The 139,961-nt window shown below is 41.8% G+C and overlaps 4 protein-coding genes across 6 annotated transcripts; 2 read left to right on the forward strand and 2 right to left on the reverse strand.

Moving 5' to 3' along the window:
• Positions 1 to 513: 513 nt before the first annotated feature.
• WIPF3 (WAS/WASL interacting protein family member 3) lies at positions 514 to 35,312 on the forward strand. 2 transcript variants are annotated; one of them, XM_058818054.1, is made up of 8 exons: positions 514 to 596; positions 14,169 to 14,338; positions 28,301 to 28,433; positions 29,041 to 29,169; positions 30,652 to 31,392; positions 33,006 to 33,152; positions 33,877 to 33,978; positions 34,888 to 35,312. In XM_058818054.1, the coding sequence occupies exons 2-8, from the start codon at positions 14,222 to 14,224 to the stop codon at positions 34,926 to 34,928; spliced, it is 1,410 nt and encodes a 469-aa protein (XP_058674037.1). In that variant the 5' UTR covers positions 514 to 596; positions 14,169 to 14,221; the 3' UTR covers positions 34,929 to 35,312. The 2 variants fall into 2 exon arrangements, with proteins under 2 accessions (XP_058674037.1, XP_058674040.1); XM_058818057.1 differs by having other exon boundaries at positions 30,655 to 31,392.
• A 3,433-nt stretch (positions 35,313 to 38,745) lies between these two features.
• SCRN1 (secernin 1) lies at positions 38,746 to 78,240 on the reverse strand. The gene is made up of 9 exons (XM_058809092.1): positions 78,195 to 78,240; positions 67,009 to 67,168; positions 55,397 to 55,578; positions 50,096 to 50,298; positions 47,044 to 47,238; positions 45,307 to 45,472; positions 43,291 to 43,471; positions 40,973 to 41,132; positions 38,746 to 40,730 (listed from the first exon to the last, which is right to left on the reverse strand). Exons 2-8 carry the CDS (start codon positions 67,165 to 67,167, stop codon positions 40,974 to 40,976), a joined length of 1,245 nt encoding a protein of 414 aa, XP_058665075.1. The 5' UTR covers position 67,168; positions 78,195 to 78,240; the 3' UTR covers positions 38,746 to 40,730; position 40,973.
• An 11,586-nt stretch (positions 78,241 to 89,826) lies between these two features.
• Positions 89,827 to 98,819, reverse strand: FKBP14 (FKBP prolyl isomerase 14). The gene is made up of 4 exons (XM_058800308.1): positions 98,550 to 98,819; positions 95,629 to 95,780; positions 92,811 to 92,938; positions 89,827 to 91,492 (listed from the first exon to the last, which is right to left on the reverse strand). Exons 1-4 carry the CDS (start codon positions 98,756 to 98,758, stop codon positions 91,334 to 91,336), a joined length of 648 nt encoding a protein of 215 aa, XP_058656291.1. The 5' UTR covers positions 98,759 to 98,819; the 3' UTR covers positions 89,827 to 91,333.
• Positions 98,820 to 99,362: 543 nt separating this feature from the next.
• On the forward strand, positions 99,363 to 130,611 carry PLEKHA8 (pleckstrin homology domain containing A8). Of its 2 annotated transcripts, XM_058800282.1 has the most exons (14): positions 99,363 to 99,492; positions 109,359 to 109,475; positions 110,237 to 110,392; positions 112,098 to 112,222; positions 113,630 to 113,788; positions 114,709 to 114,749; positions 115,435 to 115,592; positions 118,040 to 118,199; positions 118,609 to 118,694; positions 119,324 to 119,382; positions 120,661 to 120,791; positions 121,289 to 121,359; positions 122,597 to 122,658; positions 123,576 to 130,611. In XM_058800282.1, the coding sequence occupies exons 1-14, from the start codon at positions 99,453 to 99,455 to the stop codon at positions 123,771 to 123,773; spliced, it is 1,563 nt and encodes a 520-aa protein (XP_058656265.1). In that variant the 5' UTR covers positions 99,363 to 99,452; the 3' UTR covers positions 123,774 to 130,611. The 2 variants fall into 2 exon arrangements, with proteins under 2 accessions (XP_058656265.1, XP_058656276.1); XM_058800293.1 differs by lacking the exons at positions 122,597 to 122,658; positions 123,576 to 130,611 and adding an exon at positions 121,651 to 121,826.
• Positions 130,612 to 139,961: the final 9,350 nt, after the last annotated feature.

A 139,961-nucleotide genomic window follows, 5' to 3' on the forward strand; every position in this document is an offset into this window, starting at 1 on the left:
TCGCACCAAAGCCGCCGCGATCCAGGGCTGGGGGTGAAAAGCGGGGCCCGCGGGTGGGCGGGCTGTGTATGTGTGTGCATGCGTGTTAAATTACTACTTTTAAAAATATACATTTATTTTTATTCCCTCATGAAGACCGGGGCGGGCTTTTCCCCCCTCAGGATCCTGAGATCCCTGCCCTCCTTTCCCCGCCCCCGCCAGGGGAGACGGGCGGCCGCCGTACCTGGCGCCCTCTGCCCGGGAGGAGCCGCCCGGGCCCCGTCGGCAGCGGCGCCGAGCAGGTGGGCGCGGCGGGGGCGCGGGGTGGGGCTGGGGGTCCCCGGTGCCCCGGGCCCCCTCACAGCTCGGCCAGCCTGGAGTGCCGGGCGGGGGCGCGGCCGCTGCCTCCCCTCGGTCCCCTCTGGGGCCCGGGCCGGGGCTGGGGCTTCCCCGGTGCCGCGGGCCAGAGACGACTCGGCGGGCAAAGTTGGTGCCGCGGCTGGGCCCCGGCCCCGGGCCGCGTCCGGCCGGCGGGGCAGCGGGGGACCGGGTGACCGCGACACCCGCGCCCCTGGGATGTGGGTGCTCCCGGCGGCGGAGGAGGAAGCGCGGCTGAGGTCAGGCACGGGCTGTGCGCGGTGCTGCTCCTCTGTTGTGTCAAGCAGAGGGGCTGTTTTCCGGCGGCCGTGGATGGCAAGAAGTTGTTAGGTTTTTTTTTCCCAGTTCTCGTCATTGAAGTAGATGTGCTGGAATAGGTCAGCCGAGAAAACGGGGCTGAGTGATTGTGAAAAGTACCGTGTATTAACTACTTATGTACATATTGGAGGGGGAATGCTGGAGAGATGTTGGAAAGAAGCTCTTAAAGGTTTAATAATAATTAACATGGATAAAATCGAGACTAAAGTCTAGTGACTTTCGCATCAGCCTGCTGTTGCTAATTCAGAGTGACAGGGAATGTGTTGGTAAAGGGTAGCACGCGGATTTTTATTTCTCTTTGGATATGCTTAGGGTTTGCAAAGACATGGAGATGATGGGTTATGTGACAGCCTGTATCTCTGGGGTTGGGAAGGGGGGCCGGGCTTGTGTCGCTCAAGAAATTCAGGAGCTTATTCAGGAGAATAGGGAGAACACATGAGACCTGCGTGCCTTTGTTTTGTTTGGTTCTGAAAGTGGAATATTACTAAGCGAGGTTTCTGAAAGATAGCAAAATAAGTCTGATTTAGGAGAGGAAACTGATATAAGGTAAAGTTTGATGATTTTTGCACAGAACAGTCTTGGGGTGGTCTGGATTTATGGGCTAAAGTCTGCAAGTGCTCCTGCTGATTCAGACAGTGACATTTTGCTGAAATTGCGATAGCAGTGATACCTGTTACTGTGCACGCTGCATGAATCAAGTCGTTGAACTGCTTCCTGATACAATCAGTGTTTTCAGTTTCTCCATCTGTGTATGCGGTGCAAGTTCCTGTTTATTTCACAACGTGTGTTTGTACAATCTTTGTTAACATCTTCAGTTCGCGTGCTTTGTACTGAAGGACAAGCCATGGGGCAGATGATGAAGGAAATGAATGCAGCTTTAGTGCGTGATGGCAGTCGGAGCCGGGACACTTGTTGGGCACTTGTGTGCGTGGGGATGGTTCCTGTTCCCTGTGAACCTGTGACCCAAAGCGTGTCCCGGCTGGAATGCGCAGGCGGTGCTGCCACCCACGGCTCGTACGGGACAGTGCCCTGCGTGCAGTGGAGAGGCTGAGTCTGCTTTGCTGGCAGGTACCGGCTTCCATGTGCAAGATAACATATGAGGAGCTCAGTGTGGGACACTTAGAGCAGATTGCGTAAGTGTGGTTTTTTAATTGATAGACTGCTTTGGCTGTTTTGCTGTAGATAATGATGGCAAAATCTGGGTTAGACTCATGACCAGAAAGAATGCTGTGGGAGTTGATGTTTTTCCTGGACAAGATGCAGGTTACGGAATGGGGCTTGCAATTGAAGTATGAAACTTTTTTTATTTGTGTTTTTTAATAAAGGATATATATTCTCTAAAGACAGGGGTGTATAAATAGTTTGACCAGCTTTGCATACAGACTTTGGTTGCTTAGGGGCAGATGCAATGTTTAATTCATTAGCTGCAGTGCTCAAGTTATTGCTGGTTTGGATCTATGCCTGAAAATAATTGAGATGCACTTGAAATTCAGATTCTATGATTGTACTGCCCTGGAAAGGGCAAGATATGACTGTATTTATCAAATCTTGTATAATACAAAGCAACTTCCTCTTTTTTTCTCTCACTCCTTCCCCACCTGTAAGAGGAAATATATATAAATAAAGATCCTGTAACATCTCCATTTCTGTTACTGCAGTAGGGGAAGGTACAGTAAATGTTTGGAGTCTCTACATAATGAATACTAAATCTGAACTTGCAGAAAGTATGTAGATAGTTGGTTTTTTAACAGTAAATCAAAACATAGCACTATCACATCTCAGCAGTCACAGCATAAAAGTCAGCTGTTTGTTGAATGTCCTGACAGGATATAGCCAGATGCTAATAGTTATCAGCATTTTTATCTTAGTAATTTTATTGCTTGATGAGGTCTGTATTTTGGGAAACTCATTGTCCTCTGAAAAGAAGACCTTGAACAGAAAATAATATCTTAGTCATAACAAATAGAAAAATATTTGCACATTTTAAGAGACAGATTTCAAGAACTCCAAAGTAGGATAACACAATTTAGTATTTTACATCTAAAAAAATTAACTTATGTTGAGTATTAAAAAGTTTCGTATTAATATTTTAAAATATTTTAGCTCCAAAGGGAAGCAAAACAGGGAAAAGACTGATATGAAATCTCTTTGTTTATAAGTCATAACTCACCTATAATAATTATTTTTTCAGACACATTTGCTTTTGTGGAAGCTTTTCTTCTCTGTGACTGGGACTAGTTCTGTTCAGTCATGCGAAGTAGGTGAGACTGGACAGGCTCAGCTCAGCTTTCTTGCCCTGTAAGTTACTGATCCTGCATGTGTGTGAGCATCTGCTGCATTGTTATGTGGGTACTTTATGCAGTTCTTTTAAGTTCTAATAAACAAGATCACAGATGAAAAGTTGAAGCTCTGGGGAAAATTATGCTAGGCTCTGCTGCACCAGAATAAAAATTCTCATCTTCTTCAGAGTGTATGTGAAATTAGTATCTAAATAAACATAACAATCAAGTGAGATAGCCAGTAAAGTCTTTTATCTAGAAGTCTTTAGTACTCACATTACACTGAGTTACCAGTGGCTGCCAAGCAGTTTTGAGATGCAGCTTTCTGGTCTGCCTTTAACACTGTTCTTACAGATCTTCCTCAGTTAGTCTATGTTCTTACACAAAGTAGTTACTGTCTTTGTGGGACTGAAGCTTTCTCAAAATAGGCATATAGTAGCAAACCTTAATGGTACTTCACGGTTGCTTTTTTATCTGTGGTCATTCTGCATCAGGGTTGTCTGGTGGCTTCATAGCCAGGATGAACAAAGATAAAAAGAGTGCTATATTTGCAGACAGAATAAACGTCCTTGGGGCTTCCAGATTGGAAAGAAACTGTATTTTTAGGCAAAATTGTATTTTTTTGCATACGCCCACCTTAATTTGACTTCTGAGTATTGTGAACTCATTCAGTATTACATACATGACAGCTGTAAAGCTGCCTTTTGATTGCTTTGAAAGAATGTAAAACAGCTAAAGGATTTCCACAAGATGCAAAAAGCATATTTTCATGCCATGGTAATTGAAACAACAGCTGAAATGGATTTCACTACCAGAAATATCTCTCTCTCAAATAAGGTCATGCATGGAGAGCCTAATTCTTCTTTGCATTGACCCTGTGTCATCTTTCCCTGTTGTTACAAATAGATAGATAACTCTCTGTGGTGTGAATGGTGTCACTCTGCAGCCAGCCCAGGCAGAGCAGAGCAACATAGCAGCTATGCTATAGCTACAGGGTAAGTGCTGAAGTGAAAAGTGGGGGAAAACTGGGCCAAAAGTCCCTACATGATTACGTTCTCTAAGCATAGGAACAGAAAATTCAGCATGAAAGCGCTTGCTCAGTCCTGACCCTGCTCTTACAAGTGTCCAAGAAAACTAAACAAAGTGTGTCTGCTCTGCAGCTTCTGTGTAATAGATATTCTATATCCTCCATTTACCCTGGTGGCAACTGCCGTGCCTGCCTTGACAAATGGATGTGTTGGCTGGAAATTTACAGTGCTAATGCTTCATTCATAAGAGAGGGGTAGAATGTAGGAAGTGAATGAATAGGTTTAGAGATAGTAACCCCTTTGTGTTGCTGCCTTTCATTGGTCTGTAAATGACTGCTGTACCATTTAACTTCTAGTTACTATATCATGTTTTCCTCTTTTCATTATAAGTAACAAAAAAAAAAAAGAAAAAAGAGGAGGACAGAATATAGTACTGCAATCACAAAGGAGGTCTTGGGGTGTTTTGTTCCTCTTTTGTACCCTCATTGTTTTAAAGCTATATGTTACTGCTTTCCTAACTGGCATAGTTATGTGTGAGAGAAAAATATGTATGCAGCAGCACTACTGATGTGTATAAAATAGTCCTGGCAGGTTTTTGGCTTTTGTCCAAGTCTCTTACACATTTTTATATGCTAAAGAAGAAAATAAATAATGCTATGTCTGTTCAAAATCTGTGGATCTGCTGTGTTAGTTGAGTAGACACGTAAAGAAAATCATAAGCATAAAAGGCAAGACAGGCTTATATACCAGCAAAACAGACTGGGGTTTTGGCAATTTATTTTCAGAGGGAATGTTTGCTTCTCTTGGGGATATGTAAATTACTGCAAAAATATCTGTCAGATTCTGCCTAGGATTTGGATAGAAAGTTGCTTTTATTGGTCAGTTGTGTGAGTGTGAACAGCTTAACATGTTAGTGATGTTACTTCTGTTGCTACAGATCATATATCCTGGAGTATTTTAAGAGTTAAACCCTAAAGAACTGATCTCACTTCTACTGAAAACAAAGGAAAAATTGGCAATATAAAAATAAGAGATGGATTAGCCCCTAGATTAGTAAATTGGCAGAGGAGGTGGGAAATATCTGTGTAAGGTACTGTGTGAGTGATAGATGTGGGGCCTAGCAGGGCATTTCATGCAGAATGAAAGCCTTTTTTAGCCTTGAAATGACTAAGTAGCAAGGAAATTATGCAAAAGCAGATTGTACAAAATATTCTTGGATCAAGTGATCATGAGTTTACATTGACTTAACAGTAGGATAAATTATGCAGTCTCATGTGGGGGTACTTGGGTTTGCTCTGAACAGACTGTACCAAGAGTTGCAAAGGCCTGGAGTAGTTGCAAAATGAGTATGTTGTGGTTACTTTGCTCCTTTCCTCTGCCCTATTTGACCTTCTTGTTTTTCTCCAATACTTCAATCTTTTATCCAATCCATCAGGTGGAGCTTAGTTCATCTGCTCTAATACTTACCAGTTCTAGTCAGGATGTATATCCTCATATCTCCTAGAATCACATTTTCTGGGTTTTTTCAGAGCTGGATCAGCCTAGTTCTGCATTCCTTCTGTTTTTCTCAGTACTAGTAGCCTGTGCTGAACCTTTAGTATCATCATGCGGAGTTACTTAATTTTACTCCATATGCAGTGTTTCTTTCCCCAGGGCAGACAGCTGTACCTTTTAAGTGAAATGCCTCTTCTTGCCTTGCCTTGCATCAACAGCAGGCAAAAGGTGCAGTGAATGGTGGCAAGGGCAAAGAAAGTGAAGAGTGGGAATGGAGAGACTGGTAAACCACTAGGAAAGGGGAGAAATATTCACAAAGTGAAGTAAAGAAAGAGGATGGGCCAGATCCAGGCTGGTTAATGTGAAAGCTGAAGGCCAAAGCCAGCATAAAACTTGACACCAGAATTCATGGAAACAAGTGAGTCCTCATCTTTAACCTGCTTGGTCTGATGGTAGCAGATACTGATTGCTCTGCAAGTATACTTGGGAGCTATTCAAAGAAAACCACTTTTCTCCTTTGTGCCTATGAAAGATACAAATGCAAAAAAAATGCTATTGCCATTTAATCACTAGAATAATTTTCCTTATTCATCAGGCAGCAAAGCTAGTTGAGTATTTTTGAATCCCTGATGTTCGTTGCTTATGCCATCTGTACAGGTATGTATCAATCACAATTTCCTCTCTAAATATAACGCCTTTCCCAGGGAATTACCAGTGAAGACCTTTCATAAGTCAAAGGGCTGAAACTTCAATTTAATAAACTCATATTGTTTTTCTCTCAGCACTTTGTTTTATTAGCAGTTCAGAACTAGGCCTACAAATCAAAACATCTTTTATCAGGAAAATTTTTTTTGTTGCAGTTGCAAATGACTGCAATTTGCTGTTCATTGTACAAAGTAAAATCATTGTCCTGAGTAAATGGATGTAAGATTGGAGCTAGGCACTTTGTGCACTTCCTTTAAAAACAGGTAACAATTTTCTGTACAAGAAAGATATTTACACCTTTATGCACATAGGCAGTTTGATCTCAGCTTTGACGCTTAAGGGAGAATAAGAACATATTGCATATTATTTTTTCAGAACAATGAGCTAGTTAAAATAACAAAAATGCAATGTTATGGTAGCATAGCAAGGCTTTCTTAATAACTTCAGAGTTTATAGTTATGTACTTGTACTTACAGAAGCCTTACCCTGGTGTAAAGAACATCTGAGATGAAGCTAGCAATTATGTCACTGAAATGGGACAGCAGCTTCAACAGGATTGACAGAAAAGGGCATGAAAGTGAGAATGAATGTTCAGAAGTTATAGTTTAATTTTTTAGGCCATTTGGGCTAACATTTTTACCACTGGAACAGAAATTAAGTAATCCAAATTTCATTGAAAACTGGAATCAAAGTTTCCCATTCTTTCTTTGAGGTGAGGATTTCCCTGACAACTTATTCCTGCAGGTGACCAGATCATTGTGTTTTACATCCCTTGTGAAAGGCACCTTCAGTGACCACAGTCCATGCTGGGGCCTAAAATTGTATTGTAGGAAAGCATGGTGCAAATTGAACTGCAGAATTTATTCTTCTTGCATTGCCAGTATTAGACTGTTTTTTAAGCTGACAGCTGTCAGCCTGACATGACATGACATGCATGCAGGTTTCTATAAATTTATCATTTCAAGATGTAAAGCTGTGAAAATCAGAGCTCTGATAAAATATCATGTGGTTGAAAGTGGAAATTTCAGAATGATTTAGGAACTGGATTTTTAAGTCCTCTAGTCTTCCAATACCCATATTTGCAAATTCTTTTCACTTGACTGGCAGTTTAAAACAAGGTTTGAGCTGTATGTAGCAAATATAGAAGAGCAAGATGCTGAATACTGCCTTGTTTGCATTTTCCATTTTGATGCTAGCTACTTAATTGGAAAGCAAAACTTTCTTCTCTTAAAGGAATTGGTTAAACAATGTTTGGAAATTTTTTTTGTAGAAACCATTCTGTGTACAAGTGTACTTTTCAAACAACTCGGTAATATAAAAATGATAGTCAATATATGAATAACTATAAAGGAATAGTTCATTAATAATGATGTGAAAACATACAATTAGCTTCTTAGCAGAGACTGCAAAATTTGCAGATGTTAACCTGAAACATCAAATTACCTCTACAGAGAGAGATCAAGCACTGCTCACGCTGATACTCTTGAGGAGTATAAGAGTAAACAGTTGTCTTCAGAATGTGGCTGTGACCTTGAATGTCTACTGAGCTGAACTTTCTTTAGCTTAGGCCAATGATTAACTTTGCTAATGGCTGTATATCAAATTCACCATTGTTTGTATAGCTGGCAGTGAAACAAGCTGTGTCTGTCTTTGTGTGGATGATGCAGTTTTAATTTCAAGGAAACCCTTTGTATAAATTGTTTCCTTTGAAAACTTATGTCTTTGTGCAAGTCCTAATTACTTCTAATTTACCTCATTTGTCTTTGGGCTCTCTAACTTCGGGTTAACACTACTACAGGCACAACATATTTCTTTTTGGTATGTGTTGTTCTTTTCTCTTAGTCCTTATTTAAAAGAGGATGATGAATTCTCTTATTCTACTCCCTTACAATCAGTCTTCTCTGACAGATCCCCATGGAGCAGAGGAAGCTACACCCTGAAATAGTCATATGTAGGGATGTGAAGTCATCTGTGCAACTTTGCCTCTAAAGGGAGGTTTGTCAAGACATAGCACTGTAACTTCTGGCCTCAGCATCACAGGGAACCCAGCGGAGATCTGCCCACAGCACACATGGAAGCAAGGCGTCTTCAAATTCCTGTAGTCTCTGCTGGGTCAGTCCTGGACAGTCTGTGGCAATTTTATCAGGCATCTGACAGAATAAGAGTCATGCTGGGCTTTTTTCAGGCAGAAAGGGGAAGCAGCCCTTAACTGCATTAAGCCTGGTGGAAATAGTCCAAGCTGAGGGGAACTTACAGTCCTTGGCTTAAATTCAGGATAGTGTTACGTGCTGTGAGACAGTCCTACAGACCCTGTAGAAGACAAATGCTGGTTAGAAGTGTTTCATCAGGTATTTAATGGAGAAAGAGCCCTTCCTTAAGGTTTGCACATTCCAATGGAATTGAAAAAGTCAGATTCTGCCTTAAGTTGCAGTGATGTAAATGATGACCGAGAGCAGAAATTTCTCTCAAGGTGTACACAATTCTGATGTACAACTGTTAAATGGTGAAAGGCTGGAGTTTTCTTAGTCAGCTGTGGGAATATACACGTGAAAGTCTTAATATATATAAGATGGGTATGTATATGGTATTTGCTTTCCTGCTGTAAATGAAAGTTCTAACAGTTTGACACTTCTACACAGTTCTTAAATGTCTCAAATGCAGCAGAGACTATCAACTATTTTGTGAATGGGGTTATCATTGTAGGGTGAAAAAGAGGCAGGATATTCAGAGGCTCTACCTTGATTCTTTCTTGTTCGGTTCTCTAAACACAAAACGTCATACACACTCTCAAAAAAAGAAAAAAAAAATGTAGCATCCACTGCTTAAATATGAAATGCTTTGATTATCTTAAAATTAGAATCTAGACCAGCTCTTTCCAAACAGAAGATTTTTCCAAGTCTTTCCCAGCTGTGTGATAGTGACAGCAGGAAAGTTGATCTGTGTAACACACATCTGCTGTTCTCTGTTTTAATCTTCCCTGTATCTGCATGTGTTGCACTGTCTTTAAAAGATCTGTGGAGATCTCATACCAGTGATTTCAGCTGTTCTTCAGTGATGTTTCACAGGAGCAAATGGGCAATTTGCTAATTAAACAATTATACTAATTGTCTACCTTTGAGATCATGAAAGTTGAGCAGATGCTTATTGATGCTGTTTTTCACAGGTAATTTTGAAATTATTTGACTTTCCTTTTGAAATATAAGGGCTTAAAAGCTATAATTCAGAACACTACAGTTTATCAGAAAATCATACTTGATTATATAAAAGTTGTTTAAAAGGTAAAAACATGTTGTGGTCTACTCTTTTTCTTAAGTTTTTAATCAAGAAAGCAAGATGAATACTATAGATAAGCTCTCCTGCACACCATTGAGTATCTCTCTCAGCTTTTCCTTTGAAGGAAGAAAACCTGTACCTTTCCCCAAAGATGAATTACCTACTTCAGGGTGTGCAGCTGCAGTGATTGCAAATCCAGTGGTAATGAATCTGTTATTTTGCAGTCCTTTCTCCAATTTGGTTATAAGAGTCAGATTTTCAATTCCAACCATGTCGTTTCATGTTGATGACTCTACCACCTAAAGACCTAGGGACACTGGCCATTTAAAAAAATACCCCTATTTAGAGTAATTTTAGTACATAAATACATATTATGCACATTTAAATAATTGTGATTTTTTTCCTCTGTCTTTTCCCCTTCTAGACATTGTACTAAATTAAAGGTACAGCTGTTTCGTGCCTTCCCTTTCCTTGATGGGTGAAGGCATTTTAGAATAGTTTGTGCAGGCATACCTGTGGTGATTCTGCTGAATGTCAGTGTGGCAGGAGAGATTTGTGCTGCTGTCCAAAATCTACTGTTTCTTAGTGTGGATCTCTGCTCCCAACAGGATTTTGTTTTAGTGTGAGCCCTTCACTGAGGCTGTGGCAGTGATGCTTCAGGAGGAGACCTTTGGGAAGCGCTTGGATCAGAGTTTGTGCATGTCTGGTAGCTGAATAAAGTGAGACCAAAGCTACAGAAAAGCTTAGGCAGAGGTTTTGAGTTTCCCACAGGCAAATCCAGCACAAGACTGAGAGCAGTTAATGAAGAAAAAAGATCTGCACCTCCTCTGTCTTGTCTGACACTTCAGATTAAATTCTGGGTGAAGACTTTATTTGGACCTTCAGAAATCTGGAGCTTGAGTTCTTACATTGATGACTGCAGACTTGTTCTTTAACCCAGCTGCTATTCAAGCTCATGCGGTGAGAACACGCAAAGAACAATCTGTGACACCTGAAATTACCAGGTTCAAAATTATCCTTACCAACAGAACAAAAGAAGACCAATTGTTTTGAGATCAGAGTAATAATGTTCTCTGACTGATGAAAAGTTCACTGCCTTGTGAGAAGTAAAACAATTCCAAAAGTATAACAAGTCCTTGCAAATGTACTTTTGAATTGCAGTGCTTATATTCCACAAAGCTGATGCAGAGCAGTAGGAGAAACTATTTTGCTTGGAACAAGGTAGAGTCATCTGCAGTGGAGTGCAAATGGGATCAAACCAGGAGAAGGAGAAATTAGGCTGCGTGTCAGGCAATCTGAACTAAAAGAGTTATTTGACTGGGAAAGAGCTTCCCAAGGGAAATAATAAAAGCCACATTATTTGGGACACCTAAAATTAGACTTCAGAAGGCACTAGAAAAAATGTACAACCTTGCTTTGGTAGGGAAGTGAACTAGAAAAGGCAGGGTTTTGGATTTTCTTCTCCTTTTTTTTTTTTGTTTGCAATAAATTCTATAATTGTTGGGCTCAATTCTGTTCTGTGATATTTAAGTCAAGGTAAGATTTACATTGCTTCTTGCCTTAGGAAACTGAGATTAAACAAAACATATAGGCTTCTCCCCTCCACTTTGCCAGCCTTTTGAACTGTATCTTTTTATTTCTGTCCCTCAGGGATAGTTCAGACCCCTCTCTTCCAATTATAAATATGCATATTTAGAGGTGTGGAGAAAGGGCACATGTGCCTTAAGGATCCTTTGTAACATTTCCCTCTTACCTGGCTCTTACCAGACACTGGAACTGATCAATATGATACTCCTTTTTTTGGTTTTAATTCAGAGTTTATTTTGATTGTTATGTGGAAATCCATAAACTTGGCATGTTCTGAAGTTATTGTGTGAAATTACTGACCATGCAGTTTTTATATATATATATGTATGTATGTATGTATGTATACATGTTTGTGTGTATATGTATAATATAGTGAGGGGAGAGGCAAATGAAATACAGCCTTTAACCAAGGAACAGAGGCCTCCAAGTAATGTGTGTTGATATATTGAAAGTGCTGCAGCCTTCTCCATAATTTTCTTTCAATACAGTCTGTGTGATATTGCTGCAGTAATACAAAAGAAGTTACCATAGCCGATCCTGCATATTAAAAAGTGTACATTGTGCAGTCATGACTAAATGTTAAGAGTCAAATGTTTTTTATTTTAAGTTAGCTTGAAGATTCCTGTCTTTATCAGCATACACTGTCTACTTGTGAGATGGCAGTGCTCCTTTCAAAGCCCACTTGAACAAATAGAGCCTCTATGGTTCTTCATTGTGTAGGCATTACCCTGTAACAGTTCTGGTATAAAACTATGAGTTTTAATGTGCACACAAAAGCATGCCAAGGTGAGGACATTGAGCCTCCAAATTTGTGTTAAGAGACTAAAGAAGGCATGTCAGCAGGATTTTCTGAAAGATGGTTCATTTGTAGAGGGTTTGAAAAAACATGAGAGGAAAGCTATATGGTGTCTCCAGTATTTCATTCAAGGGCTATGTGTTATAGCCTCACAGAATGCATTTAGCCCCAGTGCCGCTGGACAGAAGTATATGGGACTGGGATACATGGTGAACACTTCCTCTTCTCTGAATTTTGTATTGTAGTTTCTACACAGTTTCTAGTCCTTGAATTTAGGCTGCATCATTTGGAGGAACAAGTGCTGGGGCAGGGACTGGTGGAGAGGCAGCTAGAAAAGTCATCTGATGGCATTTCAGGCTGTGACTTTTAAATAGCAGGAGCTGATTCCCATTTCCTTTCTCCCACTGCTGCTTGCCTCCAATGTGATCTACCTCCTGCTGCCATTCATGTGGTCTGCCACAGGAGCGTGGGCTGTATTTTTTTTTTTTTTTCCTAATTTGACTAAGAGCATATTTCCCATTCTAAATCCTTAATGAAGACAAAAGGCCTGTATTGCAGGGTAGGAAGATACTAACCTGAAACATATTATTAGCTGGGAAGACTCATTCTCCTTATGTCCATGTTTTTGAATGGCTTAATTGAGGAAAAGAGATATCTTCTGATGATGGGTTTTTGAATAGGGCAACAATGAGGGTGGAATGATGGAGATGCTGTGATGCCAGCTTTCTTGGAAAGCTTCATTAAGAGATTATTAAAGTGATTGTAACCGATTCTGTTACAGATCAGAGTGCTTTGATCAGCCAGCCCTTTGCATAGCAATCTCTCAAGGGAGAAAATGAGTGTTTCAGATGCTCTGCACATTTAATTTTGACTGATCTCTCATTAAGTATTTTACAAGATAGAAAAGGAGAAAAATACTCATGACATTATTGGGATATTGTTCATGTACTCTAGGTAGGAAGTGAACAAGTCTGCATGTACATTTTAATTTCACTGCCTCTTCCAATCTAACCCTCTAGCAAAACAGCCAAATATTCCACTCAAGACTATAACTTGCCTCATTTCTATGCTATCTCCTCTCTTGAACTTTTCCAGATTTAACTGTCATGCCTTCTCCCTACACAGATGATTCTGGAAAAGCATGGAGTGCCTGTTTTTAAAAATGAAGGGAGAAGGAAGGGGAATAGGTTCTGGGAATTATGGTCTTTTTAACTTAACATCAATTTCTAGTAAAACATTAAAATGTGAAAAATGTTTCTAAGACCTTTCAGGAGTCAGGGAAACAAATTATGACCTAGAGAGATGTATAAAGAGTAAATGTGAGAAACCAATGTAATTTCTTGTTAAGATAAAGCCTTGCAGAAAGAAAAGACAGAGCATATTACATATTTTGTGTTATAGTAGGGCTTTTTACACTGTTTCATATAACATTGTGAAGAGTCTCAGAAAATAATCATGACATGATGGATGTAGAACAAGATGTAAAATTAGATGTGTTTGGAGCCTTTATCCAAGTGTCACTATCAAAAGATTTCAAGCATGGCTTGCATAGGCCTCCTTTGGCACTGCCTAGTACTTTCATTTGCAACTTCAAAATACAGGGGTTTCTTGTTAACTTTAATGATGACTGAGTCATGCTGAGGGCATGGTTAGGTATGAAAATCAGTGAGTGATGCACTGTCATTCTACAAAAGATTTTTTTTAAAAAAAGAAAAGCATATAGCTTTTGTTGGAAGATATGTGCCTTTTTGTCAGTGTATTACTAAAGAATTGTGAAAATTAACATTTAAAAATGGCAGGAAAACCACTTGACTTTAACACTTGAGATGTCTGGTCCTTGATATTATATAATTTGGTAATTGAAGCATTAATTTGCAGAATTATTTCTTTATTTATTAAATCATGAGGGGCTTAAAAAGTCCCTTACTCTCTCCTTAGAGCAGCAAACCTCTGGCTTAAAGTCAACTGAGGTTTTGTCCCAGCAGGAGCGTCTACATGTGGTCGGCTGTGATTTGTTCTCTGCAGAATTGCATTTCAGGGCTATGGGCTAGGTTAAGGCAAGATGTAATAGTTGGACAGGCTAGCATCTGTGAATTTGGTACTCATGGCACTGGTCCAGATCCGTGAACTTGTTCTTTAGATGTATGTTGTCATCATAACTGTAATGAGGCTGCTCGTGCTGTACTTTTGGAAGCAGTGCAGTATAAAAGTCTTCACTCTGCTGAGAGCTAGATATTTTGGCCGATTCAGCTTGCAGTGTATAAACCCATTCCTCTCTGTTTTTCTTTTTATTCTTCCACTTTTCCTTTTCCTCCCTTCGTTCTCCTCAAGGACATAGACTGGCAATATTTTTCACAACTGGGTGAAGCTAGAAATCCGAGCAGATGCCTGTGCCACCACCGCCGCCGCCACCTCCTCCTCCACCACCTCCACCACCACCTTCTGCAGGGCCCCCTCCACCACCACCACCTTCTGCAGGGCCCCCTCCACCACCACCACTGGTAAGATTGACTTTTCATTTCTGTGTGCAAAAGCTTAGCTGTAGTAGTCAGCTCAGAGCCCACAGGGTTTTGGCATGGATATTCACAGCAAGTATCTGGGGCAGATGTTTGTTTTGCTGGCACTGATTCTGTTCTGATTACAGCAGTGATCTCCAGAGTGGGGTGTGTGAGATGATCCATTGATATATGGGATGAAAATACTGCAACTTCAGTCATATATGTGAATATTTTATAAAGAAATAAACCTATGTGTTTTGGGGTGCACGCTCAAAAATTTTGTTACTGCTAGGAGTGCATGATCAAAAGGTTTTGAGATGATTAGAGTGCATATGGTGAGAATTTAGCATTTGTGAATTCTTTTCCAGCCAAAGGGAATTCATTTTTCTATTGGTAATGCTACAGATGGTAAGTATTAATTTCTTCCTCCTTTTTCTTACAGCTTCTATTAAGACTCACAGTGTTCAGCTGTACATTTTGCCCTTTCTAGCACACAGTGTCTTCCTGGGGATACAGCACAATATTCTTTTGTACATGTGCAGGAACAATTACAGCTTGTAGCAGATCATTACTGTGTGTGTCATGAAGTAGAACATGTGCCTTGCCAGCATGTTTGCAATAAGAGGAGGATGCTCTGGGTGAACTTTCAGGGTATTACATTTTCATACCTTCACAATCAATTACTGTACTTATTGTAAAACCTGTTTAAGTAATTCCTTAAATTCTGTGATCCATTGGTCATAACCTGTTTCTGCATTGAAATTCTTAGACTGTTTTTGAAAAAGGGAACCTGGCATGGTTTGTTCTAGTCATAAAATCTCCCCTGACTTTTTTTCATACATTTTTCCGTCACTGCTGTGGTTATTTGCAGAGTATGGTAGACTGTGTAGCAAAACAGTACATGGTACTTAAAATGTACTTCAAGTGTACTTCAAGTTTATTTTTTTTTAAGAACTACATTTCTCTGTTGCATTCCTTGGCATCTCTGCCTGTTTCGTTCCCAGGAAGGTTGGTTGATTTTGTTTGGTATTGTTCATAATGCTCTTATTTTATCTTTTTTTTCCAGAAGGAGGTTTCTTTGCAAGTTTCTTTCTGCTACTTTACAGGCCGAACAATTTTGTAAAACTCCCCATGAGTTGTGGAGATGAAGAGGAGGAGGATAAAGACAGCAAATCAAATAAGCAGTGTTTGATTCTTTTCAGCATTCAGCTTCAACTTTGGCACCAGGAGCAGTGTTTCCAATTAGCAATTCTTCTGGGCTGGTACACAACCTATACTTAGATGCTGAAATAAGTGGGCTGCATATTGTGAGCAGCTTAATGCTTACAACTGCAATTAAACTCAACAGAAGCTACAAATGTTCTTATCCTAATAAATTTAGATCAGTAAAGTATCTAGAGACATTTTTAGACTCCTCTAACATACACCAATTATAAATGACTTGAGAAAACTAAAAGGACCCCTAAGGGTCATTATGAACAAGTTTAGGATTTTTGTTTCCGCTTCCCTTTTCTGACAATTAAACCCACTCCTGTGGCAGGGTTTTGATACAAGAAGGCTTGTTTTCATATTGTAGTTGGATCATTCTGTTTCAAATGGATGGTCTCTCTATAAGTCATGCAGAATTTTGAGTCAGCTCCATCTTGGTGACATGATACATACTAGATGTGTTTCTAGTTATTGTCTGATATTGAAGCTTTGCTTTTAATAAGTCTTGATACTAAAAAGAGTATATGAATCAACACAAATAATTAATAAAATAGCATGGTAGGACATTGTTTTTTCTGCAACAGCAAAATTACTTTTCCCTGTCAAAACTGAATGAGAGACAGGATCAGGAATCTGCCTGGTGAGTTCAGCAGAAGCACAGAGTAGGAGGCTGCTCTCCAGCTGGTGCCAAGTTACAGAGTAAAACCTTATAGTTGGGGAGTCTTCAGAAACTTGCTACAGACCCTATTTTCTTTTACTGGTAAGCCCTTTTCTAGAAATTGGCATTTGTCTTTTACAGTTGCTGATCTCCTCAGCTGTTGTTACAGCTGCTAGATCTACAGTTGTGGATGGAAGAAGGAAAAATTTTTACAGGCGTATAGCTTTAAGGAAAACCTACAAAGCAAATAACTTATTATTTGCCCAACAGCTGGAGAAGTTCCAAAGTAAACAGCACAGTGATTTTTATTATACTGGTATGATTAAATCAGAGTATGATTTGCATGTCAGAAATTAAAAGTTAGGTTTTAATTTTACTATTGATATGTGGGTGAGCCACTTGTTTAATTTATGTGATTTATGTTAAAAGAAAAATGTCTGTGTGTAGTGGACACACAGGACCTGTAGTTTTTCATTATGCTATTGCAGGGGTACCACGGACTTGTCTTGCTTTTCTAGTTATGGATGAGAACTATACTTTCCTCTTGCTTTCACTATCAAGAGATTTTTAGCAGAAGTAGTCACCACATTATGTTTTCTCTGCACATTTTCTTTGCTAATATTGTGAGCCTTGATCCCAAATAATTTTGCAATCCTTACTTCATGGAAATTCTAATCACTGATGGCACATAACTTTTTTGTCCTGTTGAATCTTAAGGCATAAGAAACTTCCTTCCTAGTGTTTTTTGGCCTTGTCCCTACTGTTTTCTAAGACTTTTGCACTTGCTGATATTCTGTAAGTACTTGCACTGAATTTCGTTCACAAAAGTTGTTACAAGACAATGCAAAGTAATTTGGAGATGGTATTTTAGACATGCTAAGAGCCACCTGTGCCCAACAGCCAAAAAAAATACTGGCTGTTAGACCAAACTTAAAAGGAAACAAATTGCTGGATTTCTCAGGAGAGAATGGTGGGATGTCTGCTGTAGCAGATGCAGGTGGCTGAGTCAAAATGCAAATACAGCTAATTAGATTAATTGACCATGTCTTCAAATGCCTACCTTCTGGGGGTCATAGAGATGAGAGGGGTGAGTAGGCAGAATAAAACTATGCCCTGATGTATTTTCTGGCACTGGCTTATAGAATTTGATTCTCTTTATGTTCCCTTTTCCTCTACACCTTAACAAAGCACACTTACACAGGAGGCTTTTTCTAAAGCTCTTTTAGTTTATGGGCATGCCATGTAAGGTAGGTTGTTTTAGTAGTTTTTGTTGGTGGTCATGGGGATGAGGTTGGTAGTTGTGGGTTATTTTTAAAGCTTTCTGCTCATGAAAAATTTAATTCTATTCCCAATCTATTTCTTTTACCAGTCCTGCCTTTAAGCTTGGCATATGAGGCAACCAGGTTAGTTTTGGCTTGTCATACTTTCTGGAGTGTGTGTCACCACTGAGACGATTCAAATTTTTCTCTACCTAATTTCCCAAGAAAAGGATCAAGAGAGAATTTTGCTTTGATAAACCCTGTTCACTTATTACCTGCAGGGAAGACTGCTCACTGCTGTGTGGCCTCTGTATATATGAATTTGTAATGTTAAGATCAGTCATCACCTATTAAAATGTTAATATTGGAGGAAGTGTGGATGTGTAGCAGCCCTGCTGGGTTGTGCCTTACTCAGAGATGTTTGTTTAATGATTCATGTGTTTGTGGAGTTTAAGAAAATACTTCTGTTCTCTTTAGAATTGTTATGAATAAAGTCTTAGCATAGAAATTAACCCCCAAAATCACAATGGATCAGATAATTAAAGCTCATAAAGTAGCACCAGGTGTTTATTTGCTGCCTTGTTGCACACTAGAAACAAGGCTAGCAGAAGGAGAAAGTAAAATGCTTACTTTGGTGATAGAAATGTGAACCTTGAAACAATGGTGAATGCTAGAATAGCATGTGGATTAAGCATAATAATTACCTCATCCTTATTAAGAATTCTAAAAAATTAAAAACAGAATGACTGTTGTAGATAAACCTGTCAGTGTTTACCAAGTTTTTTATTCTCTTCTTATTTTCTACTCTGTAATAGAAAACTCAGAAAAGCAATTCCTCATGATATAATGTTATGATAAAATCCTGATTTACACAGAAGGATTTCTGAGGTTGAGAAAAACATCACCTGATAGTTTTCCTTGGGGGGGGGGGGGGGGGTGTTTTTTCCCCTCCTTCATGCAGTTGTTAGATTGAAAACCTTGCTGAGCTGTTTCCTTCAGCTTCACAAGAATTTCGGAGAGCTACAGTGTTCATCTGAAGTTGTGTGGGAGTTGGTTTTGCTCCTCTGACATTTAGCACTACTGTTCTTTGGAAAGAGAACAAACAGCATATGTAAAACATCTTGGCTGAAGATAATGATGATTTATGGTATTTTGATTTGATCTTACCAAATATAGTATGAGTGAATGTGCACATATGAGCACTCATATGCATAAATTTTTGGTCATGCTTGCTAATTATTTATTGTAAAAATTAAAGTAATCTCTCAAGTTTCTATTCAGACCCCTAGACATGCAAGTGTAATACTGAAAGAACAGCATTGTGCATGGTGCCAAGAGCAAAATAGTTAGGAATGTGTTTATTAAAATTTTATCTGAGGTGTAAGAGAATATTTAGTACTTTGTCATGGAGCCTAGGGAGATACTAAAGCACAGTATTTATTGCTGATAGGTAAAACACACCGGAGTGAGGGAAAGTGCAGGCTTGGTAATCTTGTTGCTGACTGACTGATCATACAGACTGTGCTGAGGGCTGGACAAAGCACAGCTGAAATTTTTGAGTGCTTTGTTCCAGATGAAATAAAGCATACTGATTTACAGTGTTTTAATAATATATCATATCTCACACCATCTGCTTTCATAAAGAAGTGAGAGTCAATCATGTAGAAAAAAAAAAAAAGCTGTATCTTTGTGTGGTTTTGTGTGGTTTGACTTAATTTTCAGCTGTTGGAAAATTGAGATTGCATAGCTGTGGTGTCTCAAAGTGTTGCTGCTGTAGCTTTCTCTATTTCTGGTCGAGAAACACAGAAAGAGTAAGTGGGAGCTGTGAAATGTGGGAAAGATGAAAAGAAAACATAAATACTAGACTGTCATTGCTCTGTTTCATCTGGACAGGTACAGGGCATGGATTGCATGTAGTTCCTAGCTGCTAATCTTCTTGAATGCTTCACTTAAGAACTCTTATGTCACTATTTTAAATATATTTAGAGAATGTTCTGCAGGTTTCTTCATAATGTCATATGTCTGAGTGGAATGGAATGCATTTGAAGAGCATTCTTTCTCTTCGTTTTTCATCTGTATAATATACAAGTATGGAAATTGCAGAGTGGATTTACCAGCTGTAAATGATCGAGCCCAGGTACCAGAAGCAGCCTAGCTGCAAACAACTAATAGGTTAATTTACCATTCTAACCACAAAGTAATAATGCCCTTAATAGCCCATCTCTAGTGTATGCAGTGGCTACATATTACATTCCATCTGTCAATTAATATTATACTTTTAGCCTTTTAATTAAAAGAGAGCTCAAAATTATAGCAGCACTTGAGTAGGACTTCTCTGAATGACTGGAAGGTGAGAGTGCAAGAAATGCCAATTTCTCGTTGTTCTCTCTTGGGTTAACCATAATTTTGTGTGGATGCTAAAAGGAGTTTTAGAATGATCAGTAGCTTCTGCACAGGTAACTGGGTATGAGAAATAGCCTAGTGTTCTTAGAGATTAAATTGTGATGTGTATAGGTTGTTACCCGCTGAAGGTTTTGTTGCCCCTTCTAATGGTATCCCTTGTCATTCTGGGGAGTCTGCAGTGGTAGGCAGAGAGAATAAACAGTGCTAGTGTCACCAGCTCCCATGGCAATGTTTTCAGCCTTGTGCTGTTTGACATTTTCATTGCAATGCCAGGCCCTCAGATTTCCTTGTTTATGTAAGAGTTTTCCCTTTCTTTTCATTGATACAGAGGCTATCATGGGACTTTGAATCACAAAATTTTAGAAATCAATAAATGAAGTCCAAAATTAGCTTTTGAAGCCAGTCTCAGGGTATTTTTGGTATTTGACTTGTGATCTTTCTGGACTGCTGGGAAACATTTTTAGAGTAGTTTAAATTTCATACTGCCTTAATTTTGGTGGCTTCTGTTACTGCATGTTTTCTTTTAGTACAAGAATAGTCAGAATTTACATTTAAAATGCGGGTGTCAGAAAGTTAAATACCTACAGAAAAGCTCAGCAGGTACAAATGATCCTACTTATTCTGTTGCATTTTTTGTACTCAGGTACAGAAATCTAGCAACCCACACTGGAAAACCTTAAGTGCACCCTAGTGAATAACCCCCCTGCTCCATTTGAGGCAGGAGCAGTTGAACCCTTTAGTATACAAGATTTTATATTATCTGATACAGAGGTGCTAGCATAAGGGACAAAGGGTTTCTTGGGTGCAGTGGCATTGATTCCTGGTGGTATTTAAAATGAGCACTGGGAACATAGATTTAGAAGAAAGTCGCTCCTGCTGTGCTGGTTTTGTGTTTGTTCCCTGCCATTGTGTGTGGTGGTTGCTTTGAGCAGGTGCAGAGCAGGCACCAGGCTCTGCTAACACTGAAAGGCCTCACTGCTTGGGACTAAAGCCAGGACTAGGCGGTGGCTGTAGTGCCAGGAAGAGATCTGAAACAACTTTTGCACTGCTTCCCTGGCTGGGAGCTGAGAAACAAGGTTGGGGTAGACTCAGCCTATCTAAGTACACACATTGCTCGGTGACCTTTTCAACCTGAAGGCTCAGACTGCAGAACTTTGTGCCGTGGAGACTGAGATCATGGGTGATCAGTACTGAGCTGGGTGTAGGTGCAATTGTCAAGTGCTGGTCCTGTCATTCTGTTGAAACAATGATTTCATAAGCTGCCAGGAAGCAATTTGGCAGGTTCCCTCATGTGGGTTCCCTCAGAAAAGTTGGCTGGAGAGTGACCCCTCGCATGGGAAGCATTTGAAGCTCAGCTTGCTAGAAGGCTGAGAGAGTGCCACGTTTGCCCAGGCAGACCACGTGCCAAGAATTAATTGGTCTCGTCCTATGCCACACAGCAGAAACACAGAAGTGGCTCTGATCTTCCAAATGACTGTGCAGGTAGAGTCATGCACTGTGGTGAGGTCTCCCATAATTAAAAAGCTTTAAATTAGAGGTCAGCACTCTCTTGTGAACAGAACCAAAACTGTCAGGTACCAGATCTCCCAAGCTTGTTTAGAAAAAAGCAGTTTAAAATACTTAAAATAAAAAAGACATCTACTTTGTTGTTCAGACTTGTTAGATTTTTCCTTAAACTGGAAGGGGGGATTATTTTGATTATTTTATTTTGTATTTGACAGTGCATGAGTGAGACCACACCTGATGCATGTGTAATGGAAATACAAGAGGGATGACCGTGTTTTTCTGTATGGTATTCCAGTTTGTGTGATGTGCTGGAAACTCAGTTTATTATTTTAATAAGCTTCTTCTTTTTGTTGCTACTGCTTTTCTTGGCACATTCCCGGTGAAGACTTTGGCTGCTGGTTTGAGAATTCTTTGTAAAAGCAATGCTCTTGCCTGCTGGGCAAACTGTTTCTGCTGCAAATGTAAAATCATTGCTTCCTGGCATAATTCAAAACTAGTAATAGTGGATTGATCTTGGAATCAAGTTCCAAATTCCTCTGGGGTTTCAGATTTCATGCTGAGCTACAATTGGATAGATGACTTTTATAATCCTGTGCATTGTCAAGGAAGACATGCTGGTCAGCTTACACTGAAATTTCTGGTCAACTTTCCATGTTTTACTTTGTTCCAAAAGAACCTCATTCTTTTAGTAAAAAGTTAGACATTGTACTTTGTTAGACTGTTCTGGCATCTTACTGGCAATACTACTTTTTTCTGTCAGTTCTGCTTTTGGAAAGGATGCAGTCCTTGAGGAGCTGAATTCGTTTGAATACCTTAGTCCTGATGGTTACAGAACTCTCCTTATGGAACTCTTGTGGTCAGCAGCTTGTGGTTAAGTGGAAGGAAGCTACAGAGTAGGTCGCTTGCAAGCAGGTCTCCCCTGTTCTTGGTCCACTCTTTTTTATCATCAGTGGTCCCAGAAGGGTATTTTAACACACTCATGCCCTTTGAGGCCCCTTACGCAAGAGCTCTGCCCTTCCAGACTGTTGTGAGCACCAATCCAGTGCCTGCCCTTCCTTCAAAGGAGTAGGAGATTTGTGGCTGGATGGGGACCCAGTTATCATCTCTCCCTTCATTCTCCACTGCTTGGAAAGTCTTGTGGTGCCATATGGGTAGTAAGAACATTCATCATCCTTCCTCAGATGATTTACCAACCACAAACAAGCTGTGTTTTTCTCTCCTATTTCAGCTATCTCTGACATGACGCACATTCTGCATTAGGCAGCCAGCTTCACCTTTTTTGTCCTCTTTCCTGAAAAATCTGTATTTGTTTACACCAGAATTTTGGTTATTGTTAATATTGAAATAATGTTTGGGGAATTTTGTTATATTTCCAGTGGTTTCTGCTCTTTCTTGATGTTTTAGACATACCTTATTTAAGGTTTAGATGTTTTAGTTGTTTTTCATTATTGACAGACATTTTCTTTGACCAGAGCTGGCACTATCACAATACTGACTACACTGCCTCCACAGCTCTTGCTTGTTTTGCCCTACCTGCTGTTTTAGATGCTGGTTTTAATTGTCCACTGTCATGTTTGTAGGCTTTTTCTCTTGCATTTTTTAGTTTGTGTCTCTGAATCATGACAGATTGGATGCCAGAGAAGGCCAGGACTGGCTCAGGAACAATTTTTTTTCCCCCCATAAATATTTGTCTCTGTGATCAAATATCCTTTATCCTAGAGCTTTCTGCTTAGCCTTTGTCTTGCTGCACTCTCTCTCCCTTCCTTAAAAGCCAAACCTCAGGAGTTTCTTGCTGCAGTGGTGAAAATCACTTGCCTCAGCCTGGATCTGTGCAGGTTTGGCTGAGCATGGCAGAGAAAAATAAGAAAGCAAGGGGTGTTCTCAGTCTTTTTTTCCACTAAAATATATGCTGCTTGTGCCTTCTGCCAGTACCTGTGCTTGATCTCTGCATTGAATCTGGGGGATTTTTTCTACAGGAGGAAAAACTGGTAATGGGAGAGAAGAAGGTTAATTGCCACCAGAATCATAGAAATAATTTATATTGTCAGCAAAAGAGAGAGCTTTCCTTCTGCCCATAATAAAATTCCGATGGCAAATGTATTGATTGGTCTTAAATGTTATCGTTATATGTCTCACAAAATAATTAGGGAAAAGCTAAATATGTTTTGACTTTTTTTGTTTTAGTTTTTTATCTATTTCAGATAAATAAATAATCTTATGCACAGGTGTCTTCCCAGTGTTTCCTGTAAAATTTGACCAGGAGAAGGAATCTACTATGATGATACAATTCATTGCACATTAGAAGTGTAAATACTCGGTACTATTAAGTTCTCTGAGTAAAAGTATGTAGTGCCTTTGGATGGAATAATGCTTTATTTTATCTTACTTATGGCTCCTATCTAATTTAGAACTGGATCATTTTAGTACTGGATCATCTTTTCACATCACCGGATAGGTGTACTCTGAAAGAAGGGCCCGTGACTGCCTGGCTATCGGGTTGTCCCAGAGGTTAGAGGTACATTTTTCCTGCAGCTGTCCTGTTTATGTAGATCTGTATTACCTGCAGTACTTTACAAATGCATTCAAGAGCATATTTAAAATCAGAGTAAATACAAGCCATTTATGGGACAGTATGTATGAACTGTGACTGAACTACCTGTCCAGAGTCCAGAGGATTTCCCCTTTTCTGTGTGCAGGGGTACTCTTTAAAATCTGAAGATTATAATTAGTATTAATATAAATTTTTCCAAATGGCTGGTGTCTTCTGCATTTACATCACTTTAGTATCTGAGCACATATGTCTGTTAAATATTTTAAGTATCGTAGGAGCCCAGAGGGTAGGTCAATGCTCCCATCTGTCTTGCAGGATGTAAAGTGACATTCTGAAGGTGATGCAAATATCACAGCAGAGTGTACCCAGAAATGGAGCTCATTGCCATGGATTTCAGTCAGTTTTCCCTAGAAAAAGTCTCTCAGTTCTTAATTTGTCTGATACAACTCAATTTAGGGTATTAAGATTGTGATTATTCAGGGTCAAGCCTGGAGTGGTCCATGTATAGAAAGTGTAAAAATAGAGACTTGTTCTTCTAAACTAAGCAATCCACTTTCACAGAACTCCTAACTGGAAGTTACAAATCCCTGGCTGTGCTACTCCGCCACAGGGCACTGCACCTCACCAAGTAACTCTGCACAGGACCTGGTGACTTGTGCTTCACAAAAACCACTTCTGCCAGAGAGGATCCAACCTTGATCTGAAGTATTATCAAGAGATTGATAATCCACTGCTGTCTGTGGCTTGTCTGTTTGCACCTCACATTAATTCACCAAATGCCTGTCTCTGCTGCTGAGTCCTCCCCACCATTCCCAGTACAAGTTGTCGTGTGCAGGCAGACCACCCCCCAGACTTCAAGGCTGACAGTCAAAACAGAGTTGCTGAAATCTGAGCTGTTGCCTCCAGTGTCTTGAGCACTTCTTTGCTCTTTCTTTTGCACCTCTAGGTTTCCACAATGTAATTTTAAAAATCTGGAGACCAGAACTGAGCTTGTGATTCCATTTTTGCTCACACTGTTTTCTCTGAAAGGATGAGAAATACTGGAGGAGTGTACTATCCTTCCTTGCCATACTTGCTAATTCAGGCTTGCTGCTGGAGCCCCCTTCTGGGTCCCGGTTTGTGGGACTTGGAATGCAGGCTTTAGTTTCAGGGATATGACCATTATTTGTAATATAGTCACTTTCAGTTTTACATTTGACGTTTTTACATTGTGCATTTTCTTTCTCCTTTCCCCCCTCCAAGTCGCAGCGGGGAAACATGTTTTGGTTTGTTGTTCTTTTCAAGCAACCTCAAGCTGCACTGATTTAGATCTCTCTCTATATTCATCTGTCCTCATTCATAGTTCCACTAGTCTAAGTTACCAGCTTCAAATTCTGAAATGTTTATTTCCAACATTGATGATTTACAGTCTGAAACATCACTCTAAAAAATATGATTTGATGATATTTTCCTATTTACAAGTATTTTGAAGACCTGACAGATAGCCAAAACATTAGTCCTATACTTTACTGCATATCATAGCTGAGTGTGTAATTTAGGACGCTGAAGACAAAACGTGGTGGAGTTGGGTGAGATGAAAAGGAAGTAATTCTTATGTTCAGGCTATTTACATGTGTGGTTTGTTCCATTCTGTTTCTAAGTATGTACTGAACGTGACGTTCATTGTGTCTGAAATAGTAGCAGAATAACCTAGTGGTTGCTAAGGTAATGAGAACCCAACCATTCCCTTACCAATTCCTGTAAATAAAGTATGGAATTTAATTTCACTCTGTGTTACCTGAGGCAGCTCTGGCATCTGATAAAAAAAATTATCTTCACATTCTTCTCCACTTCCCTTCTGATTTTCATTGAAATACTGAGATGTTTTTCTTTTTATAAATAAGTGAGGCTGCCCTGCAGATAGTGGGGTAGAAAGTAGCCTAAGAATTACATCTTTTGTCTTGCAGCTGTTTTCCCTCTGTGACTTAAAATGTATTTGTCTTCCTGCTGAAACACTTCTATTGCATGTGATCAGGGCTGAATATTTGACAGCCATAAGAGTTCCTCTTTGTTTTTCTCTTGATGCAGAACTTACATGTTTGTTGTCTGTGCTTGTGCTATGCAAGCACAGCATGATTGTGAATCCAAGATTTATTTCTTCATCAAAGAAAGGAAGGTTGTCTCAAAAAACAATATGGTAAATTCAGAAATTTGCAAATGCTGGACACCAGTAGATGGTGAGATACTTACCTGGTGAAAAGATGCTTGGCAAGGATTATCACTGGCCTTGGAAGTGCGGGCAGCAAACAAAACATCCAAAGGAGCTCTGCCTGCTGTGAAACCAGGCACACTACACCCCAGACCATCTTGACTTTGTAATGGAAAAAAAGAATCCATATCAAGCTCCTCAGCAGTTAATCAATTATCCGAGTCCACCAGGCTGGGCATGGAAGATTGAATCTCTTATGTACATGAAGAGGAAGAAGAAACAGCTGGGGCATGGGATGGAGTTATGCTTGGAGTAGGGGAATCTGCTGTAAGAGAGAGGCAGCTTGTTATGCTGCATTATGGGATGGCAGAACAATAGTCCTGCTTTTTTATGCCACAGATTTTTGTCTTGCTTGTGTTACATCGATATCAAGTTATGGGTCACTTGCCACAAGTCACCTCAAGTTGTTATTTTAACCTAATAGCTGTCTGGGTATCAAGACTTTGTATTCTAATAGCCTGTCTGCCCAGAAAAGTAGATCTGGGAGGTGAAGTGGACAGCTGGCATAATTAATGGACACTTGAACCCAGAAATGAAAGACAGCTGCTAGGTCTAATTTTAAACATAGCTCTTGATCAGATCCCTCTAGATCTGCTTGTCCTGCCACAGCAAAGTCATTAGTGGGAGTAGAGACACAAGAAGTTGAAGATACTGGTAAAGAGCTTTTGTGAGGAAGGCAATCACCCTTGTTCCAGTTATGGTATTTCCATTTTTCACAGTAAGTACTGTTAACTTCCAGAGAACGGGAGTGGAAATGGTTTGTGGCTGGTACACGGTCCAACACCGCTGACACGGGCAGCTCTTCTGGGGCCTCGTAATGGGTAGTGGGACTCCCTGTTCTGCAAGTACGAGGGCAGGCAGCGCTATTTCAAACGAGGAAAATGTAACAGAATGGGGATTTTCCTAACATTTTAAAATAGCACGTGGTTACATATCAGCAGGTTGTAATTCCGAGTTTTTACATCAGAGTTCGAGAATGCGGCGGCGTTAGCGGCGGTCTGGAGCTCCATCTAGCGGGGCGGAGCAAATCCTACTGGCTGGGTTTGGGTTTTTTTAGCAAGTACAAAAATAACCACGAATAATATCGTACTGATAGGATTCTTCACTTGGGATTAACGAGTTAGACACATTATTAATTCAGCAGCTGGTTAAGTGTTTTCAAGTTTCTGTTTTGCTTTCAGAATGCCATTACCAAGCTGGGTTGGCTTTGGGGGTTTTTCAAGTGTGATGGTATTGTTCAGCTTTAGTACAACTATGGTGCTAAAATTAAGGGCTATGGAAACATTTCTGGTACTCGTTCTCTTTAGGGAGTTGTCTGATCTCTGGGAATTTTGGAAGCAAGCAGAACATTGCTCCTCTGATGTGAAGATTCTCCTCTATTAGACTGCTCTGTTAATCACAATAGGTTTAGGAATAACAGCTTTGTTATCTGCTTTTAAAAAGTGAAACATCCAATTTTTTAAAATATATGCCTTTTTAATATATATAATGATAAACTTGAAGAAGTAAGAATAAAGAATAAGTTTTGTTTTATTAAAGAACTTTAAACTACAACTTGACTTTACACTTACCAAGCTTGGTTAGGATAGAAACGTTACAAAAACATAATTGTATTATTCTAAAGGCATTCTGCTTAAACTGGTGTTAATCTCCAGTACAGAGAGTCTAAATAATTAATGATCACATTCAAATACAAGTGCAGCATGCATTTATCTTATTTCCCTAAGAAAGGTGGATAAACCAGGTATTTATTATTTTTTGACATATAAAAATTTTGATGTAAAGCATTGTAAATAGCGTGATAAGAGCTGTCAGTGGCAGTTGGAGCTGGAGTTGTGGGACAGAGGCCATAAATGGCCAAATGAGGTCACATTTCATTTAAGCATGCTTCCTAATTTGCTTTCAACAGTATTAGCCTAACTAGTATTAGTTTTGTGTTTTATTTAAACTTTCAGCTTTCCTGCCTCCTGCACAACCAAATGCTGCTCCTGTTGATTCAACTCAAAGGCTTGAGAGTGACAGCTGCCAGGGAGGGCTTATTTCAAATCTTCGATCCCATGTTTGCCTGTGTATCCTTTCTAAACATGCATTTTTGTCTGTACCTCCCATCTAAAGCTCTTCTTGTCAACAGGCAAGCTCAGAGATACCAAAATTGCGAAAGGACGAGCAGAAAGCACGGAACGCGCTCTTGGCCGATATCCAGCAGGGAACTCGCCTAAGGAAAGTGACCCAAATCAACGACCGCAGTGCGCCACAGATTGAAAGTGAGCATGGGCTCCTCAGCAAGGCCCTGGGGGAGCTTTGCTGAGCCTCGGGTGTGGGTGGAGGTCAGGTGGACAGTTCCAAATGGAAGGGCAGGTTTAACATCAGCAAAGGTCTGCATCATTGTATGGATTTAGGATGCAGAAAGGGGACACTTTCTAAACCTGCATCCTGCTCTGAGATCAATGACTGTTAACATTTCATGTTAGTTATCACCTTAACAGGCATTCCTTGTTCCAAAATAAATAATGAATTATGAAATCCTTAAGAGCATTTCAGTAAGATAGTTAGGTGGGAATTGTTGGCTCTAGCAGAAGAATTGTTCTTTATTAGATTAAAAGAACAAAAAAAAACACTGAAAAATTCTGGAAACGTAAATTCAGTATTAGGCCTAACACAGCTACTTCTTGGTGTCATGATTTGCATGAGGTTGAAGAGCACCAGAGGGTGCTGTGCTCCAAGGTACAGGTCAGAGAGGGACAGCAGTTCCTGTATAACAGCACAGGGAAAAGTTTAGCCTTGGCTTCTATGCCACCAGGCCTTAGCAGTCTCAGGACAAGGATGAAATGACTTTCTGATATATCCTGCATTTTTCGTTCTTTTTAACAGAACCCAAAGGAGCTAACAGAGATGGAGGTAACCCAGCTGTTGATAAAGGTGGCTCTCAGCAGCCTCTGGGAGGTTTATTTGCTGGTGGCTTTCCTGTTCTCAGACCAGCAGGCCAGAGGGACATGACAGGTAAGGGCTTCATTTGTATGAAAGCAGAGCTGGGTGGGCAGAAATTTGGGATGAAAAGTAATTTGGGATGAGCTTTACTGATTGATTTTTATTGGGGTTTTCTTGTGAATGCTTAGTTCATCCTGTGACTAGGGAGGGCTCAACTAATAATGTGATTGAAGCCACCTTTCTAGATCTCAGGTGCCTTATTTCTTAAAACATAAATAAAAAGCTATCTCCACACTTGGTAAGACAGAGATTAAAAAGATCTCTGTAGCTGGGGTTTTTACATTATTTTAATGAAAGCTTTTAATTGTGTCTTGAATACAGTATTGAAATCTGAGCTTATCAATTTCAGAACAAATGGCAAAGTTATATTCCTTTCCTCCACTAGTGTATATTTCTATGGTATTACAGTCCTGTGTATGACTTTAAAGCTTCATATTTAAGATTTTTGCCCTCTGGATTTTACAGAGTATAGCTTTGATCCAACAAGGTAATTTACTGATCCAAAAAATAAAGGTATTGTTGCTTCACAGTGACAGGAGGAAGGCACATGGGGAGCCCCACTGCTGCTTTCACCTCAAGAAGTGCCAGTATCAATGAGAAATTACTTTTATAGTCACAGTAATGACCTCTGGCACTGCTGAGCAGCTGGTGCCGGCTCAGGAAGCACAGAGCAAAGTAGATTTTTGTAGAGAAAGACAGAACTTGGCTCTTCCTGAAGGTTTTTTGCTCCCAAAAGGCAAGCCAAAGATGCATAGCACTGTGTGTGGTGCGGCTTTTGACATAGCTTCAGTGGCAGTAACTACTTTGAGTTGTTCTTAAAACTATGGCCATGCCTATCAGACTATGTGAGTGTCGAATGAGATGCCTTTTTTGACATCTTGCTTTGTGATAAATCCTTGACATTTACTTGGGAAAAGACATTTTGTAAGTTCAAGAGTTTTCAGGCATTTGCTGTTAAAAAGGAAATACCAGAACCTGTGCCTTCCGGAAAGCCTTTGAGGCGTTGCTTTTAAAAACTTGGCTTTTATCCGTGGAACTGAGGTTTCTGTAACATTTGTGTGAATTTTTTGATCCTAAGCAAGTACGCAACTTGAAGGATGCCAGTTGATGTGTGTCACACTGCTCGTGTACTTTCCACCGGGAGTCTCAATACCCAGCGGGCTGTACCAGGCAAGATGAGGCTGGTGTGAAGGGCCCCAGGCTCTGCAGAAAAGTTCCTTCTCCTTAAACTGTTTCATTCTGCAGAAGCTGAGGAGCAGGGAGGGGGAGCAAGGTCTCCCAGCAGGTCGTCATATAACGAAGCAGAATCCCTGGTGCCCACTGGAATGCATCACCTCCTAAGTCGTATTACAGCGTGGGCAGCCGGGGTGAATGAGTTTGATCCCTCCGGGTATCCACTGGGGAGGGGAAGATGAAGAGCTTGCCTTTATGGGTGCTCTGTCTGAGGAGTGGGAGTGCAATCCCAGTGTGTAACATGTGATACCTGGTTTCCAGCAGGGAAGCTCTCCGGAGGCCGAGCAGCATCGCCCAGACCCTCCGCACCGCCGAGCAGCGGCGCCGCCAAGGCGAGCAGCACCCCCTCGCAGCCGGCCGAGGTTCCAAGGGCAGCTGTCCCACCGGAGCCTGCCGGCACCTCCCGAGCCGCAGCGGGAGCGGGTCCCGGGCGGCCCGGCCTGCCCGCGCCCCCTCCGCCGCCCCCCGCTTCCAGCAAGCCTTCCCTCACCTTCCCTCCTCCTCCCCCTGTGCCCCCTCCGGCCGATCGCCCCGCCAAGGGAGTGACCCCCGGCGCTGCTCCCCCGGCCCCGCTCCCTCCCCCTCAGGCTGACAAACCCGCCAAGCCTCAAGCAGGCGCTCCGCCCCCGCCGCCCCCTCTTCCTCCTCCCCCCCCGCTGCCCCCCGTGCCCCCCTGCGGGCTGCCGGCCAGGGCCGCCGAGGCCTCTGCGGCCGCCGCTCCGGCTGAGGGAAGGGACTGTCCCCCTCCCGCGCTGCCGCCCCCGCCGCCTCCTCCGCCGCCACACGGGCACCCCCCGCCCGCGAACAGGCTCTCCTTTCCTCCCTCCCCGGCCTTCAGCGGTGCCGACGTGCCCCCTCCGCTGCCCCCCAAGTCTCCCCACCTGCTGTCACAGTTCCATAAGCCGAGCAACATCCAGTCGCTGCCGCTGCCACCCACCCCCGGCCCTCCTCAGCCCGCAGCCGTGGGGGAGATCAGGAAGAAGAGACCCGGCCGAGGCGCAGGTGAGAGAGGCACCTCCGAAGGAAGAAGGCTTTTCCCTCCCTTCGGCTAGCGGGGAAAATCACAGAATTATTTGGGTTGGAACAGGACCTTGAAGATTACTTCGTTCTTCAAGGCCGCCTATCAACCCAAACCATTCTATTGCACTGGTGACTGGAGAGCAAGGAGGGGCGGGGATGAAGAGCACACATGGGAGGAATACCCGTAGGTTGCACGGCTCGTGATGAACACCCAAAACACTCGGCTTTTTGAGATGCCAGGCAGTTCTTAGCACTGGGCACACATGCCTTATCGTTTAAGCTGCCACTCTTGGAAGTGACATGCTGATCAGTGGAGACAAGTCTTAGGACTGCTGGGCTGCTTCTTGCTGTTGTGTTGGCAATGGTGTGTCTCCAGCAGTGGTACTTGACAGGCTCAGGTGGGGGAGCAGACTACACACCATGGTGTGTGCCAGGTCAGCAGCTGCTCATGTGCCAGCCTGCCTAGGATACCAATCTGCAGCTGTACCCATGCAGGAGCAATATTGGCAACAGCTGGGAAACACCAGAGAACATAATGAAACGGAGATGGGGCAGCTACCAGCCATAGGTGAGCAAAAGCAAATCTGGCTGCAGCCCTCTGCTGTTCACCAAAAGGAAGCAGCCAGTGCCTCCTGCAATCAAGGTAGTTGGGCCGAAGGTTTCTCCAACTACTTGGGAAATGGGGTATTATCCAGTATTTCTTTGAGTAGATGATAGAGGGAAATTATGTTAGACTCCTCTAATGTAATGAAAATAATAAAAAAGATGATCATGAGCCTAGATCTGTGTGGGTTTGAGAAATGGAGACAGCTACTTAACAGGGAACATCTGAAAGAGAATGTTCTGTGCCCTGTATTTTAGCAGCCAGATGTCAGGAGAAAGATTACAGGTTCCCTTTGAGAGCCAGGGGAAAGGCCATGTAAGTACAGCAGGTCAGGTGCCTTGTGGTGGTGCTTAATGCTGCTCAGAACTCTCTGATGAACTGTTGCTATGTTGAGCTGCCCATTTCTCATGGTAGTTCAATTTGTGTTTTCCATAAAATTACCCTGCCTGTCCCTGGTTATGTAGGAGGATAAGCAATTTTGAGAGGCTGCTAACTTGGAGGCCTTGGGCTCCCTTCCTGTCACTCAACTCCTGCATTCTTCCAGATGTAAATTTTGATGGCCCTTGCAACTCCTCAGTGAAATGCACAAGACTAATGATAATTCTATTGCATTTCCTGCCAAAGCATCAGGAAATTTTCTTTTAGACATACCACCTAGTGTGGTTGTTCTGTTGATTTCCTTTGCTTAAAGAGACTGCTTCTTCTTGTGAAAGTGGAAGGATAATCTTCCCTTCCAGACTGGGACAAAACCACACTTCAGAATGTCACACTTTTCCTTAGAACTGGAAATGGAAAGCCCCAGCCAATTCCAGTAGCAACTTGAATTTAATACTTAATGCTACAAATCTGTGGTCAGGCTTGGCAAACAACAGCTGTGGGTATGTTTGCCCCAAATACTGCAATCCTTTCTACACCCCTCCACTTTTTTGTAGTTTACTGTTGGGTTAAGTCATGATGATGTTTATGTGCTGGTCTCCGGTTTTTTTTAAAGGAACCGGTGCTGGGAAGCTGGTCACACCTCCACAGCCACCTGCAAGATCCCCAACAACTGAACTTACAAGCAAGTCTGGAGTCTCAACCTGGGCTACAGCTCATGACCCCTACACACCACTTAAAAATGGAAATATGCACATCATTGGTAATACCATTAAATTAAATCTCTTGGCCTTAGTTAATAATTTTAGTACAAAAGCCTGTGTGTGTCTCAGACCTCAAAAACTCACTCAAGACTTTGTCCTAGCAATAACAGGGTAGTATAATAGAAACATTTTTGTACAAGCTTATACAATTATAGAAAATAAAGACTTTTTCAAAGATTTGAATTCAGTCAATAGAAAAGAAAGCACACACTACCTGCAAAGTTACTTAAAAATATGAAGAGTTCCCATAGTCTGCTTATTACCATTCCTCAAACCAGATCATGGACATTTAGAGGTTTCACTCCTATAGGGCAACAGCCAGTAAGAATTATTTTTGTGGTCTGATAAATTGGCCATCCATTTTTGTTTACAGCTACATGTCTTAAACTACCAATGAATACCTCAATTACCATAACACCATCAATGCAGAAAAGTGGAACAGCAGACAGAAACTTAACTTCAGTTTTAACAGCAGGCAGTGATTGCAATTAAGGCAAAAAGCTTGGATGGCTCCCAGAAGCAGTCATCAAGATGTTTTCAATAGAATGAGCCACTATCAGTTTCAGGAGGAAATAAGCCAACATTTTTAATAGAAAGTACTTGTGGCAACATTGTTGGGTTTTGGGGGTTTCGGGAGGTTATTTTGGGTATTTTTGTTTGGTTGTTGTTGTTTTAAGTTTCTCTCCAGCATCAGCTAATGTTTGTTTCCCTGAAACTTCCCAGATGACTTTGAATCAAAATTTACTTTCCATTCTGTGGAAGATTTCCCCCCACCTGATGAATTCAAACCATTTCACAAAACATATCCCAGCAAGATACCCAGAGGTAAGTGTGTAAACATGGAAAGATCTGATCATTATCAAGAGGTTTAAAAATGGGGATGCAAAATAAAGAACTGAACCAGCATTAGCATAGCTGGACTGCTGGTATTGGCATAGAGAAGAATGAGATTTGTCACAGTGGCAACAGGGACTAAAGATATAATGAAAAGCACTTAGTTACTTTAGAGTCTTAGGTAAAAATAAATGATGTGGCTGGACATGTAGCCTATGTTTTCAGATAGGTAAATTTGCAAAACTTTTGATGTTAAAAACAGTCATGTTGGAAAAACAGATTTGGGCAGCTACTGAGTTTGATTTTTTTTTTGTTCACTAACTTGTGAAATCACTGAGAAAGATTACTTGATCCATGTCTTCCATTATGTATTGTGACTTGAATCCTATGCATGGTGTTTTACACACCTGAATAACAAAGAGACTTAGTACCTGAACTTTGTCAGGAAGTGATAAATGGCTGAACCTTGCTTTATTTTTTTTCCTCCTTTCTTAACTTAGCAACTTAGAATCAGGTCACTGTTGTAAGAACAGTTCAGCTATCCAGTTTTGAAAATGGGTAGTTTAAAGTGCCAAAAGATCTCATGCCCATATTCTGCTTTTTTATAAAATCCAGTTTTCTGTATTATTAGATCTCCAACTTTAATTAACCTTTTTTCTTTTGTTTCCATGCTAAGGTACTTAGCATGACTTTTCATAGCAGCCTCAGTCAGGCTAAATGCTAAATTGTCTGCTGTATATTCTGACTTTTTACTGAAGGGCTGCAGAGCACAAGCAATATGTGTGTGTATGTATGTAAACATATATATGTATATACCAGGGGTAGCAGATAAATGCAGCATCTCTGCTACATAACTGCATCCAAAAATCCCTGTTTAAAATCTCTCCTATCTCTTTACAGATCCCTCTAAAAATCCTCCATTAAGAACACACGTGAGATGAGAAGAGTCTTCTGATATTCTCTGGACTAGTATTAAAAAAGAAGATCAAGATATTATATAAGACAGAAGGGGTCCCTGTTGCAGTGATAGATTGTACTTGAGTCACAAGTACTGCAATATTAACATTTCCATAAACTGTAAAACAATATAAATTATACCTTTTGAACTGGCCTACATACTACAGGAATGTTAGTACAGGCTTTTAAATTACTGTATATAGGTGAATATTTTTTAAGCAAAGCTGCATAAAATTTAAATTCTTTGTAGTCTTGAAACAATTCTCATTCTTATTGTGCTGACAATGTTACCTCAGAATGTTTTGTGCTACGTGCCTGTAGTTCTTTTTTCCCCTTCCATCATAATTTTTGGAAATTCTCCAGTTATTATTTAGACATCTTTTTCAATGAACTGTCAAACTAATATGCTATCTTTAGTCTGTTTTTATGTTTTTTCACTTCTTCCATTCTGCCTGGCCTCAGATTGCAGCAGGATGTCACTTTCATGAAGGGATGGGCCCACAACCCTTTTTTCATGAAGCTTGAAGAGGAGATGCCAAGGAGCTGTGGCTGCTAATGAGCCTACCTCCTAATGATTACATATCCTTATAGGATAGTGTCTGAAGAAGCCCAGCTGGGTAGGATGGTCGTGGACTTGACAAAGATGACAGAACCTTTCCAAAGTAGAGGAAAAGGAAGTTGCTGTGCTGTAAGCAAGAAGAAGAAATGGTGTGTGTGAATGCATGTGCCGTGATGAGCATATGTAAGGGCACATGTTCTGTCTTTTCCTGCTGGCAAAGTGGGGATTTACCTTTTCTGTGATAGATTGCCTTTACCCAGCAATTACAAAGCCTTTGCATGAGGGGTCCAAAACCTACATTTTAGAGCTACTACTGTTCACTAGCAGTGAAGGTTCATTGTCCAAAACACACCACGTGGAACGCTCAGCCCCCAAAGTGGTTCTTGTCTCAAATAGAGTTGGTTGGGAAAAGTAACAGCCTAGCAGCAGACAAGACTTGAACTACTGCTTTTAATATTCAGACCTTGGGTAAGGTATTTGGATTACAGATGTTCAAATCTGGTCCTAAGATGTCTATTTCTAGCATTTATTACCCTTATTCTTGTGCCTTGGGAGGAGTGGTGCCAGGGAGGTGTCAGGGAATGATTCTTCCCCTCTGCTCAGCAGTAGTGAGGCCACACCTGGTGTGTGGCCACATGTGCTGTGTCCAAATTCTGGGCTCCCCAGTGCAAAGAAGACATGGCCATGCTGAAGAGACAGTCCTACAAAGGTGATGAAGGGGCTGGGACCATCTCTCCTATGAGGAAAGGCTGAGAGAGCTGGGACTGATCAGCCTAGAAAAGAGAAGGCTCAGAGGGGATCTCTCCAATGAATATAAATATTTGAAGGGAGGTATAAAGATGGAGCCAGACTCTTTTCAATGATGTCCAGTGACAGAACCAGAGGAAATGGGTAGCTGCAACACAAGAGGTGCTGTCAGAAGATCAGACAGCACTTTTGTCAAGTGTGTGCAAGTGACTTAAGTTTTGGAACAGGTTGCCCACAGAACTTGTAGAATCTCACTCCTTAAAGATAATCAAAAGCCATCTGGACTTTGTCCTCTGCAACTGGCAGTAGGTGACTGTTTGGCCAGGGGTGTTGGACCAGATGACCTGTAGCCATCCCTTTCAATCCCAACCACCCTTTTATTCCCCTTTTTACAGCTTTTCTGGGTTCCTGGACCTGGGTTACAGCAACCCTAAGGCACTTCTGGGAGCAGAGTGGCTGGAAATCTGCCTGACACTGAAGGACTGGGGTGTGCTGGCTGACAGTGGCTAAACAGGGGCCACTGTGTACTCAGGTGGTCAAGAAGGCCAACAACATGCTGGCTTGAGGAGGTTCAGAGGGCCCCTCATTGCTCTCTGTAACCCAAAAGGATACTGTACCAATGTAGGGGTCAGTCACTTCTCTCAAGTAACAAGGCACTGGACAAGAAGAAATGCCCTCAAGCTGTGCCAGGGGAGGTTTAGATTTGATATTAGGAAAAACATCTTCACCAGGAAGGTGGTCAGGCATTGGAGGCTTCTCAGGGAAGTGGTGAAGTCACCATTTAATACCTACAGGTATTTAAAATACTTGTAGATACGGCACTCAGGTGATGCCTCAGGTTTTAGCTTTTACATTTTTCAGATTCTGTACCACTTTAGTGCGTAATTCTGAGCTTCATATTAGGGAATAGTAAGGTCTCTTCACAGAATAGGTAGACAAAGGACCCTTGGTTCTGGGGACCAAGGGCAAATGATCCAAATTTCAGGCCCAAGAGTATAAACAACAGTGGAATGAAGAGAGAAAAACAAGGATGGGACTTCATAATCTAAAGCTATAATTGGATAATTAACTCCAGTATGCTAATGGATCAGAACTTATAAAAGTGAGAGACCGCATGACTGGTCATCCATTTTGTGACCATTTTGGGTTCATCTTGGGTGTATTTCCCAAGGTGTAGTCATTGAGGCCTTCTAATAATACCTGCTTTATTCTTTAACTCTGTCTAGTCTCTGTTCTAGGTCAGCCTTCACCCAGCATCACAGAGACATGGTTTAGTGGTGGATTTGGCAGTGCTGGGTTAACAGCGGGGTTAGATGATCTCAAGAGTTGTTTTCCAGTATAAATGATTCTATGATTCACCAGTCTGAAAAAGAATACTGCTGTTCCAGGGTGAGTCTGGTGCTAACAGCCAGGCTATTACAGTTAAGGCATTAATTTATATAATTGCCATCAATTCCCCTCAGTTAGAGGTGTAATAATGTTATAGATCATTGATGATCTTTCCCCATGGTGTTGCCTTTGAACAAAATTTTTTGGAAAAGACAGGTAAGTGCATCTTTACATCCCTGCTTTTCTCTTTGTTATTACAGCAGCTCAGTTATGCTGTAACTATTCCCACACATGCACATTCATGGTGTGAGAGGGTGTAGGGGTAAGAAGCTCTTCACCCATAGGACTCCCAAGAAATCAACATTAGTCTTTTTTTAGCCTATTGTGATAACTTGCTGTACATCATGTGAAAAGAAAAAAAGAAAAAAAAGTAGGGATGCTTTGACCAATAGTGTCACTTACTGTAGTTACTTGATAAATATGCATGAATGTAGTAACAAACAGGGGTCTACATCTACATTGCTTCTCGAACAACTGGAAAAGTTGAATGCTGTTTTAAAAACTATTTTGTTACAGTATTATTAAAAGTGGCCTATTGTTGGCTCTCATCTACTCTGGAATTTGTGTACTGCTCTGTAGTAAGTACCTTCCTAAGGGTTTTAAAACTAATTCTAGACTACCTGCCAGCAGATATATAAAGGAGAAGAAAATTTAACTCAATTTTTTATTATGGTTTGGGTATTTTAGAAATAACATCTTTCAGGGATGAAATGAGAAATCCTGTGCCTGTTTGCTAGCATTTCTGAAATGTTTCCATACATTCGTCATTCAAGATCCATTGAAGCATCTGGAGATACAGAGGATCACACTGGCTGTCATCCTGAGGCAGCTGATCCCACAAGTGCCACTGTGCCCTTCCACTGAGACACACCTCTGTTCAAGACCACTGCAAATACTAAGACCACGCAGTTGCTCTGGTTTCTAGTGACTGCACCCAGCCATGTTGCTGTACCACAGCTGCTTTTGGTTTTTAAATGCACTATACAACTAAAGCAAAATCAACACGCTATTAGAAAATTACTACCTGGATCGCTGTGCTCAAAACAATTTATTCATTCTGTCACATAAGCAGTTCCACATAAGGACATAAACGCCCATGAGATAATTGCAAGTGTTGCTTTCTTCTTTCTTAAGAAACAGGCAAATAAGATACATATTCTAAACAGGAGCACTCACTTCTTTCATCTTGCCTCCCTCCCAGCTCTCAAAGATTAGATCCAAGTCGTGCAAAATAACTGTGAGAAGTAGTACATCCTAATTTTTGTCCTCTTACTGGAGCAATCATTTTATTCCAGTTCCCTAATTGTGCAGAAATAGCCAGCTACTCCTATGAGGAGATGTGATTTCATGGGAAATCTATTTACTTCAGTTATGGGCAGCTGGAAAACGCACATTTCTCTTTCAGTGGGCTTCATCCCCCCAATACTTTCTGAAATCAAGTGTGCTTCTTGCAGTCAGCCCCTCCTCTGGTTGCCACACAGAGCAGCTAAAGTTCAAGGATCTTACTTGAATATTTCCTTCTATTGTCTACAGTTTAAAATACTTAGACACAGGAGTTGCTCCTAGGATAGAGCAGCATGGGAGGATTTCATTGTGAATGGGAGATTATTAGGTAGGCCTTAAGAGAAAATATATTCTTCCTTGTTTTCTGTAAGTGAAAAGGCCCCATGTTTTCTTGTCCAATTGCCATTTGTCATATAAGGCAATACCAAAGTAATGAGTCTGAATGGAACAATTTCATTTTAAAAATCCTGAGAATGCAGTGTGCCAATACGGCAATGACTTATTTCCCTGATGCACAACTTTTACAGTTTCAATTTGAGGTGTTTCTGCTTTCTAAGGAGCTTTTACTTCCTCAATACAGAAGCCTGTGGTTCTTCACCATCCATTTTCTCAAACAGTGAAGGATTTTAACTCCATATGTTAACTTCCACTTACTAAAGACATGGACGTCCTCTTTCAACCCTCATGTATGAAAAAACCCACCATCCATCTTCACTGGACACGGTGGTTACTGGTTTAATTCTCAGTGTTTGCCCTACCTCACTTCCACAAGAAGAAAGTACAATGAGAAGCAGGTCTGCCTGTAGGACTGTGGAGGAAGGGAAGCATGCTGCAGCAGTGCACCTAATGTAAGGAAGCACCTAATGTAAGGACAGCCATTTCTAAGCCTAACCAGCTGGATTGCCACACCCACCAGCAACTCACTGGTACTTAATGGATTCATCAGCCATGTGGCTCACAGCAGAGATTACTAGGAACTGTTCAGCAGTACAAAGGCAGAAAGATGGAGAATAGCCAGGTACTTATCAATGTCCAGCATCTATTCCTTTAAAAGATTCCAAATCTGTAGCTTGTATATAAATCTGACACATTATTAATTGCATCTTAAGAGCCAGTATGTGTAGATCTCTGCAGATCCAGGCTGGCTCTGTACTTCAGGACTCAGTTCTGGAGCAGCAGCCAGGTGCACTGCAAACACAAGCTGGCTGAGGGTGAGGGCAGAACTTAACCTGGGGACTGAATTCTGATAATTTGTACAGGCATAATGTCAGGTGCTGAGTTACTGCAACCAGATATGGCCATATGAGGCCAGCACAACAAGGTCAAGAGCCAGGACTTACCTTCCTTCCCGTCTCAAACTGTGATTTCAACTCTACCATTTCAACTCTGTATGAAGTGGCAAGAAGAGAAAAATGCAAGTCAGCTTTGCTGCAAGCCTAGTCCTGAGCAACAGAGGGAAAACCAGATTGCTTTCAATGACAATATGGCAATTAGCCTGATGAAGTTAAATCTTTACTTTAATTGGTTGCCCAACATACATGTTTTAACATTCTGTACTAAATTAGCCAGCATGCACACAGTAATTGGACCAGTCAGTGACTTTCTCCTTTCACTATATACATACACAAACAGGAACACCACAAGATTGGACGAAGGAAAGCAATTTGTTAACCAGATACAGCTAGCAAGTAACATTTTTTCCTCTAGAAATGTTTTTTCCTGCAAAATCACAAGTGTGAAGACTTTCTTTCAAGGCTTGAAGAGCATTGCAGTCTTCCAGTGAAAAGGCTAACAATAGCCACTGTAGCTGAAATGAGAGAAAATTTGTTGAAAATCCATGCCAAGCAAGAGTGAAATTGAAAAAAAAAAAATCACCTACACTGCAGCATAGGGAAAAGGGACTTTGGAGACAAGCTGAGCAGGTAGAAAGATGGGTTTGAAACCAATTATTAACATCCTCAGCTTAGTGTAAAAGAGGAGGAGGTTCAGAATCAGATCCAACATTTCACATTCACTGGTAGAGTAGTACCTAAAGAATTGTTTGCTTACTTTATTTGAAGAACTTTAGTTCTGTGTCAACACAGTCATAGAAAAGATCCACTACTTCAGCTGGATCCAGAATCTCTGTACGAGAAAGGATATCTTCCATTGCTTCTAAACCTTGCTTTTCAAGGTCTAACATAATCCTCATCAGTTTCTGGCCTTTATCCTAAAGGCATGAAATAACCAAACTCAGTTAACCAGAAAACAGGCTCATTAAAACATTTTACTCTCTTTGTTACAGAGAGAATTTCAAATATTTTTAAAAAGAAAAAGCCTTTTGAAGTACAAACTACTTCTGTTATTAGTTATTTTGGATGGCCAAAGGCTTAAAGGAACAGTCCTGGACATTTTGTGCATTAAGAAAAATAACCAAAAAGGAGTTGCTAAGTTTAAAGCAAAAAAGGAAGAGGGTGAAAGATGGATAGAGGAAAATTATACAAGGCTTGTACATATAATAGAGGTAAAGCAAGTTCTTAAGCTTGTAATCCCACTAACAGAACTATGTGAGAAGACTGGAAGCCCTAAGATTTGAACAGATTGTGGTATTTGTATGTGCATCTCTCAAGTCAACACCTGCAAGATGATGAATAGATCTGAAATGATGTGTCATGTAACAGTATTAAGACTGCAGATCCCAGGGAGGTCTTGTGTGCCATTCTGACTTACTGCTCTTTGTTTTTCTAGAAAATTTACTCCTGGAAAATCTCATTTTATCCAAATGTAATTGAAACTCTACCTTTTTTTTTTTCCTTGTTTTTTCTTTTTTTTTTTTTTTTAATGGAGAAGTGCTGCTTGTTTTGCTTGCAGCTTTCAAAACTGAGTTTCAGGAGAAACCAAAGTCATTTAGAATGAGTGATGGTTCTGAATTTTTCAGGGTTTTTTCCTCAGCATTTTGTCCAGAAAGAGTAGGGCATCTCATCTAAGGTTTAGGCTCTTGGATGAGCAGGTTTTATAGCATGAAACCTGAGTGGAAACTGCATTCTCTTTTCTACCACAACTATTGGTGTCACATTGTGGAGACTTCACCAGGCGAGTCCACAAGATGCTAAGATGCCTCTTCCAGGTCTTCCCTTAATCAACATCTTGCATAATGATATGAGAGCCAGTTGCATACTAAAACAGTGTTACCAGAGGCCACAGATTTTAAATTACACCATTCCAAGAAATTAATAATCTAGCCCAAACTGCATTTAAATAATGTTTGTACTAGCAGAGGTTATCATAGCTTCCTTTATCAATAGTGAGTAGGTCTCTGAATGTTGTTATGATCATAGCAAGACTCTGACCCATGCAAATAGACACAGAGGAAAATTGTAGAAAAGCCAATCCTCTGTGGGAGTTCAACCCAACTACATGAGGGTCTTGTACAAATTGCCTGAATACCCATAAAAGCTTGACAGGTGTGCCTTGGTCATATTTCCTTCTGTTTCACTTCCCTAAAACCACTTACCCAGTTTACTGCTGTAGTTGTAATTGCAAATGTTGAGAAGTTGTTGAACTACCTGCCCAATGACACCAAAAGTTCTATCTCAACCATTTGGAAAAGCAATACAGAATAATCCCCTTCCTGACTTTACTTATTCCAAAATTAATTGCCTAAGAGATCTTCAACACTAAGTTTTTACCATGGAAGGTTTTCAGCCCTCGGGTAGGTACTGCACAGCACTGCAAAGTGTCCTTTCTTTTCATATAGCATTTCAGTTAAAATTAACAGAAATGCATTAAATTGCAAAACACAAGACTTGCAAAACTGTCATGTGCAAATTATTCCTTCAAGAAAAACACCTTTCCAAACTATGTAGTTCTTAATGCAGCATATGATTTAAATCACAACACTCCTGCCCTCTTCCTAACACATAATTCTGATATAATGTTGCACTAGCATCCAGTGCTCTAATCACTAAAAAGACTCTATGCACAGTGGGGATTGAACAAGATAATCAGCTTAACAGTTTGACTTTTCATTTTGTAGAAGTAATGGAACAGAGCTATACTCTCAGGACAACAAAAACTATGCAGAACAGTTTGTCCTTCAGAGGGCATCATTATTCAAGCTAAACTCTCAAGGATTCTAAGAATATTCAGAGAATGTTTTTCAGTGACTGTGAACTGAGGTATGGAGTTGGCAATCTACATTGACTTCTATTCAAACTACACACCTATAATCTCAGTTGTCCTTCAATTTTAGGAGCCTTCTCCATAGTCTCAAGTCAAATGTAATGCTCTCTTGAAAGTCTGTGCCTTTCAGCACAGAAAGCCATGTATCTCAGTATTCAGGGTTCCAACAACTTCAGTTCATTAATTCCAGGTGCCACAGCTCTTACCTGATCATTCTCCAGGAGAGATCGGGCCCATTCATGTGCCTTGTACAATTCATGCCTACGATCTGGCTTCTCCTGGAACCGAGGTATCTTTTTAGCAGGATCATCATTGCCAAAAGAAGGAGACTGCACTTTTGGTACTAATTTTACATCATCAACAAAAATAAAGGGTTTAAATATGGACCTGAAAGAAATGAGAATTACTGCTTGCAGTAGTAAGAGACATTTCATATATGTTATTGAAATGTTCACCGTGTTATATTAAAACAACATCTACAGAGCAGCATAGGTAATTCATCTACACTAGGCATGGGTAAGGTTAGAGACTTGGTACTGGTCAAGCAAAACAAATCTATGTGCTTTAAAAGATACTGGGTTTGGCAATTATTGCAAAAACTTATTACCCTCTTTACCTATAAGATTTTCTGGTGTCCTCATGCCAGCTCTGCCACTTCTTTAGAAGAGTAGCATTGATTTTTCTCCTCCAAGTTTTTTTGTAACAAATCTCAACATTCGGCCTCACATCAGTTTTTCTCCTCAGTTCCCACTGGCATCTCTCCTCCTCTTTCCAGATTTAAGTTTTATTAAAATCAGGAAAAAAAAAACCACTTGCATGGAGCAGGGAAGATTCCATATCTTGCTCGATATCAGAGGATTTTGCATATCAACAGCAGCACTTTAGAATTCTACTTCAAGAGCTGGGGGAAGACATGGCTACCAATATTGTGACATTTCTCAAACTATTTTAACACTGAATTTGGATCTAAACTCCTAAGAGACACAAAAAAAAAAAACCCATCAATACAGAATCTTCATTCCAGAGAAGCTGAAAATAGATTTTGGCAAGTGACTGGAACAACTGCCTTCCTTCTCTTTAGATACAGAACAACAAAGCACCCTGCATTCTGCAGTGAAGAACCTGCCAAAAGTGAAGACTTCTGCAACACACAATTAATAACCACTGCCTGTGTACCGTCAGCAGGTTCAGTGCTGCAACCCTTTCCATCAGTGTCACAAAGCCTTGCTGACTAAGAATTTACGTGACTCACTAGCTGCATTTAAAATATTTCTTTCTTAATGCATTACAGTGTCGAATAAAGCAAGAAAGGTCTCTAAACAAGGCTTTGAAGGCAGGTTTTTGACCTTCAAATGGACAGAAATCCCAACAAATAATTTGAAGCCTTGCTCCTTTTTATTGCAGAGGATTTGCATCAAGTCAAAGAAAAGTTTGGGTAAGCAAGTTTAAAACTGACACTTAACCCTGAAAGTCTGAGTTGCATAATGCAAGGTGGGTGGAAAGTCCCTTTGGCATGGATGACTTCCACAGCCCTCAGTAAAACCTAATGATTACTACCAGTCCTCAGACAGGAATGACAGCTGTTCAAGGGCACCATTTTCTTCTCCCCATAACGTCTTTACCTCAATGCAAGTGGCAGATCTCCTGAACAATTGCAATGGGTTTAGTTTAATTTCTGTGAATCCCAAGTGGATTCTGTTTAAAACACAAGATAATTCATTAATCTTTGATGATCTGGCCCATGAGTTCCTTAATCTTCTCAGCTACTTTCAGCTAGAGAGGACACCATGTAAACCAACTGGAAATTGTCCCTTGAATAAATGACATGCTTGGGATCCCAGCAACTTGCAGATGTTTTGCTGTGTTAACATTTTGATATCATATGAAGCTACCTGGAGTACACAACCCCTCTCACAACACTTCATTTGCTGGAGTTTTGCACCTGCCTGTTCAAAAGAAGTGACTTGGGAAGTCCTCAACTCATCTCAACAACTTTCCAAGTGGAACGCAACTACACTGGAATTCCTGGCCCCTCCCTAAAGTGCATTTCCCCTGGAAGCTCAGTAACACAGGACTGTCAGATTGCACATCTCAGAGCACTGACTACATTTCTGGTTAGAACACACTCCTGAAGTATGTTCCAGTTTGGGTGGCAGGGTTTGTTGGTTACCTTTGAGCCCATCACTGCTCTGCACCCCAGGGAGCCCAGTGCTGTGGCTTACCTTGAAGGGTCTGGTGTGCCAGTGAAGTAATGAATACAGGGAAAACTAGGGTCCTGAGGCAGAACAGACACTATGCTAGCTGTAGTAAGGAAAGATTCAGAGTCCACACAGACACCACTGTCCTTGTCACGCAGGACATCAATCATAGCTTGTGCAGAAACGTCACCTATATGGAGGGGGGAAAACATTCCTGAGTGTTCAATGGCTTGGAGCTCAGGTAAGGATTTTAGCCTGAACAAGCCAATTTGGCCTAAAATGGCCCCTGACATTTGACATGGGCACGTCACAAATCCCAGTTAATAGTTTCTACTTAAGCAATGAACATTCAGAAAGAACATGCCTAGCTAGAAAATGAGAATGGTAAGAGGCATTAATCAGGCATGGCAATTGCCAGGTAGGGAGAAATGCTATCAAAAAGGTACATTTTCAGGAAGAAGGCTGTAATACTGCTTTAGCAGTCACTATGAACAGACTACTTACTTAAAACATCCGTTTTCCTCTACCCAAGCAGGACAGAATGAGAACACCCTGATTTTCCACTTCTCAATTTCCATTCTCAGTTGAAATTTTGAAACATCATCTTGCAGTCACAGAATGTTACAGCAGCAGACCTAGGCCTCAAGATTTTTCTCCAAACCCCTATCTACACGAATCCTCTGTTCTCACCGTGTCTCCTGCCTGTGTTCATCCCAGCTTTCCCCCACTGCCCCTCCATGTTTTCTCCTTTTGCAGGTCATGCTTCTTCCCCATACCTTCTCAGGCTCTGCAGTGACTGAAACCTCCATGCACAGGTGCCTCAACACACCAGGAGACACAGAATGACTCAGCAGCCTGCAAGATTTTCAGCCATAGCCATCTGTCTGTAGGGGCTCTTGGGGTTTTTAGTGCCATAATCCAGATTTATTAAGATCTTTTACCTATAGTCCTTCAGAGTTACTGTATCTGCCTCAGACACTAACCACACTCCCTGCAATGCTACAGCCTTTGCAAGAACTCTGCAGTGCAACAAATTTCTCACCTCTACACTCTTCAGAACATTTACCCACATGTGAAAATGCCAACAGTCCAGTAAATTCACATGTGTAGTAAAGGGCTTTTTAGAAAATGATAATTTGTGCCATTTTTCATGCATGAAAGAGCAGAGATGCATGCATTCCCATGCACTGCTGCAGGCTGTCCATTTCAGAGGTGTTTTGGCCAGCTGCAGTGAACTGAAGTCAGTAATAAATCTGGGTCTGGAAATAAACCCTTCCTTTGACTGCAGAGAATAGCAAAATGTCTGTTCCAGTGGCTTTGTTCCACTCAACAAAGAAAAAGGCACTTCAGTTTGCAACTGCTCTTCCTTAAACTGTGCTCTTGAAACTTTCCCCAAAAGGTTAAATCTACATTTTCCCCACAATGCAAATTCCACTGAGCTCAATCTTTGACATGTGAGGCCATTTTAATTTTAGTGTTAGGTAGGGCCACTAAAATTACAGGAAAGCACAGATGCAGTGGCACATCATGCACATCAGAGCACTGAAGGAAGTTACTTTTTATTTGTAATCCTGTTTTGAAACCTTGGGGATGACATTAAGGGCTCCATCCTAAATAGTGGCAAATTTAGGGACAGTCTTTAGTTCTGATGTTCCTTCCTACATAGTTTACATGTAGAGGTGCTCAGCCACATGTAGTTCTGGACAGAATGCCTGAAAAGGAGGCAGCAGTGAGCTCACAGAAAGACAGTTTAACACTTACCACCTTGTTTTTCTAGGCTCTCCCTGCCAGAACAACAGGCTAAATGGTCGTCAGCAAGAGAAAACACTTCAGAAAAATTGAAGTCAGAGTCTCCGTTCCACCAGCCTTGACTTTTCACATAATTCCTTAGTTCAGGATGCTCAGCATCAATTTTTGTAGTTAATGAAAGCTGATTGCAAATACATTTCACTCCCTCTAGAAAGAGTCACATATTAAAAGAGAACATTAATACAGTTTTCCTGGGAGAAGCTGGAAGGAAAATGTCATATCAATTAGGAAACAAATTAATCCATTGGTTAGTGTGTGCATTTGGCATGACTGTGTAACTATATAATTACACATGCACAGAATTACCAATCCCTGCAGGTTGCAGAGCTCAGTCCTCTGTGCCCTGCTGAGACACTGACACCTGTGATTAACAGTGGGATTTAGACAGAATGCCAGTTTCCCAATCCACACCTCACACCTTCTGACCACAAAGCAGTGGTGGTATCCAAATGCCAAAGGCACCCAATATTTTTTCTAATGGCATATTCTCCACAGACACAAGAAGGCTTGAGATCTGTCTTGATTTCAAAACATATTGCAGCAGAGCTGCATTCAATGAACCTTCCTTGCCCTTCAAAATTAAAAATTTGGAAAATGTTTTTAAAATCATTACGACTGCTTTAAGCTTCCCAGCTGAGAAACAGTTTCACTGTAAGCTGCAAGATAGGTTGAAATTACAATTCTTTTATCTTAGATTTTAAAATGGCATGAAGTAAAAAGAATGTGTAAGTAGCCTCCAAAGAATACTGATTTATTTTTTTTTTAGTTCCTTTTATCAAACATACTGCAGTGCTTATAACCATATATCCACAGCACGGCAGTGGTTGCTGCAGATATTCCTCAGAGAGAATAAAGCAAATGTATTGGAAGCCAGAGAAAGAGATGATAAAGTAAAACTATAAACTAAAATAAACACAGATTCTGGAATTTGGCACAAATAATTTCTTAGACAAAAACAAAACCAGTAGTTGTGAAAGTTTTTAATACTGCCTTCCAAAAAAGTTAGCTTGCTTTTGCAATGCCCCTTGCATGCAATTTAAATAAGGGGTAACAACTTCAGGAAATTCTGTGCATCATTCTGTGAAGAAGTCCCTGACATCCAATTCTGACTTACACAGGGTCACTGACAGCTTATTCTGACTCACCCTTTCAAACAGCATACTTTTCTGGGAATTTTCTTGACTTGAGTGATGAGGATATTTGTATTCATGTCCAGCTAGGCAAGCCACTCTTTAAAGAGCTCCTTAAGTATTACATTTATAAACTCATGCAAAATAATATTTCATGGATTTGATCTACCATAAAAGAAATTATCATTCAAATTTTCCACTGAGACTCAGGAACATTAATAGAAAGGATTCAGAAGTATTTATTCTTAAATTATTTTCAGAGAGTTGCTTGATAAACACTCACTATAAGCTTTACAGTAATATCAGAACTCTGAGGATAGTCAGGAAAATATATGCCTTCACACTGGGGAATGACACATTTTCCCCATTTTAACAGCATTTGTGCATTCATTTGAAAGGTTAAGAGGCACACTTATGGTTGCAAAAAAAGACCCCTCTGAACAAAGTAAGAAATATAGAGTTCTTACATAGCCAGCAGGCTGAAGGAGGTGGAAACTACTTATCTGCAGCTCACAGGGACCTCCTGAAGAGCAATGTGCTGGTAGAAACCAGAACAGAGCTGCAGAATCATTTCAAAAAGCTGCAAGCAGCAGATGAAGGCAACAGTTTATTTGCTGGGAAGGAGGATGTGAAGGTTATGGACTGCTGATGCAGCTAAAACTGCTAAATAAAACCCACTGTTCCTCAAGTATCAGGCAGGCAGGTCAAGAGAAGAAGGCAGGCTGTCGCTGCATAATCCCAGGAACCTCAGGAGTCAGCTGCTTGCCAGAACTGGGGTTTCATCAGGACAGCATTTTCAGTCTTCTCTCCTCTGTGTTTGGTATCTGTTTGTGCCAGATAACCTTTAAGGGCACCTCTAGGTATCCCTAAAATGCAAGCTTTACTTGGGACAACACGACCTCTGTGAAGGAAACTGATTCCTGCTTGGTGGCAGGGACTGACAGCAGGCCATCACACAACACTGCACAGCCTGGTGATGTGTCTTTGCTCCTTCCCATATCTGCTATCTCCTACCTTTAATCATTTAGGGGGAAAGGAGGAGAGAATACTAAATGGATCTGTCACAGCTCAAGTCATGGATGACAAAAGTCCTCTTGAACACTCTGAATTTTCACTTCATTCAAACATAAATACATTTGTAAAAGCTCTACTCTTACAAAAATAAAAATCTCTTCAAGATTAAGATGAGAATAAATTAAATACAGGCCTTAAAAATCATGTTATATTAAGCAGCCTATATATGCTGGAAAAGTTTTAAATAAATTCATCCACTAAGCCAGTGAATTCTAGAAGTTAGTTTGGCAGCTCTGGCTTCACACATACAGAAAAAGAAACCATTTACAAGTTTAAAGAGCAGAAAATTATTGTTTTGCATCATTTAAAAAACAGGGATATGAATGGAGAATATCTATTTCAGTAAAGGAACCACCACCAGCAACCCATTCAATTTATCATCTGAAAAAAGCCCTTTTGTTTAAACTATCAATGGTTATCCTTTCCTCACAATATTTTAGATTTGTAAGTAATAATCTGGGCATTAACTCCATCAAAAATACCATCTGACCTGCTCCAAACAGAAAATAAATCTTGGAAAATACACCTATTGAATATAAAAATTATGATTATTACATAGTTTATGCATAAAGGCAACAATCTCCACCTTCGCAGAAAATGCTAAGTCACATCAGCAAATGCAAATCAACACATAAAAAAAAGTCAGAGTAGTGCAAATATAGAAAATTATAATTGGTGATTTAATCAAACACTTGCATTCATTAGTCACTTATTTAAACTCACTGACTTTAGGACCAGTTCTTCCAAGACAACTCTTTACAGCTATTTTTAATAGGATTTGCTGTGAGTTCTAAACTAACCTGTGATTTTTTCAGCTGCCCAATACTTTCCAGAAGTCTCCAGTATCCAGGCTTCATTCCTGTCCACAATCAGAAACGCACTTTGGAAAGTGTGGCATGAACTCCCATCTTCATAATAATTTCCACCTTGTCCATGCTCTTCCAACAGAGCAACTATTACATCCAATGCTTCTTTAGCTGTTGCCCCCCTTTCTAGGCCAAGTCTATAAGAAAAGGGTAAAATAGAGATTCAGAGAGGAATGATACAGTAAGATCTCCTTAAGTTTTTATTTTTAAACACCAGCACTCATCTGAGTTTAAAACACTGAAGTGTCTGGTATGCTTAATATAAGAGTTCTTGCTTTAATTACTTACTAAAGGATGAGCTATAGAATTACTTGTTTCTAGTCTTGATTTTCTACACTGGCTCTTTACTCTCAAGCCTATCATAGCTGGCTTTAAAATGTCCAATTACCAACCAATGATCTCAGCTGCACTGTAAACATGCAATGCTCTGTTTATCTCCTCCTCAGGCAGAATACATTTGAAGGACAATTTGCAAGTATTTTTTTTTAAGTAACAGCTGTACCAAGGTTACTGTTCTGTACAAGGGCGGGAGATGGTAAATAATTATTACCAGTTATTAAAAAGAGAAGGAGTACTCAATATTACAGCCTCTCCACAACCTCTCTTTCCCAATGCTCTGGTTGGCCATGGAAATCAGGTATTATCCTTCTACGCATATTACACGCTGCAAGACAAGCATTTGTGCACAGTCATACTTCAGAGCTCCTGCAGAGGCTTCCCCAAAAAACTGTTTGAATACCAGATATGGCTTTTGTCAGAAGAAAGAGCAACCACATGCCTGAAAGAACAGAGTTTTAAAAGGAAGTTGAAGCAAAGCAAGGGTATTTTACAGGAAAGCAAACTGAGGTGTGGTAATAAATTTTACAAAGCCATAGGGAATGACTGTATCCTGCCTTGAGTAAATGGCATTAAATAATCCCTTGATATAATTTACAGCCCTAACTGAATCAACAACAAAAGCAGGAATCAGAAGTTGAAATGAGAACTGCAAACAATTTCATTGGTTCCAAAATCCAATTACTGGTAATGAGGAAATGCAGTGTTTCAAACAACAGTGTATCCATGCCTCCATCCTTTGGGAGTTACCTGGTTCAGTCCAAAATTTCTCTCTGTTGTTTTGTCACCTTAATATTATCCTTTGTGTTTGTCTTTCTCTAACTGATCTATGGACAAAATAATTTTGACTGATGGACAGTTCCAAGAAAATCACTTTGTTAGACATAAGTACTATCTATGCTAGCTCTTTCCATTTCTCTTGAAATCACATGACAAGCAAACACTACTCTGTTTCTTTCCTAAAAACTACAGCAGACAAATCAGATCCTGATAATATGAATACAGATTTGTTGATCTCAGTGCTTCTCTGCAGTGGCTCTGCATTGTTAAATACTTGGCTACCATTCGCCTTGTTTTAGGCTGAATTATTGAAAGCAGTGTTTTCATCTCTCTCAGCAGCATCTATTTCTCACTAACTCACAAAGAAGAGCCAAGAGCCAACTAGAATTTTAAGGCTTAAGTTAAAGTGACAGTTCCTTCCCCATCATTTTCTTACTTGCATTTATAGGGTCTTTCCCTCTCATATTTTCTTATTAGCTGAAACTTGTTTTGTACTACTGACTCCATTTTTAGTCCCTCTGCTTTTATGGTTTTCCTTAATTCTTTTCATCACTGGTGCAATTGCTTTTTCAGACCAATACAGCTATGCCAGTCTTTGCACATCCCAGAGACATAATTTAAAATGCAGTCCAAAAGCATGTCCTGTTTGTTCCCTAAGAGCAGTCCCTGCCACAGGAATGTGAATGGACTGAAAACTACCTTGGTGACCATACAGCCACTAGATTCAGTGATAATCTGCTCCCTTCTCCCCAGTTAATGACCAAAACCATTTTGATCTATCTACCATTTAGATCAAAACCTGCCAAGAGACACAACATCCCACTAAAACTTTATTGTCTCCCTGAAATGTTCCATCTGAGATGGTTACAGCCTAGCTTTTGTTGTCAAAACTGCAGCAGGGATTCAGGCTGAAGAAGCACCCTTTAGGTATTATTTTTTTTATAAATGGCTCCAATGTTACATTTATTTCCATTAAGTAAAGGTCTAGGCTTTGCTTTTGCTTGGCTGCTCCTATCTGTCAGTCACAAGGGACAGGAAAAAAATAAAATAAAAGGAAAAAAATCCATCCTACACAACAACCACACAACTCATTTCCACAAAATTAAATCTTGTCAATTATCTCAGCATCAGTGTCCTGGGCAACCACAGCATAATCCTCCCACTAACACACTTCAGAGTACCCTTCAAGGTGAGCTGGAAGAACAGTTAGAAGCAATTTAAATGCCAGATGAGAGCTTGAATTACTTGTTAATAAAATTGCAGTGATTTTGTACAATCCACTGCCTAAGTACCTCCAATATGCTGTCATATTGTCAAAACAATATTATCTTAAGCTTTTCAACTTCACCTATCAGTTGCATAATGCAGGCTTTCCAAATTAACTAACATTCTTGATGGCATTTTACTTTATTCAGCTTTGAGGTCTCTAAGGAAAGAAATTGGTAAACAAATTAATACCATTTTAAAGAGCATTCTTGACTCCCTGCCAAGATTGGCATTTCTGTGTGGCTCTGAAAAAATTATTTCACCTGTGATGAAGAGAACAAATAAATAATACAAACACATAGGGATTAAAATTAGGACAACAATGCAAAAATAAGGGTGTAATTTACTGGTTTCTCCATATTTATCTTTTGTATGATAATGCTGTCTTAACTTATCAGCAACACAGTACATGAACTGTTCAGAAGAACATGCTCCCCTAAGTGAACAGGTGCTTTATAGTTGCAACTGTGCATCAAAAAAAAAAAAAAAAAAAGAAACCAAAACAAAAATGCAGGCAGCTAGGAAGAATACCTGAAGAAAATCTTGAAAAGCTAACTAATGCAGCAATACTGGTATACCTTTCAAAAATCAGCTTTTGAATTAATCCCTAGGGGGAAAAAAAAAAGGTTCCTTAGGAATTTGTACTGGAGCATATTTTCTCTATGTCGTGACTAAGTCCATGTTCTCAATTTAGATTAACTGGGACGGGGACCAGCCTGCATGGAATAGGACCAGCTTCTAACCCTGAAGTCCATCACACAACTTTATCAGTTTGTTAAGAATCATTCAGGTGTTCTGACATGATGTGATTCTCTATCAAAGAGGCAGAGCCGGTGGCAGCTGCCTCACTGCAGCCTACAGAGATCAATTTTGTTCTCTGTTCTATGGGGTGACATGAAACAGACACACTTAATTCAACTGGCCAAGTCTTCACAATCAGAAAAAGAATCACTTAGGCTGGAACAAGCAGCAGATGGTAATACCACATCTCTGGTTCTCCTTGCCTGAAAGCGCCCTCTCTCTGCACCCCAACTACAATTTCTTCTGCAGGTAAGAAGGAAGAGAGGGAGGGTAGCACCTACAGGAGATGATTACTTGTGTAGTTTGTGGCACTGCCTCTTTACTTTGGTATGTCCTGATTTGCTAGTGTGGGGAAATCTAGAGCTAGTTGGATATATGTTTTCCAACTCTAAATCTAGAGTTGGATAACATATATATTTGAATGTTAAACAGTCCTTTGAGAATGTAGTAACTGAATAAGAAGTTAGTAGAAATCAACATTTAAATCAATGGTTTGTTAAAGTTTCAAAAGGACTGTGGTAGGACGGAAGAAATAAAAGTAGAAAGTCATCTAAGTCCTTTTCTTCACAAAAGGTTGTGCTATACTTTCTGAAACAACCCCTCACATCTACTCAGCCTTCTTTGATGCAATTAAATTTACTAGTTCTGTCAGGTACAGCTTCTCCACAAATTCCTTCGGTATATACAAGGCTTAGAGAAAATACCAAAGAGAAAGTTAACCCAAATTCCCTCATGATTTTGTCATTGGTCAGATTTTATAGCTCTCTGATCACATTTCCAATTTCCACTGCATTCTCTTCGGTTGGCCCATATTCCTCCTGATTTATGGTAGCTGGAAGCAGACACCGTTTCTGCAGAGACATCTTAGAGAACACTTACAGTTACAGTTTCAGGTATTTATGCACCTAACAAGGAGTTCTTCTAACCCATGCTTCCCAGCTTGCTTGTGAGAATAACTTCTAAAGTTTTAACATCCTCTTAAAAGTCAAGGTATCTATTTCCTATCCTTCTATCTATGAAATATCTTAACTCATTGCAGGAGTAAAGTAGAACAGTTTGAGGGGGATTTTTCTTGACTACCAGTTATTACTGTGCATTTATCAACTCCTTGATATACAAGGGCTTTCTCCTTCAGGAACTGAGATTAAGCTGGTTTATCACGAATCTTTTTAAAAATATCAAGCATAGTCACAACATTTAACTTTTTCCAGTCAACTGAAACATCTCCCATTTTTCACGAGTCCTCAAGAAAAATGAGAATTCACCTGTAACTGCTTCAGTCAGCTCATTAAGTATCCCAAGGGAAAGTCCAGTAGGACTATTTTGTCTGAGACTGATTTACTTAAATATGCAGCTGTTGTCCTGCTCAGTCTTTGAATTGAGTCCATTTGCTTCATTTCTCTTTGTAATAAGTCTGCACGTTCTCTCTTCTTCCATTTTGAGCTTTCATCCCCCACCCAAGCCTCCTTTAAATTCTCTTCACCACAGGATCAGCATGCAGGCTGAGACTCAGAGTGCAGCACAAGGCTTTTGGGAGCCAGCTGTCAATGAACAGCCTCACAGGAGTCTGTGTGCCAGCATCTGAATAAGGGCAGTGCCTTGCATTGGAATGCATGGGCTGAAGGAAACCATAGGAGTTTGTTTATGCCCACAGTTGGCTATAAGCCCAGAATAAGCTTTTTAGGTCAGAGTAGGCTGTTGTAAAGTGGGGGAGAATAAAGGGCACACCAGAACTCTAATATTACAAATTAGTTAGCAGTTCCTTACTAACAATGTAATCATATCTCTTACCCTGTCAGAATAGCCACTGCTGGACTGCAGGGTAGGTAGACAAGGTAGATTGAGTGAACCCACAACAGACTGGCACATTCTTGGTAGCTAAATTCAGATTGCAAGTGTTTCAAATTTTCATTCAGCTGTATTTGGAGCCCCACCTAGCCTGCTTATATTGCTTTGAAGTCTCCTTACGCCAACACCACAAAGCTGCTACTGGTACCAGCATCACCTGAGGCTGAGGATGAAAGGCTGGGCACAGCTCAGCAGGACACCCACCTGACAAGATCCATGCCTAGCAAGGCTTCAGACTCAGAAGCTGGTTCTCTGGTCACAACAGCTTCGTTAGCTACACACACTCCGTGCTCGTTAGCTCCCATTTCTGCCCCCCACAGCCAGGAGGGCCTGCTGAGCACCACAGCGTGAGTCCTGGGCACCTGCTCAATCTCGATGTACGTGCACTGCAGAGACAGCAGGGAGACAGAAGGTTAAACAATCACTTCATCTGCTGCTGTGACTGAAACAAAACATGACTTCGATGTACAGAAAGGACGCACCTTGTTTAAAAGGTCCATGCTTTGTGAATGAACAAGGAAGTTGTTTAAACAACATTTAAGTGTCATGTTTGAAGCTTCACATCCTTATATTGCACAAGCCTGGGAAAGTACACGTGCTGATGCTTGCAGCTTCCAAGGGACAAGCAGGACCCAAAAGCTAGGATCAGTGAAAAGCAGCAGGAGACAGACTGTACTGTCACATTAATAAAGCACCAACCATACCTGTACACAGTAACAAAATCAAACATTCTACCCCCTCCCCTGTTGTCAGGGTACCAGTTGTGGGTTTCTCTGGGTCTGCATTGAAGGCACTTGAGTAGTTCATGTTTGAACTCAGGTGTTTATTATTTCTTACCAGTAAAAGAGTCTCACTGCTGTGAGTTCAGCAGCTTTTCATTAAAAGGCACAAAATGGCCAACAATCTCTTGTTCCAAGGTCTTTTAAGACTAAACTGATACCTAGATTATTTTCCCTTTTAACCCAATAACTGATCCCAAAGAGCTGCAATGGGAACTTTTCTGCCCAATAACAAAATGACGCCCAAACCCACGAAGAAGAAGGAAGAAGAAGCATGAAGAAGAAACCCAGGATGACACCCTGTGCCCTCCATCTTGCTTCCATCCAGAACATACTAAAAATCACAAAACCTAGATTTCTCACCAAGTGATACACCTACACTACTCTCTATAATCTATTTCACACTTTTGTGGGTTCTACTCTATCTTGAAGTCCAGGAAACTTTCTCCATGAATGAGGGTCAAAGTCAGTGCTGCCCTGGGGGTCAGGGTACCCCAGAGCAGACAGAGAAATATTCGCAGTGCCCTGGGTTTCCACACCTTCAGCACCATCTCCAGTGCTTTATCACATAAGAGTCACAATGGTTGCTGGGACAAAACACATTGAAGGCTTCCTCCTCCCCCTTGCTGCCTCCCCTGCAGCTGCCCCAGCACAGAGACAACTGGTAGCAAGAGGGGAAAAAAACAGGCCATGAAAAGATTTTGTGGTACAATAAGCCACTTTGATAAACAGTCACAGAAGTAAAACATGGGCACTGCTGCTGCTGAAACTGGTGGTTTTACTATTTTAAATGGTCTGCTTTAATTAGATGTCTGCAAATGTACTCTGACAAGTCAAAAACACAAAGGAAGGCTGCAGAGAAGTCATAGTAACTGGAAGGAAGAAAGAAATCATGTTGCCTTTCCAATACATTTATTCGCCTTCAAAACAAGCACTGTTTTCCCAGACAGCATGGATGAGAGCACAATCCATGATTGGTTTGTGCAAAGCAGAGAAATATTTTATATTTTTCTTTATATTTTACTGTTGAATTCACATCAAGTTTTTCATAGATCAAACTCTGCAGAATTTGCTTTTGGGAAGCCTAAAATTGTCTGTATTTATAAGGCATCTCTTAAGGTCCAGCATTCCTATTGTAACACCTTTCTTACAGGAAGTAATTTGGAGGAATATCTGATCAGGTATATCAGAGTAAACAGGATCATCAAAATGGACTTGTGGACTAAAAGTTATTTGCCTTGCTTGCCTGGCTGTGTTGATATTAAAATCTAAAGCCAAGGAAATCAGTCCAAAATATCACAGCTTTAAGAAGCTTTGTTTTTTTCCTAGCTTTTCTTTCTGCCTTTAAGAATTATACAGCATGATCATCTTCAGCGTCCAATCTTGAGAAATTATTTTCACAGTAATAGTTCCTCTAGCATGCAATTAAAATGTGTAATAGACTATCTTTGTCAGAAATGGGATTTTCAGAGTCCTTCACTTTGACCATGCAAGAGGGATACAGGAAATGAGCTTACCACCTTGATGAGGTAATGTGTGTAAATAGGTCAAAACTGAACAAAATAAAAAACAAAACATCACAAAGCAGAGGGGCAGTGAACTCTTTCAGCCTAAGGACAGGCTTAGGCAAGCAGATCCTGTCAGGGACAAATACCTGCTGTATTTGTAGCAGAACACCCCTAATATTTAACAGGCTGTTTGACCAAATTTGCTTATACAGTAATACACTGTGATTTTGTAGAGGCAAATTCCTCTTCTATCAAGGTGCCACAACATTGGGCACTGGCCAGGAGCTAAGACCTGTAAAATAAAAACTCTTATTATACAGTTCACTCTTAGCTTCATTGTGTAACCAAGCCATGCCATAACTGACATTTCTCATCAAAAGTCCCCCCTCTCCTTTTGAGCTGTCAGCAAACAAATCTCATTTTTGACATTCTGCACAGTTTCATTTCAGAGCTTCAGGTCAGTGCTATTTGGATAAGCACCCGAAGCATGTGTGTGAGCAGGGAATAACTGTATTTGCTGCATGTGCAAAGGGGAGTGGAGCAGCAGGGGAGGATTACATGTGAAGACAACACCAGAGCAGCTCTCAGGCCCCAGGTCAGGGGGTCAGGCACCCCTACATGTCACAGGTGCTCAGCTGCCTGTGGCCATCCTGCAGAGCCACCCATGAACCTTCTCAGTCCTACAGCAGAAAGCAAAACCCTAGACACAGTGTGGAGGAGACTCCAGTACTCCATACACCCACACTTGCAAAGCATTTTCTGGCTGAATAGCCCCATTATACAAGCTTGCTTACACTGAGTCTTTGATTTTTTAGAAGGAAAAATGATAACACTCTGAAAAGTGATAGTTAAGCTAAAAAAAATGCTGAATGCCTTTGCTCTGCAAAACATACTTGCAAGGCTATCCTTGCTACCAATCACTTATTACTTGGTGTCTCATTCCAAAGGCAAGCACTCCCAAAGCTGCTATTCATTGCAAAGATCTTATTGTCAATGGTAGCAGTTGAGAAAAGGGAAGGAGGAAATTGTTCCTGCTTGAGGAATCCAGAGCATTCTGAAAAAAAAATGTGGGTTTGTTTTGGAACTGTGTAATCAGAGACCAGAAAACATCCATAGGCATCATTACACATCTCAAAATACAGCTGTCACCTTCCATAGTGCTTCTTTATGTCCCCCAGCCCCCAAAAAAAGTGAACATGGAGCATATTTTCATGCTATATTTAGTTTCCATACTCAGGTACATAGACAATATTCAAGCCTTGCCATATTTACATAAATTGTCTCAGAAGACCTAAATAACAGAAAAACCATTTCAATCTGACAGTTGCCGACAGGTCTTGTAAAACTACTATTGACTTGATTCTTATTCCTTTGTCATGGTTATTGGCACTGCTGAATAAGTCTTGATGACATTTTACCTTCCCACTATAATTATTTACTCCAGTAAGCATAAAAGTAGGCACTCAATGGGATTTATGTATTAAGGCAGGAGATTGGTTCATATTTAAAATAACAGGTATGAGCTTCTCAAAAATGTAGGGTCCAGAGGTGACAGTAGATTAATTTTAAACATAAAGCTTCACAATTTCACCCCCCCAAAAAATAACATCAGAAAACCCTTTCCTAAGAAACAAGAGGAGCTGGGCTCTCCACTTTTACCCAAGACACATAAGTTGTAAAGGTAGGTCAACCAGAGCCAGACACTGGATTTGCAACACAGCAAACCATTGCTGCTTCTTGTTCCACAGAAACCAGGACAGCCCTTCAACAGCTAAAACACAAAAGGAAATAGTGGGTGAAAGACAACACCATCCACCAAAAATCCCTCACTGGCCACTAGATTTCTAGAAATAGGAGCTTAGATAATGACAGGATTTTAAAAACAGGCAAAAATTCCAAAATCCCTGTCCCCCCTCCTGCACCCCACAGACTTGGCAAATCCCTCCAGCACAACAGCAGAGCAGCCTGTTCCACTGAGCACTGGGCCAAACCAGGCAATGGTTTGTTTTATTATGATAAATAAAACAGACATCAGGTACTGCTAGGATTCTGCTTGCCACTAACCCTGCCTTCAAATTCCTGAGATGTCCAGCTTCAGCTGGACTAACCATTTTCTTAGAGTATGCATACTAAAACCAGGAGAATACTGACAAATTTGGTGGCAAAGGCTGAGAGTGAGTGGCGGGGGGCTCCATTGATTTTCTAGAATTCAAGCCCTGAAAGTGGCATGACTGGCATCTTGCCCTGTGACAGAAAATTCCCATTAGAAAATAAAAAACTGAAGAAGAGAGACCTCACACACAAGAGATGCAGCCAACGACTTTAAAGAGAATTGAACAGGCTGGGAACTAATGATACTTCTTTTATTTCACTTACAGTATCAAGAAGAAAATCTTATCAAGGGAGTTCTAAGAATAGCACAAGGCACAAATGTATCTGCCAGCCTAGCTGGGGCATGCAGATAAGTTGGAGGTATTCCAAACCCAGACAGGACAGTCATAAGCACAAGAGATTTCTTCTTTCATTAATGAAAAGAAACTATTGTGCAGTTTCTACTGTACCAAGGCTGCAGAAGCCCAATTCCTAGCACTGTCAGTCAGGTCATTATGAAATATCAATGAAATCACATAGGCTCCAGCCCTGGATAACAAAGGCAATAGTCAGGGAATGCTTTAGAAAGAAATGATCTTTGAAAGGGGGCATTAAGATTCCAGATACAAAAGAGATCCCAGGCCAACCCCCTTCCCTGCCATCAGATTCTGGCTGGAATTTGGCATTAACCCTTTGCTTCACTGCTTCAAGCACTGCCACACCATAGCACATATCTGAAAAAAGGCAAAATGTCTGTGTGATTGCAGCGACTCAGTAAGTTGCACTTTTAACCCCTGCATTTTTAACTGCATTTTTAACCCCTTCTAAGGAGGGGTGCAAAGAACGTGCTGAGGCAGCCTCACAGCCTGAGCCTCCCTGGCCATCAGGGCATTGACACTGACAGCCTGGCTGGAAATGTGCAGACAGGAGATCCCACAGCTGACATGGGCTGCCTGGGCTTTCCCTCCATTGGGAAGTGGCAATCTGCAAAACTAGAATGGAGTTGTTCAAGGAAGCCCCTCAGACTGTGTAGTGCAGATGTGCCTAGCAATGAGCTTTACAGAGAATTCTTCTGCTGCTTATTGACAGAAACAAATTTAGTAGAGCTCAAAGAAGCGGGAATAACCTCTCCTGGGAAAGAGGAACATGCAGGCAGTAGTGCACAAGACAAAAGAGGTGGTTAGCCAATGCTGTTACCACTGCTTGCTCACACAGAAAGCAGAACCAAGTTTAGAGTGGAAGACACCTGGATGATGATTTTACCACATCCATTAAACATGGCCATGACATCTCCTGCAGCAGCAGGACTTGTGCCACAGTGCAGGGGACAGCCACACACCAGGGTCCATCCAGCCTGGGCACCTCTCACATAGTCAGCCCAACTCTAGAGCTCACAGGGTCACACCAGCACAGTGAGCAGAAGTGTCTGCAGCAGCAGGATGAAACCTCAGGTAGCCAGCTCTCAGGAACACACACTGAGGATACTCACATTGTAGCCAGATATAAAAGCATTTACTAAGTGTACAAATAGAGAAAAAAGCCATTTTCTGCCACAGTGAAGTATCTCTTTCTTTTCACATTAAGAACAGTTTTTTTCTCTTTTTATGAAGACCCTAGTGCACTTTACATATGTTTTCTGTTTGCATATTATTCCCAACTGTTTGTATTCATTGCAACCAATAACTATGAAATTTGAATCTTATCTCTAGCAGTGTATAAGGATGATAAGATTTTATTTCAGGAAAAAAAAAATTATAGAAGCTAGAAAAAGCTAAACAGTTCCCCTGGCCAAAAGCAGAACAATCTGCACCCTCTGACTGACTCTAACCTGCTCTATCAAGCCACCAATAAGCCACTGTATGGAAAAGAGCTCCACAAAGCAAAATTTAAATGTCTTTAAAGAAATCAAATACCACAAAGTTCAGCAAGGCACCTAAGGCTGAGAACACTCTCTGGAGACACTATATGTCAGAGTAGGTTTAGCAGTCAAGAATGCACCTCTTGTTTTTCAAGACACAAATTTAGCAGTCTCCCGGAGGATAAGGAAAAGTAAAATTGAAATGTGGATGAAGCCTATTAATTTAATGCTTTAAAACAGTAAGGAATACATTTCAAAGAAGCCACAAAGAGCCCATGACAGAGACATCCTTGGAATTCTTGGATATCCTAGGCATTTGAAATACTTGCTCACTCATATGTTTTGACACAATTAAATGGTTTGGGTCAAGATGGAAGAGTTGACAGATTTTTGCCCCACACAATTCTAATACTCTCCCCTCCTCTTCTGTCTGCAACAATTAAAAAGGAGAATTAAAACAATTAAGAACAAAAAAGAATAGTTCAAGCTAACCAGCTTTGCTCCGGTAGCAGAAGAGAACAAACAAGCAGCACCCCCACAGTAAAAACAGGCTTTGAGAGGGCAGAAACATCCAAAAGATTTTGGCTTCCAGCTCTGAGCTGCTGCTGGGGTGAGCACTGTGCTACAAAGCAAAGTCCGACACATCAGTGTCAAGGCCAGTGGCCTGCAATGGAGCAGAAGAGAGAAAACACTCACATTAGCCAAGAAAATGGATCTGAAGGCAGGAACCAATTTCTTTTCTTAGCTGCTGTCTGCCTGTGGGGTGCCTCTCCTTTACCTCTGTGTGAAGTCTCAGGGAGAGCTCCAGCAGGGTGGCCTGGACAAAGCCTCCAGTCTGTGTGTGCAGGAGCTCTGCTGCCCACCAGCAGCTGTCTCAGTGGAGAGGCAGGAATGCAGCTTCCTAAACCCCCTCTGGACTGCAAATCTGCAGGCTAGAACCTCATTTGTTTACACAGAGTAAGCAAAATGCTCCATCACAGGCACAAACACTGCTGTGCCTCATCGAGGTTTCCTGCCAGGCACCACTCTCCCATGGAGGGGTCACTGGGGGTGCCCAGGTTTGCACCCACACCTGCAACAATGTGAGTTAGCACTGCCAGTCTCACCTGGAGGCTCCCCAAAGAGCAAATTCTCAGTAGATCCTGCTGCTGATTGACTTATGTTACCAGATTCTGAACACCTTGCCCATGACACAACGCAGGAAACCCAAATAACTGGCAACAAGGGGAACCAAAGATCCCAGAACTGAACTGCAGCACTGGTGTGATGCCTGGTGATGATGTAACAAACACCAGGATTAAGATCACCAGGTGATACAAAGCCAACTTTAATGCAGTCAAAGTCTGCTTTCCAAGCTTTACACTGTCTTGTGACACCAGGCAGGGACCCATCAGTTTCCTTTAGGTGAGTTTTTATGTCTGCAGTCCTCAAGACCAACATAGAGAAAAAATCTTACTGCTCCTCTGAAAACTCAGAGCAAGGGGAGGTAGAATGATATCCATTAAAAAAAAATACAAAAAAACCAACAGAGCAAAACAAAAGAATAACTAAGGCATAACTATGTCACGATGTTTTAGAGAACAAGAAAATTCCTCCTACCCCACAGAGGGCTGGCTTTTAGCCCAGATCTGTGTTTAATACCAACATAGTAGAAAAATTTGGAATGTTCCACACTTTTATAGACTTCTTTGCTAGTCTACCCTTTCTACTTTCCCCTTTCCATTCCTCTATAAGAAGTGCATGCTGTTAAGGTGAAAGAGCTTTTACAGCTCTGTAGTGAAACAAGAAACCAAGACTATTTTGAAATCATGAATATAAGGTCAAATTAGAGGAAAGGAAGATGGATCTAAAAGGAAAAAAAATCCACATGGGAAATTCATCCACAAAAAGTCATTTTGCCAAGACTTCTTCAGCAGAAGGAAAACCACAGCAGGTTACTAGAGAATAAAAGAAATCTAGTAAGTAAAATCTACCTTGAAAATAAGTAAGACCGAGGGACTTGCATCTTAATTCTCACTAATGTTACAAATTCTTAAAATCCTCATCTGGGGAAAAAAATAACACACTTTTAGTAGAGGAATTCCAAAATGGACCTTATTTATGCTTAGGGGAGCAACGCTTCACCTGCTCACACAAATTCAGTAGGCTGAGCACTACAAGAAGGAAGAGGGCTGATCAGCATCTGCCCCTGCAAAATTGCAATGCAGGGGAAGAACAAACCTTTGAGAAAGTTGTCACACACATACACAGAAGGGACCTTTAATGAAAAGCCCCATTGTTCAGGGTCTTGGGAACCTGCTGACGTGGAGGGAAGGAATTATGTTGATGAGCTAGCTGCAGGGTTACTTGTCTGGTAGATTGAGGCACAAAGATCAGGCTGAAAATGACTTGCAGTATTCACTGAGTCCCCCTGAGACCCTGCCACAAAGTGACTGAGAGCTGTACAGCACAGCCCTCCCAATTCCTTTATGGCAGCAATCTCACTGAATTACTGTGAGCCACTTTTGGTTACACAGTGCATTTTCACAGATGCAAACACAGGAGCAGCACAGAACAGAAATAGGAAATAAACAGGATACAAACTCCCTGACAGAGTTCTGTAGAACAATCCATGCTATTTCCACCTCTTAACAGAAATTCAGAACATGAGTGGCAGCCAACCAGGTAATCACAATTTGATACACACTGAACCACATTGTGTGCAAAAAACAGAACATAATGAAAACCAAGTCCACTATCATTGCCCATTGACGGTAAAGAAACTAAAGCAAGTATACAATATGGAATGGAGAGAAAAGCAGCTCATTTGGGAAAAAGAAACCCAAAACACTAGGATGGATGAAATGAAAAATCTAGTCAGAGGCACAAAGGATTACTGGCTTAGAAAAACTGTAGTGTGAAATGATCAGCCACATTTAAATGTATGATATTTGTAAATATCATACATTTAATTTCTCAGGGCTGTTTAGTTTTACAAAGTGCAAAGGAAGGAAAGCTGTAGTAAAAAAGAAAACCTGCTCCAACAGTAATTGGAGTGTTGGTAGCTTTCACGGGTTTCAAAGAACAAAGTATTAACCCTGAGCATGTCAAAGCTACATATGGAAGCTTTGACACTCCTCTCCACTCCCCCACCAGTTAATTACCTCTGACAAGTTTGTTCAGAGGTGGAGAGTGTTGCATGCCTGGTATTAACAAGGGAAGCAGCTGGACCCAAGCCTTTCCTTGAAGCTTTTCTTGTCTCTGAGGTAGCACTCACTACCAACACACAACGACTGTGAAAACCTCCCAGACAGCTACCTTGGACCTAACAAAACAAGTAAAATCAGCTCTGTGGTTTAACCAGCTTACTCCACTCGAAATATGCGTGAGTAAAAAAAAAATAAAAGCACATTAACAATACTTAGTGCTGAGTGTGATGAAGAGGCAGTGATAAGCAATTACTTGCACTGCTCTCAGAGAAAATGATGATGTTTTTATCCTGTGCTAGGAGGAAACAGGAAGAATTTGGAAACAGGCAAACATCTGGAGCTTGTATGTTGCTGCACACAATTTTACTTGAAAAACCTCAGGATAGCTAATGAAGAATTTCGTTGTAGTTTAGACTAGCAGAAGCCAAAGTAGTCATTAATTAGGATTTAAGCTCCTACTTTAGAAAAAAAAAGTGGCCCCCTCCAGTCTGTCATCTAAAAGTGCATCTTCACCACACTGCAACAAACTTTATCTTAATTTTTATTTTTTTTAATTCAGCATTTAAGGAGAATGCTTGCAGATCCTTGTTGGCAGATTAAATCTACAAACTGTGCTGTGCTATGAAAAGGAATTATGCTTCCTGCTCCTAAAAGGTCTGGCAAAAGAGCTGAGTTAATGACTGAATTCTAAAAAAAAAGGCACTAAACCAATTAATCATGGTGTAAAAGAGAAATCATAATAGATTATATATGCCTTAATTATATGCCAATTATAAAATTATAGATTATTATATATGGCTTAATTATATGCTTCAGCAAATTATGACAATCTCATGAAAGAATAAGATGTGGGGCAAAGAGACTAAAAGAATCAAGAACTCTTACAGTAAGTTCTTACAAATTATTCTCCATTAAGGGTACAAAATAGAGAAGCTTTCCAAAGTTGTTCTTCCCCAATAACAGAACTTTTTTTTTCCATTTCCTGTTCTATGCAGAGGTGCTTTAAAACAAACTGCTCTGAAGCTTTCTTCTTGTCTTACTGTCACACTTGTGTTACATGTGCCAGCACATGTCTACAAGGTACTACAGCACTCAACTGTGCATAGTGCTACTGGGGGAGGGGATTTATTTATATCCAAAATTAAACCATTTAATAATGCATAAGTTGTACTAGATGCTGGCAGCAAAAAGAATTAAGGGAACATTAACAGAAAGAAGAGCACCAAAGCCTGTGAAACCTGGAAGTCATCCCATTTGAAAAGCAGCATTAAAAGTGGCACTGGCCTTCAGATCTCTTCTGGGTAAGTGCCACTAGATCCACACAGAATGTGTTTGGATGAGAGGCATCAGCCTGGTGCAGAACACCTCCTGTCCTCAGCCTTCTGCAGAGCCACAGGGCCAGGAGGAAGCAGAATGCAGGGAGCCTCACAGACTCTGCTTTCCCAGCTGCCAGGCTGAGCAAGAACCTGGGACCCTAAAAGCTGCTGGCAGTGCCACATCAGGCTCTGTCTCCTCTGATAAAATGACTGCTTGCACAGATCCTTGTCTTTCCTTCTGATGCCTCACTCTCTTCATTCCACCTTCACTTTACACTTTCCCCTCTTCCTATCTTCTGGTTCATTTGTCCCTTTGCTTCACTCTTCCACATCTGCTTATCCTTTCATTTCTCCTGTCATTAGAACAAGGCTGCAGTGACAGACTACAATTACAACAACCTCCAGCAGGGTCCCTGTCAACCTGCAGCCACGGCATCAGTGTCCAGCTTCAGGACTCCACATCCAGCCTGGGTTCAAGAAAAGCCACAGCACTAAAAATTGGCCATGATGCAGGTGCAGAACATGCCAACAGAGCCCATGGCATGTACAAGAGTTAAGTCTGGCTTACAAACTTGAGCACTCGCATTCTCCTCCTCTCACATTCCCTTATTAGAATACAAGTTCCTCAAGTCCCAGATTTCTGGCTAAGTTTCTGAAAAACAGATTTCCTGTTTTTCAACCTGTGTAGCATAGCCAGGCCCCATTACTGCCAAATAACAACCATGAATGAGAGTAATTCATTTGGCACACGACAAACTCCAAAAATTAGCTTCTAGTTCCAGTTAGCCAGGAGATTTTTCCCTTAGAAGTAAATCAATTGACCACATGGTGCAGGAATCTGAGATGTGAGCAGTTTTGCCTGTCTGCCAGAAAAAGTAGAGGTCATTTCTCCCCCGTTAAAAAAGTTACATTGTAAGTTTCATTTTCAAACTTGTAAAAAAATCTTTTCTTTTTCTACTCGGGAGATTTGAGTGAAGCAAGTAAGGACTCCACAATCTGATGGGAAAACAAGACAGTATTCATTTCTTCCAGCAACAGTGATTTCTCCCAGTTTGAATGCCACAATTCACCCTTACCTCCACTTTGCTTCCTGGCTCATGCTCTGCAGCAGCAAAGTACACCACCTCCTGTACTTCATCTCTGGGCCGTGCAGAGTTCTTCCCAAACACCACCAGCCCATCCTTGGAACAGGGGGGCAAGGCTACAAAACAGTAGCTTGGAGGAGCTGCAGCCATCCTAGGAAGGAAAGAAAGCATCAACAAACAAAACTAGTGGGGTTTTTTATTCATAACTGCATAGATTAGAGAGTCATTCAGCCTACTGGTACCAGCTGTAGCTAAGAGGGAATGCACTCCCTCTGTCAGTCGATTGTCCAGTGATGAGTGAAGAACGGGTCAGCTCAAAGGAAGCCTATCTGAATTTAATTTTAAAAATATAATAATTTGCATCATTTTTCACCCAAGCTTTGTGAAGGCATAAATGGAGAAAAGGCAAGAGAACTGTGCCTTGATGAGCCTGCTTAGTCCCCACTGAAAGAAGATACTCTGCACTGGAGCTCCTTGGGAACGTATGACCTAGATGTATTCTGCTGACTCAGGCAAGTGCAGAGACACAGAATAACTTTAAATAATTTACTCCCTCTGCTCCCATGCACTTCAATATTTTTAAAAAGGAAAGATAAAACATGTTTGAGGGATTCCTGAAAGAGGACAATAGTATAACTGGAAACAGAAGAAAGATACAGCACAATTACATCCAAAACTGTCAGTCAATTTATCTACTCAGATGGGAGAGAGACTGAAGCACTAATTGCACTTTATTTTCTTTGTGGTTTGTCTGCATTGCTGCTCTTACCTGAAGTCAATTGATTGCTGTTTATTTGTTTAGGTAGACTAATGTGACATGTTCATAGGATAATTTTAAGTGTTTGCAATAACAATATATTAAGAAAAATATAAACTGTTTCAGGACTATTACACTACTGTAGCTGGTCTTGTGTACATTGCCATATGTGACATTTTTTTCCACCATTTAGAAAAATTTCTGGTACATATGGCTACAAAACAAAACTGTGGGGTGTTTATCACTTGTTTAAAAAGCACTTAACACAGATGTCTAAATTTTCTTCATAATTCTTATCACAGCAATAGAAACTCAATAATATACAAATATACCCAAACAAACAAACATGTTTCTCTTAATCTTCTACAATATCATGAAGAAGTAAAATACTTGCACACATTTGCTCTCCTTAGAAACAATCAGCACTTGAGTTTCCCCTCCAAATTCATCTGCAAGACAATGCTGGGCATGGGGAAGTGTGCAAAGCTGTTTTTTTACCATTAGCTTGCATATGCTTCAAACCATTCAAATTTTACTTTTTCTTTTTTTTTTTTTTTTAAGCTGCCATTTGAGTACATCTCTCAGAACAGCAGATAATAAAATAGAGGAAGAATTCCTTTTCTATAGAGACTGTAATCCATAAAATGGTAATTGTTTGCCTGTGGGCTATGAACAGATCACACAGATGCTCAACCTTGCAAAAAAAGGTCAAGTGGTTCCATGTTAGAAGTGCCCTCTACCAACACAACGTGAGGCAATGAATTGTCCAGGGAACTCACACAACCTTTCCATTTAGGTAAAATTATATTCATCCACTTGAGCTGAAAATGCATTAGGAAACAAACAAATCCCTTTTCATAAGCAGAGTTTTGACCAGTGGGAAAGGACAAGCTACTCTGAGCTGGAATTACTTCAGCTCATAAAGCACATCTGTCAGAGGACCCTGGGCTGCAGATCTGCCTGTTGTGCCTCTAATCTGGGACATTGCTGGCTCTACAGGAGTGTCTTGCACACAGAACACATAAAAAGTCCCACTCCAGTTGCCATGCATTGCGTGCAAGTCCTCAGAGCACCTGCGGTGTAACTGGAACCAGGAGTGTTTGTGGAGTGTTTGCCCAACCTTCAGCACTAATGAAACCATTCAGTACTTTGTTATTAATTACTCCAAGTATGAGTATTGCTGTGCTGGTGATGTCAATGAAACTGCTTTCCAGAACTCTCGGAGTTTCCACCTGCCTTCAGGTAACTCATCTTTTAGAGCACCAAATCTGTCCTCTGATACATTGCCAAATGAGCCAAAATCTCTAACAACTTGCAGATTTAGTGAGGATCTCACTACTCAAAAGTATTTCCTTTATTCCAAACACTAGCTAAGCAGATTTATTCGAAATACATGACACAGCTGAAAAACATTAAGCATCCAAGAGCCTAGCAAGAAAGGTTAAAATTATATACAATACTAATTTTTATTAAATTAATACCTAAACCTATTGGCAGATAAGCTTAAGAAGAGGGGAAATATTTCAGCATTCTGTTACTAAACAAATACAAAGGTATGCAGGGCAGACATTTACATACCTACACTCTGAGTAGATAGGGAAAAGAATTAAAAGCTTATAGGTATCGAATGCCCTTAAAATTCTGAAACCTCCCTGAAAGAAATAGTCTCAACTATGTGAGAGATTTTATTTTGTATGTGTGAGATTTTATTTTTTCCCCCCTTAAATATACCAACAGTTACTGAACCTAAAACAAATTGCCATTTTGGTAATGTTTTATAAGTATGAAAGTATGCAAGTATGAGTAAGTGTGGGATTTTTTTTTTTCCTTAAATACACCAACAGTTACTGAACCAAAAACAAACTTGCCATTTTGGTAATGCTTCTTAAGCATGAAAGTATGAGTAAGCTCCTCTATAACTAGAGTTCCCTTCAACACACAGTGTATTTCATAAGCATGAGCAAGCTGCCCAGCAAGTAGAGGTCACTTCAACACAGTGTATTTCACACAGGCAAGTATGTAACAGTCAAACACTATGTCAAATGCTTTAACCTTATCCTGAAAACACGACTGTCAGTGGAGGAGTTTGCACTGGGATCCCAGATTACATTTCAGAGAAGGAAGCCATCCAGCAGTTACTGCAGTTCAAATCTACTCAGTTTGCTAGGCAGCACTTTTTCCCTGAACCTCATTTGGTTCATTTTGAATATGACAAGGATGGCCATTTCTCAGACATACCCACAACCTCTACTTGTTCAGAACTCTACTGTACTTTATTTTCCTCCATCACATAGCTCAAACAGTCTGTTAGCAGCCACCTATCTAAGCAGGACATTTCTACTTGCCTGCTTCATGTTCTTCTTTTCTTTAATCAGCTTCAGGTTGTCCTCATGCTCATTTTCACATATTTGCCACCTCTTTGCTCTCTTACACAGCTCAATACTGGACAAACATCTTTCACCCACAGGAGGAAAAGAACACTCCTTCATGGTACCTCTGATAAATCAGCCTGACTTTTGAAATCACCTAGTGTTATAATTCCTACACTTTTTTTCACAGAGAGTTTGCTCCTCCAGTGAAAAGTAATCCTGAAAACCTCAGAAAACAGAGGGAATGACTGCAAATAGATCTCAAAGAACAGCTTGCTGCCCATGCACACAGTTCTTCACCACAGAGCATGTGAAGCACAGTGGCCTGATTTTCTCAGCAGACCATACCTCAGACCTACATTCTGCTGTAGGCAGAGGTAAACCTACACATTTGTCTCAATTGCAAACCATCACACTCATAGACGGGCAAATTCAGAGAAATGAGGACTGTACAGACCATTGTAGCTACATCCAGCACCACTCTGCTATGGGAGCCCTGGAAATGGCCAAAGAGCTGCACATCATGCTGTGCCACAATGGAATAACTGCTGCACTTGCAGGGAGTTAACAGGCACCATGCTTGGCTGGCCTCGAATCACTGCAGGCACAAAGGTTGAAAAAAGAGTTCTGAGCAGCAGCCACAAGCTAATACACTCCACTTGCCATCTTTTTATTTGACAAAAACACACTGCAGCAGGGATGCGATATTCCACCTGGTCTTTTTTTTCCAGTCTCCTGCATTCTGACACTACAAAGAAGACTTCCTTAACAAGTTCCTTTATTAAGATCTTTTCTCATTGTGATAAGTCCCATTTAACACCTGACAAGCCAAATTAATTGTATGAATATATCACCACTGCTGTCAGTGGTAAAACAGACAGTACTGAGTATTTTAAAGCAGAAAGAAAGGAGTAACAACCATTGGGCAATCACAGAATCAAAACAGTTGGAAAATACCCCCATGATCATCGAGTCCATCCTCTGAGCAAACCATCACAGCACTAGGTGCCATATCCAGGGGTTTCTCAAACACCCCCAGGGATGGTGACTCCATCACCTCCCTGGGATGGAGGTGCTTCACATGCTTAACAAGTGAAGAAATTCCTCCTGATGTCCAACCCGAGCCTCCCCTGGTGTAGACCATGTGCTCTTCCCCTGTCACTGACTTCCCCTGTCACTGGCTGATCCCCAGGCAGCTCCAGCCTCCTTTCAGGCAGCTGTAGGGAGCAATAAGGCCTCCCCTGAGCCTCCTTTTCTCCAGGCTGAACACCCACAGCTCCCTCGCCTGCCCCTCGTAGGGATCACTCTTCACAGCTTCATTGCTCTTCTCTGAACAAATGTCTGGCTCCAAATATCACAAAGGGAAACAACAGGTACAACAATTATCAGGGCTTTATAAACATGTCTGAACATTGCTATGCTCCTGAAATAGGGTGAACAGGGGTGTGTTATTGCCTAGCATCACCTCAAGAAAAACTAAACCCACAAATCTGGATAAACATAAAGCACCAACTTTCAGGTTAAAAATATCAAAACCTGAAACATTTTACATGAGGATCTTACAGATGCTGACACATATTTTAAAACCTCATAAATTCCAATTAGAACAACTTGTGCTATTATAAATAAAATCTCTGTCTAGTAAAAAAAAATCTCTAGTAAATACCTATCCACAATCAGAAATTTAAAGTGCTCAACACAGAATAAAATCACTATTAAATCTGTGCATAGAAGTTGTGACAATCTAATGGAAACTTCATTTAGAGGTCATTTTTCACTTACAAAGAAATGAACAGACAAATAATGCTGGAAGAGAGATTAACATACAGAACAGAGATTGCAGTAACCCATCCTCCACCTCATGAACATGAGTGTCAGAGGCTGAAGCCACGCTCTTAAGAAAATAGAGACAGGCATAAATAATTCAGTGTGCTTTGGAGCCTTCCTTCCCCCAGCCCCAGAAACCTGAAATAGCTATGCATCCACAACAAAGCACTCTCAGCTTAGCATGACAGAGTCCAAACTAAAGAAAGGAAGATTTTCATAGTAACGCATTTTAGATTCCTTGGGGGTTTATTCTGTTATTTTTTCAGAATAACACTGTGTACTTCTCTGAAAGCTGTAATTTGGTACTGCAATAATCTTTTATAAAGTGCAAGAATCTGACTGCTACAATAAAATTACTTCTCAGAAAAATAACTTTATCTTCCCACATCAAATAGATGTTGATTTTTAAAGTCAACTTATTTTCCTGGTTTGCCAAAATAACCTGAAGACATTCAGCACAAAGTAATTAATAGTTTTACAAAGCTACAAATTATGTGAAAACTGGCTCACCAACAACAGCTTTCAGTTGCTCTTTTTAAGAAAAAAAATACCAAAAATAAACATTTTTTAATGAACTATTGTGATCTTGAAGCACTTATAACAAGTTAGTGTTCAAGTAATGCCAAAACTTATGAAAGTACAACTGAATTTGCTCTTTTCTCTGTCTTCTCTGTCAATTGAAAAACAAAACAATAGGTTTACAATGAAAGTGCAGCACTCAGTAGGAAGCAGTGGGTGTTAAAAAGGATTGGTGAGAAAAAAGGATTGTGAGAAAAAGAGGGTGAAAGTAAGGGTCTGTCTTGAAATTTAACTGACGTTTACTGAACTAAACCAATATTTGCTCTTCAGACTCCTCTTTTAATTGCTGCTCACTTAATGCCCTGCAACTTTTTCTCAGGGAAAGCTAGAGATGCTGCTAACATCACACACCCTTTGGGTTTAATAGAAGTTTCCAAAATGTTAATTAGTAGTTATTGTTGATCTCAGTTAAGATTTACACCAGATGACAAAGATCTGGAGATCTGAAGGAACTATTCCTGCATAGAGCAAGTCCTTTCCAGCAAGGAAAGACATTTGAAGTGATGTATGTCTGCAAACAGTTCTGTCCCCAACACACTATGCAGAAGTTGTTTTCCACACAATATAGTCTCTTGCTCAAAAATGTGATAATATCCAGTCATTATCATGTAAAAGGTGCTACATGAGAGGTCAGCTGCCACCAATACAGATCTTCTTCACAAGAAACTGGAGCAACGCTCAAGCAGATATTAACGATATTAAGCTTCACTGAGACCAAGCAGTCAGCTCTGACACCAGAAAAGCATTCATCTCATGCTGTGATGAGTAGCATTCAGCTGTAAAATTTGCCTTGTATTGATCTGGCTCAGAAGCTGGCAAAACTTCAGCTTGATCAGGCCAAACCTTCACCCAGGAGCACAACTGCTGTGTCCATTACTCAGCACAGCCATGCTAGCAAGCAAGGATGGAGCAAGGAACAGCACACCTTGCTTTCATCCACTCCAGTGAGGCTCCACAGATACATCACACAGACTCATCTTTCAAACACTTTTTGTCTTCAAGGGCTTTGTTGGTACAACTGTCAAGCTCTCTGAAGCTCAGACATGATCAAAGTGTTGTACAGGGTGAAGACTAAACCTCTCCTAATTGCCAATGTTTCAAGCACACCTGAGATTGTCCTAGATTAATATTATGATTATTAATGTCCTAGATTAATAGTACCATTATTAATGCTAGTAATAATCAACATAATGCTCTCAAGACAGCACAGGTGTCCACAAAAACAAGTGTGGTGGTGTAAACACTCAGGTTTCATCTCAGACCTCCACAGTAGTTTGGTCAGAACATCAGTTTCATTGATCATATTGATCCTTCCACCCTCACTTATTTGGTTTCTTCAAATTAAAGCTGGTCTTTAGCAGGTGCTTTAGGTCACAGAAATTCAGGCTGCTAAACTCCTTGCTCCTAAGTTTGGACCATATTCTGATGATGGCAGCATTTTCTTTAATATTTATCTTACAAAAGAGATTTGAGCTGCTTTTAAGGTCCAGAGAGCACATTAAACCTTTTATGAAGACATATAATGTGGTTTTGTGTATTAAAGGATGACTATTCCTCACTATATTTTGTGCTTTTATAAAACAGAAATCCAGCTGTGCTAATATTGCTGAACTATTTCAGTAACATTTAAAGATTTCAAAAAACCTGTTTTCATTGCAACCAGAAAGAGTAAGTGAACTAATCTGCAAGAAACATTTACAATAAAAAACACAGCCAACATTTGAGCAAGGATCCTCAGATTTGGATCAAGGCTCTCTCATTAGGAAAGGAAGAATATTTGGAATGGGCCATGCATCATTTATTCTCAACTCTTCCATATTTTAAATGGAGATGCAAAAGAAAAGTCTGTTACAATTGTGAAAACTCAGTTCAGGGCTTAGTTGTTGGTTTTCAACCTCTATTTTAACTCTAAATTAAGATGTTTCTTGTGCCTGAGACAAGCTTGTATTTCCATCTACAAATCAAGCCCAGCATCTTATGCACACAGAGACATGTGACCTCTGCACCCTGCAGAAAAGCAGTGCTTCCAAAAACAGAAATGAAAAGCAAAATTCATTCAGCTGCAGGCCCAGAACAAAGACAGCAAACTGAAAGGCACAATAATAATACTGTTCCCATCTAAGGAAACACTGAAAGGTTTTCTTTTTTTTTTTTTAATGACAATTTTAATGCATGACTTATCAGGCAAGAGGAAGGTTGCATGTATTAAGAAATTAGAAAGCAGACACTGTTCCTGAATATAAAGCACAAAACCATACCAGATCCCTGTGTCCCTATCATTTGGACATTTCATTATCAGACCTAAGTCAAATTGTTTGACTCTTTCCTAACTACCAATGGATGATGATGCCAATTTATTGCTTGAAGGTGCCACATCCAACTGTGATTGTTTCTGTCCCTCCAACCTGTGCCTCCAAGAGGAGTTTGATGAGCAGCTGAAATGCTGAAATTTAACAAGCCACGCTCAACACTTCTTCTTCTTCTTTTTTTTTTTTTTTTACATTAACTATATGTTGAACATTTCTCAAGAATTTACTCAAAATGGTCAAACTTTGAGTCAGGGATTTGGGATGGCCTTTTTCTCCAGTAAATTTACTTTTATTTTTGAATTATGAGAAATAGCAATTCCCTACCCAGGCATAAAATCAAGTTGCACTTCAAAGCTGTACTAAGCTGTGTGCTCCCTTCAGTCATTTAACTGAACAAATGCACAATAGGCCTGGAAGGAATTGAAAATATTTCTCTTGCTGTATGTGGGGGAAAATTTGGGATATTCCTGCCAACAGCTGTCAGATTGCTTTAGACTGTCTAAAAAAAACCAAACAGGTAGTGGCCATCAAATGAGCATTCTAGAATTCTTCAACACTTTAAGTCCCAACAAATGGTGAAACTTCAGCTGTTATAAAAGTTTACAATCCCCTGACCAACCAGTTCTATTTTAATTCTGTAATACAACCTTGTCCAAAGTATGTCCTTGCTTTCAAAGCAGGCATCTTTCAAAATAAGACAGGATCTTATTTTTTGCCCCACGTAATCTGAATTATGTTAATGAAAACATAGTTCTATTGAAAAACAAATCAGGGTCAGTCATCCAGAAGACAACAGATTTCAGACTCATTTCCATCACAGGCTGCACATACAGGGAAAATTCATTATTTACACAGACTTTTCACTGAGTGGGTGTCAGTGCTCTTAATTAAGTCCCCAAGCAGTCACAGAACTCCATCCCTTTTGGCTCTTATCCCAGCCCGCAGTTTAAGGTCATATTTGTAGCACTCTCCATTTTGTAGGGAAGCACCTGCTCTCTTGCTCCTGTCACTGGGGCACAGACCCTTGTTAGGGGCTGCTGGCATCTGAAGCATCTTTGTGCAACACCCAGGTTCCCAAGGAGGAGCTGCTGACTGTGGTTTTTGCTGTTTGTGAGGATGCAGCTCAGTCGCGTTCTGCGCCTCGGTCGGGTCTCGGTCCCTGCGCAAGGGAGGCTGCCCAGCTCCTCACAGCTGCCTAATGCACGCTGACTGCTGTCACTTCACATCAGCAACACTGCTATGTCAACACGGAGCAACACAAAAAGCATCAAAGTAGCTCGCTGGAAGCCTCCCTGTGGTTTTAAACATACCCCAAAAACCAGAAAGGGTTGCAACATTATCCATAGGAGTTTGTAAATGCTAGGATTTAATGTAGCACACTGTCAGAAACCAGGCATTCACAGAGGCAGGTCTGGGGAGCAATTCTGTTTCTCAAGCGGCTGAATTTACAGCAAAGAGAAAAATACACTATGGGGATAATGCCCATATTCACAACACTTCAAGTTCATAATAAAGAAACTCTTGCTAGAAGCTTTGAACATCTGGCAAACTTTCCAACAAGCAAGCTGCATAAAGCATCCACAGTTGATGGCTTCTGAAGGAGAGGGTGGAGAGCCAAATTCAGCACCCTTTACCAAAGACACCAACCTTGGCACAAGTAAATAAGTGGAGCTGCAATCATGCCATACTTTACCAGAAGAAAACAAACAAACAAACAGAAAAGTTACAAATGTCTTTCAAAACTGGAAGAGACCTTGAAAAATCTCAAGCTTTAAGCATTAAAAAATACTATTCTGGGGAGGACAAAACTGACTGATACCAATAAAGGATTTTCATCCACCACATTTGCCTCAATACAACACCTGCCTTTTTAGACTGCTTCTGTAAGCTCTGGGACATAAGCTACTTACAGCATTATAAAAGGTTTAACTTAATTTCAGTGTTGGTTCACCTCAAAAAAGCAGAAAGTCCCATGTACAGAGATCTACTTCCTAAGTAGAATATGACTGGAGGGTTTTCAAGATTTTGTTTTGCCTGGCTGGAAGATTTAGAGTGCATATTATGAACAAAAAGCATGTTTGAAGGTGCCTTAAATCACTAATCCTACAACAGCTTTTAGAGCAATAGTTGAAACTGTAGTAGCCTATAACCAAATGAGTCAGTCAATCCACTTCTCACAAGTTCATATATTTATTATCTTTTAAACTAGCTAGTACAGACACATAGCTTGCATCACAAAATTTACCAAGTTTACTACAGCACAATATTTTCTCTGGGTTTATTAAAGTTTCATATCCTACAGATATGGATGGCTTTTCTCAGTTGTGCGACACTTTTTCATAGGGATAGATTTATAAGCATGTGCATTCATAGCATCAAGGCCCTAAGCTCTCTTCCGTTTGAGAATCTGGTTTAATACGATTTATTTCCCCTTTAACTATCAGTACTGGAGAATTTTCTCTTTAAGGCAGATTAATCATAGCCTGTACCATTATTACAGCAGCACAAATAGAGATGTCAGTTTGTAGGATATATCTACCTGCAGGGAGGTTTATCTGCTCATCAGTGACTGAAACCAGCACTTACCTACCTGAGCGTAACAGTATGCTTAGAAAGGCACATGAAGGCATCTAGGTTTCAAGGTGACCATACGAAAAGGCACCTTCAAGAAAAAGACGGGGGGAAACAACCCTCGACGGGTCCTTACAGAGCAGAAGGGAAACCAGCAGCGACTAGAGAGTGCAGCCAGCGAAGACGAGAGGCCGGAGAGCCGGGAAGGCAAAGGACAGCCGGGGACAGCATCTGCTGATGGCACCGAGCCCTGCCCGCACGGCCGGCCCGGGGGAGGCGGCGGCGCGGCCCCGGAGCGGGAGGCGCGCAGGGACCGCCAGGTGCGCGGAGCCCCGGGGACACCGCCCGTCCGCCCCGGCCCCGGAGAGCGGCTCTGCGCCATCCTCCGCGCCAGCCCCGCCGCTCCTGCCGCCATCCCCCACGGCTCCCTCCTGCTCTGCCTCCCGACATCCCTCCTTGCCTCCCTACATCCCTCTCTGCCTCCCTACATCCCTCTCTGCCTCCCTCCATCCCTCCTCGCCTCCCTCCATCCCTCTTCGCCTCCCTCTCTCCCTGCTTCCCTCCCTGTCCGCCGCCGCCGCCCGGCGCTGGCGGGGCGAGCCCCGCCGGGAAGGTCGCTGCCCGCGGACCCCGACACTTTCCCCCGCGCCGAGCACTGACACGCCAGCCCGGCCGCGCCGCGCCGCTCCGCGGAGGACGGGGCCGGGGAGGCGATGGGGAGGCGATGCCGCCCTGCCCCCGGCGCTCCCGGCACCGCTCCCGTACCTGCGCGCCGCTCCCGCCGCTCCCGCTCCGCTCGGCCCCGCGGCGCCCCGGCCCCGCCCCCTGCGCGCGCAGCCGCCGAGTCCCGGGCGCCGCCGGCGGAGGGCGCGGCCCCGAGAGCGCTGCGGCCGCTCCGCACCGGGGATGCTCCGGGTACCGCGCAGCCCGAGCCCCGCGCCTTGGGAGGGCCCTGGAGCATCCCGCTGCGGTCCTGCCCGCGGAGAGCCAGCGTCCGGAATGTTATCCTCAGCCCGTCTGGAGGACCGAGAGCGTGCCGAAAGAGAAGGGGCTTTTTTATTCAGGTTTAGTCTCATGGCTAACTTGTGTTCCTCTGTCTCACGCAAAGGTAACTCTAGGAAGAGAACTGGGAGTTTTAAAATATGGCTGCTGCCTCATCAGCCAGTCAAACCACTGTGTAAGGAGTTCTCCAAACTTTGCCAAGCTGAGGAGATGAGCTCATCAGAAGTATCCCCAAGGAAAGGGTTGCTGAGGATTGGAATGTGCTGCCCAGGGAGGTGTGAAGTCACCGTCCCTGCAAGTGTTCAAGAAACATCTGGGCTGGCATTTAGCGCCCAGGTCTAGTTGACCTAGTTGACGAGGAAGTGATCGGTCAAATGTTGGTCTCGATGATCTTGGAGATCTTTTCCAACCTAATGAATTCTGTGATTCTGTGGTTCATGTCTGCAAAATTCCCTGCTGCTGCCTGTGGAGTGTCACAGTGGGCTCCAGCCCCTCCAGCAGCTGAACCTCCAGGGACTTCTCAGCTCTTTGGATGCAGCAGCACCAGCAGCAGCACCAGCAGCGGCAGGCCCACAGCAAAGCAGCACCCACTGTCCCTCTGAGGGACCCCCACTCACAGCACAGCATCCCTCAGCCGTGGCATGTGGAGCAGATGGCCTGCCCTCCCTGCCAAACTTGCCCAAATGGAGCTGTCCTCTGTGCTGCAACCTCAGCACACAACCTGTGCCTCCATGCAGAGGTAAAAATAGTTTAACTGCTGAGTACAAGCATGCAGGTCTCTGCATAAATGGTTAAACTGCTAAATATGGTCTGACACTTATGGTTACATGGTGCTGGTATAAGACAGCACCTTTAGGTTTCTATCTCTGTGTTCAAGGAGAAGAACCTTGCTGCACATTCCACCAATTCCTGCCTTAAACCAGGCATTTCATGTGCAGAAGAGACTGCCAAATATGTTTAATGGGAAGAAGGTTAAAAGGAAGCAGGGGAAAAGGTCAGAGAGGCAAGGATGAGCCAGTGGAGATATTAAAGAGCATTACAAACTGGAGTATTTCACCAGGAGAGCAGAAGGAAGCAAGTATATTAGGTTGGTAAAGCCATACCACTTAAATATTGCACTGCCTGTTAGATCTGGTTTAGTAACCTGGCTAAAAAGAAAACAAAAAGCTAGACAGAATCTGCACATTTAAAGAAAATATAGAAGGAAAAATTCTGAAACTCTATGCACCAAAAAGAATTTCCTCTCATCACCACAAAAAACACCACAGGTCTGTGTCTGTACAGAAATTGTGGATAAGAATTGGACACTGCTGCTGTCAAACTTAAATGCAGACCAAAAGTTGCAGCTTCATTATGTAACTAAGAGAGAAAATAGTTTGCTGCTCCCAGTCTCAGTGAATGTGAAACACTGTGGCATTGCACCTTTCGGGGGTATGTCAGTAGTCTGAATAAGGACTGCTTGGGCTCAGTGCTTTTGATTAAAAAGCTGAGCTGATCATTAGCAACATGGAAGCCCTTCATACTCTAAGGGTTTCCATTATATATTTTAAGCAAGACCTTTGTTTTCCTCTGATATCAGTTTTGCTGCCATCAGAATTACATTTCGATGTGTTTTACAACAGAAAAAGACTGTATATGTCCTGCTTAGGATGTATGATTGAAAAGTGATCTGAATCACTGAAAAGCTGAGGACTTTATACCAATTTAATTGTAACAAGTTTAGTTGAACATAGCAACCCAAATTCCTTGCTCTGGAGTTACATCAAGGATGAACTGCGTCACAGGCAGCTTGCTTCTTAGAATCAGAAAGGCAGCTGATGAAAAGAGCAGGTGCAATTTGGAAATGGGTTCAGATTATATCCTATAGCACACCACTTATATTACCTATATTATGCTCACTTAGATGACTAAGTCTCCTCTCTAATTACACTGGAGATGATTATGGCTGAGTATAATCTACCTAAGAATTATTAGACTGTCTACAGAGTGATTACATACTGTCAACACAGAAATCCTTGATGCTTCCTTTCTGTGTAAACTGTCATGAACTGTGCAAAGCAGCAAGGATGAGTGGTTAGAGCACAGTGCTGGGAATCAAGAGAGCCTGGGGTGTATGCTGCTTTGCCATAAGCTTGCTGCTTGGCTCTGGATAAATCTTGTAGCCTCACAGTAATTAAATTACCTCACACAAGAAATGGGAAGAGCATTTACTCAGAGCTGCATCTTTAAAGTCCTTGAATGGAGATTGCTGCGTAAACAGAAAATACAGAATTATAATAATTAGGGCAAAGCCACAATGCCTATCTATTGATTATTTCCTCTTTTAAAACATAACAGCAGAATGTATGGATTTTATAAATGTTTTTTCTCTTGTGAAAGATTGGTTTCAAATGGGATGCAAAATCAAAGAAGAAGAGCAGGAAGGACGCTTCTTTAGAAAAGAGAATTTCAAAGAATCTTTGTTCCATGTTTTATATGTGAAAGAAAGAGAACAAAAGGCAGACACTGAAATATACAGCTTAAGTTACAATGGGTTTTTGGTTTTCTTTAACCATGTCCTTAGTTGGAGATCAAAAAGCTAGTTCAGCAGAGCTAGTGCCCCAAAATCATCAAGATGCTGCAGCACTAGTCTTTGTTTCATCATTTCCAAAATACTTTCCTCTGCAAATTCAAGACAGCAGCCATGCAGACATAGAGCAGATGGGACTAGTTTTCTCAATAAACTGTGTTTTGGAGAGAGGTTGACTTAATATAGATGGTAGAAAATACCATCTAAATGTTGAAATTATATTAAGAGGCTTAAAATGATAGATTTTGGTGGAAGGGTAGTACAGCCAAGAAAAGCTTTTTGTTGGTATTTATTTCAGGGCACCATCTTAGTTGTGTTCTTTCTGGTGAAACACTGATTTGCAGTACCTAAAAATCAGATGAACTTGGGTTGTTCAGAAGAAATGCACTTGATTGCTAAATGCAATCTAAGCCTATACCCATGAAAGCATCCCACTAAACTAAAATTATTCCTTTTACAGTGAGTTACAGGAAGAAAAGAGCTCCTTTTTTATAGAAGAGTAAGTAACATTGAAAATGCCTATGAGACCCTAGATGATAGTTACATCATAGGCCAAATTCAACTGGTGTCATAGAATGAACCTAAAGAGCAAGAAGTATCAATGGCACTTGAGTGTTTTGGGGTATTTTATATAGACAGAAGACTGGACCAGAGAATTGAGAGTAATTCTCCCACACTAAAGGTATCTTCCACCCATAACAAAGAAAAAGGATGGCAGGTGCTGGATTATGATGTAAAATAAAGATGTCACTTGCTGAGCTCTGTGAATGTTCAAAATGAGAAAGATAGGAGAAATCCTGGCTGCAGCCTCTTCATTCAATTATACTATTGAAGTTTAATCTATGGAAATGGTTGCAGCTGTACATAAAAAGTGACTGTAGGCACAGCAGCAGGCTTAGATGCTGAGCTCTTACTCATGCACCACAGAAGGTGATTCATACCTCCGTTACACAAGTGACAGAACAGAACACGACTCCTCAGTGTGACAGGGACACAGCGCTGCAAGGACTCCAGGCATGCTGCAGCACTCTCAGTGACCAGAAACCTGTTGGGCACAACAGCACTGACCCACACAACCAAGCACGGACCCACACAACCAACCACTGAACCACACAGCCAACCACTGAACCACACAACCAAGCACTGAACCACACAGCCAAGCTGCTCCATTGCCCACTCAAGAAGGTTGCCTACTCCTGAAGTAATGTATCAAAAAATCATCAGTCTCTTGCTTGGTTTTTATAAGTTTTGCTATTTTCCTTATTTTAATTCACAGAAATCTGGGACAGGGTTTTTAGGTTTGTAACTCTGAAGTCTACCAAAGCCACATTTATTATTATTGGCTTTTTTATTGTGTTAGAACACCACATGTAACAGTGAGGCTAAAGCACTTGACAATAGCTAAAGACTCATAATAATAAATAGTCCAGGCAGATGGATTGTCATCCTGAGAGGGTAAGGCAGTAATGACCATGAAGCAGCAGAAAATACAGAGGCAAGAGCATTACTTTCTTATGCAATGAGCATGTTTAATCTTCGTCTGTGCTTCATGGTTTTTGATGCTGCCTGTACAGAAATGCTTGTGGCAGGCCAATGAGCTGCAAAAGTCATCTCACTTCCCTCTGTAATAAATGTGCTACAGTAACTATGTTATTAAAATTTTATTAAAATTCAGACATAGTTGTGTTTTTTTTTTCTCAGATTAGCATTATTCTTCAAATTGCAGCAACGTGAACATCAGTGCATAAGACAAAATACATTCTTGGTGTTGCACAGGTGATACAGGAGTTCATTAAAGTGACTGCACACCTGCAGCAGTTTCATGTCTTATATTAGTGTGTCATGGCTAAATAATCCGTGTGTGAATTGCTGCAAATTAAATGACAGCACTTGGAGAAAAGATCGGGCAGTAACACAAGGGACAGCAAAATCCCCTGTGTGATTTACCAGCCATCTGGTGCAGTGCAAACAGCGCTCATTCAGGGGAGGCTCTGGTTAGTAACCACAGCAACAGGTCTGCTGAGTACTCCTACAAGTTATGCATGGGTCAGCAACCTTTTCTCTCCTCCATACACATCATTCACTGGGGACTGTGAGCAGTGGCATGTCCTTCCTGGGCTACAGATGTTTTTGCTGCAGCATTTTCCAGTATTCCATTTTTCAGCAGACTTAAAACCCTGAGAGTTTTGTTTTGGTTTTTTGTAATATGCCTTCAGGGAGTTCTGACTCCAAAAACTCTTTCCATGATGAAGCCATTTTCCTTATTCATGGATGGGGTAGATAGCTGCAAGGTGGGAAGACATCACTGATAACAGAAATATTTCTAACTAATATAAAATAAGTGCTTTTGGCTCCTGTACTTCCAAAAAGATAGGAAAAATGTGTTTTCTAAAATGTTCACAAGTGAGTATCTCTGTCATAAAAGAGTCCATGTTTACATAAATGGCCTTATCTACAAGGTACAACTGGAAGATAGTAGTTAATAGATAGGCAAAATTACAAAGCTTACACTGTATTGTAAATTTCATGCTGGTTGCATGTTATGTACATATTTTAACAGAGAAATGTAAATAATAATTACCCAGGAGTTTTTAAACTTCCTCATATTTGCTGTGGATATCAGCCAAGAAAAAGTGGATGGTACGGAGAGATATCCCCCTGCTTATCTTCTCTGCTGTTCCCTGGCAGCCCAAGCCCCTGGTGTTTCCTCCAAGCCTGCCTGTAGCTTTACTGGTGTGACAGCATGAGCCTGGCTGCTGCCACTCCAGTCTCTCCTGAAGCTCTGACACACCCCACTGACAGCTGCCTGCTCAGGAAACAAGGTGTGAAGGTCCAAAGCCAGCAGAGGTCTGGCAGATCACCCCTAGAGCCCACCCCACACAGCCCCAGCACTGCATGGGTGCAGGTTGTGGCTGTTTCAAAAGGTGCCATGGTGAGCTGGGCTTGGCTTGGCTTGGCTTGGCTTGGCTTGGCTTGGCTTGGCTTGGCTTGGCTTGGCTTGGCTTGGCTTGGCAGGAGCAGAATGTGGTCCTAAAGGCACGGGAGCATTGGCTGCCTCTGCTCCATACCTGCTCCCACCGCAGTCTGTGCTCGTTTGTCAGCTGCAAGGTGAGAACCACATGTCTGGGAGCTTTGTTTCAGACTGTTTTGCAGAGGTGGAGCATTGGATTATGTCAGAGTGTGCTGCAGACAGGTAGAAAAATTATAAAAGAAAGGTCTCATAAAATCAGGCCTGCTCTATTAAATCAATAGCTCACCTGTCATTTCTTCTAAGTGCAGCTAGCACTTTGCAAGTTTCCATTGTGAAAACAATCTTGGCATGAATAGTTCTTTACTCTAACAACCTATTCTTGGGTGAAAAGTAAGTGCACCTGCATAAAGATTAGATCTGTTCCATGAGAACCCACAGAAGAAAAATGTAAACAACCTGAACCTTAGCACATACACACAAATCCCCTTCTGTCCAATAAATGAAGTAAGAAAACTACCAGCCAATAGATGTTGCACACGAGGTCTGTGAAAAATGTGTAAAATAAATTATGTGAATACAGATTCAGCTTTTCCTGCATGAAGAAAATGGAACCTCACATTATTTATTCTGGTAAGAGGGCACTGCACAGCATGATGTCCAAGTGAAGCCCAGGTTTTAACCCAGCTGCTGGTAGTGACAGCAGCAGTACAGACACGATGGCACATCATAAGGGCTGAGATACTGGATGCAGAGGTAAATTTTCACCTTCTGTAAAAATGAAGGAACACCACCAGTCTTGTCTCTCTTAAGTATTGTGGTCAGGGCTGCTAAGAGTGAAATCCAGCAGGTCATGATTTTCTTTCAACTACAATTAGTCCATGCCTAGAGATGGACACAAGTTCACCAAAACCATTTCATACTGCATTTGTGGAATGAAAACCTGTTCTCTAAAGCGATATCCCAGCAGATTAGAGAGACCAGAGCTAAACTCTGCTATTTACTCCCAGAGAGAGGGCAGGCCAAACACACACACAAAAAATAGGTATTATCTAGTTCACTACTCAGGGAAAGTGTCAGAAGAGGAAACATAACTGCTTTAAAGAAATTTCAATGGCAACAACATGAAAGAGGACAGGATTGATTTAATGCTTCCAGTCTGAATCCCAGATGAGGAATCAATTATGCTGCATCATTTAATCTCCTTATGCAGGTCATGACACAAGCTAGAAATTAGAAGCATCGTGTCTAAAATGAAGAGCAGCATCTTAATGGTAGTCAGCATCAGCCTCAGATTTTTTACAGGAAAACATAGGTAGGATTTGGGGAGCTCTGAAGAGTTGGCTCCACTGGATTTCTGCAGTCAGACCCTAATATTTAAAAGTGGATTCGTCCTTGTTAACCTAATGGAAAAGCAAAGCGGAAAGGAAAAGGAAAAGGAAAAGGAAAAGGAAAAGGAAAAGGAAAAGGAAAAGGAAAAGGAAAGGAAAGGAAAGGAAAGGAAAGGAAAGGAAAGGAAAGGAAAGGAAAGGAAAGGAAAGGAAAGGAAAGGAAAGGAAAGGAATACATTATCCCTTTGGAGAAACTCAAGCCTACAAGGAACATGACCTTCAGAAAATTTGCAAAAAATTATTTATCTGCCATGTTGCAAACTATCCTCTGTTATGGCAACTTTCTGAGATAAACCAAGCTCCTACTTTTTTTACTTGATTCAACAGAAATACCACATGTTCTCTGAGCAGGTACAACCCCTAGCTAAACCAACCTTTTTTTGGAACAAAAATTCCCAGGAGGAAGAAATGTGATGCAGTAGGAGCCTCCATCTGAATTCCCTCCAGGCTGGAAGTGATAACCAAGTTCTTGTCCCTATACAGCCTCCCACTGAGATTGTCAATTATATTTCTTGTGTGAAACTGTTGACATAATCAAGCACAGGCATGAAAACAGAAGCAGTATAACTAAAGAAAGATCTTTATTTTGTCAGAGAGTTGTTTTTCCTATGAACCAGGAGAAAACTAGGACATAGAATGTAAGCATTATGATTAACTTTCAAGAGAAGCTAAAATTATCCAGGATTATAAAATATAAGCAGTTTTGATCTATTTCCTGTTACCAAAAACAATTCAGCATTGAAGACAAATTAAGGGGTTTGGGGTAGTGTGTTTTAGGCTGTGTTTTGGGGGTTTTTGCAAAAACTCTATGATGAGGCCAATGTATTTTCAAGAAGTAAACTCAACATACCATTCTGAAAAGTCTTTAACAAACCTTGGAAGTATTAATTTAAATTTTGCCTTAAATTCCATGTGGGAACTGTCCAAAGCAGCTCTAATCAAAATCAAAACAGGAACTAGCCTTATTACTTGCAGTCCCTACAACAGTGTCTGCCAATGCTCATTCTTCCAACTAACCAGATGCCAAATGATCCAGGAAAGAAAATCTTTTTGCATTTCTCACATCCCTCTATGTAATCCCACTCTCTCTGGCATTTTCCCTGCTTTGTGTCTTTTCTCAGAATGTCCCAAAGCAGTGAGCTTTCTCAGTCCTGGTGGTGCTCACTTGCATCTGAAACTAGATCTCTGGATCAAGGGATAGAACACCTTGTATCTAACAACATAAAGGATGGGACGTGGGGAACACATATGATAAAGATAATTTAAGGGCTGACCTATACAGCCTATTTTTTACACCCAAGTACTCAGGAAACCAACTATGTATCACTTTCATTCAAGATACCATGAAGAAGAAATTGTGGCAGCAATTTGTTCAATATGTACTTACTAACACTGCCACTTTATGACTCTGTAACATACTGTGCTCACCATAATACCAAAACACATTCTATGCCTGGGATGTTCCTGGCAGCACAAGGACATGTTCTACAGAGGGATCTGGACAGGCTGGATCAATGGGCTGGGTCCAGCTGAATGAGGTTCGACCCCCAAGTGCAGGGTCACATCATCCCCAGGCAGTGCTACAGGCTGAGGCAGGGTGGCTGGAAAGCTGCCCAGTAGAAAAGGACCTGGGGATGCTGGTTTACAGCAGCTGAACATGAGCCAGTGTGTGCCCTGGTGGCCAAAAAGGCCACTGGCATCCTGGCCTGTATCAGCAGTAGTGTGGCCAGCAGGAGCAGGGCCTCACCCTGCACCCAGCCCTGGGCTCAGTTTTGGGCCTGTCACCAGAAGACACTGAAGTGCCAAAGTGCATCCAGAAAAGGGGATGAAGCTGCTCAAGGGTCTGGAGAACAAGTCTGATGAGAAGAGGCTGAGGGATTTGGGAGTGTTTAGCCCACAGAAAAGGAGGCTGAGGGGGGAAAACCTTTTCACTCTCTACAGCTGCCTGACAAAAGGTTGTAGTGAGGTGAGGATAGGGCTTTTCTCCCAAGTAACAAGGCACAGGACAAAAGGAAACATCCTCAAGTTGTACCAGGGGAGGTTTAATTTGGATTTTAGGAAAAATTTCTTGATGTAAAGGGTTGTCAAGCATTAGGAGAGGTCGCCCAGGAATGTGGTGTAGGAACCACTGAAACACCTGCAGGTATTTAAGACATTTAACTTAGGCACTTGGACATTATTGAGTGGTGGACTTGGCAGTGCTGGGTTAACAGTTGGATTGGATGATCTTAAGGGTCTCTTCGAACATAAATGATTCTATAATTCTATGACGTAAGTTACTGAAAAGACTTAAGATCAAATAAAGTGATTCATTCTGTTTGCCTTGTCAGTTTATCTCAAAAAAAGAAAACTTTAAAAAACATTTCAGACTAAAGCACCATTCCTGAAGGTTTGCCAAAAGCTTTCTGTGTCACTGCATTGCTTATCAAGAATTTTCAAATAAAATGTGCTCTGAAGGCTGCTCCTGTACCTACAGAAGGCAGCAACTCCCACTGTAATTGTTAGGTACTGACTGTGAATGACAGGCTGCCCTTCTAAAAAACATCACCATATATTTTCCAAAATAACCACAAACCAACAAGAAATGTTTGAAGAAGGCTATAGGATGCAGAAGGAAAGTGCTCTGTTTTGAACGCTCTCCACTTTTTCAAGTGCCATGTTTTACAGATATGCAGTGAGGGTTTGTTTCTCCAGGACAGATACACCTCACACTTCACACACAAGCCACCAAAATGTTCCTGAGTGTCACTGAAGTTCCAATACTCCTCCCCACTTCAGGGGACAGGCAGCTGCCTGCCTCTGGTGTCGTGCAGATTGCTGGCTGGCACCTGCTGGCACTGCAGCAGTTTGTTCTGTGGATTAACAAGCAAATGCAATTGAGATTAAAACAGGCAGTGCTATTTCTACCTAAGAAAGCCTTTCATCTTCACAGGAGGACTTTTAATGGTAGCAAATGATAATCGAGTTGAAGTGACTTCTCAAATCTGCTGCTGAATCTGCACTTAAAAAAAACCCAAACATTTTCAGTTCAATTTCAGAATTTAACACAGCTTTAAAAAAATTGCTAAGAAAAAACATACTTTCATTTGGCATAAACCTACATGCAACACCAAATAAGGCATCTTGGTCTTGCAGCTTTAACACTCTACTGGCATTAACAAATAACTGTATGTTCACTGAAAGTTATTTTTATGAAATGTTTTAAAAATCCAAGCAGAAGATTATGCCTATGTACATTTCACAGCAGTCACTGACTATAAACTCCTATTTAATACAAAAGAAACAACTGGCCCTTACTGGAGTCACATATTGGCATCCCATTACTTAATCTTAACTGCAGCCATGATATTTTCTGAAAAATTCTTTCCTTAGGATTTTTTCTCCTGAGAAGCTGAGTGGCCTCAGGAACAAAATGTAAACATTGATTATCTGCTGCTGTGGAATGCAACAGGTGGATCTGTGATTGGTCTCATGTGGTTGTTTCTAATTAATGGCCAATCACAGTCCAGCTGTCTGGCCTGTCTTGGTCAGTCACAAGCCTTTGTTATCATTCCTTTTCTATTCTTAGCTAGCTTTCTGATGAAATCCTTTCTTCTATTCTTTTAGTATAGTTTTAATATAATATATATCCTAAAATAATAAATCAAGTCTTCTGAAACATGGAGTCAACATTCTTGTCTCTTCCCTCATCCTGGGACCCCTACGAACACCGTCACACTTTTAATATATTAGGTCAGTAACATGGGCAAATTTTATTCCATTCTTTTATGCTTTCATTCCCCAGCCAGATGTTTTGAGAACATTGTAAACACTGCAAACAATGATCTAAAACCCTCTCACACCAAATGAAAGCTTCAGTTCTGCTCTTCCCAGCAGCACACACACAATTTCCCCTTCAGTTGGTTGGGTACCTCCCCACATCTAGGCAAGACTGGCTTAAAGACCAACTTCACATCCTGTTATACTCCTTTGGACTAGGCTATAATTGTCTGAGTTCCCTACACAGTCAACAAAGACTCTGTTTGGGAAGGCAGCTATCTCAACGCAAGATAAATACACGTGCAGTGAGCTGCCCCAGGTGCCCAGTGCTCCAGTGACTGCAGGGGAAATCAACACAGCCAGCACAGAACATGCAACCTGCCTTGGGCAAACCGGTCAGGCAAGCTTGATTTTTTGTGAGTGATGAGAAAAAAAACATCAATAGACAGAACCATGAGCAGTAAGAACCGCTAAATAGGTAGTGACTATTCATGATTTCTTCACAATAAAAGAATAAGGGCAGGAAATGAGCCTAAAACAGAAGGGAAACATTTTCCTACGCTATTTTACTGAAACTCACAGCATTAGAAGTAAAAGTTTTATTGGGGTCAAGAAAAGCAGATGGCATCACTCAGGAAAGAGACCTAAGGTTACTGAAAACAAAATACATGGTTGCAATTCCTATCTCTTAGAACATCACCCACAAAATGTCAGATGCTGGAAGAAAACCAAAACAGCATCCCAGCACTGCATAACCCTCGCCACTATTGACAGGTCTCTGCACACCCCTCTGCACCTGAGCTCAGTTCAATGAAGCAGTCCTCTAGTCCCCAGTTGCACACTAGATGGCAGGGGAACATCTAACACACCTACAGCACTGAGAGCCTGGAATGCAGTCTGCAGTAGTTAAGGGTTAGTGCAATGCAGCAATCTCACTTTCATACAACTGGATTTGTTTTACATCCTTACATAGCTTTGGGCAATGATTTCCAAGTGCAATGCTGTGTTCATAGACCCATAGGTTAGTGATGTCAGGATAAATTCTGTCCCTGAGATTCCTTGCCCTCTCATTTAAGAAACCATGGACAATTGTACAATATCTGTTCTCCAGAAAGATCTTTCAACTCCAATTTTGTGTTTGAAGTCCTAATGATCTCCACCTCTGTAAAGATACAGCACCATAACACTTACCTTAACACCTTTTTTTTTCCAAAAATTCACTTTTTAATTGAAAATTCAAATTACTTGTGAAAAATGCTGCAAAGGGGCAATGAAACAAGTTCTGCTGCTTACATAGCTGCAGACAAGTCCATAGAAACTGTTTTTCAGACCATACTGACCTTCCTGTCAGTAAACTCTCTCTTCTGCAGAGGAAAAAACTTCAGACGTGTAACATTCTGCTCAAGAGCCCCCTCAAACTGTGAGAGAAAGGTATGAGCTTTTCTGATGAATACCAAGTCTGAGTTTCAAAACATGTCTGTACATAAAAGACAGCACCTCTGCACTGCAGCACAACTTGCTGCTTTCCAAATTACAGATGTTTCCTAGAATGTTGCTGGCAGTAGAAGTGAAAGTCTGACATTTAACTCCTGCTTTCTTCAGAAAATTTAATGAAAAATGCAGACAATTATTGGCATGGGTGGTAACACTTTCCCTTTAGAAGGGCAAAATCAGCACATGATAATCATTCCTCTCATTCAGCTTTGTATCAGTTTCTCAGCCATACAGAGACGCTGATGCCTTCTACTACATCTTTTGAAAATCTGCAGGAAAAAAACCAAAGGTCAGCAAACTGCTTTTTAAGCAGTGACACTCAAGAAGGAAGGTCAAGTAATTAAACCACAGACTACAAGTAATATGTAAGGTAGCTGCTGAAAGTGGCACACAAATCACAGAAAGTCACTGAACTGGATTTTGATTTTCATAATGAATGATAAATGGAAAGTTTGTTTCATTTCTGAAAAATAATTTAATACAAAACTTTAAAAACACTGATGTGCAAGTCTTCGCTGTGTAAGAGGAGGAACATTTTCACACTTTAAAACAGTTTAAAACATTTGTACATAACGAACAGAAATTCTCTTTTATATAAACAAAGTGTTTCTTTGCCAACAGCAATTGTCAATTCCAAAGCACAGAATTAAGATGACAGGAGAACCAGACAGTCTAAGTCACTGCTATTTGTGTCCAAAAAAGTTATGCCACTCTTTTCTTTCTACAGCTCATCATGCTTGTACGTGAATTCCCTTGCAGATATAAACCCGTCACTGTCTTCATCCTCCTTATCAAATATGTCTTCAACCAAAGCATCATGCTGGGTGTCATTTACCACTGCTCCATGCTTTTCAAATTCTTTCTTCAAGTAAATTTTCACCTGTTAGACAAAAGGTGAGAATGAATATTTTCAGAGCTATGAAAGAATTGATTTCTGCAGCATAACAGAGGGATGCTATGCTCAGGATGGTGGTATTAGATAACAGATTCCTCCCCTCCTGTGCCACTGCCAGAATAATACTTGTCTGACTCTGCAGTCTCTTTGAATGAAGGGTCTTTAGTGACAGAAGTCACAGTAAAACTAGCAAAGCTGTTGCCATACCTTTATGGTATCTGACTCAAAAAATGAGTCAGGACTGCCTGTCTTCTGATGTCTTGATGTCTATACATTAAAGTAAAAATAGCTGGGCAGAAGTTATCAGCTACCAATTGGTCAGAGACAGCTTGTCCACATTCCAGCACCCTGACAACCCAGTACATGTAAACAGCCACTCCAGATATATACTCCACAATCTCAGTGTTTGCTGCTCCAATGGGAAATACATTAAAAGATTTCTAGGTATCTCAAAATTTTTAAGGATGCAAGGATTTTTTAAGGAATTTAAACTCAAGGCAGGTTTTAAACATACCATTGGAACACTGACTTACATTAAGCCAGACAGTTATGGTAAGCAGCATTTTCAACAATAAGTTGAAAACTTAAATAAATAAACTTAAAACTTAATAAGTTTTTAAGGTTCTACTATGGAGATCCCAAGTGTTCTGAATCACAGAGCCTTCTACAAAAATTGTGATACCAACATAATCATCTGTTAAACAGATACCACTTGTATAAGAAGCATGGGCCATGTTTCAGGTCTGTTTTAGTCACTTCAGTCTCTGGGATTTGTTAGGGCTAATGTTTATATTCCTAATATGCAGACATTACACACACAGACACTGTCTGATACATACAAATTATTAATTAGCCTTCTTAGTCTGGTAAACTGGTACCAGACCCAAATCAAGAACAACTCAGTGGCTTATACTAGCTTCTCGTGGATCACTTCCTGAAAAAGCAGAAGTTTGGAAATGAGAGGCAAACAGATGGTGAATAATGCTGAATACATGTCCTTCACAACAAAATAGGAGTGCCCTGCAGCAGAAGAGATCCCAGTTTATTAATAAATCAGCAATTAAATCCAAAAAGCCCTGAAGTCTGGTTTTATTTCTAAGATGCTTTACTTTATCCAAGTCTTCCACAAGCGTGCAGCACACGAGTCACATGTCTATCCTCAGCTTACCAAGGCTCCTTTTGAACCTCTAATCCAGAATTTTCACTAGGATGCAAGGCTCAGAGCAGTGTAGCATAGATGTGCATTCTTTTCCACTCTCTCATGCTGATAGATTTGCTCACAAGAGAAGGATAACCCACTCACCTCTTGCTTGGATAGTTTCCAATCATCATTAAGATCCATCTCTTGGAATGACTCATGAGACCTTGGTCCATTTCTTATTTCTAGAAGGTCAATGTTGAAAATCAATGTGCTCTCAGGTGGAATTTTTCCTGCCCAAAATGAAGAAAAGTTGAAACCAACTATATATTCAATGCCATACAAAGGCCACACGCATCAGAGCAATGTTCAGCAAGCCCAGTCATTTCAAAGCATCCTGCAGTTTGAACCAGTAAGGACAAGTATCTGAAACAGTGATGACACAACCATGTCAGCCTGTAGCCTGGATTCTGAGCAGCCCCTACAGGATAAATGCAACTTTAGATGCAGCTGTTTTGTTGGGGAGTAGTAGGTGCTGATGCAAGCTCTTATTCAGCAATTAGCATCACAAGTTTATCAAACAATGATCTTGAATCTTTTTTCTTTCATGGCCAGAGCCAGATAAACTGGAAAACAGTAAAGGAGACTGCACAGTCAGACAGACTACAGCCAAGACTAACTACAGGGCAGCAGGAAGGGGAGAATTTAGCCCTCTGGATATCCCAACAGTCCCCAAATTCCTCTCTACTGCCAGCTGATACCTTGTATCTGCTATTCTGCCACTGGAAAAGCTCTATTGCAGAAGAAGGCCAGGGAGGATGTTGGTCTCCCACAGCAGTCTCTGGACTCAGGGCACAAAGCACCAAGCTATTTCCAAACACACAGCAGAAACCAAGTACCCAAACCTGATCACAAGAGCTGTGTTACCACAACATCATTTCTGATGTAGGAGAACAGACTGGTAACTTCCTAACAGTGCCACAGAGCACTCCCCATGCCACCACACCTCAAGGATATCAGTTCATCAGGCACTGGCTTTGACAGAGATGTGATATGCCCTCATGCTGATGGCCAAATCTACTGTCGAAGACCTTTTAGCACATCACTTTGCTCCTTTATACAGAGACAGGTTGAACAGCATCAAATATATCCCTATATTGGACAGCAGCCCCCCAAAAATTATTTCTGTGCCTTGAGAAGACAGGGAAAAATAATCCACATCTACCACTTTGGAGCTATGGTGTTAAATACACCCTGAACTGCAGCAACAAACAGGCTTGAAGATTTCTGGGATGAAAAAATGTGCAGAATCTTCTAGAAATACAGGGCACAGTGCCCTGTTTAGGGTTTGAAACACAGGTAATTTTTTGAGTGTTACAGAAAAAGGCATCTGACTCAAATGATGAGTCAGAAAGCAACCAAGGTGGGAGGCTAGTGAAATTATGTGCATTTGAAGGAAAGTATGAAGAAAATGAAATAATTCTGTCTTCAAGGGTACCACTTGAAAACAGCAACATAATAATGCTCAAATACTTCAGTCTTCCTAAAGCAAGTAATTTCTTACAGCAGTTAGCAGTGTTTAGCTGCTTAACCTTCTTGCACTAAACACAGAGGTGATGTTTGCAAGTCTTTGAAGAACAACTACAGTGCTTTACATATTAATCAAACAATTAGGCCTGTGATGACTACATGAGCACTGCAGCATTTCACATCTTTTTGTGGAAAAATTTACAGCTGAGCTCTGCATAAAGACTGAATGACAAACACAAAGTTCCCTAGAAACATGATTACTTCTAATACTGTATCTTGAACCATAAACCAGGGCTTCTAGAAAAATGTGTGTTGAACGGGTACATTTAATAAAGGAGAGTGTGAAGTGCGCTGTAGGTATGAATAGTACCTGGCATGAGGTAATGTGGAGCCCTAAGCCTGTGTGCAGCCTACTGGCCATAAGACACAGACACACAAACAAGTCCTCATTCCCAAAACAGTCTCATAGTGATGGGAGAGAACAGCAGCAGGATGGACTGTATGCTCCTACACACTCATCCTTCCTGGTTTGGAACCTTCCACTACCTTAGGTCATTTGTTGCAACTCTTGTCATTACATAAATACTCATAATAGCTGCTAAAAAAAGTTAACTAAAACAAATCCCATAAAGCAGAAAGAGAACCATTCAAGCTGTCACTTGCTTTACTGCATATTCCAAATCTGGCCCTCCTGTTAAAGGAATCTGGAAATATTTGAAAGGAAAAGCCCCAAACAGCCTCAGTAGTAGAGAGGTTGAGATGTTTGTATCTGTCTGCACAGCAGTCAGCGCACTTTCAGTAGGTGACAACATGACTGCCCATGCACACCTTACTGTGGATAACAGGGACCACTGCCCAAACTGAAAATAGCTGTAAGAGAGAAAGAATTAATGTCCCATTATGGAGAAATAAACAGTGACTTCTTACGGTATCATCTAAGAACTGGTTGGGCAGCAGTACAGGGAGTTTCTTAGGGTTCTAAAAGAAACCTGAAAGCAGGAATGAGTCTTGCAAATGCACATTCATGAAGCATTACCACAAAACCAGATCCAACAGCCAAAAAGCCAACTGTTACCTAAGCAACCACCTCCACTTGACTGTAAAAGAAGAGAGAAAAAAAACAAACTACAAAACAAAAATAAAAAGCAGGGCACTGAGCTTCTGCTGTGCTTCTGTTGGGCACAGCACTAACAGAAAAGACACTCAGAACATACAGCACAGCAACCACCATCAGTTTCTGGGTTTTTTCCCTCTGCATTCACAACACAGCCACTTAATGGATATTACTGCAGGAAACAAATTTATGAGAAAGAGCACTTGACTCCCTCAGTTTTTCTTCTTTAACAGAATCAACCTGGAAAGCTTGAAAGCTTGCTAACCTCTTAGGCAAGAATAACAGTATAATACAGGGATTAGAAACAATTAGAGCAAGGGGAGTGCTTCAATGTTTTACCTTTCCCTTCTTTTCCATAAGCAAGGGCTGGTGGAATGGTCAGCTTCCGTTTCTCTCCCACACACATGTCCTTCAGCCCTCTGTCCCAGCCCTTGAGAGCTTCCCTGATGCCAAGTGTAAACCACATAGGCTGACCATTGTTGTGCTTGTGACTGGAAAAGAAAGGAATAAAACACTTCCTATTTAAACATCAAGTTCCACAAAGGGCCGATGGAATATGCTCATAATATAGATGTACAGTCAAAAACGTAGCACCACTCAGCACCTTGACACCTCCTAAATGAAAGACCTACACTTGCAAAAATCTTTAAAACTTATGCTTTGCATGACAAGGTTTCTTGTGAAGTGGAAAGAAATAAAACAACTTTTACCTTGTGTGTTTATGACAACACTAACCAATACAGACCTCTACCTCCACTTCCCTGACCACTTCCACTTGGAAACTGATTGGACTAGAAAAGGCATTTTCTTAAAAATCTACAGTCAAGGCCATTGTAAACAGCAAATCACAGACCAGCATGGTCATCACAGCAACATACATTTTAACATGCTCAGAAGCATCAGCCTCCTTTCTCTCAAAAGAAGCCATTGGGGAAAATAAAAAAAACCCAACAAAGCAACTACATAACAGTCTAGAAAAAACAGAAACAACTGCATGCAAAACATTCAACTTTAGATTTAGGACACAAGATCTTTTTTTTATTTAACCAGATGGTACAACCCGGACTACTTTCACTCTACTAACAGACAAGTAATTTGAAAGCTCTATTTACTAGTCATGCAGGAGAAGTGTTTAAGAAGAAAACAGAACACTTACAGAAGTTAGTCAGCAGCAAAAACTTTAGTGTGTCACTAGAAGTCCTTTTAAAGAGGCAGGTTAACTACAAGAGAAAATTAGTGAGATTTTAGTTGAATCGTCTGCAAGAGCATCAACATGCAAAATTGTCTTCTTTCTTTTCTTTTTTTTCATATACAAAAGTAGCCTTCAGACAGCCGGCAGAGACTCGAATATTTTGCTGTCTGCCACTATTAACACTTCGTTGATGTTTTACAGGACATCCAGCATTAGCAAGTCGTTGCAGGCTCTTAGCAGACTCCCTCGAATTCCTGGCTCTTCCTCCTATTTGCATTTCTGTGGCTCTGGCATGTTGACTTGTCTGGTCGGGGGCAGGTAAAGAATAATGAAAAGCTGCGATTGTGCTGCCGCTAGTGGAAGGACACATGTAACTTGGTTTTATTTTTTAACTAATAGCTTGCTTTAGAAACCCAACAGAAATTTATGTGTAGCACAAGACCTATGAAACCGCTGAGATCACATACCAAACCTGCACCTAAATCACAGAATCATAGAATGGTTTGACTGGAAGGGACCTTAAAGATCACCCGGTTCCAGCCCCCTGTGCCACGGGCACACCCTCAACCAGACCAGGTTCTCATGGCCCCATCCAGCCTGGCCTTGAACACCTCCAGGAATGGGCTGTCGGCAACTTCCCTGGGCAGCCTGCCCCAGTGTCCCACCATCCTCAGAGTAAAAAACTTCTTTCTAATAACCTGATCTAAACCTGCTCTCTCTTAAGTTTGAAGCCGTCCCCCCCCTTGTTCTGTCACTACATGCCCTTGCAAAAAGTCTCTCTCCATCTTTATTCAGGTAGTGGAAAGCCACAATTAGGTCACCTCAAAGCCTCTTCTTTTCCAGGCTGAACAGTGTCAGGTCTCTCAGCCTTTCCACACAGGAGAGGTGCTCCAAGCATAACATCCCCATTTTTTAAGAAATGCCACATAGCTGTACTTCCTACAGACTGACCAAAAAAAAATTGCTAAGGAAGATTTATTTTATAACCGTGGGAAAGAAAATTTGCCTTGCTGTTGGTGTTCGTCTTGTACAGCATTGTGAGACACTGCTTCACACCAAACCTGCTGAGAACAGGTAGCAGTGGGAGCGACCCCAATGACAAGTTTATGCAGTGTTATTTGAGCTCTTTTATCCCAAAACAAATAAGTCATTCATGCATCGCTTTTGGGCATTTGGGGAGGGAGGAGCAAAAAAAACGAACCAAACAAAAAGTCACTTTCCCCCTGACAAAATGCTCCTCACAGAAAGCTATTCGCAGATGGATTGTGGAGCCCTGTGAGAGGCCTGGATTCAGGAAAGCATGGCCAGAAGAGATCACTTATATTAAAATAAATAAATAAATATGTATATATGCATATGTGTGTGTATATACACACACACACACATATATATATATACACGCATAAAGGTGCAAGTCTAGAGAAGCTGCACCAAGATTGTTGGAGGGATGGAGCAGCACCTCTCCTATGAGGAAGGGCTGAAAGAACTGACCTAATTGTACCTTTCCAGTACCTCAAAGGAGCCTAGAAGAAAGACGGAGAAAGACAAATTTTACAAGAGCGTGTAGTGACAAGACAAGGGATGACGACTTTAAAGTGAGAGCAGGCTCAGATTAGATATTCGAAAGAAGTTTTTTACTGTGAGGGTGGTAAGCCACTGGAACAGGCTGCCCAGGGAAGCTGCTGGCAGCCCATTCCTGGGGGTGTTCAAGGCCAGGCTGGACGGGGCTCTGAGCAACCTGGGCAGCGCTCAAAGGCGCCTCGGCTGGGGCTGCTCCGAGCAACTTGATCCAGTGAAGGCTCAAGGAATCTTTAAGGTCACGTCCAGCTGTAGGCATTCTATATATTAACGCACAAAAATATACATATACACATATATACACATATACATATACACGTACATACACACACACATATATATATACACTATATATATACACATACTATCTATACATATATATATATACTATATATATATATATATATATATACACACTATATATATATATATATTTCCCCACGCAAGCTCAGCCAGCAGCTCGCTGGGAGAAGACGCGCCTCTCACTTACGTCGAGTGAAACATGGATCCGTCCCTCTCCAAGAAGCCCTCGTAGTGAACCAGCATCAAGTCCCCCCACTTGGTGCGCCGGTGGCAGAGGAAAGGCTTGTGCAGCACCTCCACCTTCACGTCGGGCGCGGGGGGGATCAGCGCCGCGCCCGCGCTGCCCAGCGCCGCGCACAGCAGGGCGGAGCCGAGCAGCAGCAGCCCCGCCGCCATCGCCGCCGCCTCGCCGCTCTCACCGCGCCGCCATCCCGCGCCCCGAGCGCGGCCGCTCCGTCCGACGTGGCAGCGGCGCGCACCGCTGCCAGCCCCGGCTCCCGACGGCCCGGCACGGGCGCCGCGCTCGCTGATTGGCTCTCCGCAGGGCGAGCTCAGGAGGAGCCGCCGCCCATTGGGGTGCGTCCCTGTCCGTCTCTCAGGCCATCCAATCGGCAGCCCCGAACAGCCGAGGGGGGGTGGGCGGGCCGGGCACTCCGGAAGCGCCGGCGAGCGGGGCAGCCCCGCGGAGCGCGCGCACAATAGAGCCGGCCGCTGCCGGCCGTTGATTGGGCGGCGGCCGCAGCCAGGGCGCGTTCCGATTGGCCGCGGGAGGCCACCTGCTCTGGGCATTCCGCGCCTGCCCCCCGCGCCCGCCTCTCACTCCCGCCGGTCACGCGGGCCGCGATTCACAGCGCGGGTTGCGCTGCCGTAGCGCCGCGAGGCCGTGCAGTGGCTGCGCGGCTGCGGCGCTCCCTGCGCTGAGAGCGTGGCAGAGGCGGCGGTAGGGGGCGGGCGCGGCGCGGGCCGGGCGGGGCGCGCGCCCCCCCGCGATGGCGCTGTGTGGCGGCGGCGCGGCGGAGCGCGGGCGGCGGTGGGCGGTGTGACCCCGCCGGGGGGCGGCCGCGCTGCATGGGGCCGGGGTCCGGCCGGCATGGAGGGGGTCCTGTACAAGTGGACCAACTACCTGAGCGGTGAGTGCCTGCCAGCGCTCAGCCTTTGCGGGACGGGCGCCGTCATCTTCTCGTATGTGTATTTATACAAGCACATTCACGTATGTATTCACTGTGCTTGCTGGGTGCGGGTCAGCGCTGCCCCTTGGCCCCGCCGTACAGGGGAGCAGCCCCGGCGCTGCCTTAGTGTCACTGCCCGGCGTTTATCCCGGTGCCAGCGCCCGTCCGGGGCCGTGGGTTGGGGTTTGGGGTTTGGGCAGTGGGGTGCTCTGGGTCACAGCTCCAGCAGCTAACTTCCCCGTTCTCCACACACCCCCGTGCAACTTCTACCGCGGCGACTTGGGGCATTCCCAGAGCTGGGAGAAAAACGTGTTGCCATTCAGTCCCACCTGGGGGATTCGGATAAGAATGCATGCAGAAAATCTAAAAGACAAGAAAAAAGGTGGAGGGGGGTTGTCCGGCTAGTTCTAGGCCCAGATTTTAATTTTTCGGGTGTTCCCGTGCCACGGAAGGCTTGTTTGTCATGGCAGGTTGGAAGCAGCCGTGTGTGGCCAGGGTTTGCTCGGCAGAGGTTGAAGGTGGTGGGGTCAGAACACCCCGTGTTCCCATGGGATGTCACCTTCGAGTCAGCTGGGGCAGAGGTTTGTGGTTTGGGGCTGTGGATGGGGTCTTGCCAGGTGCAAACCTCTGGGTGGTTTGTGGGAACAGTTTGGGAACTTGAAGGTCAGAGAGAAGTAAGCACGACCACGCTGCCATTGCCAGGTGCGAGTGCTGCTCAGCCGTGTGTGTGTACAGGGAGTGTGTGTGTGCAGGGGCTGCCGCCTTGCTGTACTTTCTCCCGAGAGGCTGGAACAGCTGCAGCGCTCTGGCTAGCTGCGAAAGTGGAGGAAATCAAGATTAAACAAAGAAAAAGCTGGAGCACAAGCGAGTGTTGAATTCATGTGGCACGAATGGGGGGGCAGCAGTGGTGCACGAGGCTGGATTTATTGCTGTGCTGGAAGATTGCTGTGACATTTCCCCTTTAGGCAATAGGTGTTCTGAGATGAGAATCAAAATTTGTCAGGTCTCAGTGAACAGACGTGGATTTTTTTCTTTTGTTGTTAATTATTTGTGAATGCTCTTGAATTATGAAGTGGCAGTAGGAGCAGCCATGCTTGCCTCTTTCATGTGAATTGCAGAACTGTGGTAGTGATGTTAGTCCTTTCCCCATACTAACACCACCTATGGTTCAGCTGATCGAAAGTTTTACATGTTTTTCTTTGCATTGCTGAGATGCTGGGGTGTTTCTGGAACCCTTGTGCTTGGTTTCATTCCATGAGACCTGGGAATGTGTGTCTGTGGGAAACAATGCATGTTGTAGATAACTGACTGGCATTTGACATTTTAGTGCCTGAGTGTGCCTGTGGTAGGATCAGCTGGTCTTCTGTTTTGATGGCAAGATGAAGACTAAGAAGTATGCTATTTTCATCAAAATTAAGTTTTCTTTTGCTAGCCACGTTGATAAGCACTTCCAGTCAAATGACCCTTCATGAAGAAGGATGATGCTTTGCAAACCTCAGTCAAGTGAATGCAGACTGAAGGAAACTTTTCCTTGCATATGTAAGACTTGTAATGGCTGAAAACCAGGGGAGGTTTTGCTGTCAACACAGAGAAAATCTGTGATGGAAATTGAAGCATCCTTCTAATTTCTTGGTTGAAACTTGACTCTTCCAGTAAGTGTCATGGTCAAGGTCACTCTCTGCCTTTTGCTAGGTAGTAGAAGGCCCATGATGTGTTTGAGAACAGTAAATTTACTGTTCTGCAAGCTGTCTGTACATGTTAGTGCTTTCTTTTGCTGCAAAATGAAGACTTCCTGCCCTGAAGCCATTAAGTTACAAATTTATGCAGGGATGCAAAAAAAAAAAAAAAATTCATTCTGGAATGTGGCAATCATTGTAGCAATAACAAAGAGCTGGAGAGACAGGAAAGCCTCCTTTTGGGGATTATGGGAAGTAAGAAGGTTCAACAGGTCATCCAGAACAGTATTTCTGCCAGTATTCTGCCCCCAGTATGCTTTTCCTGTTGCTCAAGGTTGATGAATCAGATGCAGTAGAGTGTAAATGATGCATGCAAAAAGTGGGGAAACTGTGTGTCATCCTTCTGTGTTGGTGTGTGCCTGTGCTAATAACACGCTGCTGATGTACCTCAGAATGAGGAGGACCCCTCAGTCAGAGAAGAGATAGAACAAACATAAAACTGTAGAAAAGAACTGCTTTTCCTTCTTGCTGTGAGAGAGGAGCTGATTCGAGTTTGTTGGTAATTGAGTCTTTTCTGGGAATTTTGATTTTGTAATGTCTTATGTCATTGCCATCATGAGAGGTCAAGTCCACATCAGCCCATTTCCTCCCAGCTCTTGGGCCCAGAGCTAGATCTGTGTTGCAAATTACATAGTTATTGACAGCAGGAGCGTTTCAGAAATAGGAAACAAGTTTGGTTTTCTGTGGGCAAAGGGCAGAAAAAGCACACCATGATTGCTGCCAATTGAAAGACAGGTCAATTTGCCTTACTGCTTAAACAAGTTATCTTGTTTGTAATAAATGCACTTGTTTGCTTTATATAGATTAGAATAAATTAGATCAGTATTACCTGGTTTCTGCTTAGAGGTAGGGTTTTTCCTCTGGTGTTGATCCTGCACTCACATTGTGGTTTCTCTATGCGGGGTTTCCAGTGCTAACTCGGAAATCTCTTGAGTTTAGAAAACTGAGATTTTTTAGAGTTTTTCTGTCCCCTAATGCAATGGCCACCAGATAGTGATTTCTCAGTGTGTTACTTTTGTTTAAGTTCAAGTGAAGTTTGCCATCTTTAGATCAGATATACATTCACAAAGTTCTAGCCTATGAAAATCTGTTGGGATCTTGTGTTTGCAGTGTGTGTCTTTTGATTGCTCTTGTCTATGCTTCCCCCACTAAATTGGCTAAAACCTTAAGAGAGCAGGGAACTTTGCAAGCAGAATTATTGTCATATAAAGGGAGACAGCACTTTTTCTCTTGGGCAGATACATAATGCATCTGCAAACTGCAAATTATTAATCCTCAAAACCCAGAGCAGGGTGACTTAAATCATGCAGGCATGTAAGTTGGCCTCAGCTGAGCTTATAGTCAAAGCATGTAACATGATCTTAAAAAAATTCCTAGATTTCATCCTTTGCCAGAAGTCTCTATGTGATGTTGGCTTTGCTCGCTGGGGGCTGGGGATGGGTGTGTAACTGTTGTTTCAGTGCCTCTTGCTGTAGTAAGCAGCTGGAATGATAAAGTGTCACCGTGTGCCCTCCCTGTAGCTCCTGGGTCTGTTGTGCTGCCACTGCCTGCAGTCCTGGCTGAGCACAAGCCATTGTGGTGTGGGCAGCATCAAAGGCACATCCTGGCTGCAGTGTCACGGCGTGACTGATCTCCAGCTGGGGAGTGCTGCTGCCAGGATAGAGAAAGGACAGAGCAAAGCTGAACTGCACGTGAAGGCTGCTCTTGGCTGCTTGGAAACTGCCTCCCATGGGACTCTCTGAGTTTAACCTGCAGTGTGTGCTCTTTGCTGAGCATAACTTCTGGTTAATAAAATAAATTTATTTAGTCTTTGGAGTTTACCTTATAAAAGGCATTGATGATTTTTTTTCTCATCAGGTTTATAGAATGAGTAAGCTATTGCTGGGAAGCAGCATGGAGTTGGGGAATACCTCCCTTCAGTGGTGTGTGAGAACTTGTCACTTTTAAGTTGATTTCTTTCTGCTGAAATTCAGTTCAGTTTAGGTCTTCAGTGCAGGCACACACCCTATCTGGAATGGCTGGCCACAGGCAGGATTGCTGCTAACTCTGGAAGAATGGTATGGATCAGCTCTTGGCTGTGGGGTTCAAAGGCACATGGTTTGTCATCCCATGAGAATGACTAATTCCACTGGCTTGCCTGGTATTTGTTAGGTGCTCCATAAAATGGCTTTGATCACTTTCCTTTACAAGACTAAGCTTTTCCTGATATTTAGTCACTTTCTTATTTGTGGTGAGTAATTCTACCCCTAAGTAATTAATCTTCCTCAAGGCATGATAGACTCACCTTCATGCCATCGCCGCATACTTCAGATAGCTCTCCCATCTACCTGTATGTAATCATCCCCTCTCAGTTTATTGTTGTACTTTGGATTCTTTTCAGTTTATCCCAAGATAAACCAAGAGCCAACACCAAGCAGTATATTTCAGCTTTCACATAAGACTTTAAATTGCTCTTGTCTCTAATGATTAAGACTTCCTTAATAAACCTGGGGGTAGAGCTCCAGAAAATGAGAAAAAGCATTAGTTCTTGTATCTTGGATCTGGATGCACATGATATTGCTTAGAGCAAGTCTTTGTTTCGAGAGTTTAAGAAATCTGACCTCTTGGGATGAGATACACATATCCTCCCAGCTGATATCAAGCTCTGGAAATAAGCTCCTCTGTTTCCAGACGTAGAGGAATTAATCAAAAACTTCACACTTAGAAAAAGACTTGGTTCTAAAAAACCTCTTTTAATTTCCTCCTTCATTTTAGCCTCTGGGTATAGTCCAAGTTCTGATTGTATAAAATTAGAAGTCTGGTTTTTGTGGAGGTGGACCTAGGCAGCTGAGGTTTCTGTTGCCTTCAGGGCAATGGTCTGCCTTTGATTATTGGCTATGGCTGCTCTCGGGATCCAGGTGTTGGTTTAGATGAATGCCTGACTCTCAGCCAGTTCTGGCTGGATGAGACTTTTCATGCAGTATACTTCAGGGACTGATTAGTTAACTCTCTTTGGATTTTGCTTAGTTGTCTTTGTGTGATTTGACCTTTCTCATTATTTTTTTCCCTTTCCTTCTGTATTGCTTCATGCAGCAACCTTGCTTTTGTCCAGCCTTTTTGGGATTATGTAATGTGCTCACAGTAGAAAAGTTTGATGAGGCTGCAGGAATGGAAATCGGTGTCCCCTCTCTCCTCTGTGTTAGAGCAGTGCTGCAGAGCCTCCATTCCCTGCCAGGTATGCTGCAGTACTGGTGTTGCTGCATTCAGTCCCTCTGCACTGAAGTAAGTGATCGCAGGAAATGGCTGGGTAGGACAGAAACCAAAGGTGTGGTAGACTGCTGGTGAAGAGATACCATCATGTGGTATCTGTATGTGCTTACATAAATCCAGTGTGTTAACTTAGTCTGGCCTGATAACCACCCCAGGGGTCAGAGAGAGGAGCAGCTCCGTTGCTGAGGCTGGGAAACATAAACAGAGGAGGAAAACTCCCAGGAGCTTTGTATTACTTGAATTAGTGTCTGAGCAGAGGGCCTGTGTTATTGAACTTCTGCCTCCACCACGATCTCCTCTCTGCCCTTCGTCCTTTCACTGCATCCCCTTCAAAAATGCCTGACTGGTACATTGTGCTCTCTGTGCCCTGGCTGGGCGCTGCCATAAAATCGTTTGCAAACAAACCCAGTTGCCCTGTGATGACAGGATGCTCTTTCAGTGCTGCTGACATTGCCCTAACAGTTGTGATTGAAACAAAAATGGACTTCATGGAATCCCTGTGAGAAAAATCGTTTGGGAGAAGGTCATTGTATTAAAGCCTGTTCCAGCTGTTGCTTCCTTCACTTGAATCTCTAGTGTCCCTCAAGCAAGTGCTTTAAAAAGTGGTACCATTGTTAAGGTGCTAAATCTTTGAACTTCATTACCTTTAGGGGCTTTTTGTATTGATTCCTGCTGTTAATATGCACATAATCAGAGTAAAATTGCAGTATGGGTATTTCCAGAAGCTGCTCTCTAGGTGACAGGATAATAGCTCACAGAAGAGGCATAGATTGTTACACACTCTTGTCTGCCTTTCTGCTGTTCCTCGTGGATACACACTGGATTTTTATCCTGTCAAATTGTTCTGCTATAGAATTAAGGCTGCAAAATATGTTCTGGCACCTGGGATTGCCCTTCCCAAAATTCTGGGTAGCCTTAGGAGGCTGTATAGAAAAAGTAGGCACCAGTTTTGAGTGCAAAATGCTTATGTCAGGATAATATTTTACTTTTGTTCCTTGAATGGGAAAAAAAAGGGGAAGAGTGTGAAGTTTGATCTGTGTAAGATCCTTTCTTGCTAATTGCTTTTTCTGACTGGAAACCTGGTTGACTGACAGTGTCTTTGCCCTGCTAGAGCTGAGTTTCCAGCAGTTCTTGCCCAGCTATCAGTCACTGACACAGCTCTGGGCAGATGATATGGTGCTTTTGCCCTTGGGAGATAAAGCTGGAGATGGTGGGACAGTGAGCACATGGCACAGTTTACATGTGCTCAGGGTGGGATGAAACATGGATATGGCTCATTCTCACTGTGACATGGCTCTATCAGGGCAGCCACTCTGGAACTCCTTTGTGACCCTGCACAGAAAAACAGCAATCTGTCCTGCTATGCTACCTGTCACTAAGTCTTGGATCTTGCCCTTGTTATAAGCTGTAGGGAGGTGGTGGTGGCTTTGACTCCTCCTGTTAGACAGATGTTGTAACATGGAAAGTCCATCATTATCTCCTGTCTGCAGTTAAAGTCTGGATTAGGGTCAAGGAGTCCAAGGACTGTCTACAAAAGTTTTACAAAAACTTATTCTGCAGCTCAACAAATTAATAGGCCTGAAGTGCTACATAATTCTCATGGAAAGCAAGCAATAATAAAAACCTGGATATCTGGGCTTTATGCATTTTAGAAATGCAGGTGGAAGTGGCGTCTCTTAATTGCAGCTTGTTTTCCAGGTCATCAATTTGACTTCTTGAGTATGTAATTCTCCCACATGCCTTGGCTTTGTAGATGTCTGACATGATCTACATGTCTTCAAATGTTGGTTTTGTTTTTCTTTTCTTCAGGCTTGGCACTTTGGAATGAATGCTGTCTGGAGTCTGAGTTGGATAACATTAAAGTTTGAATTATGTCCAAGTTTCAACTGTTATCAAGAAATGCCAAGTTTGCTCAGTGATAGCTACATCCAGATTTCCTAAAGTGTAATGATGGAAGTAGGCAGATCTTTCTTTCTGTGGAAACTTCTCGAGAAGTAGTGAATCCTTAGCAGGCACAGACTACTTAAATATCTGATTTTGTAGTGAACAATATCAAATCTTCAAGGTACTGCAGGCACTAACTGTTCCACACAGGAGTGCAATGTGTACTTTAACCAGTGCCTGTCGAGTCATCAGGAATATCTTCACTCTCTTCTATGGCTGAGACCTTAAGCTACTAATCACTTTTTATTGTGCTTTATTGGGGATTTTTTTTGTACATACCTTTCCCACCAAGGTCAATTTTTACTGTAAATGGTACTGTGCCTCTAAAATGAGATGTAGGAAGTACCAGCTGTATTTTTTCCTGCCTGTGCACCACCAGTATAGTGGACTTAAATTCTTCTCAAAGTTGTGATAATGCTGGCACCAGTAAGACCTTAAAAGGTTCAGCTTTACCTTTCTGCATCAGGTGAAATCTGAATACTCAGTTACAAAAATTGCAATATTCCCATGACAATTTATAGGAGGCAAATAACACTGAATAAACTCAAGACTTGTGTTATTTGAAGTGCCTAAGTATCTTTTTGTTGCTTTGGGTTTTTTTTTTGTTTTTTTTTTTCTTGTTCCTCCATTCTTCACTTGTCTGCAGAAGTGAAGCTCCTGTAATTAAGGATTGTATCCCTGTGCAGTGCCCATGATTTGTCAGCCACATGCTATTTATAGCTGGTTGTTTAGGATAACCTTCCCATGGCTGCTGACTGTCAGTGAGTACCAGGTGGTTACTGCATCTTCTGACAGAACCTTGCTGTGAGGTTTTTAAAAATTATTTCCCTTTTACAAAAAAGTGGTTTTATTAGTGTAACAATTCTGTTCTGAAAAATCTATTGTCCTAGGCAAAAATTGTCTATCACAATCTTTTTAATATGTATCTAATAATTAAAGAACAACTGGCTCCTGCAAAGGAATACAGATAGTTGCTCTATTCCTCACAAAAAAAACCCCAAGACCCAGAACCAAAACAACCAACCAAATAAAAGTCTCAAAAAATATATTAATTCACAATATATTTTAACCAGCCTCCAAAGTGATGGAGGCAGAGTGATTTGTTGGCTAATTGATTGCACAGCCTTTGATAGATGGGGCACAGTTTGGTTGAGCATCAGCTGCAATTGTGAGCTGTAGGACCATGGCTGAAATGATTCATGAGCAGCAGCAGGAGCTCCAGACTGAATTAGAGGCTTGTATTGACTGTGGCACTGTGCATTATTTAAAGAATTGGTTCTGTGCCATTGAGTGTCTGAAGCAATTAACTGCTTCTCTCTGCTGAACAATCACTTCCATTTTTTGTGAATTCCCACATATCAGCAGTGACTTTCAGCATAGTTCCTTTATTTTGGAAGCAAGACAAATAGAAACCAGTCTTGCTGATTTTATTTTTTTTCCTCATTCTTATGATTTCCCCCCCTTCATATAAAGTAAAGAAGTGTTGAGAGTACTTTGGATTTTTGATATTTGTATCATCTTCTGGGAAATAATGGAAGAGATCTAGAAGGGAATGAAATATTATTTATGTTTAATTTGTTTTCCAGCCACCACACAGGGTTCAGCAATCTATAAACTGGGTTGGACTGAATGCAGTGGTATTGATTAAAAAAAAAAAAAATGAAGAGCAGGGGGGTCAAGCCAGACCATACTCCTGCTGTTAGCCTGAGGCTTTAGGCCTTTCTAATCTTAAACTGTGTTGTGCTTGGCTTCAGCAGTTGTCTAAGGAACCAGTTTCTAGGTGGAAAGGAGCTGTCATTCCTCCAGTGTGGTACCAGTCCAAGCCCAGCCTCGACTCCTGCCGCACAGTTCTGGTTGGCAGAGCCCTGGTGCAGAGGACAGCAGAAGTGAAAATATCTGCCAAAATATCTAAGAGCCCATGTGGCCCACACAGTCTTGTCCAAGTGTTTTCTTCCAGAGATGGCTGTCTGGCACAATGTGGGAGTGTCAGAACCTCAGTCCATTGGACCTGGCCAGGGATGCTTGTTACAGCTCAGTAAATTAAAGCTGCTTTCCTCCAGTGACGTTGCTGCCTCATTTCTTCTTAAGTCAATGAGCTTGTAGCTTTTAATTAGACATAAATGGCAGCTGTCAGGTTGTGTTTGGTTTTATCTTTTCATACTACTGTAGTGCTTCCAAAAGTAGAAAAAAAGGATGATTTACTTCTAAAGTTGGGCAGCAGGGTGGGCAGAAGTGTACCCAGAACTACTGGTGTTGGTCTAGCCTTGTTTTGGTTTTTCTCTGGGAAGGTATCCAGAAGTGCAGGTCAGTAATTCAAGACTATGTTTTATGTGGGCAGAACAAGGAGTTTGAAGAGCTGCTGAAAACTGCTTCACTGAAAGATGGCATTCAGAATGTTCAGAAATCAACAGATCTGCCTCTGTTCGTCTGTTGGTTTTTAAGAGACTCTTACATGTTGTTATTCAAGATAACCTGGCTAGCCCTTCCTTCCAGGGAGGAGGACTTGGAAGGCAAGACAGCAGGGATGGCTTTTGGGAAGAGTGAAGAGGTAGGCTGAGGTGTGGTGGAAGGAACTGAGGGGTGCTGAACTGAGAAGGTGGTTTTGGAAGACAGAGTGAGTCAGTGATGCTGTGTTAGCAAAACTACTGAAAATGACGTGGTATCTCAAGATATGCTGCTGTGCTCCAGCTGTGTGCAGAATGGACATGTAGGTGCCATCAAGCAGGGGTTATGGTGTACAACATCCAAGTCTGTCCACAAATCTTAATACTTCAAAAGGGTTTGGTTTTCCAGGGGGACTGAGAATCTTTGGGGGCGTGTTTGCAGTAAGTCTCAAGTGAGAGAGATGGTGGAACTGCAGGGAGAGGCGTAACTGAGAAATGCAGTTTTGTTTTTCAGGCTGGCAACCTCGGTGGTTCCTTCTCTGTGGTGGCATCCTGTCCTATTATGACTCTCAGGAAGATGCCTGGAAGGGCTGTAAGGGAAGCATCCAAATGGCTGTTTGTGAAATTCAAGGTAACTAAGATACAGTAACACTCAGCTGCATTTAGAGTTTGTCTGATAATGTTGCATTCAAGATGAGATTTCAGGTGACAAGAGCTATTTGGCAGCTTGATTTCTCTGGTATGTATTTGCAGTAACTTGATGCTTCAGGTCTTTGATGCTGCTAAAAGATAAGATATATGGGAATATTAACTAGAAACCTCAGGTATTAATTCTCAGGGCAGGGATTTGGAGACTTTGTTTTTTTCTTAAAAATACACTCTATAAAAATACAGTTTTTATGTATAGTATTTTGAAAATGTTGAGTGAACTGCAAGTCTCTAATATTGTGGATATTTTACGTGCAGGTGGGTCACTGCTTTTCATGAGCTGTGGTCGAACATCACACGGCTTTAAATGACTCTTCATAAGCAGAGAGCTGAAGATAGGATGAATAATAAACTTCAGTATTGGGTCAGCTCAGTCATATTGTCACACTTTTGAGGTTCACTTAAGGGCTGGAAGCTTGAAAGAGAGGCTTGCCAGAAAAGGATGCCCTTTCCATAAAGACTCTCAGATTATACTGATCACAAAACTGTCTCTTACAGCTGTACACATGTGTGTCCTGTCCATTCTCTAACTCAGGAGAGAAGTCATAAAATGGCAGTGGGGGAAGTTGGGACCACAGATTTCTCCTCTTTCATTTCTGTTTCACCTGCCACCAGCACATCTGTTGGGATGTTCGGTTGGGCTGGGAAGGGCCAGGGGACTGGTCTGAAATCTTTTGCTTTCAGTTCATCCTGCAGATAACACACGAATGGACCTGATTATCCCAGGGGAGCAGTACTTCTATCTGAAGGCAAGAAATGCAGTTGAAAGGCAAAAGTGGCTGGTTGCACTTGGAACTGCCAAAGCCTGTCTGACTGACAGCAGGACACAAAAGGAAAAAGGCAAGAACACCTTTTTGCTAGCACATAATGTTTGCTTTATATTTCCCCATGCTTTGCCTAGTCCATGTGCTTACAACTTCAGTGTCCAGCCTGTGCTTCAGATCTTTGGTGCTGCTGAAAGCTAAGACACATGTGAATATTAACTAGAAATCTCAGGTATTAATTGTCAGGGCAGGGATTTGGAAACTTTGGGTTTTTGTTAAAATATGCTATATAAAAATAATTTGAGAACCATGTGCTGATGGGTTCTGTAAACACAGTGAGTAAATAATCCCTAGCTAGGAGTCACTGTGGTGCAAACTGTATGAGAATGTAATACCCCCACCTTGTACAGCTGCCTAAATATGATGACCCAGCCTGTCACACCAGTGTCTCTTCAGCTTTGGAGTTCCTCACATGTTTCCATGTTCTAATTGAGCTGTCTTCTGCACTTTGAGAATTGCTTCAGCAATTAAGAAAAGGTTTGCAGTGAGTTCCAGATCTGTTAGTAATCAGAAACTTAAATCTGATCATGGTCAGGCTGTGAAAATTAATTCACTTACCACTTTGCTTTCATCAGCAATGTCACTTCCCTCCCCCAATGAAAACCCCTCTTGCTTACAAGTGTGGCATCAGAGAACATTGTAAGACCTCATGCCTTATCCTTGTGTAACCTCAGCACGGTGACTGTACAGAAGATGGGAAAACAGCAAATTATTGATGTCCTGAGTAAATGCAGGGCACGGCAAGCACTTCCTTTCCCTGAGGTGAGGATTTGCTTCTCCTCTTAGCCTTATGTGCGTTATCTCCAGGCTTTGCATCTATTGGTTCAAACTGAGCCAGAACTGGGCAGAAGATGCTGCTGTAGAGTCCTTCACCAGATGGGATCTTATGTGCAGTGCCTAGAAGCAGAACAAAGTTGGATCTGTAAAGTGACATACAGTAGCACAGGGTGAACAGCTAGTAATGTATATACAGAACTAAACCATGTTAGTCTTACTGAGAGACAATTTATTTTATAATTCAGGGACTCTAATATCAAAAACATTACTTCTGAAAAAATCTCAGAATGACTGTTAATCTTATCAGGATTAGTCTTCTGAGTTCTGCACTCTCTGTTTCTCAGAACGAGAAGCATATGGATACACTGGAGTGAGTCCAGCAAAGGGCTGCTAAGATGATTAAAGGAGATATCTAGTGAGAGAGCATAAAAAGATGAAGCCAGAGTCTTTTCACTGAATGAACAAGAGAAGATCTGCATGAATTTTGATACAAACCACTCAATTGAAACATATGCAAAAATGCTCTTGTTGTGAAGACAAGGGAGCACTGAAAGGCTGCACAGAAGTTATTGTGTAGCCTCCATCCTTGGCACTGTTCAAAACCTGGCTAGACCTGAGTAATTTGCTCTGACTCTCCTTGAACAGGGGAGTAGGACTAGCTGGTCTCCAAAGGTGTCTTCCAATCTCATCCATCCCATGATTCAAGGATATCTGTACTAAATTAATCCCTTTCTGTTGGATAGAATTCATCTTTTATGTCCAGTGTTTCCTACCTACGACCCTATCTAAACAATGCTATTGCTACAGCTTAAACTACTTTGAGAAAGCAAAGCATATTATATGTAGGGCTTTTCTTCTATTTAAAAGGCCTCCTAAAACCAAATGTTTGTACTTGCCTTGCACTGGATACAGTAAATTTAACTTTTCTTTTGTTTAACTTTCAGAGTTCACTGAAAATACAGAAGCCTTGAAGACCAAAATGTCTGAACTTAGACTGTACTGTAACCTCCTTGTTCAGCAAGTGCATAAAACAAAGGAAGCCAGCATTTCTGGTGTGTCAGAACCAGAGGTACAGCTCTATTTTTGTTATAGACCACATGTGTAATGTCTTGGATGCATGAGCTTTTCTGGATACCCAATGTAGTATTCACTCACAGTTACTTAATGTTGCAACCTCCTTCTGCAGAGAACCTGGGGGAAATAAAGTGCTCACACAGCAGTTCTTGTTTAAATGGAGTGTTACCATATTGTTGCAAATGACTTGCCCTTTGTAGGGCTAGCAAGTAGTGAGATGAGATCTGATATCTGTGATCTAGACAGTAACAGTCCTGTAGGTGATGTGTTTACAGTGGAACAAAAAAAGCAAAAGATCTTTTATAAAAAGATAATTTGCATGAAGCACACATTTTTCTGTCTGAGTCATTAATATCCTGCTCAGCAAAACACATCCAAAACCCTTAAAAGGTCAAGAGATGTTGCAGACCACAAAAAGAGCAAAAGTGAGATAAAGAGCTGCTTGGTTTGCCTCACTAAAGTTTCAAACCTTGCAAATCTTTGTGACCAAAGAAGCCTCATTTGAGAGGGATCTCCTAAAGACCATGATCTGCCCCTTGGTTTGAGAGAGAAATGTGTGAAGAAGAATGCACTTCCCTTGCTAGAGAAGCTGGTGTGGAGTTCCAGGATGCCTCCCACTGGAGAGATGGGTCCTCAGATGCAGAACAAGCAGGCAAAACACCTGAAGGTTGATCAAACCTTTGGTTTGGTATCCAAACCATCTCTGTAAAGATACCTGAGAAACTGTAAGGTGAATTAAAAGACAGTGCAGAAGCATGATGTGGTGTACAAATGACTAAAAGGCACTGTTAGAACTTGCAGCTCACAGATGTTGGCCTGTAATGTGGTGTTTATCCTGCTCATATTTCATGCATCTGGGGGAAGACTCTTTCCCTGATCTTACTGGCATTTAACTGCAAAGATTTATTGCTAAAAGCATTTCAGCAACAATAACTCACTTTGCAGAGATGAAGAGGCAATGTGATACCTCATTCTGCATTTTGTCATTTCCAATAAGTTTTTGTTGATGAGGATTTTGAAATGATCATCTGCAGATCATTCTACATCTGTTTAGTTTGTTTACTTTTCATATCTCCTGTCAGTGGTGTTTCCTGGAATGCTGTTGTTGAATACATTCAGGCTTAGTATTTCATGCACTTCTAACACCAATAAGATAACTGTGAGGCATTAATTTCAAAACACAAGCATATTAAGCTGCTTGTACTGAAAAGAGGGGTAACACTCAAGGGGACATAGCCACAGAAATATGTGATGCCAGTCCTCTGGGCAGCTGACACATTGAATTTTAATTCATGTTAGCCAGAAATCACAGCTGTAGAAGCTGTGGACTTTGCAGACATTAGTTGCTCCAAATTGATCTTCTGTGGTGAGTCTATTTCTTCCAATTGATTTCTTCCCACAGAGTGAGATTGATATGGGAGCTCTGTTGAAATCAACCTGTGACACTTTCCTGAAAACTCTTGAAGAATGTATGCAGATTGCAAATACTGCCTTCACTTCTGAGTTACTGCATCAGACCCCACCTGGATCCCCAAACTTAGCAGTTCTCAGATCAAGCAAGGTAATGGCCAGTATCTTCTCTCAGCCTCAGCAGGGATGCTAATGGGTCCTTTTGTCAAAAGTAGCATTTGTAGAAATAGGGAATGCCTTTTTACCCATATCATAGCTACTGGTCCTACAGTGGACATACTCTGCTATTTCTTGTGGTTTGCAAGTGAGGTAGCACCATTTTTTTAATAAACAGTGATCAATCTCTTAACCTTTAATGACAGGTGAAAGTTATTTCAGAGCCTGAAAGTTACACAGTGGTGTTTCACAGAAAGTCATACAGTGGTGTTTCAAAATACCTTAGCTCTGCAGCAGGTTTGTCCATGTGGGAGCTCACAGCAATTATTACTCTGTTAAGCTACAGGAGTATTGGATGTGTGCTAATATGTCAGTGGGAGCTGATGAGTTCAGCTTTCTAATGAGAAGGGCACTTTGTTGATTCCTGGATCCATAACTATATATGGAAAACTGGAGCATCTCTGGCAAACAGGAAGTTAAGATCTATGTAGGAAGGTAGATGCATGACTGCATATGAGAGATGGGATTGCTTCACCATACCTCATATCTAGCTTCATGTTTCCATTATTTTTTTCAAAGCTTTTTGATTAAGTAAAGAAAACATTGCAAAGGAAGCTCACTGCATTGTTTCTCTTCCATATGCTATGTGGTGTCTCACTTGACACTTGCTAACTACCTTCTGAAAGAAACCTTCAGATTTTCTTTCTTTTCCTTTTTCTTTTTTTCTTTATAATATTGTAATGGTGTAATAATGTAGCACCATTTTCAGATTTGTCTTTATACTGCCTCCAGGTCAGAGAATTAGGGAGGGGTTTTTTGCTGATTCCAACTTGTGTTTAATAAAATGTGAAGTTTAAGAAGCATGATACAGTCTTCTTGTTTTAAACAATATTCTCCCCCCTCCATATCTTTCAGGTAAAGCACTCTGTCTTGTCCAGTCACACCTCAACAGAAAGGTACAACAGAAGTCTTTACTGTCAGTCTGTTTCTAATCTGTGTTTGGTAGTGTCTGTTCTTTCCTTATTGCTACTCTACCCTTACCTGATGCAGGCAGAATTGTGTTGCTCTGAGCTGCCTACTTGGAAGGAGGTGAAACAAAAGGGATCTGGCTCATCCCACTGTATGTCTCTTCTGTATCAGCCCTTTCCCTTTCATTTTTCTCTGCAGTCCACCTGGTGTCTTACTGCTCAGTCACCAGCCAACTCTGTCCCACTTCAGTGCTCCCTCCTGCATTTTTGGTTCCACTCCATAAGCTCATAAAAATCACTGATGGTGAGCAGACTGATTCCTGGAGTAGGTGGCAAGGATGTATATTTTAAAGTACTAATGAGGGGATATTCTACAAGTTACAATACCTGCCTGCAATTTTCTTTTCTGTAATCATATTATTATGTACCTTTTTAATAAAGATCATTGTAAATATACTTGAACTCTGTAAGCTGAGATTGAGTCTTTATTCCTCTTTACTGCAAAAAGCTGCCTCATTCTTGTTATTATTTTAGACAAGTTCTTTGCTCAGAGCAGCCTGTGACAGCCTGTAACTTCTGTCAACTGTTTTTCTCTTGTTATTTGTGTGTTCACAGGAAGAAGCTTACCAAGCAATGCTTTATGCACTAAGTATTATTCTTTCCCTTTCTTCAGGCAGGTGGAATTGAACCCCTGTGAAAATGGCTGTGTAAAATCAGAAATTACCCATCAAGAGCAAGCAGTTATTAAAAATATGGAATGTTTAAACTTGGAAACAAGTGAGGGGGCTGGTGATGTTTATGTTGAAGATCATATAGCAAAGGATTTGGCAGGTAAGTATATGCACAGTCTTTTGTCCACTATGATTATTCTATAGGTGTAAATTAAGGAAGGTGTAGGCTCCTTGTGAGACTGCTGATCCCTGACTCCCAGGAGGGAATATCAGTCTTTTTGTTGATACTGCCTCTTGCAAGTTTTCTCAGCATAGCTCCTGCTGCCTTTGCTGATGGCTGACTTGGGACTGAATGGAGAAGGAGATCAAAACTTTGTTTTTGGACAAGTTGAGGCTCTTCAGGTACAGATTGAAGGCTGGCAGGGCTTGGGCTCTCCAGGCACTGTGGACAGATACATCATTCCCTGCTGGTATGTAGGGCTGCAGTGTCAGAAGAGGTTGTGGGAGCTTTGTGTGTGTGTCTGAGGGCTTGAACTTTTAGTCACTCTTGATTGCTCTGACAAATGTTTACAGAAGATTAACCCTTTTCCTGCAACTAACAGTATCCTAGAAAGCATCTTATTTCTTCCTTTATCTTAGCAATGGTGTGAAAGTTAGATTTGTGTGCAACTTCAGTGAAATACTGTTGAACTAATTCAGTATAAAATTCCCTCCCATGTGCTCATATTGTTCAGGGCTGCTGAACTTAATTTGGATAACTATTCATGTAACATCATTTTTGCACATCCTCTTGAATGGACTGTACTGTTCTTGAACAGTGACTTTCTCTGCCTGGCTGTTATTCCAAAACATAAATATGCAGTCAGTGAGTCAGCAGAAGTTTTTTTTAAGTCCAAGTTAATGATGATAGTCATTTTGCTCTTATGGGTTCTCTTTGGAATTTTCCCATTTTTGGGGTTGGTACTACATAATGTGGCAAGTCCCTGCAGGATAACAAACACATGACACCATCTAGCATAATATCAATAAAACAACACTAAAGCAAGGACATCAAACTAATTCAAGTTTTTGGTGTCATTTAGCTCCTGTGGTTCCTGTGCACAAAAGAGAAAAGGCTATGCCCTGTTGGGTATAGATATTTGAGCTGCAGAGTTTTGCTGTCAGTATGGGGAGGAGTTAGTATGTGCAGGGCCATCCATAGAGGGTGGGCTGACCCAGCCAGCCCATGAGCTTTGTCTTGCTGATGGCTGTACCTGGGTGCTCCCTCTGACCCCAAGAGCTCTGTCTTGCTCAGATATTTTTTCTTCCCTCTCCCCTTTTTTAAGAGCAGTCAGTCTTTAAAAGTGCCTGAGCATTTCAGTCCCTTAGCAATTTTCTCTGTCGTTTAGGGCTTACAGTGTTTGAATTTGAAATTTCAGAGGACCCAGGGTTTTTGCATAGCACTCCTGCAGTGTCACTGCAGACCTGGGCTGTTTCTCTACTCCCCAGCCTATGTGGCTTGGTGAAGGACAGATCAGTGGCATCACTCTAACCTCTTGTCATTCCTTGGCAGAGACACTTAACTGGGAAATGTCAGTGATGTCTGAGGCTGGAGAGTGGCTGGTCTGGGTATGAGGGGTTTTCTTTTCACCCAGCACCAGGTTTGTTCAGTGGTTCTGCAACTAATTGGCATTGCTGTAAGCCTGCTCTCAGTTGTCACCTGGAGGAAGAGAGTTCCTTGCACCTTGATCCCTTCAGTTCCACTTCATGTCTCTCTTTAATCCTCACTGACACTTGGGAGTATTCCTTTCCTGGAAAGACAGGTTCCCTGGGAAATTCTGGATGCTAGTTTGACAGTCTGGCAGCAAGATGTGCTGTAGCTATGGCTTGGATGATGCAATGCTGTGAATCATTTTTCCTTCTTTACTTGTTCTCTGAAGTTCTCCATGAGGTCCAAAGGTCTTACCTTGTAAGGGATGTATATGAAAGATTTTGTCTTTCCTTTGTCTTCCTTGTACTTTATGTGAAACAGATGTACTTGGCCCCAAAGAAGAAATAAAACCAACCACAGTAGGGAAGATATACCTGAATCTTGGAAAACTTTAAAGATATTTATAGAAATCGGGGAGAATATAGCAACCTTTGATAACATAGAAGTGTCCATTTAAGCAGCCAATTTGCTTACCGATCAGAAGGAGTAAACATGTTGCTATTATTCTTTTGCTTTTGAAAATGCATTGTGGCACTTCAGCAATACTGGGAAAGTTACAACCATGTGAGAGGTAATCTTCCTTTCAAGGAGATGAGTCAGCTCCCTGCTGCAGCAAATTGCTTCTTCAGTGCTCTTCTTTCTCACAAGACTGTCCTTGCTGAGGTTGTGTGGGCTCACCTGTACTGCAGCCTGGTTCTTGGTCTGTCATTAAAAGAAATGGGGGGTGACTGCTTGAAATGTGGTCTGAGCATCTACCAAACTTGCAGTGGTGCTGGCAGGGATGCTTTTAAACTTGCATTATCCAGATGTCCAAGTGCCCTCCTTCAAATAGAAAGTCATTTTGATGAAAAGGAATAACAATATGCGTATGTAACTGGGTTTTTTTTTGTTTTTCTTTTGTTTCCTGTAAATGTTAGGCATTAAAGATGATGGAGAGGACAAGCTGCAAGCTGTAGAAGGATGTGGTGCCCACAAGATGCTGCAGTCAGAAACAAATTCTTTAAGTGGATTGACTCTGTGTGAGGAGGAAAGAAATGAAAATGATTCTCCTACCTTCTTCAGTGTCATGAGCAATAGGTAGTACAGTTTCAATTAAAAGGATTATTGCAACTTAATGTTAAGCCTTAAATTGACTTATTTTTAAAACTTTTCTGTCTGTAAAGCTGTATTTACTGAGATTATTTGACAGGATTGCCTACAGCGCAGTAATTGGAAGAAGATATCTTTTGTAAAATTAGCTGTACAGAGTTAAGTGGGAGGTTTTTCCTTGTTTGTAATTGCAGGCCTTGCTTGCGCACCACCCAATGTGTGTTCTCTGCAGTCAATTACTTTAACGTAGTAATACAAAAGCCATGTTGGTGGTTTCACGTCTCTTAAGTTTTCCCTCTATGCAAATAACTCAGACAGGAAATCTAATTTTGCTTTTGGCAGTTACATAAAAAGAATAGTTAAGGTAGCAATATTTTCTGCTTGTCCTGGACACCAGGTTCAGTGATATTGAGCTTCGGGAGGAGGAGGGCATACCAACAGAGGAGTTCCTGGAGTCCTGTTATGCAATTGTGCCTGTTCTGGGTAAGCAGCTGCTTTTCTTCTGACTCCTTCTGACTGCTGCTAGCAGCAAGCAAAGGTGGAGCAGTCGGGTTGGAAAATTTGTTTCTTCACTAAAGTGAAGTAATAGAACCAGTATAACCACAATCAGTTTAACTGGTACCAGTACATGTTTCTTACCCCTCTGCTTTAAAGAGGATCCACTCTCACTGAGATGGGACCCACATATAAGCTGTTTGGCAATCTAGGTGTCTCTATGGAGCAGCAATTTCTCCCCCTCAGAAAAGCAGCATAGATGCCTTACAGTCTGGTACAGCTGACAGCACACCATCAGCTGTACTCTCTATTTCATTTTTCCAAAACTTTGATCTTCACCTAGCACAGCCCCCCACCAGCTTGACCCCTGCATCTAGTGGATGTGGTGGCTCTGTGAGCCTGCAGCCTTTAGAAGACTTTTGAACTGTAGGTCAGAGAATTTTAACATGTGTAGCAACTGGGATGGATTAGTTCTATACCAGAGAAAAAGATCAGTTTGTCGTTCATTTAGTATTTTCCTGCCATTTGTTAAATGAGTAAATGAAACTCATTTTTACTAAAACATGAGAACTGGAAAAAGAGACAATTTTAAAATATGGCTTTTTTTTTTTCCATAGACAAGCTGGGACCGACTGTTTTTGCTCCAGTTAAAATGGATTTTGTAGGCAACATCAAGGTAACTTATTTCTAGCACAGGTTTTTGGTTTTTTTTAACAAAATATCTACTTTAGACACGAGTGCTCCAGAATCTTTGTGGTAGGAGTCAGTTCTGGAAGGTTATTTAATATTTGATAATGTTACCATCTGTCAGCTTAAAACACTGAAATGCCCCTAATTCTGTTTTGACAGTACATGCTGTGTTTAATAAATCCACTTGTGTGCAAACTTATAAAATACTTGATTGACTGCCAAGTAAAACATCTGTTACACCTAATGAATGTGACTTTGATCCTGAGCTGTATAGGTTTATAAGTCATGATGTGATGTTAGCAATGTTGACTTTAACCTGTAAAACAAATGGAGGGGATGGGAGAAAAGCCCCTTTGCTCAATCAAGTAGGATTGAGAAGCAGTTTAAGAAGCAATTTCTCAGCAGACTAGGGCAACCCATGCAGGCTTGGTTCTTGTTCTGGAAGTTCTTCCAGCTTCAAATACCTTCTGAAGAACCTTTGAAATACTGGTTATGAGCCAAAATGTGTTCATAGCAAGATTTTTTATAGCATTTTCTTTCAAGAAAAAAGAAGTAAAAGCAAAATATATCTTCTGAGTGTGGTGTGTGCTAAGGAATGTTGTATACAATCAGATTTGTTTGGTTGCTTATCTTATAGAAGGTAGCCACTGGAAGACTGAAAATAGCAAGAGAAAAGAATGCTATTTAAAAAACTAAACCATTGAATATTTATTGCCGAGTGATAGGCAGCTACTCCTTCAATGTAGAAGAAAAATCTGTTTGTATGCCCTTTATATATTGTCTCTTTTGTTTGCATGAGGAGTTGTGTACAGAAACTTGGGAATAAACAGAACCATAGGCATGCTGAGCACTGCTAAGTGTAATATTGAGAGTTTGCCGTGGTCAGAAGGTAAATTTTGCTTGTAGTTGAAGCTCTGGGCAAATGAGACTTTGCTTGAAGAGCAGTTTGAATTAACTCCTTTCCTCTAGTGGGGAGGATGTCATGGGAACTTGAAGCATTTTGTTGGACAGAAATGGTAGGTCCCATGTAAATTTTTGGCTGAGATGCTTTATTTAGGTTGTGTTAGCCAGATGTGTCTGGGGTGTGCCCTGGGATGGTGTGCCCAGGGTGTCAGAGCAGCCATGCTGTGCCATGGGGATGTGTGACATCCTTGGGAATCTGTATTATCTCTTAGCAGGGAAGAGTCCTGGTAAACAGAGGATAATTATAAGCTCCTGTTGGGCCTTAAAAGATGTAAAGCTTTGCCTATTATATTCTTTCCAGAAAATAAACCAGAAATTTATAACCAACAAAGAAGAGTTTGATACCCTTCAGAAGATTGTGCTCCATGAAGTGAATGCAGGTGTAGCACAAGTTAGAAACTCTGCTACAGAGGCTCTCCTGTGGCTGAAAAGGTAATGAATGGCCTTGTAGCTGCCTTCACTGGGAACTGCTGGTGCAATCAGGGACCTTTCACCAGTGCAATCTTATGTACATGGGGCAGGCTGGTTACTTCCCACAGGCTCCATCAATCCAAACTGGCCAGCTTCAAGATTAATGTGCTTTCTGTGGTTGTATCACTGCAACTCTGCCAAAAGGCCGGAGAAAAACATTGTAGGCAAACTTTTTTCCTCTAAAAGTGAAGTTACAGTGAATGACTGATCCTTCTTGGCTAGGGCATCAAGCAGATGATTTCAAGCTGCAGCAGAAATGTTTAGCACAGTATTTTTCCCTTGGACTGGGAGAGAGGCTGGAGGAGTTGGCTGCAATTTTGTTCAGATTGAAATTGGCTCCTTAATACTGAGTTTTATTGCACTTTGGAGTTGTATTGCAACTCTGGGGGCTTTGTTATACTTTGGATTACTTTCTTATAAACATGGTTTCTTTTTATTTCATGGGTTCGTCCTGGCAGAGGTTTAAAGTTCTTGAAAGGGTTTTTGACAGAAGTGAAGAATGGGGAGAAGAATATCCAAACAGCTCTGAGTAAGTACCAATTGCTTTGTTCTTCATCTGCTTCTAAATTCACATGCTTGACTACTTTCCTTCTTGTTTAGAACCTGTGTCTTTTCTTCAGTGGCTGATGAGGAAAGTGATCTCTAAGACATAACATTTTTTGAAAACCGCAGTTTTTTAAAATGGTTGCCTTGAGATGGGTTACTAGATAACTGGTAAATGTAATTCATTAGCAAATAAAGATTCCTTTAATTGGGATACTTTTGGCAGAGGAGACAGTCAAGTGCTTTGACTCATGCAAATTTCTCTACTGGTTTCCAGTGGAAGCTCTCCCAAATGTATAATTGCTGTTTTGTTAGTTTTCTAATTCCTTGTGTGATTGGCCATCATTCTTGGAAATCACCTCTTTGCCAATTTGGCTGTGAATTGCCTGCATGAATTAGAAGGGAGGTTTTAACAAAGAAGAAGGATTTTTTTCCAAGTACACAATTTCTGACACTCTTTGTCAAGCTACTGACCACAGTAAGTACAAAACAAAATACAAACTCCTCTTAGACTTTACTTGGTTGCTCCTGGGCAAGACCCTCTCTACATGCATGCAGTATAATGTTGTAATAATCCTTTAAACCAATTTCAAAACAGCTTTTTTAAAGCTTTTTATGTTACCTTCTTTTACAGAGCAAAGCAATTGCCTTATAGGATTAGTAAAAAGAACTACTACACTGCAGTATGTAGCAGCTCTTGGAATTGAGGCTGTAAATACATTGCTCCCAGATACGGGTGTTAAACACCATGGAAGGTGATTAGGCACTTATTTGACCTTTTGAGTCTGAAGGCTTCAGCGCTGAACTGCTCCTTGAATTGCTCTGTGTCTGCAGCAGAGTCATGCTGCTGTTTTTTTATACTTTTTCATTCACTTTCTTCCCCTGAAAAGCTCTTCTATATCTGTACCACCACTGCAGCTTTGGTTTACTGTTGGAATTTCACTCCATACAGTATTTTCTTGGACTTTGCATTAGCCTTCCTGTCTGTTGGAACACTTACTTGCTGCGGATGAGTTGAAGGAGATTTGACAGGGGAGCTGAGACCCCAGTGCAGAAATCCCAAATCTGTCATCTCCTTTCAGTCTGCTCAGAAACAGCCATTATTTACATTGAGTAGCAAGAATATACCCTTGAATAGTCATCTCTAAGCTCTGTGTTCTCTTGTGATGCAAACTTAAAACTGCCATACATCTATCTCTTGATTTATTTTCTTTTCCTTTAAGACAATGCTTATGGAAAGACATTACGGCAGCACCATGGTTGGGTTGTCCGCGGGGTCTTCGCTGTAAGTATTTATCTTGGCTGCTGACAGAGCTGGGGGTCTTGTCCATGTGATCTTATATTGTGTGTAATTAATAAACTGTGTTAAAATTCTAAGTATTAAAATGAATAGATTCCTTTGCCAGACCTTATTTTCAAACTGAGGATTGTGGCTTTCACTGTGTTTAGTACTGGACTTTCAGGATGGAGCCTGATTTCCAGAGATGAAACAAGCAGATTGCATTTGCATGCACAATTTTTTAATTATGTGCTTTTAAGCACAGTTTTGCAGGGCTATTAAATGAAAAAAAAAAGGTTTTGAGGTTGCTTTTTTGAAGATTGATCTCGCTTTGAATATGAAGAGCATTCAGACAGGGTTAGCGCAGTGTGTGTGGGGAGTTGGATAGAGGAAATTTTTCGTCCAGTCTGGCAGCTCCCCCTTGTGTCTGTCATTGGAAAATTATCACTGAAATTCCGAAAGGAAAAAGGGAAAACCTCATCCAGGCAATCATGACTTTGAGAGGAGCAGAATTGTTGGAGAGACCCTTCTAAAGAGCATGTTGAGAATTTAGTGATGGTGTGTAACACTGGGTTGGAAGCTCCCCTGACAAACTATACTTTATTTGGGGTTTGTATTTAATTGATTTCTGATATGCCCAATATATTTATATAAAATATGATACACAAACACTTTCTAAAAGTCTAGCATCTCTGAAGATACCTTTTACTGGGGATCTACACAAAAATAATAATAAAAATAATATTTTATAAAGTTAACCTCCCTTCTAGTTAAAATTCTCAATATATGCATGTACATGTGATTAAATTGAAGCTATGCAGTCTAAATGCAAAGAGGGAAGTCTTAGAAGCTTTTCAAGGCTTTAATTGTATTTCTTTTCCCATTCTATGTTGCAAATCTAAAAGCTTTGTTTCCTCTCCCAGTTAGCTTTAAGGGCAGCTCCAACGTATGAAGATTTTGTGGCAGCTCTGTCTGTAGATGAGTGTGATCCTCAGGAAGGAACATTTTACAAAGGAATGCAGAGGGACCTCAACATTTACTTACCAGCCATGGAAAAGCAGCTAAATATCTTGGACACTCTCTATGAAGTACATGGTTTGGAGTCAGATGAAGTGGTATAACTACAGCAAGACCACATCTTAAAAATTCAGGGACTGTGTCTGTTAACAAAGATTCCTTCCATTTTGGTTTTGGGACATCATTTCTGTTCGTTGTATCTTTTCAGGTGGGAAAGGTGTTGAGTGTTTTGGGGGAAGGGTATGTGTGATTTTTATATTTTCATTATGCTTGTGTTGCATTTAAATGCAGAGGTACTGTCTCTCTTTGGATCATAACTATGTCCGTGGTGAATGTTTTTGACTGTTTCTCTTTTGCCTGTGCACCTCCTCTTCACCTCATAAAAGTAACAAAGCAGAATTTGGCCTTTGCTGCTCTACCTAAGGAGAGACCTGCTCATGCAGCAGAGCTGTTGTGTCACCACTTGGCACCCAGGCAGGTGCTGCTGCCTCTGACTCTCCCATTCCCTGTGCCCACTCCCTGCCATGGTGTAGGAGGATAGTGAGAGTTATTGTTACCCTGGTAGCAGAAGAGAAGGACAGCTAAACACCAGCTTACAATGTGGTGAGTTTGTCCTTCAATTTGGGTTGAAGCTCTTTAATGCAAATAATATGTTTGCATGACATAGATATTTATTAAATTAAATAAACATTTTAATCCAAACATTACAGAGATCTTCACCACAGGTGTATGTGGCTGGTGGTCTGAGTGGCCCCAAGGTCTAGCCTTTGAAACAGGATATTGTGTTCTCTGACCAGCTCCCAGTATGTGCTGTGGCTTCCCTGCCATATAAACCTTTTAGGTTTTTGAGGTTTTTTGAATCAAATTCATGCAAAACTGTAATACTTGCTTTTAAGTTGAGTACAGCTAGCAGTTTGAAAAGCAGATGTCATTAAAATCCTTCCTAAACTGTCATTATGGGCAGAAACTACATGCAAGTGGACCTGAAATGAGTAAAGTATAGGGGAAGCTAAAATTTGTGATGGAGCTATTAAACATGGGACCAATTACAAATCTTGAATTTTGAAATTATTTAGAAGTGACTAAAAATTAAGAAAGACTTCCTCTTTTTCCCATTTTGCTGATACAGATAAAAATGTGTTTGTTAGCATTACTGCTATTAAAATAGTGAAGAACTCCTTTTAGCTGGTGACATTGTTAGCAGCAAAATTTCTAGTTGTGTTGATGACCAAGCAGAAGGCTGTCTGTGAATTACTCCAATTCAAGGCATAAGCAGGTCTCTCCTTGTTGACCTTGGGCTTCAGGTGGCTTTGTACAAAGAGCTGAGTTTAACTCATGTACAGGAGTGGTGAAGACTCTGCTAATGAGGAACTTAGAATTAGTAAGCTTTCATAAATACACAAGGCAGTGTTGCCATATTCACAGAATTATTGCTGGCTTCTGCTAGGCTAAAACCAGTGTTGTTAGTAAAATGAATGTACTGCAGACCTGCTGCCCTGCATTGCTCTGTGACAGGAACCTCTGCACACTGAATACTTGATCCTTTCTAAAGAGCCTAGCATTGTGAGCTTTAAGAAAAGCATGTGATACTTGAAGAAAAGGCCGACATCAAACTTACTGTATAAAGAAAGATACCAGGACTGTAATTAGACATTAATAGAGTCATAGAATATGCTGTGTTGGAAGACATCCAAGGGGTCAGGATCATCAAGCCCAGCTCTTGGCCCTGCACAGGACACCCCAAGAATCCCACCATGTGCCTGAGAGCATCGTCCAAAAGCTGCTTGAACTCAGGTGGGCTCAGTGACTATTTCCCTGGGGAGCTTGTTCCCGTGTCCAGTCCCCTCTGGGTGAAAAGCTTTTACCCGGTATCCAACCTAAAGCTCCCCTGACTCAGCTTTGTGTAATTTCCTTGAATCCTGTCACTGGTCACGAGAGTGAAGAGATCAGTGTCTGCTCCTCTGCTTCCCCTCGGCTTCATGAGGATGTTGGAGATCACAGTGAGGTCTCCCCTTAGTCTCCCTTCTCCAGGCTGATCAAACCAAGTGACCTCCTCATAAGGCTTCCCCTCCAGACCCTTCACCATCCTTGTGGCCCTCCTTTGGACATTCTCTGACAGCTTAATGGGTTTTTTATATTGTGGCACCCAAAACTGCCTCCAGGATTTGAGGTGAGGCCACCCCAGCTCAGAGCAGAGCAGGACAATCCCCTCCCCTGCCTGGCTGGCCATGCTGTGTCTGCCCCCCAGGACAGGGTTGGCCCTCTTGACTGCCAGGGCACTGCTGACTCAGATTCAGCTTGCCATCAATCAGGACCCCCTCAGCTCTCTGCAGTGCTGCTCTCCAGCCTCTCACTCCTGTCTGTGCACACAACCCGGACGGTCCTGTCCCAGGTGCAGAATCTGGCACTTGCCCTTGCTAAACTTCATGATTTGGTGATTGCCCCTCTCCAGTTCTTCAGGGTCTCTCTGCAGGGCCTCCCTGCCCTCAAGGGAATCTCAGTTTAGCTCCTCCCAGTTTGGTGTTGTTGGCAAACTTACTTAGCATCCCTTCCAGTCCTGTGTCCAAATCATTTATGAAAATGTTGAAAAGCACAGGGCCAAGGATGGGGCCATGTGGAACTCCACTGGGGACAGGGCATCACCCTGATGAGTCACTACAACCATTTGTGCCCAGCCCATGAGCCAGTTGCTCTCTGATCATGTAATGTGGTTATTGAGCTGTATGCTGAACATCTTGTCCAGAAGGTTACTGTGAGAGTGTTGAAAGCTTTGCTGAAGTCCAAAAAGATGACATCAGCTGGCTTTCCTAAGTAACTAAGTGGGCTGTCGTAGAAGGAAATCAGTTTTGACAATCAGGACTTCCCTCTCATGAAGCTGTGCTGGCTGTGACCAGTGACTGCGTTGTCTTTCAGGTGTTTTTCAATACCTCCCAGAATGGTCCTTCCCATGATTTTACCTGGCACTGAAGTGAGGCTGACAGACCTGTAATTTCCAGGGCTCTTCTTCTTCCCCTTCTTGAAAATCAGGACAATGCTTGCCAGCCTCCAGTCAGCTGGGACCTCTCCAGATTCCCAGGAGACTCTTTAAATAGTGTGACTTCTTGCTCTGTCATCCTTTCTGAGTTTTACCCATCTGTAGTTCCTAGGAACTTGAGAGGGATCAGAAGGAATCAGGTTTTAGTTTTGTGGATTTTCTTAAATTAAGTGTGTGTGTGAGTACAAAGTCAAAACTTTTGACCAAAGCTCTATTCAATTATTTCACTACTCACAGAGCTAAAAATTAAGCTAAGAGCTTTTGGAATTTGGTTGTCTGCTAATTCTAAGCATGAATCCAAAGAAACCAGCCCTGTAGGAGAACAACCAACTTTCCACCCTGTGTAGTTTCCTCATGGTTTTCAGCTGTTCTGTTACTTCACTGTAACGGCTTTTAGCTGAATGGTCTGGAAAGATAATGGAGACCACATTTCCACAAATTATCAGCTAGGTTATGGGAAGATCAGGAAGAGATCCCTCTTCTCTAAAAATTAACTGTCAGATCACAAAAAAAAAGTGAATTCCCTTTTGCTCTAAGTTTTTCCAGTAGTAGGAAAGTATATTCAGATCAGAGTGTTTGGTGGTATTTTTGGGGTTTCTGTTTTGTTTTGGTTTGTTTTTTAACTAGCAGGAGAACCACTAGTTTGTTGGGTGTGCATCAGATGCAAAATTTGTTTCAAAAATCAGGAAGCTTTATTTTGTAGGCAAAGAACAGCTTCATTGGGCCACTAGCTCCAGTTACTAAGTTCTACCGTTCTTCTGTCGTCCAACAAGCAAGGAGAGTGTTCCACATTACACATTCTCTAATCAGCATGGCATCCTGCCTCAGAGCAGGCTTTCTCATCTTGCTGTTTTGTGTGAAGTTGTTTTTTCTGAACTCTGGAATTGGTGCTTGAGAACGTTTTTAGGAGACCATGGCTCCAGGAGACCCCTCTGTGCTTGTTGTTAAACAGGGGCCTTGCAGAGAATGAACTGAGCAAGGTCTCCTTGCCTTCAAAACTTGCACTTCTCCATGCACTGCTCTTGCAGGGCGCTGAGCACTTCAAGACTTCTGAATGCAATCTTTGCAGTCAAACCACCATTGAGAAAGAAACCCATGCAGCGTGTTGCAGAGCTGAACTCCAAATTACACTTCTCAGGGTATAGTAGGCATGACCAAGTGGAAGCAAATGCACTGATGGACAACTCACTGTCTTTTTCTGTGGTGTCAGTTTGGCAAGCAGAGAGGATGGCATTAGAATAATTGTAGAGAACAAGCAACTAATTTTTGGCCTTCAAATTTAGAATTGGAGAGAAGGTCGATGTTTTCTGTTTCATCTGTTTGGTTTGTTGATTAGTTACGGTTGTTTTCTTTGTTGTGTTTTTTTTAATGTCTGACATTTATGAACAACTGACCTGCACACTGATAGACATCCACATGACTCTCAGATAACAGCACCCTGGCTGTCTGTACTTCACATGAGCTGCTTTGCTTTCTTGAGTTGTGCTGGTCTGAAGTTTTGCATCCCTTTCCTTTAGAAATGCTTTTGGCTGTTTCCTTCAGTGTCTGACAGTTGCATATTCTCAGGGATTTTACTTACCCAAGGTGAAATAAGAGTAATCACAGCCTTACCCTAGGGGGGAGTAAGGCTGCTTTTTGTGAAGTTAGTATAGCTGAGCATAGAAGTCTGATACAGCATGTGAGACAGACAGTGTCTGTGCAGTGTGCATCCTTGCTGAGACATGGTAAATCCCAAAGCAATCTGATAGAAGTGCTATGTAGTACTGACTAATCACAGTCAGCATATTTGAATAGAGATCATGAACACATCTTTGTCATATAATGTCATTGACATCAGAGCAGAGCTCTCAATTTCAGTCGAGTTCTGCTTAGCAATCAGATACTTTTATTTATTTTATTTATTTTGTGTGGGCTTTTTTTCTTTTAAACAAGCTGTGTTCTGGAGTCCTCTCTGCTCTTTAAAGTCACTATACTCAGTTCCGCATTGAAGTTCTGTGAGATTACAGTTGTAGAATATGAACTGTATACTCAAGTGCTTTAGTGTAAACATAATGAGTCATTGAAACATCCCATCTTGACACTGTTGTGCTGTGGATCTCCCTTTAACAGATGCATTTAAAGTTAAGGGCCATGTACCTTCACTTGAAAGCTTTTTGTAAAGCATCATCAGGATTTAAGTTACAGCTGTTTGCTTTTGAAATCTTTCCTTGTTTAAAAGGTGTTGCTAAGTTGGTTGGACATGTAAAAAGTATGCCCAAAACCTGCCCCAGGTGTTTGCAGCCTGCTTTGGCAAAGGGGTGTGGGCCATTATAGAGAAGTTGCTACATATGTCCATATGCTGCACCTTCTGCACCCTTTCTTTTCATTGTCACTTCAGCTTTTGTGATAACGTTTAGGGAAGCTTAAACTGCCTTTCAGACACCAAGGACGATCATTAGCTTGTTCCTACCTGGCTGTCTTGACTTTTTTCCCCACCTGTCTTTCCTTTTTTATCCATTGTCATCTGCTTTGCTAAGAAAGCTGTTGCTGTCAGAGCAAAGCAGGATGTTTTATAAGGCATGCAAATATAAACTGAGATATTCAGAAATTAATTCTTTGGCAGGCAGTGTAAATTGGGGCATTTCAGACTTGGCTGTTCTGCCTCATAGGAATGAAAGCACAAAGTTTTTTGGTTTTGTTGTTTTATTTTGTTGTTTTAGTTAGTACTTATTTCTCTCCTCTTGCCTGCATAGTGCAGATAACAAAACAAACCAAAAAAAGCAGTGTGAAATAACTGAATTCATGCCTTGTTGATGCCTTCTGTAGCCCCCTGGTGAACAAACCCTGCAAACTTCTGCTTGGTCCAAGCAATACAAAACCTCCCTTGTGCAGGAGGGGTGTCATAGTGCACTTACTGGCTCTGAGCAAACCCAGGCCCTAGCTGATCCTGCTCACAGTTGACACAAGGATTAAAGCACTTGCTTTGAAATTACAACATAGGCGTATGCTTCCTTACACACACGTGCATCATCCCACTGGCATGCAGTTCTTCAAAATACAGTCTTAAATTGTCATTTTTAATATCCCTTTCTTGGTGTAAGATTTCTCCCCCACATACTTCAGATGTACTAAAGCTGGATTTTTTAAATATGAAACTTCCTTGTGTTCATTTCCTTATTTCTACTTAACACTAAGTATATCAACTTTCTTTTGCATTTCAGCATTCAAGGTGTCCAAAATTTATGGATTCCTTTATTTAAAGCCATGTTGAAAGTTTGAGATTTATGTCTACTTGAAACTATATGAGTAAATTGCATTCCAGAATACAATAATTAAACTGAAAACTAAGGCAGCTTGCTTTTATGGTTTCCTTTCCTAATTTCTTTTTTTCAAGGCAGTTTTGGGCATACATTTTTATCAATGTCAAGCTAAGCTTAATGTAAGCCTTACTTTGCATGCTAAAACATATACATACTGAAATACATTTAAAGACAAAGAGAAGGTATATTGCCTCACACTTTAAATTTACTGAATTCTAAGGGCTTGTTCACGCCCCCAAATCACCTCTCTCAATGTAAGCTTTGCACAAATTGTGCTGTCATAAGCAGTTCAGTCTGAAATACTCTGAAGTTTCCAGTCTGCATCATCTCTCAAATCTACAGCGTCTGTCTCTTTGTTTGGAGCGTTTTTAAGACTTTGACAGACTTTTATATTATTTCGTTATAATAAACTTATTTTAAATAAGCATGTTTTTAAATCTCCTTTTCTCCTTGCATGGATTTTGTTTCTTTTATTACAATATAGGGCCTAAAGTGCTCTTCAGGACTCCATTTGTAATGGTTACTGTGTGAACAGTCAAAACCAGTATGTTTCTGGTTGACAGAAACTGCCTGTATGTATCTTTGTATGAAGAATGTTAACACACATGAAGCCTGTTCAGACTGTGAGAATAAAAGCTGTGTCTGGCACATGGTTGTGGGTCCTTGGCCAGTGTAAATATGGGAAGATTGCAGTTACAAAACCCAGCTGGGCAGGGTGAGAGGAATTTGTATTTTCAAATTACATGTATTATTTATCCTTGGACTTGAATGTCTTCCATAGAGATTTCAAAGACTTCAGCAACTCCTGTGTGGTCATCTTGAGATGCGGGTAAGGACTGCCGCTCCTTAACCTGGGTGGGACAAATCCCTTTCCTCTCCCTTTTCTTTCTCCATCTGAAGACAGCATGGACCTGTCAGCAGATCTGTGATACCCAGTCGTGTCACTCTAGCAAAGGCAAGTCCCTCTGTTTAATGGCAACAACCAGGCAGAGAGCTGGGCTGTGGCAGAGGCATTTTCTCAGCTGCAGAGGAGCCCTTGCCTACCCAGCCCTGTGGCAGGGGTGGGATGGGGTGCACATATCCCATTACAGCAGCACTGTTCAGCCAGAGCTGGTGTTTCCCATGGGATTCAGGAGATTCTGAACCCTTCTAATTGCAGCTGGCCCCAGAGCATCATCCTTGCAAAGGCCAGGAGTTGTATTTGCTTCAGCAAGGGCTGAGTGTGAGTCGTCAGTCCCTTCTGCAAACTGCCTCATTCTCCTGAGCAGCCAAACACAGAGCAGCAGCCCTGCACAGACACATTCTGGTAGAAATGCCACGCTCAGAAAGATACCTCCCAGGCAAGTGTCACCTCACTGCACTGCAACTTCTGCTGGTTAGAAAAGTGAATCTGTTGCTGTTGCAGAATCCCAGATGAACTGCAGAAAGAGCCCCAGCTTTGACAGTTTGCCATATTTGTTGGTAAAGGTCAGGGCATGTGATGCTGGCTGCTAAATTCCTGTCCCTGCAGGAATCTAGATCCATGGTTCAAAATAAGACATTAGTGTGCTCAGCATGTAGGGTTTGTAGGAACACACAGATGCTGCTGTTAAACTGGGAATGCCAAAGAGGACACAGTAGATTCTGTGATAACCAAAATATCCTTAAATACTCTTTTTCTTTAGGGTTTGTCTTATGGATATAAACTGTGTTTTCTGATTTTAAGAGGGAAAGACAGTGCAAGCTCAGAGCACCAAAGCTGTGACCAATGCAATGAGGCAGAGTGCAGCCTTCAGTGGGCTGCTTTCCTTTGAGCCCAGCTGGAAACCCTGCCTACTCTGCAGGCAGCACGGGGCTGGCATGCAGTTTTGCTGACCTCTAGGAAATAAAAAGGTATTGAAATGCAAAATATGGGACCATAGTTCAGCACTGCAGCAAAACCTGGAGTACAGGTTTTAAACATTAGTTTAACACGTCTATGCAAAGTTGTTCCCTGAATTTTAGCCATGGAAAGAAAAGTTTTATCATTTGAGAACTGGTAGAGTAAGAATCAAACACAAATACAAGGACTGAGAGGAGGAATTGCAGGAGATGCTGCAGTTCACCAGACATTTCCAGACATTGGTGCAACGAAGCTGTCCATTTGAATGCTTTTGTCCAAGATGTCACCATGTATTTTTTTCCTAATATTTCAATACATTTGCCCAAATATATTAATATATTTCTTAATGAACAGGTATTTATTCCACTCCTCCTGTGCCTAACACAGGTTTTAGACTTGTTTCTTGCATGTTGCAAAAAAAAAAAATCATTTATAGAAAGTTTCCAGCTTCCCTGCCCTGCCCCTGTGAGGGGATGGTTCTCAGAGAAGCTGCACTGCTGGCACTACAGGCTCAACCCCCAACTTTGGGGATTAGGGAAGAAGGCTTTTCCAGCTTTTGTTTTGTTTTGGCATTCCCCTAAGCTTCACCTTTTTCCAGCCTGTATTTCTTTGCTGGTGTCTTGCCTTGCAAGGTCTGGTAAAATTTCTCCAGGGTCTTTCATTGTTTACCCATGACTGGGGAGGTGTCACCCTGGGTGCAGGAATTCTGCCTGGAGCAGGAGGAGCTGAAATTGGTGACACAGCCTTCCAGAGCTGTCAGCAAGGAGCTTCACTAAGATGCTGCCTCCCCAGTGGGTGCTGTGCCAACCAGCAGCATTTGGCTGCTTTCTCTGCCTGTACCTCACTGCTTTCAGCAAGGTGCACTGGTGTGTGGCCTGAGCAAAGCCCTATAGCAATGCCAAAGAGAGAACAGCTCCCTGTTTTCCCAAAATCAAACAGATCTGAGACTCCAAAATGCATTTTGATCAATTTGTTTGTATCAGGGCTCCTGCTCCAGCTATGGATCTCTGCCAAAATAACTTCCAATCACTTTAGCATCTGTTTCCAGTGCTGGTATTGCCAGCTCATCTGTAGTCTTCAGAGACCAGCCGTGCCTCACATAGTTTCCTATAGGTCGTAGCTTTCCACTTGCTGTCTTGCTTAGCAGCTGGACACAATCTCTTCCTGCAGGCGGGAGGAGCTGGGCAGTGCCACCTCTGCTGTGCTGCCACCCTCGCCCAGCTCGCTCTGTCCCAGCTGTGGCATCGCATCTGTGGCCTCAGGTACCCAGTGCTCTGTGTAGCACCAAGGGAGCAGCAGCTTTCCCAGTCCACCCAAGCATCTCTGCCCCACGAGCAGGGCATGGCTGGGTGCAGCAGGTGCTGGGATCGCTGTGAAACCTGCACCCCTCCGAGCCCTGGGGCAGCTGGGGGAGGCTTGCTTGCCAAAACCCTTGCCAACCAAGAGCAAGGGGCCTGCTCTGCCTCACAGCTTGGTTCTGTGCCCCTGGCCGTGGTGTGAGGCACTGCCAGCTCTGCCTCAGCAGATGTGCCAGCCAGGCACAGGAACCTTCTTGCACGTGCTCCTCTCCTTGTCGGCATGTACGGAACGTCCCGGTCACTCAGTGGACCATGCCGGGACATTTCATTATTTATTTTCTCCAGTCCAGCTTACTAAATTCCCTTTCCTTCCCCACGAGTCTTTTAAGGGTCTACATTCTCTCACCTTCCATCTACAAGTGCACTCTCAGAGTAAAAATAGTCACTGTTCCTTATCCCCACCTCACGCTCCATCAGTCGCCTTGCGCAGGCTGCTCTCCCCTGGGGCTCAATCCAGCCCCTGGGCAGAGGCTGGGGAAAACCCTGGGCTATTTCAAAGCACTTGGACATGCTTCTTGTCAGCCAGCCCAGAAGTTTCTTCATATAGCACTTTGTTTACTTATGTAAGTCTTGTGTGGAGAGTTCATATATCCTGACTACGCCCCCTTCTGAAATAGGACTCCCTCCTGTCCAAGCTCTTCCGCTTTGGATAAAGTAATTAAATATTAATTTACATTTTCTTAACCCTATATCATCCAGCAATGTTCCCAGCCTGTGAGTATGTAGCTGTTATCCATCCAGGGAGAGCATTTATCTGTCCACAATCACATTTTTTTGTCTACCAGCCATCTCAAATGGAGCTCTCCTTTCCTTTCTATTGATGGAGATGTCTAAGAACACATAAAACCAGGATATTCCTACACCAATGGAACTTTTCAAAAATAGCTATTTGTTATCACCTTTTTTATTAAAACAGAAAGAGACAAAAAAATAGAGAGGTAGGGAGGGAATCTTGCCTTAAAGAAGCTTCTTATGGGCTTCAAAGTATGGTGGAACCAAGGCAGGGCCTGAAAAGCTCTGTTAATAACCCTAAATAAATATAGGACATATATAACCACATTGGTAAATTACAGCTGATAGCTGTGTCACTCAGCCCCAGCTGAGCCACAGGTGTTGGGGAACTCCTTCCGCTCCCAAACTCTGATGCAATTCATCTGCTGTGGTTACAGCAGAAATTAAGTCATCAGCCTTCACATAAAGATGTGCTCACCAAGCAGACACCCTGCTGGGAAACATGGATGTGAGTGTTGCAAAGAAAGAGCATCATCCCACCGTGCTGCAGAAACCCCCCACGGCCTTCTGGGGGCTTTGGCAGGAAGATTTAGCTCTCTGTACCCTGCAGCTGCAGCCCTGCCATCCTCAGGGCTGCAGAATACAGGGAATACTGGCAGAGAGAGCAGGGGAGTCCCCTTGCAAATGGCCTGACAGGGACTGCTGAATGCAGGAGGAATGAATGCATTATTTGCATGTCCTTAGGGCTCTCTTCTTCTTTGCCAGTACCCAGTTCAAACTCTCTGATGTCAAGCTATTTATTTCATTTATTCCATAGGCAGTTTAATCATGCCACATGGTTACTCCCTGGCAAACCTACAGGACACAATTACTCATCAAATAATGGGATAGTGAGGAGCAGAGGACAAACATTTGACATCTTGAAGTTATCATAGCCACTCAGTCTCAGGCAGCATAAGGCAGAGCTTGCTGATCCCAGGCAGCAACAGGTACAGCTCTCAGAGCTTTATTTAGAAGCTGTAATCCTGCAGCATCTCACACCAGATATTGTCTTGCTCAAAAAGTCCTGGCACAGAGTGAGCCTCTCTGCCCTTCCCTGCACCCACCAAGACCAGCAGGATTGCCAGCTTTTCCCACTGGTCCCATGCTTCTGCTTTGGGGCTCTGCTGGGTTTGACAACCAACCTCTGCCCAAATGACACAAACCAGTAACTTGTCACTACAGGCACCACGTGGTTTATGATGGTTTATCTGAACCTACTGGGGCACCACAGTTTACACCCAGCATTTCATTTGATTTCGCAACCCCCTGTAGATCCTGGCCCATAATACACACATTTCAGCCAGCCAGTTCTGTCCAGTTCAGTTGCCTGAACTCTTCTCTTTCTCACCTCCCATCAGTCATCCTCCCCTTTAAATCTGCTAACAACTCAAAACCTGAGCAGTCCTCACTCAATACTCTCTTCCTTGGTACATCCTGTCCTCAGAGCAGTAATAGTGCCAGGCAGGTAAAATGTCAAAGCCAGCGGAAATGTGTAAAATAAATTTACATTGCTGGGAAGCATCAGGGTTGCCAGGCTCCTCTATGTCCCCATTTGTCCATCAAATAACCTCAGCAAGGAAGGCATAGGAAGCACCAAATATAACCTGCCCCAAATGTCTGACTGGCTCAGCACAGCCTCTCCCAACTCATGCACAATGAGTTCCATGGGGCTGATTGAAATGAGCAAGGCAGGGAGCAATGGTAGCTCTTCTCTTCCAAACAAAGTTAGTCACTAAAGAGTTTCTGGGATCCCACAAAGGGTTTAGGGAACAGATGGGGTTCTCAAGCAGTTCTATCATTGCTCCATTAAAATGAGGGCGTTCTGGTTAGGAGGGCAAAGGAAAGTAAGTGTTACATGCCTGCATTTCCACGGTGTAAGTCAGCACTCTGAGGCGGCTCACTGGGAAATCCCCAAGAAAGGAGGTGTCCCTTCCTCCCAGGAGGGTGACAGTGAATAACCATCAACACCACCCCCTGTTTACCCTACAGAGGATGCTACAGACCCTGACAGGGCTCTGACTGCTCTTCAAGATGAATTCTGAAAGCTTCCTCCACACCTGGCACACGGGTCAAAGACACCTTGCCATGGGCTTGAATTTAATGCTGATGTCAGTTTATTCCCTCATTGAATGGTGACACTTTAGACCGGCTAAGGGTGGGTGATCAGTTGCCAAGTTGCTAAATATATGAAACATGCTGCTGTGTGAGTAAGTTAATGTTACCTCCTCTTCCTCCTGGCTGATTTATTGTGCCATTTACTCAGATTCCTGCTCTGCTGAATGTCTGTTTGTGTTAGCACAGACCAGCCAGGCAGGCTCCCAGCTGCACCTGCAGAACAGCTCAGGGAGTGCTTTGTGCTTGCCTGTGTCCTGCAGGAGGTACCACCAGCAGCATTAGCCTGGGGACAGCACTGCAGGCAGCTTTTTCTGGAGAGCAGGAGATGCTCTGGAGCACATGTGGCAGCATGAGGCCCCTTCCCAGCCCAGCCACCCTGGCCAGGGTGGCTCCTGCTCCCTGCAATGCCCTGCTGCATCCCTTGGCTTTGCTGTCAGTGACTTTGAGGGGTTCAGCTCCATCATTCTCCTTCCCACTCCTTTCCAAAGAAAATCCTGAGCAGCACTCCATGCAGGAGGGCTGCTTGCTCAGTAGTGTGTGGGAAGGGTGCAGCAAAATATGTCTGCTTAAACCCTCTTCTCTGTCACTGGAGAGGATTATGTATCCAAACTGGACCCTCCCTCAGATGCTCAGGGAAACTGTCAGAGTGAATTAAAAGCTGTAAAAGGCCAGGGCTATAACTCAGTGCCTTTTAAGTGCCAAGATTTTTCCAGGGATGGAGAGAGGGAAGTAGCCACTAATGTAATTTCCATCAGGAGTACACTCCTCTAATATAATTTGGCCTGGCCATCCTTTCAAATGCAGCCTTCCCTGGCTGGGCTGGTTCAGGGCCATCCTCCGAAGTGCCCCAGTAATTACTGATGCAATGAAAGCATGTGCCCAGGCTTTGCTCTGGTCTTTTTGGCCCTGGAGTGACACCAGCTTTCTGCATAGAGCACACTGCAGGGCATGGAACTGGACATATTAATTTTGTGGGGGTTTTTCATTGACTATGTTCATTAGAGACACAAATGGCTCATTTGCTTAGGCTTTGTTCCTTTTCTCTCTTGGGTTAAGGCCTGACAGTTCTCTAGTGGTCTACAAGTTGTATGGTCTCTCAGCAGATTAATAAGCATCAGTTACTCTGATCCAAATTCCTCATCTAAATTTTGCATTCACCTGTTGTCTGTCCTTTCTCCAGTACCTTGTGCTGTCTGTAGCAGAGTTCAATAACCCATTATTCTGTCCTTTCCTTGCAAGGGAATGGTTTCCTGGGAAGGGACCCTTGCTTTGCCATTTCCTTCTCCTTAGGCAAAAGCTACCAGAGAAAGAACTTGAAAGTGTTTTAGAAAGTGCTCTCATTGCTTCACCTTTTGTGAATTAAAATGTCAATTTTCCAACAGCTCTTTAAACATCTCTTTGCAGCATTGTGCATGATAGACTTAAATATCAGCAAAGAACCACAGCATAGCACCAATTTCCTTCTCTTGGGTTTATTTTGGTCATCTTTTAAAAATACATCTCCTGATTGTGTGTGGCAGCCAAGTGTATTGAATTGTCCCCAGTGCAGCTATTTGGGGACTTAATACTGTTATTCCTCATAAACAGGTGGTGCTCAAGGACAGTTCTTGGAGACCTGCAGTTTAAGGATAAACACCAATCCCCTCTCTCCTTGTACAAATGGGTGGGGCTGAAGTGGGAAATGCATCCTACAATTTTTAGAAGGTAAGGACCATGACCAAGGGGCTTTGCTGTGACATATGGCAGGTCTGTCACAAGCAGATGATGTTAGAAAAGGGACGGTGTGAGAGACTGAAAGAGAAGCTGATGAAACCCAGCAGAGCAGCAAGGGCATTGCAGAGTTTTCAGGAGGCTACAAAGGATATGAACTTCGGTGTCTCTAGAGGAAATAAGAAGAAAGAAATAAGGAGATGAGGTACATGGCCAGATTTATGGGCAAGGTCAGACTTGACAGCTATGATTTTGAGCAATTTGAAGGGAAGGGAGAAATGACAAATGACGTAAGCATTTGGGTGCCAGAGAGATGAGTGTCACAGAAGCTGAGTTTTTAGAAAGAACAGGCAGAAAGTAGACTCACTTATTCTCTGTCTGTCCATACACTTCCTTTTCCCCTGGGGACAGCAAGGACTGCCCTTCTCTGGAACTCCCTGTTATACAAAAAAGCCTTGGGACCACAGACTTCCAGGCTGCAAGGCAGGATCCTCTTCCCAACGCCTGGGTGCCAGTTTCCAGGAATGCCCAAATCCTGGATGCCAACAGCACCATTCCCATTGTCCACCAGCACCCGAGGCTGCTGCTCTCTGTTTCACAGCTCAGCCTCTGATAGAGAGTTGCAAAGCAGCCAGTAAATACATTATCTGGTAGCAGGAGCAGATAATCCCCCAAAACACAGCCCAAAGCCTTATTAAACCAAGTACATTACAGATTCCAATCAGAAATCAGTGGAAGAGGAGCTGCTCTGCCCATGGAGTTTTGCAGGGGTCAGTTTGGGGACGAGGCAGTGGCAAGCCCAGGAGCAGGGATGCACAGTCACACTCCCAGGCTGTGCCCACTGTCACAGTACTGGATGCACTGTCACTGTGCCCACACAGAACCAGATCCTACGGCAGGCTGGGAGAGGCAGCAGGCAGGGGAAAAGAGGTGTTTTTTCCCTCCTCAGCATCTTAAAACTAGGTAATTATATTTTAAAACCATGCTGTTAAACCCAAAATTAAATAAGTGAAAGTAAGGACATAGGGGAACTAAGGTAGCATGATTTATTGACATGAGCTGCTAATATATGCAGTAGGCAATTACATATATTTAATCACATATTAAGTGCAAGCCAGATTTTTTGGTATACATTAATACAGTACATACATACATAATGCTTTGTACTTGCCTAGAGTTGCATACTAATCATTAGAAAACTCTCCCAAAAGTGTATGTTGCTACAAAAGTCCAATGAACTGAAATGTTCCAATTAACTTTTGAACCAGTCTTGGCACAATGTTTTAAGTTCCCAAACTCAGAGAAGGAGGGAAGACAATTTGCAGCAGACCAGGCATTACCCAGCTGAAGAATACCCAATTGATGATAAATCAGGTATGTCAGTAATGAGGGCAAAGGATTTATTTTGCAGCATGTTAAATCATATATACTTTAGGTCTTTCTCATGCTTTATCTTCTGAGGGGAGCAAGACAGTAATGGTAGTATGAAACTTTTTAATGTTTTCTTACATTTCACATTGCTTTGTCCTTTTAAAATCCATGCTGTGCAAGTGTTCCCAGACTGACCAGGCTGATAGCCTCTTTCTGAACATAAGCAGCACAGTATTTTACCTGGGTGACCACATCTCCTGTTTACATTTTCTATGATCCATGCACATAGCTTTGTTATTTCAATGTCCCTTGGAGGTAGGAGCTTTTAATGAAAAACGATCCAACTGAAAACTGAAGGCGAAAGGCCACTGGAATGACCAACTTCTCAGAGACTCCAGCCTTTTGGGGGGTTGAGATTAGCTCCTTGGAGAAGGTGAGCAGTTCAAATGGAGTGCCTCCATCCCAGGATGGCAACACCAGCAGATTCTGCCAGGGTTTCACCCAGAGGGATGTGCTGCTGGGAGTGTGTTTGTCCTCGACAGCCTCCCAACAACCATAACTTGCTCCTTGTGGTGTGATGCTGCTGGAACCTGCTGCTTGCTCTAGCACAGGAAATTAAAAAGGCAGCTGTGCTAGTGCCCTGATTTCCAGAGTTTGTGGCAATTTTCTTGTCCCAGTGGTTCCTGGACCTTTTATTAAGACCTCAGTTAAGAAGAGAAAAAAAATTAAACTGTTGAACTGGGCTACAAATGCTGGTGACTTGGCTTCAT

The sequence above is a fragment of the Ammospiza caudacuta genome, chromosome 1 (assembly GCF_027887145.1).
Source record: "Ammospiza caudacuta isolate bAmmCau1 chromosome 1, bAmmCau1.pri, whole genome shotgun sequence".
In the NCBI taxonomy this organism is placed as follows: Eukaryota; Metazoa; Chordata; class Aves; order Passeriformes; family Passerellidae; genus Ammospiza; species Ammospiza caudacuta.

Coding starts and splice junctions, on each gene's coding strand:
- PLEKHA8 (XM_058800282.1), top strand. CDS start 99,453: ATGGAGGGGGTCCTGTACAAGTGGACCAACTACCTGAGCG. Junction 99,493..109,358: donor GTGGACCAACTACCTGAGCG/GTGAGTGCCTGC, acceptor TTTGTTTTTCAG/GCTGGCAACCTCGGTGGTTC. Junction 113,789..114,708: donor CAGTTCTCAGATCAAGCAAG/GTAATGGCCAGT, acceptor CATATCTTTCAG/GTAAAGCACTCTGTCTTGTC.
- FKBP14 (XM_058800308.1), bottom strand. CDS start 98,758: ATGGCGGCGGGGCTGCTGCTGCTCGGCTCCGCCCTGCTGTGCGCGGCG. Junction 95,781..98,549: donor GGATCCATGTTTCACTCGAC/GTAAGTGAGAGG, acceptor TTTCTTTTCCAG/TCACAAGCACAACAATGGTC. Junction 92,939..95,628: donor TTATGGAAAAGAAGGGAAAG/GTAAAACATTGA, acceptor CATTTTGGGCAG/GAAAAATTCCACCTGAGAGC.
- SCRN1 (XM_058809092.1), bottom strand. CDS start 67,167: ATGGCTGCAGCTCCTCCAAGCTACTGTTTTGTAGCCTTGCCCCCCTGT. Junction 47,239..50,095: donor GGCAGCTGAAAAAATCACAG/GTTAGTTTAGAA, acceptor GACTCTTTCTAG/AGGGAGTGAAATGTATTTGC. Junction 41,133..43,290: donor CTCTCCTGGAGAATGATCAG/GTAAGAGCTGTG, acceptor TCATGCCTTTAG/GATAAAGGCCAGAAACTGAT.
- WIPF3 (XM_058818054.1), top strand. CDS start 14,222: ATGCCTGTGCCACCACCGCCGCCGCCACCTCCTCCTCCACCACCTCCA. Junction 14,339..28,300: donor CCCCTCCACCACCACCACTG/GTAAGATTGACT, acceptor TCTTGTCAACAG/GCAAGCTCAGAGATACCAAA. Junction 29,170..30,651: donor AGGCCAGAGGGACATGACAG/GTAAGGGCTTCA, acceptor CCTGGTTTCCAG/CAGGGAAGCTCTCCGGAGGC.